At 42.1% G+C, this 144,179-nt stretch overlaps 1 protein-coding gene across 1 annotated transcript; it reads left to right on the forward strand.

Annotated features, from left to right (window-relative positions):
• The first annotated feature begins 1,192 nt into the window (after window positions 1-1,192).
• On the forward strand, window positions 1,193-100,717 carry LOC138670423 (zona pellucida-like domain-containing protein 1). The gene is made up of 11 exons (XM_069757749.1): window positions 1,193-1,280; window positions 18,916-19,033; window positions 36,667-36,896; window positions 61,152-61,336; window positions 71,153-71,225; window positions 72,230-72,327; window positions 81,357-81,437; window positions 82,727-82,898; window positions 86,198-86,306; window positions 95,081-95,104; window positions 100,372-100,717. Exons 1-11 carry the CDS (start codon window positions 1,278-1,280, stop codon window positions 100,533-100,535), a joined length of 1,257 nt encoding a protein of 418 aa, XP_069613850.1. The 5' UTR covers window positions 1,193-1,277; the 3' UTR covers window positions 100,536-100,717.
• The last annotated feature ends 43,462 nt before the right edge of the window (window positions 100,718-144,179 follow it).

A 144,179-nucleotide genomic window follows, 5' to 3' on the forward strand; every position in this document is an offset into this window, starting at 1 on the left:
CACGTTTGGTGTCTATGAGCTCATAATGACCTGGAGAATCATAATGGTAGGTCAGTTTCAGCATTTAGTGAACATGGTAAAATAACAGCACTTGGAATTTTTTTTGCCATTTTCCAGAACACAGTATGTTAAAACCAATGGTGTCATTCAAAAGTACAACTTGTCCAGCAAAAAGACAAGCCCTTACATGGCCAAATTGACCGAAAAATAAAAAATGTTATGGCTCTGGGAAGAAGCGGAGAAAAAACAAAAATACCTCCGATCATGAAGGGGTTATAGAGTAAATGTAGTTTTAAGATTTATTTTATAAATCAATACCACACATGAAAATAAGCAACTTTGTAATATATCTTATCAGATAAACCTTATTGTTTCTCCACCTGGACTGATCATTCCTTTTCAAAATTCTCAATTTATGGGTTAAATCTGCATTCAGTGAATGCAGAAATTTGCATTACTGGGAAAGGAGATATCATTTTCTATGGAGGAGATTCTATGTAGAGAGGAGCAGGGGAGGAGGGGTGTAGCGCTGCCTCTAGCTCCTCCTTTTGACATAGACTCTCATCAGCTGCAACAGTCAAATCCTATCTCAGGAAGGGGAAAATCTGTCTTCACTGAAGACAGATTTTACACAGTAATTGAGAAGTTTGAAAATAAATGATCATTCAGGCGTAGTGGAGAAAGAAGCTACTCTATAACTATTTTACACATTAATAGCATACGTATTCGAAAAGAAACTAATCAACGTTAATAAAAAAGAATACCTTTAAAAACAAATGCATATCTGGCAATGTCATCTCTAAGTACACTGGAAAGGAAATGATTCATAATATTCAGTAAAATATAAACATTTAATGAAACATAATCTGCTGAGGAAATAAGGAGTTTACATAGTTTTTCTTTTCATGTGATTCTTTTCTTAAATGCCTATGAGTTATGACATGGATATCTTTTGCATCCTGTCTGTTGTACGCAATAATACAGTGAATATCTTTATTTGAACCTGATATCAGGTTACTGGGTCAGGAAGCAAATATACACTTTGCACTTAATCAATTCAGAAGGGTGGACATTTTGTGACAATTATTGTTAGATTTATACAATTGCTTTTTTCTCATCTTTCCTTTCCTTCAACCGAGTAACTCCAAAAACAATATGCTTTATTAGTGTACTACATATTGGTTGTCAAGTATGATGCAGTCATTTCCCCAATGTATGTGTATATAAAGTCTGCACTGTAGAACACACAGCGCATACAGGAGCACTCTTCAATAGATATGGTAAGTTGTCTCTAACTTCACATTTCTTTAAATAAACATAAAATCATAAAATGGTAATTTATGTGTCTTCTGTGATAGTTCTGTCACGTAGAAATTATTCATTTTCTGCATTTAAAAAAAGTATTTGGAAGTAGTAAATAGATCGGATCAATCTTTTCAAGTCTTATTGGTATTGAATAAACCTTTTTTTTTCAATTACTTGTTTACAAAAACAGAAACAAGTACATAATCCAGACAAGGAGACATTAAAAAATATATTTAAATCCATTTAAATTAAGTTATTTTCTATAAAATATTTTTTAATTATTATTTTTGATGATCCAGAATTGGCGATTAGAACACATAACCTTAACTTTTGTGACAACTGGTGGAAATGTTTATATTCTGGACAAACAATAAGAGATAAAGACCTAAGCTACATAATCAAGTTCTGAAAGAAAAAGGGAGAGGAAACAACCATAAAGTCCAGAATGCATACTAATAATATAAAGTATATGCTTTATTTAACAAATCAGGCAAGTAACAAAAAGTGTACAACAATGCAGGGGGGCACACAAAGTATATAAAAGGATAAAATTACTTACCGCATTGATACAGGAGGTCGGGTGTCATGCCAACCTAATGTTCAGTCATATGTACAATACAGTATATACATGCTTTTTGTTTATGGTTACAGCATACAGTATAACACATTAAAATTGTAGACATATTCTGTGTACAGTGATATTATAAAAAGGTATGATGTATTAAAAACAATAATGAAAGCTGTACTAACTGCAATGGAAGAATCAAAAGACCCCAGGCTGAGTGGCATCCACACTGACTCATGTTTTGACAAAGTTAAACTTTGAAATGTGCGTCGGGGTGGGCACCACACAGCTGGATCCCTTATTTTGCAAAGTTAGCAATGAGCAGGTTACATATGAAATGAACAAATCAAAGTGAGAGGGATTCCAATATCTTGATACGCTTAATTTGTAGTCTCTAGCCTTGGAGATACAGGACAATGTATGTTTCTGAGCTGTGGGCACAGACTGGTGCAAGATTTATAATTCAAGACTAAATGCAAAGTAATTTCATTTTTGATTTGGGTGAAGCTACGCAAGTGCTTGTGAAGGTGAACATACTGCTTATTAATATTCAATGCATAATTTTAAAAAATTGTTCAAAAGGACAAATCTTTGTACAATTTTTTTGCATGCATTCTACAAAATATAGCTCACAATGATTCACTGTCAGTCTAAAAACATGACAAATCAAATCAACCAAATGTGAAGTAGATACATACTTTGGTTCATATAATATAGTAATTCTCGAGTCTCTAGCAGACATTATAGAGTGACTTTATCAAGTGAATTCATGCTGTATAGAATTAAAATATTGCAATAATAAAGATTATCTACTGTAAGAAGGAAATGAGGAAAACTGGCATCAAACATTATAGCGACCTATTTAGGATTCATTTCTTTAAATTTCTTTATTTCCAGATGTCTATTCAAAGCAATGATCAATCCTCTACTAACATTAATTGTAACAGAATATTAACCTAGATTGTGATACCGAGAGTCATATTACAAAATCTGTCATTTTCAAGACAAAATATCCTGTTTTCCAGATGTTGTAGTTAAAATCTACTTATACTCCTAATAGTTAATTGTAGTTGTGTTAGGTATGATGATTAGCTAGATCACATATTGTCCCAAGAGTGTCACATCTTCCTGGATGATCTGGAGTTAGACAGTCACGTTGGTAATGAATCAAAGGTATTTTTTAGAGATAGTGTGATTTGTGTCCCATATTAAATGGAATTAATTTCTTCTGGTGCGGAAGAAGTTAAGGACCTATTGTATGCTCATCAGAAACATGCAGTTCTGTTTCAGCTGCATCTGATCTGGTCATTGCCTCTTCCCATACAAATTGGTCATACCCACTTCTCCATGCCGATGAAAGAGTTGTCTTCCTGTGTGCTGTGCTAAAGTTTAGTGTTTGGAGTAGAATTATTGTAGAAGTGTTCTGTGGTTTGCTGTAGTACGTGTGTGTTTATCTCCAGGTCCCTGTTCCGATTTAGTTTTTTCCTCCCTGTCCATATTCTCCTCCCTATTGTTGGTCGGTTCTTTTGTATGGTAGAGGTTTTCTGTTATCCCTGTTTTGTATTTGTGTCCTGTTTACATTACATTTTTGTCGCATGCCTCATGGTGTGGGAGAGGGGACAGACCAAGGTGTAACAGGAGCATAATAATGTCAGAGACCCGGGACAGTGATAATTAGAGCCCCAGTTACAGGGACAAATTGAGACCCCCCTACCTTACTGAATTGTGACACATATTCAGAAATGGTTGCATTCATAACAAGAACCTAGCAATTTTTTCCCTGCCTTTTGGAATTTTATTTAATATCTAAAGATAAAAGTTAGTTTAGTTGTGGAAAGTGAATAACAGAAACATATAAGTGTTTTAGAAGAAATTTGACTCATAACAGTGGACACACGAAGAAACCATTATATTTAATAGTTTGTGCTTTTGAAGGCACCTGGCTGGATACATTTCCATTATGCTCATGTCTCTCGGAAGTATAATGGGACGATATTACATACTTTAAGATCATTGCAATTTGTCTTTCTCTAAAAATGATTGCAGTTTCTCCAAATGTGAGCGTTTGTATAAATATTATTACACCCTGTTTGGTATTAAATATTCAAGAACTGTACAGGTAAATATCAACCCCCAAAAATATCAAACTATCTTGTGCTATCAAAATGTCTACCGTTTTCTAATAAACTTTCAGCCCGATTCATTATTGCTCATGCGCCTTTTTATTATCTAGTTTTTGTTGTATTGAATCAAATTTGTGCCAAATTCTTCCTTTTAGTTATACCTTTTTTGAAAGTTTTTTTATTCTTGTTAATTTTTGCTTATTTTTCTGTTTGCAATTGTGGTTTTTATTTTTCTGATCTTTGCCACCAATATGCGACTTTTGAAAAAAATGCAGCATTTTTGAGCAAATACATTTCCGATCCCTGCAATTTTTGTATGCCAGAAATGTTTTCATAGATGTGAGGGTATGTGCACACGTCATGATTTATTCCTGACAAAATCCTGAGAATTCTGCCAGAAATCCGCGTTTTTTTTTCGCGCGGATTACTCGCGGAATTTGCGCGTTTTTTTGCGCGGATTTTGCGTGGATTTTTTGCAGATTTTTTGCATTTTTTTTTTCCGGAATGTCCTTTTTGCTACGAAATCCGCAAAAAATCCGCAAAAATAATGAGCATGTCAGTTTTTTTTGCGGAAAAAAACGCTAACATATGCACAAAAAATGCGGAATGCATTCTAAAAGATGGGATGCATAATGTTAGCGTTTTTTTTACCGGATTTATAGCGTTTTTATAGCGAAATTCCGCAAAAAAAACGCTAAAAATCCTGACGTGTGCACATACCCTTAGAGTTGTGTGCAACATTCTCATGGCTTATGCAATTTTTGGCTCTAAAAGGGCACAAAAAAGTGAAAAAACAAAGATTTTAAACTGACCAAAATTATTCAACCAACAAGAGTAATTTTGAAGAATTTAGTACAAAATAAAACAGTGAATACCACAAGACAAAAAAGAAGTGACTTCTGCACTTCTATTCAATTATCACAATATTTGTTTGCTGCCAAAAAATGATTGAGCACTATTGTCTATACCAAGATGCAGCAAACTCACAATTCATACCTAGTCTTGATTTAAACTGAGAATAAGATACAATTATATTCTATTTTATACATCGACAACAGCTTTGCCTATCTGCATAGTCGTGTAGTTTGCTACTGTGTGGAATCCATCTGCACCACTGTATAAATATTTTCATGAGGTCAAGGTTACCTTCCAGTGTGGTCAATGGTGCTGTCAGAAGTTTAGTAGCCCAATCTCTTTGTTCTTTATGTATTTTAAACATATATTTTTTTCACATGTTTAATAATCAGCAATTTATTTTGTGATATTTGTCCATTTGTTAGCATGATAAATATGATAATCTCTGTTTTGACCCACGATCAGAAACTGAATTTCCAATTATTTTCTTGGGATATTAAATTTGCTTCTAAATAGTAGCTTACTATGATCAGTAACTTTAGTAGCCAGAGTAATAAATCTCTTTTTTTTTTTTACTCTCTGATAAATCTACTTCTTGGCAGTGAATCGGATATTATATTATACAGGGGTATATATGTACAATTTCTGATGTAACAGTTGTAACTACTTCACTGTCCATGAGGGGCACAAGGTGTTCTCTGCTACATATATAGACACTAGCATTCTGAATTACATTTCTAATAACATTTTGTTCACCAAATTAATGATGCATTAAGAAGTATTGATTTTAGCCTATGAATGCTCCAACCAACTAAATAATAAGTTTTAGATGTTCATTTATCATTCTCTCAACACAGGCTGAGGAGCAATAATGAGGATAGAACTATCAGTAGTATGATATTTTGGTTCCCATACAGTATCATGTTATCAGCAACATACTGTATGTCCTACTTACATACTTACATGATGCAGATAACATTGACTTATGTTTTGCTGGCATAAATGATCCGATCAACCAACGGAAGTGCATTTTGTCCATTCCATAAGTGATTGATGTCATGTTCATGCAGCTATTCTGAAATGATGTTCTTGCAAGCATTAATTTGTCAACTATCTATTCGCGAGAGTATAGGGCAGGCCAAACTTATTGTTGCAAGTAGGGTTGAGCGAAACGGGTCGTTCATTTTCAAAAGTCGCCGACTTTTGGCAAAGTCGGGTTTCATGAAACCCGATCCGACCCCTGTGCTGGGTCGGCCATGCGGTACGCGACTTTCGCGCCAAAGTCGCATTTCAATGATGCGAAAAATGCCATTTCTCAGCCAATGAAGGTAAACGCAGAGTGTGGGCAGCGTGATGACATAGGTCCTGGTCCCCACCATCTTAGAGAAGGGCATTGCAGTGATTGGCTTGCTGTCCGTGGCGTCACAGGGGCTATAAAGGGGCGTTCCCGCCGACCGCCATGTTACTGCTGCTGATCTGAGCTTAGGGAGAGGTTGCTGCCGCTTCGTCAGAAGCAGGGATAGCGTTAGGCAGGGTCCATTAAAAAACCGAACCGCTTGTGCTGTAGCGATTTCCACTGCCCAACACCACCTTCGGTGTGCAGGGATAGTGGAAGCTACATTTTTTTTTTTTTCCTCAGCGCTGTAGCTCATTGGGCTGCCCTAGAAGGCTCCCTGATAGCTGCATTGCTGTGTGTACGCCGCTGTGCAAACCAACTGCTGTTTTCAAAGCACAAATCCTCTTGTTCCTTCCTTTCTGCACAGCTATCTTGTTTGTTTGTCCACACTTTTTATTTAATTTGTGCATCAGTCCACTCCTTATTGCTGCCTGCCATACCTGGCTGAGATTACTGCAGGGAGATAGTAATTGAAGGACAGTTCCTTTTTTTTTTTTTTTTTTTGTGGGAGATTAAGATTGGCATTTCTGCTAGAGTGCCATCCCTGTCTGTGTCATCTCTCACTCAGTGGGCCATAGAAAGCCTATTTATTTTTTTGCTTGATTTGGGTTCTAAAATCTACCTGAAAAAATCACTACATCAATCAGTGGGAGAAAAATATTGGCCTCAGGGCTTGTGTGCCACTCCTTACTCCTGTGTGTGCCATCTCTCACTCACTGGGCCATAGAAAGCCTATTTATTTTTTTGCTTGATTTGGGTTCCAAAATGTACCTGAAAAAATCACAACATCAATCAGTGGGAGAAAAATATTGGCCTCAGGGCTTGTGTGCCACTCCTGTGTGTGCCATCTCTCACTCAGTGGGCCATAGAAAGCCTATTAATTTTTTTGCTTGATTTGGGTTCTAAATTCTACCTGAAAAAATCAATAAATCAATCAGTGGGAGATTAATATTGGCCTTTGGGCTTGTGTGCCAGTCCTAAGCGTGCCATCTCTCTCTCTCAGATAGTGGGCCATAGAAAGCCTATTTATTATTTTTTTTATTGGGTTTATAAATTTTCCCTGGAAAAAAAAAAAGTGGGAGATTAATATTGGCCTCTGGGCTTGTGTGCCAGTCCTGAGCGTGCCATCTCTCTCACAAATAGTGGGCCATAGAAAGCCTATATATTTTTTGGGTTGATTTGGGTTCTAAATTCTACCTGAAAAAATCAATAAATCAATCAGTGGGAGATTAATATTGGCCTTTGGGCTTGTGTGCCAGTCCTAAGCGTGCCATCTCTCTCTCTCAGATAGTGGGCCATAGAAAGCCTATTTATTATTTTTTTTATTGGGTTTATAAATTTTCCTGAAAAAAATCATTTTTTTTGTATTTTTTTTTTCTCTCAAGTCTCCCTGAAAAAAAAAAAAAAATCTGTGGGAGATTCATATTGCCCCTTTTGCTTGTGTGCCAGTCTTGACTCCTGGGTGTGCCATCTCTCTCTCTCTCCCCAATTGTGGGCCATAGAAAGCCTATTAATTTTTTTGCTTGATTTGGGTTCCAAAATCTACCAAAAAAAATCACTAAATCAATCAGTGGGAGATTAATATTGGCCTCTGGGCTTGTGTGCCACTCCTGACTCCTGTGTGCGTCATCTGTCACTCAGTGGGCCCTAGAAAGCCTATTTTTTGTTTTATTTGTTTTCTAAATTCTCCCTGAAACAATCATTTTATTTTCTTTGGTTTCTAAATTATTCCTGAAAAAAATCATTTTTTTTGTATTTTTTTTTCTCTCAAGTCTCCCTGAAAAAAAAAAAAAAAAAAAATCTGTGGGAGATTCATATTGCCCCTTCTGCTTGTGTGCCAGTCTTGACTCCTGGGTGTGCCATCTCTCTCTCTCTCCCCAATTGTGGGCCATAGAAAGCCTATTAATTTTTTTGCTTGATTTGGGTTCCAAAATCTACCAAAAAAAATCACTAAATCAATCAGTGGGAGATTAATATTGGCCTCTGGGCTTGTGTGCCAGTCCTGAGCGTGCCATCTCTCTCAAAATAGTGGGCCATAGAAAGCCTATTTATTTTTTGGGTTGATTTGGGTTCTAAATTCTACCTGAAAAAATCAATAAATCAATCAGTGGGAGATAAATATTGGCCTCTGGGCTTGTGTGCCACTCCTGACTCCTGTGTGCGTCATCTGTCACTCAGTGGGCCCTAGAAAGCCTATTTTTTGTTTTATTTGTTTTCTAAATTCTCCCTGAAAAAATCATTTTATTTTATTTGGTTTCTAAATTATTCCTGAAAAAAATCATTTTTTTTGTATTTTTTTTTTCTAAAGTCTCCCTGAAAAAAAAAAAAAAAATCAAATCAGTGGGAGATTAATATTGCCCTTTCTGCTTGTGTGCCAGTCTTGACTCCTGGGTGTGCCATCTCTCTCTCCAATTGTGGGCCATAGAAAGCCTATTAATTTTTTTGCTTGATTTGGGTTCCAAAATCTACCTGAAAAAATCACTAAATCAATCAGTGGGAGATAAATATTGGCCTCTGGGCTTGTGTGCCACTCCTGACTCCTGTGTGCGTCCTCTCTCACTCAGTGGGCCCTACAAAGCCTATTTTTTTTTTATTTGTTTTCTAAATTCTCCCTGAAACAATCATTTTATTTTATTTTGTTTCTAAATTCTTCCTGAAAAATTCATTTTTTTGTATTTTTTTTTTCTAAAGTCTCCCTGAAAAAAAAAAAAATCAAATCAGTGGGAGATTAATATTGCCCTTTCTGCTTGTGTGCAAGTCTTGACTCCTGGGTGTGCCATCTCTCTCTCTCTCTCCAATTGTGGGCCATAGAAAGCCAATTTATTTTTTTGCTTGATTTGGGTCCCAAAATCTACCTGAAAAAATCACTAAATCAATCAGTGGGAGATAAACATTGGCCTCTGGGCTTGTGTGCCACTCCTGACTCCTGTGTGCGTCCTCTCTCACTCAGTGGGCCATAGAAAGCCTATTTTTTTTTAATTTGTTTTCTAAATTCTCCCTGAAACAATCATTTCATTTTATTTGGTTTATAAATTCTTCCTTAAAAAATCATTTTTTTTTATTATTATTTTTTTTCTAAAGTCTCCCTGTTAAAAAAAAACAAACAAATCAGTGGGAGATTAATATTTACATTTGCGCTTCAGTGACAGTCCTGCGTGTGTGGCATCTCTCTCATTTGTTGCCACCAACAACAGAGTGTGTAACATTGTGCCTGATTTTCGTTGTGGTCTCACCCACCTGTAAAGGGGTAGCTAAATCATACTGAAGTTATAGCTCACCGTGTAAGTTGTGTGACAGCAACAAATACCGTTAGTTTGGTAACGTTTTTAAAACAATGAGGAAGTCTGGTGGAAGAGGTCGTGGCCGGGGGCGTTCATTGTCAGCTGGTAATGAGGGTAGTGGTAGTGGTGGAGCATCAGGTGGTCGTGGGAAAAAAAATATTGCACCTAAGTCTGGAGCTGTGGAGCCAGGTTCGTCGTCTGGCTACACAAGGCCTCGAACGCTCCCTTTTCTGGGAGTAGGAAAACCGCTTTTAAAGCCGGAGCAGCAAGAGCAAGTTTTGGCTTATCTTGCTGACTCAGCCTCTAGCTCTTTTGCCTCCTCTCGTGAAACTGGTAAAAGTAAAAGCAGCGCGTCGTTAGTGGATGTTCACGGTCAGGGACAAGTCGCTTCCTTGTCCTCTTCAGCAAAAACAACAACAGAGAAGAATGCAGCAGGCGACACAACGGGTTACTCCATGGAGCTCTTTACACATACCGTCCCTGGCTTAGAAAGTGAAGCAGTTAACAGTCCATGCCCATTACAAGTTGAATCTGACATGGAGTGCACTGATGCACAGCCACAGCCAGACTACTATGCTGGTCCTTTGACTCAGACCACAACATTGCCCTCGCAGGGTGCTGATCAAGAATCAGACCCTGATGAGACTATGTTGCCCCATCACGAACGCTATACCACCGACCGACACGGTGACACAGACGAAGTTGCACACGAGCTACAAGAAGAGGTAATAGATGACCCAGTTCTTGCCCCCGATTGGCAGCCATTGGGGGAACAGGGTGCAGGCGGCAGCAGTTCTGAAGCGGAGGAGGAGGGGCCGCAGCAGGCATCAACATCGCAACAGGTTCCATCTGCCGGGCCCGTATCTTGCCCAAAACGCGTGGCAAAGTCAAAACCTGTTGGAGGACAGCGTGGCCATCCGGTTAAAGCTCAGTCTGCAATGCCTGAAAAGGTATCCGATGCTAGAAAGAGTGCAGTCTGGCATTTTTTTAAACAACATCCAATTGATCAGCGCAAAGTCATCTGTCAAAAATGTTCAACTACCTTAAGCAGAGGGCAGAATCTGAAAAGTCTCAATACAAGTTGCATGCATAGACATTTAACCACCATGCATTTGCAAGCTTGGACTAACTACCAAACGTCCCTTAAGGTTGTAGCACCCTCGGCCAATGAAGCTAGTCATCAACGCAACATCCCTTCCGGCAGTGTAGGGCCACCATTTTCTGCACCACCTGCAGTATCTGTGCAGGTTTCTTTGCCAGGCCAAAGCAGTCAGGGTCAGGGAATCACCAGTTTTGTAGTAGGAAACACTGCATCTAGGGCACCGGCGGCAACAATACCATCTCCCACCATCTCTCAGTCTGCCATGTCCACCGGCACCCCCGCTAGTTCCACGATCTCCAGCTCTCCAGTCCAGCTCACCCTACATGAGACTATGGTTAGAAAAAGGAAGTACTTAGCCTCGCATCCGCGTACACAGGGTTTGAACGCCCACATAGCTAGACTAATCTCATTAGAGATGATGCCCTACCGGTTAGTTGAAAGCGAAGCTTTCAAAGCCCTGATGGACTACGCTGTACCACGCTACGAGCTACCCAGTCGACACTTTTTTTCCAGAAAAGCCATCCCAGCCCTCCACCAGCATGTTAAAGAGCGCATCGTCCATGCACTCAGGCAATCTGTGAGCACAAAGGTGCACCTGACAACAGATGCATGGACCAGTAGGCATGGCCAGGGACGTTACGTGTCCATCACGGCACACTGGGTAAATGTGGTGGATGCAGGGTCCACAGGGGACAGCAAGTTTGGGACAGTTCTGCCTAACCCACGGTCTAGGAAACAGTTGGCTGTAGCCGTTCGCACCCCCTCCTCCTCCTCCTCGTCCTCCTGCAGAAGCGAGACCTCGTCCACAGACCGCAGTCACACAACCACTCCATCCGCAGCTGCCACTGTTGCACACCAGGTCTCCCATTATGGGGCAGCTACTGGCAAACGTCAGCAGGCTCTATTGGCTATGAAGTGTTTGGGCGACAACAGACACACTGCTGAAGTTCTGTCCGAGTTCTTGCAGAAAGAAACGCAGTCGTGGCTGGGAACTGTAGATCTTGAGGCAGGCAAGGTAGTGAGTGATAACGGAAGGAATTTCATGGCTGCCATCTCCCTTTCCCAACTGAAACACATTCCTTGCCTGGCTTACACCTTAAACCTGGTGGTGCAGTGCTTCCTGAAAAGTTATCTGGGGTTATCCGACCTGCTCCTCAAAGTGCGTGGACTTTGCTCACATATCCGCCGTTCGCCCGTACACTCCAGCCGTATGCAGACCTATCAGCGTTCTTTGAACCTTCCCCAGCATCGCCTAATCATAGACGTTGCAACAAGGTGGAACTCAACACTGCACATGCTTCGGAGACTGTGTGAACAGAGGCGGGCTGTTATGTTTTTGTGGGAGGATACACATACACGGGCAGGCAGTAGGATGGCAGACATGGAGTTGTCAGGTGTGCAGTGGTCGAAGATTCAAGACATGTGTCAAGTCCTTCAGTGTTTTGAGGAATGCACACGGCTGGTTAGTGCAGACAACGCCATAATAAGCATGAGCATCCCCCTAATGCGTCTGCTGATGCAAAGTTTGACGCACATAAAGGATCAGGCGTCTGCAGCTGAGGAAGAGGAAAGCCTTGATGACAGTCAGCCATTGTCTGGCCAGGGCAGTGTACAGGACGAGGTAGCGGGCGAACAGGAGGAGGAGAACGAGAAGGATGATGGGGATGATTATATTTTTAATGAGGAAGCTTTTCCGGGGCCAGTGGAAATTGTTGGCGCGGCAAGGCCGGGTTCTGGTTTTTGGAAGGACACAAGTGACGTGGATTTGCCTGAAACTGCCCCTCAACCAAGCACAACCACAGATTTGAGAACTGGAACTTTGGGCCACATGGCGGATTATGCCTTACGTATCCTCAAAAGGGACACACGCATTACTAAAATGATGAACGATGACGATTACTGGTTGGCCTGCCTCCTTGATCCTCGCTATAAAGGCAAATTGCAAAATATAATGCCACATGAGAACTTGGAACTAATATTAGCAACCAAACAATCAACTCTTATTGACCGTTTGCTTCTGGCATTCCCTGCACACAGCGCCCGTGATCGTTCTAACATGAGCTGCAGGGGCCAGCAGACCAGAGGTGTTAGAGGGGCAGAAATCAGAAGTGGCGTTGGCCAGAGGGGTTTTCTGACCAGGTTGTGGAGTGATTTTGCTATGACCGCAGACAGGACAGGTACTGCAGCATCAATTCAAAGTGACAGGAGACAACATTTGTCCAGTATGGTTACTAACTATTTTTCATCCCTTATCGACGTTCTCCCTCAACCGTCATTCCCATTTGATTACTGGGCATCAAAATTAGACACCTGGCCAGAATTGGCAGAATATGCATTGCAGGAGCTTGCTTGCCCGGCAGCTAGTGTCCTATCAGAAAGAGTATTCAGTGCTGCAGGTTCAATACTAACAGAAAAAAGGACTCGTCTGGCTACCCAAAATGTAGATGATGTAACCTTCATTAAAATGAACCACAACTGGATTTCGAAATCTTTTGCCCCACCTTGTCCGGCTGACACCTAGCTTTCCTATGTAAAGGTCTTGCCTGTGGACTATTCTGAATGACTTTTCCAATCTCGTAATTTGCAGCACCTGATTGTCCAGCATCCGACATGTTAACACCTCCCTAAATGGCCAAAGTCCCCACACGGGGCCGTGGTATCGCCACTTGGCGCCAGCACCCGTGAGAGTACTGTTTGTCTGAAGAGGTGGGTGTGCCCGCTTTTGGTCGACGGCACTGCCACTAGGTCCCTCATAGTACAATAAAGTGTCTGGCGGTGGTGGTGCGCACCCAACGTCAGACACACCGTTGTAATATGAGGGGCCCTGGGCCTGTACCGCCGGCCACAAGACAGTCCCCCCCCCCAGGTCAAACAGTGCTCTACCACTTGCAAAATTTTCTCTCACAGCTCCACCAATGTTTAGTCTATGCGCTGACATCCTTCAATGCCTGGCACTGTCAATACCATTGTATTGACATTTTTCTTATGTTAGGCCTTCGAAGCCTGTCTGCGGTCACTCCTTCCACTAGGCCTCCACTGACCTGTCTACTGCTGCCCGTGTTCCCCTGGAACCAATTTTAAATTGCCTACAGCCAGCCCAATTTATTATGTTAGGGCTTCGAAGCCTGTCTGCGGTCCCTCCTTCCACTAGGCCTCCACTGACCTGTCTACTGCCGCCCGTGTTCCCCTGGAACCAATTTTAAATTGCCTACAGCCCAATTTTTGTTATGTTAGGCCTTCGAAGCCTGTCTGCGGCCCGTTCTTTCCACTACTACTACACTGACCTGGCTACTGCCGCCCGTGTTCCCCTGGAACCAATTTTAAATTGCCTACAGCCAGCCCAATTTATTATGTTAGGGCTTCGAAGCCTGTCTGCGGTCCCTCCTTCCACTAGGCCTCCACTGACCTGTCTACTGCCGCCCGTGTTCCCCTGGAACCAATTTTAAATTGCCTACAGCCCAATTTTTGTTATGTTAGGCCTTCGAAGCCTGTCTGCGGCCCGTTCTTTCCACTACTACTACACTGACCTGGCTACTGCCGCCCGTGTTCCCCTGGAACCAATTTTAAATTGCCTACAGCCAGCCCAATTTATTATGTTAGGGCTTCGAAGCCTGTCTGCGGTCCCTCCTTCCACTAGGCCTCCACTGACCTGTCTACTGCCGCCCGTGTTCCCCTGGAACCAATTTTAAATTGCCTACAGCCCAATTTTTGTTATGTTAGGCCTTCGAAGCCTGTCTGTGGCCCGTTCTTTCCACTACTACTACACTGACCTGGCTACTGCCGCCCGTGTTCTCCTGGAACCAATTTTAAATTGCCTACAGCCAGCCCAATTTATTATGTTAGGGCTTCGAAGCCTGTCTGCGGTCCCTCCTTCCACTAGGCCTCCACTGACCTGTCTACTGCTGCCCGGGTTCCCCTGGAACAAATTTTAAATTGCCTACAGCCAGCCCAATTTATTATGTTAGGGCTTCGAAGCCTGTCTGCGGTCCCTCCTTCCACTAGGCCTCCACTGACCTGTCTACTGCTGTCCGCGTTCCCCTGGAACCAATTGTAAATTGCCTACATCCCAATTTTTGTTATGTTAGGCCTTCGAAGCCTGTCTGCGGCCCATTCTTTCCACTACTACTACACTGACCAGGCCACTGCTGCCCGTGTTCCCCTGGAACCAATTTTAAATTGCCTACAGCCAGCCCAATTTATTATGTTAGGCCTTCAAAGCCTGTCTGCGGTCCCTCCTTCCACTAGGCCTCCACTGACCTGTCTACTGCTGCCCGTGTACCCCTTGAACCAACATCAGAAAATATAAAAATAAGTATTTTGCTTATAAAAAAGAAAATACTGGAGAGATATCAAATGCAGACATTTTAACATTAAAAACAAACACATACAACAAAAATCTGGTACAGTACTAAAAATGGCCACCAGCTACAATAACTTTCTCCTGCAAGTAGTTAACTGAAAGTTTTTTTCAATTTAAAACACAGATATGGCATCCACCGAGTGTTGTCCTGTCGCGTCTTCTTTATATTATTGCCAAGAAGATGCAAAACAATGAAAATAATAAAATCATTATTTACCAAAAAAATAGAGTAAGTCAAAACCACATTGCAAATAAACATTCATTACAAATAAAGAAGCAGGGCGCGTCCGAGGGTGAGTATATACCTAATAAGAATATAATCACCCTCGGACGCGCCCTGCTTCTTTCCGACAGCCTTCCTTCCTAAGAATCAGCCCTTCCGTGGTGTAGAGAGAGGGTGTGTTACACTCCAAGGTGTTCCCCAGGTTGCCTTTCCTGAGCTTCGATCTTCATGCTCTCGTTTAGTAGTTGTCGGAAAGTAGGCTGCATTAGGCCTACAAATTGGGTATGAGGTGGAGAGAGATGGTGTGTTACACTCCAAGGTGTTCCCCAGGTTTCCTTGCCATTGCTTCGGTCTTCCGACTCTCGTTTAGTAGTTGTAGAAAACTACACTGCATTAGGCCTACAAAATGGGTATCGGGTGGAGAGAGATGGTGTGTTACACTCCAAGGTGTTCCCCAGGTTTCCTTGCCATTGCTTTGGTCTTCCGACTCTCGTTTAGTTGTTGTAGAAAACTACACTGCGTTAGGCCTACACAATGGGTATCGGGTGGAGAGAGATGGTGTGTTACACTCCAAGGTGTTCCCCAGGTTTCCTTGCCATTGCTTCGGTCTTCCGACTCTCATTTAGTAGTTGTAGAAAACTACACTGCATTAGGCCTACAAATTGGGTATCGGGTAGAGAGAGATGGTGTGTTACACTCCAAGGTGTTCCCCAGGTTTCCTTGCCATTGCTTCGGTCTTCCGACTCTCGTTTAGTAGTTGTAGAAAACTACACTGCATTAGGCCTACAAAATGGGTATCGGGTGGAGAGAGATGGTGTGTTACACTCCAAGGTGTTCCCCAGGTTTCCTTGCCATTGCTTCGGTCTTCCGACTCTCGTTTAGTAGTTGTAGAAAACTACACTGCATTAGGCCTACAAATTGGGTATCGGGTGGAGAGAGATGGTGTGTTACACTCCAAGGTGTTCCCCAGGTTTCCTTGCCATTGCTTCGGTCTTCCGACTCTCGTTTAGTAGTTGTAGAAAACTACACTGCATTAGGCCTACAAAATGGGTATCGGGTGGAGAGAGATGGTGTGTTACACTCCAAGGTGTTCCCCAGGTTTCCTTGCCATTGCTTCGGTCTTCCGACTCTCGTTTAGTAGTTGTAGAAAACTACACTGCATTAGGCCTACAAATTGGGTATCGGGTGGAGAGAGATGGTGTGTTACACTCCAAGGTGTTCCCCAGCTTTCCTTGCCATTGCTTCGGTCTTCCGACTCTCGTTTAGTAGTTGTAGAAAACTACACTGCATTAGGCCTACAAAATGGGTATCGGGTGGAGAGAGATGGTGTGTTACACTCCAAGGTGTTCCCCAGGTTTCCTTGCCATTGCTTCGGTCTTCCGACTCTCGTTTAGTAGTTGTAGAAAACTACACTGTATCAGGCCTACAAATTGGGTATCGGGTGGAGAGAGATGGTGTGTTACACTCCAAGGTGTTCCCCAGGTTTCCTTGCCATTGCTTCGGTCTTCCAACTCTCGTTCAGTAGTTGTAGAAAACTACACTGCATTAGGCCTACAAAATGGGTATCGGGTGGAGAGAGATGGTGTGTTACACTCCAAGGTGTTCTCCAGGTTGCCTTTCCAGAGCTTCGATCTTAATGCTCTCGTTTAGTAGTTGTTGGAAACTACGCTGCATTAGGCCTCCAAATTGGCTATGGGGTGGAGAGAGATGGTGTGTTACACTCCAAGGTGTTCTCCAGGTTTCCTCGCCATTGCTTCGATCTTCCGACTCTCGTTTAGTAGTTGTAGAAAACTACACTGCATTAGGCCTACAAAATGGGTATCGGGTGGAGAGAGATGGTGTGTTACACTCCAAGGTGTTCCCCAGGTTTCCTTGCCATTGCTTCGGTCTTCCGACTCTCGTTTAGTAGTTGTAGAAAACTACACTGCATTAGGCCTACAAAATGGGTATGGGGTGGAGAGAGATGGTGTGTTCCACTCCAAGGTGTTCTCCAGGTTGCCTTTCCTGAGCTTCTATCTTCAGGCTCTCGTTAAATTGTGGTTAAATGGAACAACTGCATTTGGCGTACTAGTTGGTTTGGGGCCTACTAACAGTGTCTGCCGCTCCTTGCTGTTCTCCTGGTTTCCTGTCCTGAAATTCCGTTTTCAGGCGCTCGTTAAGTAGTTGTTAATGTTAGACTGCATGTGGCCTACTAGTTGGGTTGGGGCCTACTATCGGTGTCTGCCACTCCTTGCTGTTCTCCTCCACTGAACAAAGCTGTGCCGCCTGTTTACTACGGTTGCCAATTTTGAACTGCATTTCGACTACTTACTGATTTGGGCCTACTCTCTATGTCAGCCTCTCATTCCAGTTGTCCTCCACTGCAATGCCCCCTGGTTATTCCTGTGTTACCAATTTTGAACTGCATTTAGCCAACTTTATTCTTTGGGCCTATATCTGTGTTTCCTCCTCATCCTGCCCATTGCCCAGCCAGTGATAGATGAGTCTGCTGGTACATTGACCCATAACGCAACATTCCCCGTGCACGCTACACAACAACATTGTGACCCTGCTGAAAGTCAGGTTGCTCTTCCCGCATACCATACCACCTTACACGGGGACAAAGAGGAAGGTGCAGATGAAAGTGCAGGTTCCTTCATCAGGTGGGGGGAGGAATACTAGTTGGCGACGTCACTGGCACAGGGCCTCTCATAGTACGCAAAAGTGTTGCTGCCGGTGGGAGGCGCCCCCGACGTGCAAACACACCGCTGTACTTTGAGGGGCCCTGTGCCAGTGCCAATGCCAACGAGTGGGCCCCACCTGCTTGCTCAGGTTCACAGCACTTGCAAAGTTGAAATACTTACCTCTCCCTGCTCCACTGTCGTGACGTGGTCCAGATTTCCTGGGCCCACTAATTACTTGAACCAGCCCTACCCACCACAACTTTAGCCAAATGACCCCCAATTTCAAATGCCTTCCAATTATTATAAGGTAAATTACGCTTGACAAGCTTCATTAAGAAGAATGGATGGTTTTGACATTAAAATGGGCACTCTAGGTGTTTTCCTGGCCCCCACTCACTGCCGACTATGCTGCCCCATTGACTTGCATTGGGTTTCGTGTTTCGGTCGATCCCGACTTTACGTCATAATCGGCCGATTTCACTCGACCCGACTTTTGAGATAGTCGGGTTTCGTGAAACCCGGCTCGACTCTAAAAAAGTCATGGTCGCTCAACTCTAGTTGCAAGTAAAAGAAATGAATCGACACATCTAAGTGAAGCCAAGTTAGATTGTATAGGAGTTACATACACGTATACCTTCAGCTGTTTAAGTTCTGAGTCAGCTCTATCATGGCCACACTTGGTGCTCAAAAAGTCCAAGGAAATTTCAAATAGCGAAAAATGGAGAAAAAAATGGCACTTACCCCATGGCTAAAACAGTGCTTTATTGCTTACATTAATTGGACAGATGATACAGAAGGAAATGGCTATATTGATAAAAATAATAGAAAGGGGTTTAGCTAATTCCAGTTGATTAACCTCAGCAGCCCTAAGGCCATCACTCTAAAGCTCAAACATATTATCCTTTTTATCAGGAATACATTTGGCTGTTAAAACTTCAGTAATCTATTTTTTTTACCTGAGCAGGAAATACTAAACCGGCATTTAACTACATTTTGTGTAGATAATGTTACAGTAAAATGGTTGTTTATTATCTCATTTAAGGACTTCTCATCGGCAAATGGATCAAAGCAGAACTTTGTTTATATTGTGCTGTTTTTTCTAATTCATGGATATCAGTGCATTACCATCAATGACTGTGGGAACACTCTCAGAACACCAGGTAATCTAATATAAATTAAAGTTTCATTCATGTAAATACATAAAATGATAGATATTCAACTAAAAGTCAGTATCTAAATGAGCTGTCTGAAAGAAATCCTCTTATGCTTAGGTACTTACAGACTATTTAATGGTCTTTGAACCAGATAAAGAGATGAACCTCCAAAAAATCATCATAATAGGCTGTTAGCTGTGAATGTAATAACTTTTGCAGATTATAAGGTATTGAAGGCAATTAAAAATCTGATTTTTTTATCTAGAGGTTTATTGACTTGGATTAATTGTTTATTAGCTAAGTGGTACAAAGGAATGGAAATAAGGGAGCGTGTTGTGCATTATTAGAAAGCATATTTATTTCTCCAGGAAATTTGTAACTAATTTGTATTTTAATAATGATGACTGCAGCACACAATTCTTTAAAGAAGCCCTCCCATGAATAGTTTTTCATTATTTCTGCTTATATGTGCAAGTGCAGCGCCCCAGGCTTCTGGTCGTTGCAGTAATATCATTCTCCTCTAGGGGGGGGGTGATGTTATGTTTGGAGGCAATAAAGGAGATCTCTTTACCAGGTACCACAAGCATGCAACACATTTCACACTCCAGTCCACCAGGGGGAGCTATGCTCCTATTTATTAGGGAACTCTTCACATTTAGGTAAAACTTGTGGCTTGGGTAGGAAGTTAGGCAGATGCTAGCTGAGCTTTGCTCAGGCAGTTGCTGGCTAAGCTTCGGCTCAGGTAGTTGGTCCCTGACAGGGGTGGGAGCCTGTCAGAGGCCCAGACAGAAGGTCATGGAGCTGCGCCTGCCCCACGTGCGGCAGTTCCTAAGAAAGGAAATGAACAGAGAACTGTATTGTAGAGAGTGAGAAAGAAGTCATAGCAAAAGGAGTGGAAACCAGAAGGAGTTCTGCCCTGCACAGGCTGCCTCCTTCTGAGGCATGGGATCCTGGTAGCCGCAACACCGAGGGAGCAACAGTCATTTATGCCTTGCTCCAGAGACCGGTAGGATTGCAAGTTACTGATCCGCCCCATACCCATGAGGCAAGGTGGCACCCACAAGAGGCTGGGGCATGTTAGAGTCCCTGTAAAAAGCCTCAGGCTACTGGTCATACGGGTTGTCCTATCCATCTGGGGGACAGAGAGAGACATAACATCTAGAACATCTACAACAGTTGTGAGGACCTTATGAGAGGCTCAGGAATAAGGTTCTACAAACCCAGGTGCTAGAGGAAGGCTACTGATCTCCACCTGGATAAGGGGACTCTGGATTTGCCTCCAAACTGGCCGGACTCTGCCTGCCCTGTGATCTGTGCTCTGGACTGTGGATGCTGAACCTTCAGTAAAAGGGTAAAGAGACTGCAACCTTGTGTCCTTGTTATTCACTGCATCTCACACCATCCACCATCTACACACTGGGAAGCCCTGGGGACACACTTCACCTGTGGGAAGGTATACCATCTAGCTGCCATAACATCACCCCAGCGGACCCCTAAGTAGCGTTGGTCACCCTGACCGAATACCACAGGAGGCGTCACGAACATATCCCTTTAAAGACCTTTCCATTTTTCAACGGACGTTCCACAGGCCACGGACCGGGTCAGCCAACGTGACATCCCCCTTGAGAACCGAAGGACCCGGTACCGAGTACCCCTTGCCTACGAGGGCGCTCCACATGTAGTGTAATCTGAGTGTATTATTATATTATTATGCTCAACTACCACCATTTTCTTTGTGATCCAGTATGATTCTTCTCTGCTTATTAGTGACGTCTCCACACTTTATATTAGCTCACTATAAACTCAATGTGTGAGCCACAAGTATTTTTTAGGCTCACACACAGGGTGAGTCCAGGGCTGGCTAGTTCAAAAGGCTAGCTGTGGATTGCCCTTGTAAGGGGCGGGAGTCTTGGGGTGCCAGGGTCAGCATAACAACAGGAACTGACAGGGATAATACCGAGACCCTCTCTGTAGGTCGCAGAGGAAAGAGGAAGGAAAAACCTGAGAAAACGCAACATCCCTGTGAGATTTTCCTATTTTTCCTGCAAACCTGGCTTTTAGCAAATTCTTGTATTTGCATGCTATTTTTAAGCAAATTGATAGTTTAGCCCTTTTGTGTGACTAATGTCATAAAAATGTTCTCCCAAAAAAGGGATTTGGGCTTTCTGCTTATTTATATTATCTTTCATATTGTGTGACTATTGCCATGAATACTTCATCCCAAACAGAGAGTTGAACTATCTGCTAATTGTATTTGTTGGTATCACTGTTTGCACATAATTTCATAGAGGTAATTAACCTCTTTTAAGGAACTTACTAGTAAAAGTACATTTTATTGCCGCACTTTTTGCTATTTGCTCTCATATCTACTTACCATCTATCCACATTTGCCACTTGTCAAACAAGACCCTTGTAATATGCTCATTTCTAGATTTCTTAGTGGTCTCAGCAATTGAACCTCTAAGAAATGTACATTTTTCACCTATCTTGTTGATAGTTTATAAATAAATTAAATGGGAAACACCTTTAAGTAATAAAGTAATTAATTAGTGCTATGATAATAACAATCTTAATGGCCAATTCCATTTTTTGCCATTTTCCCGTTTCCATTTGGTGTCTACAATGTTGTTTGCGCTATTTCACTTATGGGTTAATTAATAGAATACAATTATTTAAAATGATGTGAGGGATCTGCTCTATGCAGTAGCGTAGCTACTCTGGTGTGGCAGAGGGGGCTGTCACCCCGTGCCCAGTCACATGAAAGGGCCCACCAGGAGCCACAGCTTCTTCTGTCATGAGGCAGAAAGCTGACACCCAGGGAGAAAGCAAAATGCCTGCTCCTCTATCTTCTTGAGACTCTGCACACTGTCTAGCAAAGTGGCAGAGTCTCGGTCCAGTGTAATATGTGGCTGGAGCTGACCTAATAAGTTTCAGACATGCTCGGCAGTCAGCTCCACTCCATGCGTGCTCTGGGTCCTAGTGCCCACACTACATTTACCTCAGACACTGTCTGGCCCTGTCTGCCATCATCTTATTCCCTTTGCTCGCCAGCAGCGCTTGGATTAGAAATCACCAGTGCCATCTATAAACTACTTGCCTGCAAACTTCTTCTGACGGTGGCCAAAATTTATTAGGTTTCCTAAATTCAGGTAAGTTATGGTCACTGTGGGGTGAATTTGAGAGGATGCAGGTAGGGTGGGAGCTGAAGGGGTAGGGGTGGGAGGACAGAGCATGGGCTTTATTATTATAGTGTTTAGTGTTCTGCACTACATAGCATATAATAGGTGCTGTTTGGGGAGGTTGGAGATGGGTATGTAGGGGGCTTACTATTATAATTATACTTATTATTAGGGTGTCTTTATTTAGAACATACAGTAAAAAAATACAAACAAGCAATCGAACAATGATGAGACAAAAATGGACATATGGTGTGAAACCCCACACCAAGCTGTCACCATGCAAAAAAACATGCAGACTGCGTGACCCAGGTCCCCATGTAAACGACGTATGTATAGGGGGATAAAGCAACCGGATGAGAGTACTATTAAGGCAGTTGGGCAAAATATAGCTAGTGTCCAGGGTACCTCACAGGACCAATAAGGTGTCCATACTACTATATATATATATACCCCACTGGGTTACAACTGAAAGGCCCCTGCCTATACATCAGTACAACCACCAGCAAGCCGCACATAGTCAGCCAAAATATAAGTGCACTGGTGTAAAGTGCACCATGCTCACACTGCCGCCATAAGGGGCAAAGGATCCCACACGGCCAATCCAAACCAAAATCACTAGCAGTATATATTGCACAGAAGTAAATTACCTCTTATGGATTACCCACGGTGCAACCCGGTCACAGTCGGCACGTCACCCGACGCGCGTTTCAGAGAAACAACTCCTTCGTCAGGGGGGCGTGTCAGAATGCACAGGAAGATGGGTTTAAATAGCCGGCCAATGATAGCAGCCGCGGCGCCGACCGGAAGTGACGCAGGCGTCGCTACGGCAACCGCGACTCTCAGGCGGCGGTGACGTCATGCAGGAGCGCCGCCAGAGTCATGGCAACCATTCCAGCATAGAGACGCCCCGGAATGGCGGGGCCGAGTGCGCCTGCGTGCAGGCAGCGCCGAGGATGACATCAACTGGTCCGCACTAAATACATACAAATTTACTAAGCATACCTCGAGGTGGAAAGATGGAAGAAAAGTAAAAAGCAAGAATAGAGACTATACCTATCTCGGAAGAACTCGCCCACAGACAGTGAGTAACATGCCATATCAGTAGCTTGCCTATGGGCAGGACCTAACAAGCTCAATACGGAAGACATATATAATAACAATATAAACGCCATATCCGTGTATCAATACATAATACACATACATAAAACAAAAAACAAAAAACTCCCCCACCAAGATACAAAAAACCCTAAAAAGCCTTAAAAAGACCCATAACACAGGAAATATACAAATCCTACTCATGCCGGTGCGTATGTACCACGAAGCATACCCACCCGTAAATAGATACAGCGGCAAGACCACATATAGACAATAGCAAGTACACAAAAATATATATATATAGCAAAAAAATAAATCAATAATAATATAACAGTATAATAAGTAGTACGCCGCTGTTGTAATATGCTCTTGATGGAACTCTTCCAGAAGACGTAACACGTGGTCCTAATACCAGAAGCACCAGAGAGAACATGGATCCCATGCATAGGTCAGCCGACACCACACAATACTAAATCTAAAAAGATAAAACAAGTAGTTAAAAACAAGCACAGTGGCACCTCAATGCAGACGACCACACCATACGTGCCTCCCACCAGCATCACAGAAACGACGCATAACTGATAGTTTCGTTGAGTCCATTGGGGTGGACCGTATTTAACGTCCACATCCACTGAGTCTCAAGCTGTGCCACCCGTTGAGAAACTCTACCTCCTCTAATGTCTAATTCCAACATGTCAATACCTTTGACTCTTAAGGCCCTGCTGTCACAGTTGTGATGTAATCTAAAATGCCTTGGTATCGTTTTTAACGTTTGTATGTCTGATACTTGTGCCGCCGCCTCAATCCCAAGGACATGCTCTCTCACTCTTATTTTCAACTGCCGCGTTGTTAGGCCTACGTAGATCAATGGGCAGGGGCAGGACGCATAGTATATTACATTTTTTGATGTGCATGTAATACACTTCGTTATTTTAAAGGTTCTCTGCCCAGCGGAGTCCACAAACGTGTCCTCCCTCACGATGTTGCTACACGCCACGCAGTGACCACAGGCCCGGCAGCCACCCCTTGGTTTAATATTAGGGTAATTGAGAAACGTCCTTGATGGATTACCGATGTAGTGACTACGCACCAAGTGATCGCGCATGTTCCTAGCCCTGCGGTAGGTGATCAATGGTCGATTGGGTAGCAGTTTAGCCAGCGTCGGGTCAGTCCTTAAAATCGGCCATGCATTCTCTAATACGTTGCGTATGGACCCTGCCCGAGAGTTGAAATTCGTCACAAATCTGATGACCTCAGAGCCATCACTCCTTGCTCTGTTCCCATATAGTAAGGCATTCCTGTCGCTATATTTCGCACGTGTGTATGCCCGTTTGATAGCCCGATTGCTATACCCCCGTTCTTTAAAGCGTGATTTCAAATCCCTGGCTTGGGTCTCAAATTCTTCATTAGTGGAGCATATGTGGCGTATGCGCAGAAATTGCCCTATGGGAACAGCATGTACCATGTGCCTCGGGTGAGAGGAGGATGCATGGAGTAGGCTATTCGTGGCCGTTGGTTTTCTGTAGATTGTGGTTTGAATAGTATCACCACTATCCCTCGTCAATTTTACATCCAAGAATTCAATATTAGAGGTGTCAAATGTAGCAGTCAGTCTGATTTTCCTCTCATTATCATTAAGACTTGTCACAAACCCAATGAAGGCCTCGCTACTCCCCTGCCAGATAACAAGAACGTCATCTATTTAGCACGCCCAAAGAAGGACGCGCTCCATAGATAACAGACTATCTGACTGTAGGAGGTCCCTCTCCCACAGCCCCAGGAACAGGTTGGCGTAGGCAGGCGCAAAGGTCGCCCCCATAGCTGTTCCCTGGAGCTGCAGGAAGAAGGACCACCTAAACGTAAAAAAATTATGGGTAATCGTAAATTTGAGAACCTCCAAAACAAATGATGCAAAATCATGGGAACAGTTGGACATGGATAAAAGGAATTGTGTGGCCGCCAGACCATCACTATGGCGGATGCTGGTATACAATGACTCCACGTCCATTGCCCCCATGATCGTATCCTCCCCCAGCTTTAAATCATCCACCCTCCGTAGGAGTTGATTCGTATCTTTCAAGAACGAAGGAAGTTCTTCCACAAGCGGTTGCAAGATTGAATCGATCCATTTATTCACCGCCTCTAAATAATTCCCCCTCCCCGAGACGATCGGGCGTCCAGGTGGTATTGACACGTTTTTATGCGTCTTGGGAAGGAGGTAGAAGGTTGCTATTGACGGCTCCGTGACAATGAGTGCAGTACATAGTTCCTTGGTGATAGTACCCCTAACCGTGGCCCTATCGAGTATCTCCCTGAGTTGTGTGCAGTAGGCGGACAAGGGGTTGTAGGTTAGTTTTTTATAACATGTAGAGTTGGACAGCTGCCGCATGGCCTCCTTCTCATACATTACCAATGGCCATATAACTATATTCCCCCCCTTGTCCGCCGGCTTGATCACAACATCAGGGAGTTCCCTTAGCTGTTTCAGCCGCACTCTCTCGCTTCTCGTTAGATTATCATTTCGTATAGACTGGGGGATGTGTGCCACCCCCTCACTGGCCACTTTAACAAACATATCAATAGCACCACAACTTGATAGTGGGGTGACGTGCCGACTGTGACCGGGTTGCACCGTGGGTGATCCATAAGAGGTAATTTACTTCTGTGCAATATATACTGCTAGTGATTTTGGTTTGGATTGGCCGTGTGGGATCCTTTGCCCCTTATGGCGGCAGTGTGAGCATGGTGCACTTTACACCAGTGCACTTATATTTTGGCTGACTATGTGCGGCTTGCTGGTGGTTGTACTGATGTATAGGCAGGGGCCTTTCAGTTGTAACCCAGTGGGGTATATATATATATAGTAGTATGGACACCTTGTTGGTCCTGTGAGGTACCCTGGACACTAGCTATATTTTGCCCACCTGCCTTAATAGTACTCTCATCCGGTTGCTTTATCCCCCTATACATACATCGTTTACATGGGGACCTGGGTCACGCAGTCTGCATGTTTTTTTGCATGGTGACAGCTTGGTGTGGGGTTTCACACCATATGTCCATTTTTGTCTCATCATTGTTCGATTGCTTGTTTGTATTTTTTTACTGTATGTTCTAAATAAAGAGTATTTTTATAGTTATTAACCAGGTTTGGTCGTTCTTTGTGATTCTCACATCCCCAGTTTGTTGCTCTTTTACGACTTGGTGTATTATGAATCCAACATAGGTGCAACATTTGGATATTATATTGCGTGATGTTGCTGTATAATACCTATTTTTCTGTATTATTAGGGTAACATAGTAACATAGTAACATAGTTAGTAAAGCCGAAAAAAGACATTTGTCCATCCAGTTCAGCCTATATTCCATCATAATAAATCCCCAGATCTACGTCCTTCTACAGAACCTAATAATTGTATGATACAATATTCTTCTGCTCCAGGAAGACATCCAGGCCTCTCTTGAACCCCTCGACTGAGTTCGCCATCACCACCTCCTCAGGCAAGCAATTCCAGATTCTCACTGCCCTAACAGTAAAGAATCCTCTTCTATGTTGGTGGAAAAACCTTCTCTCCTCCAGACGCAAAGAATGCCCCCTTGTGCCCATCACCTTCCTTGGTATAAACAGATCCTCAGCGAGATATTTGTATTGTCCCCTTATATACTTATACATGGTTATTAGATCGCCCCTAAGTCGTCTTTTTTCTAGACTAAATAATCCTAATTTCGCTAATCTATCTGGGTATTGTAGTTCTCCCATCCCCTTTATTAATTTTGTTGCCCTCCTTTGTACTCTCTCTAGTTCCATTATATCCTTCCTAAGCACCGGTGCCCAAAACTGGACACAGTACTCCATGTGCGGTCTAACTAGGGATTTGTACAGAGGCAGTATAATGCTCTCATCATGTGTATCCAGACCTCTTTTAATGCACCCCATGATCCTGTTTGCCTTGGCAGCAGCTGCCTGGCACTGGCTGCTCCAGGTAAGTTTATCATTAACTAGGATCCCCAAGTCCTTCTCCCTGTCAGATTTACCCAGTGGTTTCCCATTCAGTGTGTAATGGTGATATTGATTCCTTCTTCCCATGTGTATAACCTTACATTTATCATTGTTAAACCTCATCTGCCACCTTTCAGCCCAAGTTTCCAACTTATCCAGATCCATCTGTAGCAGAATACTATCTTCTCTTGTATTAACTGCTTTACATAGTTTTGTATCATCTGCAAATATCGATATTTTACTGTGTAAACCTTCTACCAGATCATTAATGAATATGTTGAAGAGAACAGGTCCCAATACTGACCCCTGCGGTACCCCACTGGTCACAGCGACCCAGTTAGAGACTATACCATTTATAACTACCCTCTGCTTTCTATCACTAAGCCAGTTACTAACCCATTTACACACATTTTCCCCCAGACCAAGCATTCTCATTTTGTGTACCAACCTCTTGTGCGGCACGGTATCAAACGCTTTGGAAAAATCGAGATATACCACGTCCAATGACTCACCGTGGTCTAGCCTATAGCTTACCTCTTCATAAAAACTGATTAGATTGGTTTGACTGGAGTGATTTCTCATAAACCCATGCTGATATGGAGTTAAACAGTTATTCTCATTGAGATAATCCAGAATAACATCCCTCAGAAACCCTTCAAATATTTTACCAACAATAGAGGTTAGACTTACTGGCCTATAATTTCCAGGTTCACTTTTAGAGCCCTTTTTGAATATTGGCACCACATTTGCTATGCGCCAGTCCTGCGGAACAGACCCTGTCGCTATAGAGTCCCTAAAAATAAGAAATAATGGTTTATCTATTACATTACTTAGTTCTCTTAGTACTCGTGGGTGTATGCCATCCGGACCCGGAGATTTATCTATTTTAATCTTATTTAGCCGGTTTCGCACCTCTTCTTGGGTTAGATTGGTGACCCTTAATATAGGGTTTTTCATTGTTTCTTGGGATTTCACCTAGCATTTCATTTTCCACCGTGAATACCGTGGAGAAGAAGGTGTTTAATATGTTAGCTTTTTCCTCGTCATCTACAACCATTCTTTCCTCACTATTTTTTAAGGGGCCTACATTTTCAGTTTTTATTCTTTTACTATTGATATAGTTGAAGAACAGTTTGGGATTAGTTTTACTCTCCTTAGCAATGTGCTTCTCTGTTTCCTTTTTGGCAGCTTTAATTAGTTTTTTAGATAAAGTATTTTTCTCCCTATAGTTTTTTAGAGCTTCAATGGTGCCATCCTGCTTTAGTAGTGCAAATGCTTTCTTTTTACTGTTAATTGCCTGTCTTACTTCTTTGTTTAGCCACATTGGGTTTTTCCTATTTCTAGTCCTTTTATTCCCACAAGGTATAAACCGCTTACACTGCCTATTTAGGATGTTCTTAAACATTTCCCATTTATTATCTGTATTATTAGTTCTGAGGATATTGTCCCAGTCTACCAGATTAAGGGCATCTCTAAGCTGGTCAAACTTTGCCTTCCTAAAGTTCAGTGTTTTTGTGACTCCCTGACAAGTCCCCCTAGTGAAAGACAGGTGAAACTGTACAATATTGTGGTCGCTATTTCCTAGATGCCCGACCACCTGCAGATTTGTTATTCTGTCAGGTCTATTAGATAGTATTAGGTCTAAAAGTGCTGCTCTTCTGGTTGGATTCTGCACCAATTGTGAAAGATAATTTTTCTTGGTTATTAGCAGAAATCTGTTGCCTTTATGGGTTTCACAGGTTTCTGTTTCCCAGTTAATATCCGGGTAGTTAAAGTCCCCCATAACCAGGACCTCATTATGGGTTGCAGCTTCATCTATCTGCTTTAAAAGTAGACTTTCCATGGTTTCTGTTATATTTGGGGGTTTGTAACAGACCCCAATGTGTGCACTCGCTCCGGAGTTGCTGCAGGTTTGACGCTGCATAGAACCCGCAGCTGCCAGATGTTACAACATAGTGGTTGGGATTCAAAGAAATCCCATGTCCACTGTGCGCCCACAGATGCCTGCGGATCAATAGAATTAATAGAATTTCAAAGGGAAATTTCACCCATGCAATGTATTGGACACGGTGAATCCGCAGGGTTCAGTGAATACGGATTAACCTGCATTCGATAGGTGGCAGTTCTTTGGACGCAGCGAACATGCGCTGCCTCCAAACGCTGCTACATCTGGATTTTTGTGCACCCCGCCTGACAGTGTTTAGTGTTCTGCACTACATTGCATGTGATTGGTGCTATTTGTGGAGGCAAGAGATGGGGAGGTAGGGGGCTTATTATTCTTACTATTTGGGTCTTATTATGGGCCTGGCCTGTTAGTATAACAATCTCTCATACAGACCATGGCATGAGTTGCATTGTATATAATAATTTCATACTAAGAAACCAGCTTATTATTGTTATAAAGTTATTAAAGATAACCTGACAGGTGATACATGCTGCCCAAACCATATGCAGCCTGGATAAGGCCCGGCTGTATGACCTCAGGTATTATTATATGTTTTTCTCTGGAAGACTGTGGCATTTCAGAGAAAACCATACTTTTAATAGCTACCGGGGACAGAATTGCGCTGTGCACTAGTAATACAGGTGGTCCCTGTTGGCTTCTCGTCGGCTGCTGGCAATGACTGATAAGTCTTTGCTTACGCACATATGTAGGAAGATGCTTGTCAGTCACAGTTACTTAAGAAGCATTATTGTTTATGGAAGCACCAGTAACGCAGCTACCAGGTGGCAGAGGGTACGGTCACCCCAGGGCCCCTTGATCGGAAGTGGCCACCCAGAGTTACCGAGTTACCACCACCCTTAAGTGTATTGGCATAAGCAGCACCCTGATATATTTAAGACTTGCGGTAATGAAGGGAGACAAGGTCTCTCTGCATCACTGCTCTCAATTTGGTAGAACGCATATCACATTAAGCCTGCAGTTTACAGAACGGCAGGGTGATACACTCAGGACTTTATAGTCCAGGTGCATTGACATCATTGCGCGGTGCCAAGACTCTAAAGTCCTGTGCGCATGCCAGCACAATGATATCGCATTGGTCTATCCACGCTTTGCTGGTTTACTCATCAGTAGCCTGGATATTTGGTGGAGTATTTGATGTTTTTTATTTTAATTAAACATTTGTTGTGACTGTGGGGACATCATAAATTATGGGTGAGATCCTCATACAGTACATTGTAGGGGGCCTCATATAGTGTGGGGTCTTCATAAAGTGTGGGGGCCATTATACAGCTTGGAGTACATTATATGGTGTGGGGAGTACTGTGAGGGACAAATATAAAGTGTGGGGACTACTGTGGGGCCATAATATAGTGGGAGAGCTAATGTGAGGGCCATTACACAGTTTAGGGGCCATCATGTGTGAAGACTAATATAAAGTGTAGGGGCCATTATATAGTGTTGGTGTTACTGTGGGGTCCATTATATTGTGTGAGGACTACTGTGGGAGTCATTATATTGTGTTTTGGGAAGCAGTGGGCCCATCGTACTGTGCATAGGAAAACTGTGGGTCCATCATATTGTACATATGGAAGCTGTGGGCCCCTCATACTGTGTATAGGGGAGCTGTGGGAGCAAGATACTGTGTATAGTTTAGCTGTGGGTCCCTCATACTATGCATAGAGGGGCTGTACATGAAAGGACTCACCGGACATTATTAAATGTTCAGTAGGCATTTAAGAAGCGTTATTGTTATAGGTTGCACTCAGAGTATTGTGATTGTCAAAGATGCACATGAAACATTATCACTTTCTAGGGGCAAAATGTGAAAACTATTTTCTAGGGCACCTGCACAGGGCATTAATATTTTTTACGCCTAGTTACGCCTTTAGCAAAATAAAAAAGACTCTTCGTAGTACAAAAAGGTATAACAGAACAAAAATGGAAATAACTAGTCCATATAAAGCATCGGCTAACTGGTTTAAATGTTAAACCTTCACTCTCAGACTCCAGCAGGGTCCGAACAGCACATGCAAGGCTTCCTCACCTTGCAAAACACACAGAGGAAGTGAGTCAGCCCCAGCTGCCTTAAATAGGACATTCCGATACTTTTACTGGAGGTAAGTGTGGAGCTCATCCCACTTTCAGCTGCTTGCAAAACCCGGACCCATAATCCGGGCCCATTAAAACACTTCTCAGCATTACGTGTGCTGCAGCCTGCTTCTCCTGGCACTACATCACTGAGGCTTGGCACCTCAGGGACACATATCTCCCATGACCTGTCCAGCTGCAACCCGACAATGATCATGGATTGTTCAAAGCAAAATATTTTGAAAAATCTTGAGTATCTGCATTGCCTTAGTTTTTTTTTCCCTTTTAATATGTTACATTTTTTTCTCATTTACAAAATGTATACCTAGAGCTATTTGTAGCAGCTTATAAATGATGATATGTTCTGCTAATTGATTTTAGCATTCACTATCAATGACCTTATTATAACTAATGAGCTAATTAGTGGTGACATCAATTGCTGAGGTATACAGTACATTATAGTGTCAAGCACCTGACACTTAGGGTACCGTCACACTATACCATTTCGATCGCTACGACGGTACGATTCGTGACATTCCAGCGATATCGTTACGATATCGCTGTGTCTGACACGCAGCAGCGATCAGGGATCCTGCTGAGAATCGTACGTCGTAGCAGATCGTATGGAACTTTCTTTCATCGCTGGATCTCCCGCTGTCATCGCTAGATCGGTGTGTGTGACACCGATCTAGCGATCTAGCGATGCGATCCAGCGATGCGTTCGCTTGTAACCAGGGTAAACATCGGGTAACTAAGCGCAGGGCCGCGCTTAGTAACCCGATGTTTACCCTGGTTACAAGCGTAAAACTAAAAAAAAACAAACAGCACATACTTACATTCTGGTGTCCGTCAGGTCCCTTGCCGTCTGCTTCCTGCACTGTGACTGCCGGCCGTAAAGTGAAAGCAGAGCACAGCGGTGACGTGCTTTCACTTTCACTTTACGGCCGGCAGTCACAGTGCGGGAAGCAGACGGCAAGGGACGTGACGGACACCAGATGTAAGTATGTGCTGTTTTTTTTTTTTTAGTTTTACGCTTGTAACCAGGGTAAACATCGGGTTACTAAGCGCGGTCCTGCGCTTCGTTACCCGATGTTTACCCTGGTTACCCAGGGACCTCGGCATCGTTGGTCGCTGGAGAGCTGTCTGTGTGACAGCTCCCCAGCGACCACACTACGATTTACCTATGATCACGGCCAGGTCATATCGCTGGTCGTGATCGTAGGTAAATCGTATAGTGTGACGGTACCCTAAGGCTGGAGAAGCACAGAATTAGCGACATTTTTATTTTTCACTTAATCTGTGCACAACATTACAATATTAAGTAAAAAGTAAGACAAATTAAGAGAAAACATTGAAAATTAATATATAAGTATTTTTTAAGTTTCTGTAAAAATTCACCAGTGTATTATTATTATTATTATTATTATTATTCATTATTATAGCACCATTTATTCCATGGCGCTTTACATGTGAGGAGGGGTATACCTAATAAAAACAGGTACAATAATCTTAAACAATACAAGTCACGACAAGTACAGAAGGAGAGTGGACCCTGCCCACAAGGGCCCACAATCTCCAAGGGATGGGTGAGGATAGAGCTGGTCGTGCAGTGGCTTGGTCAAGCGGTGGTTACTGCAGGTTGTAGCCTTGTAGGAAGAGGTGGGTTTTCAGGTTGTTTTTGAAGGTTTCGATGGTAGGTGAGAATCTGATATGTTGTGGTATAGAGTTCCAGAGTAGGGGTGATGCGCGATTATGAGAAGGGGAGTAAAGAAGGAGATCTTGTGAGGATCGGAGGTTACGTGCAGGAAAGTACCGGGAGACGAGGTCACAGATGTATGGAGGAGACAGGTTGTGGATGGCTTTACAAAGGTTTTCCTTGTTCTGGCAAATGAATGACATAGAGGGTCGGTGGCAAGTAGCTATTCTAACTTTGGAAAAACAGAGAACCATTATAAGAACTGGTCAAATACTTCCACTGACAAAAAAAGCCGATTGTCAGGCATTAGAGAAACCATGAACTGGCTGAGGTTTGCAAAACAACTTTTCTAACATGGTGAAATGATTTGATATGCAGGCATCATCAAGCCACCAACAATATGTTCAAAATTAAATCAACTGAACCGGTAAATTTAGTGTTCTAGTTTAAGAAAAGACCATATATTAAAAGTGATTCTATCAGCAGGTTTTTGCTATGTAATCTGACAAAAATATGATGTACGTTCAGAGACCTTGATTCAATGATGTATCTAATGCCTGCCAATCAGCTTTTTTTTGTCAGTGGAAATATTTGACCAGTTCTTATAATGGTTCTCTGTTTTTCCAAAGTTAGAATAGCTACTTGCCAACGACCCTCTACGTCATTCATTTAGTTCATTGGGTGCAGCAATTAAAATACAATCACACTTTTCCCTGTTGCAGCTTTAGCAGAGCAGATATCTTGAGCTGTATATAACACTTCACTGATTGGCAGCTTTACGTGTACAAAGTATTGTGAGAGGAAACTGCTAATCAGTGTTGGGAGTGTGGTTGGACTAGGAGGCACAAGGCAGATTGTCCTGTAATTTCCTTCTTATCAAAAAAACTTATTGTATTGGAACAGAAAAACATATCCCAGCAAGTGACATATTACAGTAATCAGGCTTTTTTCCACTACATCATAGTGCTCTCAGATGACATAACATCTGGTGATATGTTCCCTTTAAGTTTAAAGAACCTTCAGAAAGATGGTGCCTTGTGGAAAATGCAAAATCTGCTGCCATATTTCTTGGTAAGACTTTGTAGCATATTTTTTTAAAAGAATTTTTTTTATGTTTAGCAGGCTAATGACTTTAACCCCTTCATGACCAGGGGATTTTTCGTTTTTCCGTGTTCGTTTTTCGCTCCCCTCCTTCCCAGAGCCATAACTTTTTTATTTTTCCGTCAATTTGGCCATGTGAGGGCTTATTTTTTGCGGGACGAGTTGTACTTTTGAACGACATCATTGGTTTTAGCATGTCGTGTACTAGAAAACGGGAAAAAAATTCCAAGTGCGGTGAAATTGCAAAAAAAGTGCAATCCCACATTGGTTTTTTGTTTGGCTTTTTTGCTAGGTTCACTAAATGCTAAAAATGACCTGCCATTATGATTCTCCAGGTCATTTCGAGTTCATAGACACCAAACATGACTAGGTTATTTTTTATCTAAGTGGTGAAAAAAAATTCCAAACTTTGCTAAAAAAAAAAAAAAAAAAATTGCGCCATTTTCCGATACTCGTAGCGTCTCCATTTTTCGTGATCTGGGGTCGGTTGAGGGCTTATTTTTTGCGTGCCGAGATGACGTTTTTAATGATAGCATTTCGGTGCAGATACGTTCTTTTGATCGCCCGTTATTGCATTTTAATGCAATGTCGCGGCGACCAAAAAAACGTAATTCTGGCGTTTCGAGTTTTTTTCCCGCTACGCTGTTTAGCGATCAGGTTAATACTTTTTTTTATTTGATAGATCGGGCAATTCTGAGCGCGGCGATACCAAATATGCGTAGATTTGATTTTTTTTTATTGATTTATTTTGATTGGGGCGAAAGGGGGGTGATTTAAACTTTTATGTTTTTTTTATTTTTTTCACATTTTTTTAAACTTTTTTTTTTAACTTTTGCCATGCTTCAATAGCCTCCATGGGAGGCTAGAAGCAGGGACAGCACGATCGGCTCTGCTACATAGCAGCGATCTGCTGATTGCTGCTATGTAGCAGAATTGCACGTGTGCTGTGAGCGCCGACCACAGGGTGGCGCTCACAGCGACGGGCAATCAGTAACCATAGAGGTCTCAAGGACCTCTATGGCTACAATGGAGACGCATCGCCGACCCCCGGACATGTGACGGGGGTCGGCGATGACGTCATTTCCGGCCGCCCGGCCGGAAGCGGTAGTTAAATGCCGCTGTCTGCGTTTGACAGCGGCATTTAACTAGTTAATAGGTGCGGGCAGATCGCGATTCTGCCCGCGCCTATTACGGGCACATGTCAGCTGTTCAAAACAGCTGACATGTCCCGGCTTTGGTGCGGGCTCACCGCGGAGCCCTGCATCAAAGCAGGGGAGCCGGCATCGGACGGTATAGTACGTCCGATGCCGGTAAGGGGTTAAGGGTATGTTCACACGTTCCTGATTTCCATCCTTTTTTTTTCAGGACTGTTTTTTAAAAAACTGCAGCTCTTGGCAGAAAACGCAGGTCCTTTTTTTGGTCCTTTTTTGGTCCTTTTTTGATGCGTTTTTTTATGCGTTTTTTGATCCTTTTTTTGATCCTTTTTTTATGCAGTTTTCTATGCAGAGTCTGTGTGTTTTCTAGGAAGTTTTTTAGGGTTAAAATGGCTGAAAATACCCTAACCCTACCCCTAACCCTAACCCTACCCCTAACCCTAACCCTACCCCTACCCCTAACCCTACCCCTAACCCTAACCCTAACCCTACCCCTAACCCTAACCCTACCCCTAACCCTACCCCTAACCCTACCCCTAACCCTATTCTAACCTTAGTGGAAAAAAAAAATTCTTAATTTTTTTTTATTGTCCCTACCTATGGGGGTGACAAAGGGGTGGGGGGTGTCATTTACTATTTTTTTTTATTTTGATCACTGAGATAGATTATATCTCAGTGATCAAAATGCACTTTGGAACGAATCTGCCGGCCGGCAGATTCGGCAGGCGCACTGCGCATGCGCCCGCCATTTTGCAAGATGGCGGCGCCCAGGGAGAAGACGGCCGGACGGACACCGGGACACCGGGTAAGTATAAGGGGGGGAGATTAGGGCACGGGGGGGGCATCGGAGCACTGGTGGGGGCATCGGAGCATGGGCCGGTGGGATTGGAGCACGGGGGGCGGGATCGGAGCACGGGGGGGGGCAGCCACACTCCGCCCACGCACTTCCGCCCGCTTCCCCGCACTTCCTGCTGCAGCGGTTCTGCACCACAAACCGCAGTAAAACCCGCAGATATTTTTTTCATCTGCGGGTTTTACTGCGGGTTTGACCTCACAATGGAGGTCAATGGGTGCAGAACCGCTGCGGCTCCGAAAAAAGAAGTGACATGGTACTTCTTTTTTCGCGCAGCTATTCAGCGCTGCTTTTTTTTTTATTTTCCGCATTGTGGGCACAGCAGTTCCTGTTTTCCATAGGGTACAATGTAATGTACCCTGCATGGAAAACAGCTGCGGACCCGCAGCGGGAAAATCGCGGCAATTCCGCATGAAAAAAAGGATCGTGTGAACATGGCCTTAGATTATAAAATATTTGTCCATAAATTTATTTGCCAAAACAATGGTAGAATTTTATTTTCAGTATATACATTTTTCATTTTTCTTGCAGACTATAATGACATCTTGGTGACGTGTGGTCCACAGGAAATTGAACTCTACATTTACTTGTGCCCCGTTTACTTTGCTGGGTATAATGAAAGCCAACTTTATATGAATGATGTTTTTTCTAACCCAAGTTGTCAGGGTACAATTGATTTATCTGGTACAATGGATTCAGTACCGTTCTTGAAGTTTGTTTTTTCAATCAATGACAGTTCAACTTGTAGAAGTTCATTCCAGGTAAGGTCTCATTTTTTTCATAAGGTGTATGATACATGATAAAACAATTTGCTTGAATATTCTGTTTATCATGTTCTATTTTAAAGTAATTTTTCAGTCTCTCAAATATGTAACATGTAAACATGTTGAAAGATGTTTTAGTGGTAAAAGAAATCCTAATTTTATATGTCTAATAAAAATGCATAGCAGTAATGTAATTGCATCACTCAAGATTCATGGCAGATATATAAAGTATATATATATTAATGTATATACAGTGGGGAATGTAAGTATTTGATCCACTGCCCATTTTGCTAGTTTTCCCAGCTACAAAGGATGGAAAGGTCTGTAATTTTTATGTATGGTGCACGTCAACTGTGTGAGATAGAATCTAAAATTAAAAAATAGAAAATCACATTGTATGATTTTTAAATAATTAAATTGTATTTTATTGCATGCAATATGTATTTGATCAGCTTCTAAACTGCAAGAATTCTGGCTCTCACACACCTGTTAGTTTTTCTTTAAATAGCCCTCCTCTGCACTCATTACCTTCATTAATTGCACCTTTTTGAATTCATTACCTGTATAAAAAATACCTGTCCACACACTCAAACAATCACACTTCAACCTCCCACTCTTCAATGGCCAAGACCAAATACTGTTTAAGGACACCAGGGACAAAATTGTAGACCTGCAAAAGGCTGAGCTGGGCTATATGATAACAGGAAAGTAAATCTTACTCGGTTTGGGGCTCAATGGAAGATCTTGCCTTGTGGGGTAAGGATGATTCTTAGAAAGGTCATGAATTATCCCCAATCTATGCGGAGGGCCTGGTCAATGACATGAAGAAAGCTGGGACCACAGACACAAACATTACCATTAGTAGCAAACTATGCTGTCATGAATTAAAATCATGCAGGGCATGGAAGATCATCCTTCTCAAGTCAGCACATATGCTGGCCCATTTGAAGTTTATCAATGAGCATCTGGATGATCCACAGGAGGCATGGGAGAAGATCATGTGGTGAGATAAGACCAAAAAAGAACTTTATGGTACCAACTCCACTCTTGTTTGGAGGAAGAAGTACAACCCCAAGAACATTGTCCCAACCGCGATGTATGGTGGGGGAAATATCATACTTGGTGCTGCTTTTATGCAAAAGGGACAGGACGATTGCACCGTTTTGAAGGGAGGATGTATGGCGTCACATATTGTGAAATTTTGGCCAACAACCTCCTTCCCTCAGTAAGAACATTGAAGATGGGTCATTATTAGGTCTTTCAGCATGACAGTGACCCGAAACACACAGCCAGGGCAACTAAGGAGTGACTGTAAGCAGCATTTGAAGAAAATTGGCAGCATATTAAAGGGAACCTGTCACCTGAATTTGGCGGTACTGGTTTGGGGTCATATGGGCGGAGTTTTTGGGAGTTTGATTCACCCTTTCCTTACCCGCTGGCTGCATGCTGGCTGAAATATTAGATTGAAGTTCATTCTCTGTCCTCCGTAGTACACGCCTGCGCAAGGCAATCTTACCTCGTGCAGGCGTGTACTATGGAGGACAGAGAATGAACTTCAATCCAATATTGCAGCCAGCATGCAGCCAGCGGGTAAGAAAAGGGTGAATCAAACACCCAAAAACTCCGCCCATATGACCCAAAACCAGTCCCGCCAAATTCAGGTGACAGGTTCCCTTTAAATAATTTTTGCAAGAGCTGTATATTTACAGTGGGAAAAGTAATTAAGAGACCACTGCAAAATGTTCAGTTTGTCTGATTTTTCTCTTTATAGGTATATTTTTGAGTAAAATGTAAATTGTTCATTTATTCTATAAACTTTTGACAACATGTCTCTGAATTTCCAAGCAATACTTTTTTTAATTTTTTTTCTGAAAAGGAGAAATGGTCAATATGAAAAAAAGTGCTTTTAGACCTCAAATAATGCAAAGAAAAAATGTTCAAAAACATTTAGAAACAACAATACTAATGTTTTAACTCAGGAAGAGTTCAGAAATTAATATTTTGTGGAATAGCCATGATTTATAATCACAGCTTTCGCGCGTCTTGGCATGCTTTCCATCAGTCTTTCACACTGCTTCTGGTGCAAAAATTTAAGCAGTTCTTCTTTGTTTGATGGATTGTGACTATCCATCATCCTCTTGAATACATTCCGGAGGTTTTCAATGGGGTTCTGGTCTGGAGATTGGGCTGCCAATGACAGGGTTTTGATGTCGTAGTATCTTAATTTTTGCCAGAGCTGTTTATTTACAGGCAGTTATTGACATATGTACATTTGACTTATGTAAAACCCCTAGATACAATCATCACATGTTAAAAAAACAAATGTTAACCTCACTGCTCCCCTCTGTGGCTGCCTGCTGTCCGGTCCTCTTTTTTCCAACTTTACATGCTGCATCCCTGTCTAATTCTTTATAGACTAGCATTTCTGGCCACATCCAGATGCCAGAGGTCATTGTGTGACATAAGGTCCCAGTATTGACATTGTGAACTTATGATGCTCAGTAGCATTTGAGGCTTGGATGTGGCCAGATGTCCAGAATGTAAGTGAGGAGGCTGAACATTCTTGATGCTATGGCAGGAAAAAGAGGACCAGATAGGGCAGTCTATGAATAGCGGGGTGGCTAGAGAGGTCAGCGATGAGATGAGCAATAGTTTTTTTTCAGGTCCTATTTCAGTAAAAAATAATAAATGTATAGACATATTAAATTTACAAACAAACCTACAGAACTTAGTTTATAGCCAAGAACAATCTGTGTATATTTTTATTTTTTCTATAAAGTGGATATATCAACTCTACGTTCCACTGTAAAAAGGTCAAGTTTTTGTCTTCTAAAAAAATCACACCAAGAAGAATCATTTCAGAACTTTCATCACCTTTAAAGAGGTCCTATAACTAAATTTCTCATTTTAAATTAGACAAAAGATGCAATAGTGGCAGGAGAGTAGTTTAAAACATTTATTTTTGTTTAATTTCACCTCTCTGTTGTGGAAACATTTGCTTTCAAAGTATTTGGCACATAACAAATTCATATTTTTTATGTCCAAATCTGCATTAAATTTCCAAAGCATTATATATATTATGAATCATTATGAATGTGGTAATCAAAATGTGGTTTATGTTTGCCACAAAAGTGATATTACCTAGAACTGAACTTTCCTTCAAATTTAAAATGAAAAGGCAAGAAAAAAATTGGTCCAGGAGGCTGCCAAGAGGCGTACAGCAACACTGAATGAGGCTCACAAATTTCTAGCAAGTGCTGGTTATGTACTGCATGTGACAACAATGTCCCATAATCTTCGTAATCTTCTGCAGCCAGCAAAGTACAGTGTAACATAAAGGTTATAAGGAACACCATACCCACAGTAAAGCATGGTTAAGGCAGCATTATTCTTTGTGCTGCATTTCTGCAGCTTGAACTGGTGCTTTAGGCAAGGTAGAGGGCATTATTAGCAGTCTCAAATATCAGCCAATTTTGCATCAAAACCTTCAGGCCTGTGTTAAGAAGTTGAACATGAAGAGAAATTTCACCTTACAGCAAAAGCCCTAAGCTTGCTTCCAAATCAATAAAAACAATGGATTTGCCAAAAGAAGATCTGATTTTTGGAATGGCCCAGCCAGAGTGCAGACTTGAATCCAATTGTCCAAGATATATACACTTTATGCACAATTATTAGGCAGTTTATATTATTGATGATTAATTTTATTATTGAACTACAATTCTGTTGGACAATCATAATAATAAACCTGAATATTTAAGTAAAAGTGAAGTTTTGTCTTTCTTAGGAGAAAATCTATGTGTGCAAAATTATTTAGCAACTATTAGTGTGCAGAATTATCATGCGACTAAATGAAAAACTAGAATTATCCCATCTCAAATGTTTATTTTTATTTGTTAAATTGAGAATAATAACCAAACAAATTAAACTCTGCAAACGTAAACCAATATAGCCAATCATCTGTTCAATAACAGTCATAGGCCTTCCATTCATGCAGTCTGCAAGTTTAGTAATCTGTTAATGAACTTTTTGGGCAGCACCAACCAGAGCCACTGTTCAGATAGGTGTATTGTTTCCTTTACTGTAAATCTCCCAGATAAGGAGGGCCCACAAGTTCTCAATAGGGTTTAACCCCTTCCCGACCTGTGACGCCACGTAGGCATCATGAAAGTCGGTGCCAATTCGACCTGTGACGCCTATGTGGCGTCATGAAGGGATCGCGTCCCTGCAGATCGGGTGAAAGGGTTAACTCCAATTTCACCTGATCTGCGGGAACAGGGGGAGTGCTACTTAATCCCAGGGGGGGTGGCTTCATCCCCCCTTGGCTACGATCACTCTGATTGGCTGTTGAAAGTGAAACAGCCAATCAGAGCGACTTGTAATATTTCACCTATGAAAACTGGTGAAATATTACAATCCAGCCATGGCCGATGCTGCAATATCATCGGCCATGGCTGGAAACCCTGATCTGCCTCCCCCCACCGCCACCGATCTCCTCCCCAGTCCTCCATCTTGTGCTCCACTCCCCTCCATCATCCTGTCTGCTTCCCCATCCTCCTGTCGGCTCCCCCCATGCTCCGATCCCCCCGTGCTCTGATCTCCCCCCTCATACTTACCGAGCCTCTCGGTGTCCATCCATCTCCTCCATGGGTGCCGCCATCTTCCAAAATGGTGGGCGCATGTGCAGTACGCCCGCCGAATCTGCCGGTTGGCAGATTCGTTCCAGGTACATTTTGATCACTGTGATAAAACCTATCACAATGATCAAAATAAAAAAAATAGTAAATGAACCCCCCTTTTATCACCCCCATAGGTAGAGACAATAATAAAATAAAGAAAAAAAACATTTTTTTTCCACTAGGGTTAGGGTTAGAACTAGGGTTAGGGTTAGAACTAGGGTTAGGGTTAGGGCTAGGGTTATGGTTAGAACTAGGGTTAGGGTTAGAATTAGGCTATGTGCACACGGTGCGGATTTGGCTGCGGATCCGCAGCAAATTGGGCGCAGATACGCAGCGGATTGGCCGCTGCGGATTCGTAGCAGTTTTCCATCAGGTTTACATTACCATGTAAACCTATGGAAAACCAAATCTGCTGTGCCCATGGTGCAGAAAATACAGCGCGGAAACGCTGCATTGTATTTTCCGCAGCATGTCAATTCATTGTGCGGATTCCGCAGCGTTTTACACCTGTTCCTCAATAGGAATCTGCAGGTGAAATCCGCACAAAAAACACTGGAAATCCACGGCACTGTGTTTTACCTGCGGATTTTTCAAAAATGGTGCAGAAAAATCTCACACAAATCCGCAACGTGGGCACATAGCCTTAGGGTTAGGGTTGAAATTAGAGTTAGGGATGGAATTAGGGCTAGGGTTGGAAATAGGGTTAAGATTAGGATTGTGGTTAGGGTTATGGTTAGGGGTGTGTTGGGTTTAAAGCTGTGGTTAGGGTTGGGATTAGGGTTAGGGTTGGGATTAGGGTTAGGATTAGGGTTAGGGTTGGGATTAGGGTTACGGGTATGTTGGGGTTAGGGTTGTGGTTAGGGGTGTGTTGGGGTTAGGGTTGTGATTAGGGTTATGGCTGCAGTTGGGATTAGGGTTAGGGGTGTGTAGGGGTTAGTGTTGGAGTTAGAATTGAGGGGTTTCCACTGTTTAGGCACATCAGGGGTCTACAAACGCAACATGGCGCCACCATTGATTCCAGCCAAAGTCAATTGGTGCTCCCTCCCTTCCGAGCCCTGATGTGCACCTAAACAGTAATTTACCCCCACATTTGGGGTACCAGCATACTCAGGACAAACTGGGAAACAACTCTTGTGGTCCAATTTCTCCTGTTACCCTTGCAAAAATAAAAAATTGCTTGCAAAAACATAATTTTTGAGGAAAGAAAAATGATTTTTTATTTTCACGACTCTGCGTTATAAACTTCTGTGAAGCACTTGGGGGTTCAAAGTGCTCAGCACACATCTAGGTAAGTTACTTGTGGGGTCTAGTTTCCAAAATGGGGTCACTTGTGGGAGGTTTCTACTGTTTAGGCACATCAGGGGATCTGCAAATGCAACGTGACGCCGGCAGACCATTCCATCACAGTCTGCATTCCAAAACGTCACTACTTCCCTTCCAAGCCCCGACGTGTACCCAAACAGTGGTTCATCCTCACATATGGGGTATCAGCGTACTCAGGAGAAACTGGACAACAAATTTTGGGGTCCAATTTCTCCTGTTACTCTTCTGAAAATAAAAAATTGCTGGCTAAAATATAATTTTTGAGGAAAGAAAAATGATTTTTTATTTCCCCGGCTCTGCGTTATAAACTTCTGTGAAGCACTTGGGGGTTTAAAGTGGTCACCGCAAATCTAGATAAGTTCCATGGGAGGTCTAGTTTCCAAAATGGGGTCACATGTGGGGGAGCTTCAATGTTTAGGCCCACAGGGGCTCTCCAAATGCGACATGGTGTCCGCTAACGATTGGAGCCAATTTTTCATTCAAAAAGTCAAATGGTGCTCCTTCTCTTCCGAGCCCTGCCGTGTGCCCAAACAGTGGTTTACCCCCACATGTGAGGTATCAGTGTACTCAGGAACAATTGCCCAATAAATTTTAGGATCCATTTTATCCCAGTGCCCATGTGGAAATGAACAAAATGTGGCTAAATAAATTTTTTGTGTTCTTGTGAAAAAAAGTACTTTTTCATTTTTACGGATCAATTTGGGCAGCACCTGGGGGTTCAAAGTGCTCACTATGCATCTAGATAAGTTCCTTGGGGGGTCTAGTTTCTAAAATGGGGTCACTTGTGGGGGAGCTCCAATCTTTAGGTACACAGGGGCTCTCCAAACATGACATGGTGTCTGCTAACGATTTGAGCTAATTTTTCATTCAAAAGTCAAATGGTGCTCCATCCCTTCTGAGCCTTGCTGTGTGCACAAACAGTGGTGTGTGACCACATATGAGGTATCGGTGTACTCAAGAGAAATTGCCCAACACATTTTAAGATCTATTTATCCTGTTGCCAATGTGAAAATGAAAAAATTGAGGCTAAAATAATTATTTTGTGAAAAAAGTACTTTTTCATTATTACAGAAGCACCTGGGGGTTCAAAGTGCTCACTATGCATCTAGATAAGCTCCTTGGGTGGTGTAGTTTCCAAAATGGGGTCACTTTTGGGGGAAGCTCCAATGTTTAGGCACACAGAAGCTCTCCAAACGCGACATGGTGTCTGCTAAAGATTGGAGCCAATTTTTCATTGAAAAAGTCAAATAGCGCTCCTTCCCTTCTGAGCCCTGTCGTGCACCCAAACAGTGGTTCCCCCCACATATGGGGTAGTGGTGTGGGTTAATGTACCAGCAGACTCATGTAGCAGTGTCTGGCCAATGGGCAGGATGAGGAGGAAACACAGATATAGTCCAAAGAATAAAGTAGGCCAAATGCAGTTCAAAATTGGTAACAGGACTAAACAGGCGGCATAGCTTTGTTCAGTGGAGGAAAACTGTAATGAGTGGCAGACACAGTTAGTAGGCCCAAGTAATAAAGTGGGCCAAATGAAGTTCAAAATTGGTAACAGGAGTAAACAGGCGGCACTGCTTTGTTCAGTGGAGGAGAACACCAAGCAGCGGCAGACACCGTTAGTAGGCCCAACCAAACAAGTTGCCCAAATGCAGTTTAATATCTGATATAGGCCGAAAACCTGAAGATTGAAGCTCAGCTTTGTTCAGTTGAGAAAAGCAAGCAGCCGAAGACACCGTTAGTTGGCCCAACCAAACAAGTAGCCCAAATGCAGTGTAATATCTGATATAGGCCGAAAGCCTGAAGATTGAACCACAGATTTGTAAAGTGGAGAAAAGCAAGCAGCCGCAGACACCGTTAGTACGCCCAATCAAACCAGTAGGCCAAATGCAGTTTAATATCTGATATAGGCCAAAAGCCTGAAGATTGAAGCTCAGATTTGTTCTGTGGAGGAGAATACCAAGCAGCGGCAGACACCGTTATTACACCCAACCAAACCAGTAGCCCAAATGCAGTTTTATATCTGATATAGGCCGAAAGCCTGAAGATTGAAGCTCAGATTTGTTCTGTGGAGGAGAACACCAAGCAGCGCCAGACACCGTTAGTATGCCCAACCAAACCAGTAGGCCAAATGCAGTTTAATCAATGATATAGGCCGAAAACCTGAAGATTGAAGCTCAGCTTTGTTCAGTTGAGAAAAGCAAGCAGCCGAAGACATCGTTAGTAGGCCCAACCAAACCGCATATTTTTAAATAACATTTTACAAATGGTGCTGATGTAAAGCAGACATGTGGGAAATATTATTTATTAATGGTTTGCTGTGGTATGACCATCTGGATTAAAGGGATAATCGTTCAAATGTAGAAAATTGCTAACTTTTTAACATTTGTCTCAAATTTTTGATATTTTTTATAAATAAACACAAAACATATTGACCTAAATTTACCATTATCATAAAGTATAATGTGTCACGAAAAAACAATCTCAAAATCACTGGGATTTGTTGAAGCATTGCAGAGTTATTACCACATAAAGTGATACTGGTCAGATTTCAAAAATTTGGCTCTGTCACTAAGGGGTTAATATCTGATATAGGCCGAAAGCCTGAAGATTGAAGCTCAGATTTGTAAAGTGGAGGAGAACACCAAGCAGCGGTAGACACCGTTAGTAGGCCCAACCAAACCAGTAGGCCAAATGCAGTTTAATATCTGATATAGGCCGAAAGCCTGAAGATTGAAGCTCAGCATTGTTCTGTGGAGGAGAACACCAAGCAGCGGCAGACACCGTTAGTACGCCTAACCAAACCAGTAGGCCAAATGCTGTTTAATCTCTGATATAGGCCGAAAGCCTAAAGATTGAAGCTCAGCTTTGTTCAGTTGAGAAAAGCAAGCAGCCAAAGAACCCCACTCCCAACGTTTAAGAAGATGGTCGAATATGCCCTTTCTCCAAAGACTCCTTAATATAGCTCCGCGTGGCGGTATGTTCAGGCACAGACAGGTTGAAAATTCGACCCTTAGGAAACTTACAGCCTGGAATTAAGTCAATAGCACAATCGCAGTCCCTGTGCGGTGGAAGGAAACTGGACTTGAGCTCATCGAATACATCCTGAAAATCAGACAAAAACTCTGGAATTTCAGAAGAGGAAGAAGAGGAGATTGACATCAAAGGAACATCATTATGAACCCCCTGACAACCCCAACTAGTCACAGACATGGACTTCCAATCCAACACAGGATTATGTACCTACAACCACAGAAAACCCAGCACGATAGCATCATGCAAAATATGCAACACCAGAAATCGACAATCTTCCTGATGGGCTGGCGCCATGCGCATGGTCACCTGTGTCCAAAACTTGGGCTTATTTTTAGCCAAGGGTGTAGCATCAACGCCCCTTAAAGGAATAGGGTTCTGCAAAAGCTGCAAGGGAAAACCACAACGCTTGGCAAACTCAAAGTCCATTAAGTTCAAGGCGGCGCCTGAATCCACAAACGCCATGACAGAAAATAGTGACAATGAGCAGATCAGGGACACAGATAACAAAAATTTAGGTTGTACAGTACTGATGGTAATTGAACTGGCGATCTTCTTTGTCCACTTAGGGCAGACAGAAATGACATGAGAAGCGTCGCCGCAATAATAACACAACCTATTCTGACGTCTGAAACCTTGTCGTTCCGTTCTAGACAGAATCCTATCACACTGCATTGGCTCAGGAATTTGCTCTGAGGATAACGCCACGGCGCGCACAGTTCTGCGCTCCCGCAAGCGCCGGTCAATCTAAATGGCCAGAGACATAGAATCACTCAGAACAGAAGGCGTGGGAAACCCCACGATAACATCTTTAACGGATTCAGAAAGACCCTTTCTGAAAATTGCCGCCAAAGCATCATTATTCCATTTAGTCAACACCAACCATTTTCTGAATTTCTGACAATACAATTCTGCAGCCTCTTGACCCTGAGACAGGGCCAACAAGGTCTTCTCAGCTTGATCCACAGAATTAGGTTCATCATATAACCATCCCAAAGCCTGAAAAAAGGAGTCTGCATCAAGCAAAGCCGGATTCCCAGATTCCAGGGAAAATGCCCAATCCTGCGGGTCGCCACGCAGCAGGGAGTTGACGATTTTAACCTGCTGAATGGAATCACCGGAGGATCAAGGTCTAAAAGCAAAAAACAGTTTACAGTTGTTTTTAAAACTCAAAAATTTGGACCTGTCACCAAAAAACAAATCAGGAGTAGGAATCTTCGGTTCTAAAACAGGAGTTTGAACAATATAATCAGAAATACCATGTACCCTAGCAGCAAGCTGGTCTACACGAGAAGCTAATTCCTGAACATTCATGCTAGCAGAAGGCTCTTCAGCCACCCAGGGATAAAGAGGGAGGAGAAGACAAAGTAGACTGAAGAAAAAAAAATGGCTCAAGACCTTTCTTCCCTTCTTCTGAGATGCATTTAACTCATTTTTGGCCAGTTGCACTGTTATGATCAGGTGACCTTGGAGCAGAATGAAAACTTTCCCTGGAGTAGGTGGTAACTATACAGACCGCAAACCCTGATCTTAACACCACAACTAGAAGTAGCCTTGGGGTGTGCCTAACAAAACCTAGACACCTCGACACAGCCGGAGGACTAAATACCCATATAGATGGAAATAGGAATACTATCTTGCCTCAGAGCAGAACCCCAAAGAATAGACAACCGCCCACAAATAAAGACTGTGAGTAGTAGAGGAAAAGACACACGCAGGCAGGAAACATGATTTAGCAAATGAGGCCACACTAGCTAAATAGGAAAGAATAGGACAGGATACTAAGCGGTCAGTATTAAAAATCCTTCCAAAAAATCCACAGGAGAAAATACAAAACTCCACCATCTAACTAAAGATGTGGAGTGCATATCTGCAACTCCAGAGAATCCAACAAGACTGAGAAAACACTGACACAGTCTAAGCTGGACAAGAGAAAAACAAATGAATAGCACAGAATACTAGCACACCGCATGTGTGCCACGGAAAAAGAAACAGACACTTATCTTTTGCTGAATTGGCAGCTAAGCAGGAGAGCCAGAAAGTGATCCAACACTTCACAAGAAACATTGACAACTGGCAAGGACTAATGAGTCCTGCAAACCTAAATACCCCAGTCAGATTTGCAATCAGCAGATACACCTGTCCAGAACTGCAGGCCAGGGACAACTGCATTACCACCTGCAGCCACCGGAGGGAGCCCAAAAGCAGAGTTCACAACACTAGGCCTAAAATGAAAAAGTAGGCTAGATGCAGGTTTAAATAGGTTACAGGGGTACACAGGCAGCATTGGTGTGGTCAGCGGAGGACGATTGCAAGGAGGGACCGCAGACAGACTTACCAGGCCTAAAATAAAAAAGTAGGCTCTATGCAGGTTTAAATAGGTTACAGGGGTACACAGGCAGCATTGGTGTGGTCAGCGGAGGACGATTGCAAGGACGACTGCAGACAGACTTACTAGGCCTAAAATAAAAAAGTACATTTCAAAAACCTGACCTGCACATCCAAACATAGACTGAGTGTGAACAGGTGCTGAACCCAGAGTCGTCAACTCGTATATAGTTAAATAAACAGGGCAGCACACTGCAGCGCCAAAACATGTAAACTTGAAAAAACGAAATTTGAACTGCATTACTGCACTAGAAATATGAAAAATGAGAGCTTTTAGCGCACAAAAATGGCCAATTTTATGTGTACCTCGTAGCCACGTTAAGGCATCTCTCTTATACGAGGTCCTAAGTTTGACCTACCTCACTGAGAATAAACGTCTCCATCTGAATGGGTACATGCAAAAACCTCTTCTTGGACTCAAATTCTCTCTCTATGTGGAGGGGTATTGGACCTACTATAATTAAAACACCTGAAGCTAGGAGGCGGGGAGTGCACGATCAGAAGGCTAGAGAATACATTTCAAAAACCTGACCTGCACATCCAAACATAGACTGAGTGTGAACAGGTGCTGAACCCAGAGTCGCCAACTCGTATATAGTTAAATAAACAGGGCAGCACACTGCAGCGCCAAAACATGTAAACTTGAAAAAACGAAATTTGAACTGCATTACTGCACTAGAAATATGAAAAATGAGAGCTTTTAGCGCACAAAAATGGCCAATTTTATGTGTACCTCGTAGCCACGTTAAGGCATCTCTCTTATACGAGGTCCTAAGTTTGACCTACCTCACTGAGAATAAACGTCTCCATCTGAATGGGTACATGCAAAAACCTCTTCTTGGACTCAAATTCTCTCTCTATGTGGAGGGGTATTGGACCTACTATAATTAAAACACCTGAAGCTAGGAGGCGGGGAGTGCACGATCAGAAGGCTAGAGAATACATTTCAAAAACCTGACCTGCACATCCAAACATAGACTGAGTGTGAACAGGTGCTGAACCCAGAGTCGCCAACTCGTATATAGTTAAATAAACAGGGCAGCACACTGCAGCGCCAAAACATGTAAACTTGAAAAAATGAAATTTGAACTGCATTACTGCACTAGAAATATGAAAAATGAGAGCTTTTAGCGCACAAAAATGGCCAATTTTATGTGTACCTCGTAGCCACGTTAAGGCATCTCTCTTATACGAGGTCCTAAGTTTGACCTACCTCACTGAGAATAAACGTCTCCATCTGAATGGGTACATGCAAAAACCTCTTCTTGGACTCAAATTCTCTCTCTATGTGGAGGGGTATTGGACCTACTATAATTAAAACACCTGAAGCTAGGAGGCGGGGAGTGCACGATCAGAAGGCTAGAGAATACATTTCAAAAACCTGACCTGCACATCCAAACATAGACTGAGTGTGAACAGGTGCTGAACCCAGAGTCGCCAACTCGTATATAGTTAAATAAACAGGGCAGCACACTGCAGCGCCAAAACATGTAAACTTGAAAAAACGAAAATTGAACTGCATTACTGCACTAGAAATATGAAAAATGAGAGCTTTTAGCGCACAAAAATGGCCAATTTTATGTGTACCTCGTAGCCACGTTAAGGCATCTCTCTTATACGAGGTCCTAAGTTTGACCTACCTCACTGAGAATAAACGTCTCCATCTGAATGGGTACATGCAAAAACCTCTTCTTGGACTCAAATTCTCTCTCTATGTGGAGGGGTATTGGACCTACTATAATTAAAACACCTGAAGCTAGGAGGCGGGGAGTGCACGATCAGAAGGCTAGAGAATACATTTCAAAAACCTGACCTGCACATCCAAACATAGACTGAGTGTGAACAGGTGCTGAACCCAGAGTCGCCAACTCGTATATAGTTAAATAAACAGGGCAGCACACTGCTCGGCACACTGCTCTCATTTTTCATATTTCTAGTGCAGTAATGCAGTTCAAATTTCATTTTTTCAAGTTTACATGTTTTGGCGCTGCAGTGTGCTGCCCTGTTTATTTAACTATATACGAGTTGGCGACTCTGGGTTCAGCACCTGTTCACACTCAGTCTATGTTTGGATGTGCAGGTCAGGTTTTTGAAATGTATTCTCTAGCCTTCTGATCGTGCACTCCCCGCCTCCTAGCTTCAGGTGTTTTAATTATAGTAGGTCCAATACCCCTCCACATAGAGAGAGAATTTGAGTCCAAGAAGAGGTTTTTGCATGTACCCATTCAGATGGAGACGTTTATTCTCAGTGAGGTAGGTCAAACTTAGGACCTCGTATAAGAGAGATGCCTTAACGTGGCTACGAGGTACACATAAAATTGGCCATTTTTGTGCGCTAAAAGCTCTCATTTTTCATATTTCTAGTGCAGTAATGCAGTTCAAATTTCGTTTTTTCAAGTTTACATGTTTTGGCGCTGCAGTGTGCTGCCCTGTTTATTTAACTATATACGAGTTGGCGACTCTGGGTTCAGCACCTGTTCACACTCAGTCTATGTTTGGATGTGCAGGTCAGGTTTTTGAAATGTATTCTCTAGCCTTCTGATCGTGCACTCCCCGCCTCCTAGCTTCAGGTGTTTTAATTATAGTAGGTCCAATACCCCTCCACATAGAGAGAGAATTTGAGTCCAAGAAGAGGTTTTTGCATGTACCCATTCAGATGGAGACGTTTATTCTCAGTGAGGTAGGTCAAACTTAGGACCTCGTATAAGAGAGATGCCTTAACGTGGCTACGAGGTACACATAAAATTGGCCATTTTTGTGCGCTAAAAGCTCTCATTTTTCATATTTCTAGTGCAGTAATGCAGTTCAAATTTCGTTTTTTCAAGTTTACATGTTTTGGCGCTGCAGTGTGCTGCCCTGTTTATTTAAAATAAAAAAGTAGGCTCTATGCAGGTTTAAATAGGTTACATGGATACACAGGCAGCATTGGTGTGGTCAGCGGAGGATGATTGCAAGGAGGACCGCAGACAAACTTACTAGGCCCAAAATAAAAAAGTAGGCTCGGTGCAGGTTTAAATAGGTTACAGGGGTACACATGCAGCATCGGTGTGGTCAGCGGAGGACGATTGCAAGGAGGGACCGCTGACAGACTTACTAGGCCTAAAATAAAAAAGTTGGCTCAATGCAGGTTTAAATAGGTTACAGGGGTACACAGGCAGCATTGTTGTGGTCAGCGGAGGACAATTGGAAGGAGGGACCGCAGACAGACTTACTAAGCCTAAAATAAAAAAGTAGGCTCTATGCAGGTTTAAATAGGTTACAGGGGTACACAGGTAGCATTGGTGTGGTCAGCGGAGGATGATTGCAAGGAGGGACCGCAGACAGACTTACTAGGCCTAAAATAAAAAAGGCTCGATGCCGGTTTACATAGGTTACAGGGGTACAAAGGCAGCATTGGTGTGGTCAGCGGAGGACAATTGCAAGGATGGACGGCAGACAGACTTACTAGGCCTAAAATAAATAAGTAGGCTCGATGCAGGTTTAAATAGGTTACAGGGGTACACAGGCAGCATTGGTGTGGTCAGCGGAGGACGATTGCAAGGAGGGATCGCAGACAGACTTACTAGGCCTAAAATAAAAAGTAGGCTAGATGCAGGTTTAAATAAGTTACAGGGGAGTACGATTGGAAGGAGGGACCGCAGAGACTTACAAGGCCTAAAATAAAAAAGTAGGCTCTATGCAGGTTTAAATAGGTTACAGGGGTACACAGGCAGCATTGGTGTGGTCAGCGGAGGACGATTGCAAGGAGAGACGCAGACAGACTTACTAGGCCTAAAATAAAAAAGTAGGCTCGATGCAGGTTTAAATAGGTGTGGTCAGCAGAGGACAATTGGAAGGCGTGTCTGACACAGTTAGTAGGCCAAAATAATAAAGTGTGGTTAATGTCTGGCAAAATTTTTTTTCCACAAATAAACTGGTAGCATACCTAGGTACAGGGGTGGGCTCCTCTGCTGACTTGCAGACAGTGGTATTTGGCGCAAAGTATTAACAGGTGTAAATGTAGGACAGGGCCCCTGAATATTTTTACTAGCATCCATCATGTCAACAAATTGGTATTGGCAGTGCCATTGAAGGATTTAACAGCACAGACTAAACAGTGGTGAAGCAGTGAGAGATAATTTTGCAGTGGTAGAGCACTGTTTGAGCTGGGGGGACACTCTCTCATGGGCGGCGGTACTGGCCCAGGGCCCCTCATGTTACGATGGTGTGTCTCACGTTGGGTGTGCACCACCACCGCCAGAGACACTTCATTGTACTATGAGGGACCCTGTGCCAGTGCCGTCACCCAAAAGTGGGCACACCCACCTCTTCACCCAAATGGCACTCGCACAGGTGCTTGCACCAAGTGGTGACCACAGCCCCGTGAGGGAAGTCAGCCCATTTAGGGAGATATAAAAATGGTGTATGCTGGACATACAGCAGCTGCAAATGGAGAAATTGGAGCAGTCAGTAAGACCAGTCCAAATGCAAGACCTTTTTACAGGAAAGCTAGGTGTCAGCAGGGAAAGGTGGGGCAAAATAATTAGAAATCCATGATTGGTTCATTTTAATGAAGGTTAGATCATCAACATTTTGGGTAGCTAGACAATTCCTTTTTTCGGTCAATATTGAACCAGCAGCACTGAATACTCTTTCTGATAGCACACTAGCTGCTGGGCAAGCAAGCTCCTGTAATGCATATTCTGCCAATTCTGGCCAGGTGTCTATTTTGGATGCCCAGTAATCAAATGGGAATGACGTATGAGGGAGAACATCGATAAGGGAGGAAAAATAGTTAGTAACAATACTGGACAAATGTTGTCTCCTGTCACTTTGAATTGATGCTGCAGTACCTGTCATGTCTGCGGTCATTGCGAAATCACTCCACAACCTGGTCATAAAACCCCTCTGTCCAACGCCACTTCTGATTTGTGCACCTCTAACACCTCTGCCATGTTGCCCCCTGCAGCTCGTGTGAGAACCATCACCGCCACTGTGTGCTGGGAATGCCTGAACCAAACGGTCTACAAGAGTTGCTTGTTTGGTAGCCAATATTTGCTCAAGGTTCTCATGTGGCATGATATTTTGTAATTTTCCTTTGTATCGTGGATCCAGGAGGCAGGCTAACCAGTAATCGTCATCGGTCATCATTTTGATAATGCGGGGGTCCCTTTTTAGGATACGCAAGGCATAATCCGCAATGTGGGCCAATGTTCCAGGTGTCAATTCACTGCTTGTGCTGGGTTGAGGAGCACTTTCTGGCAAATCAACATCACTTGTCTCCCTCAAAAACCCTGTACCTGACCTTGCAACGCCACCAGTTTCTATTGCCCCCTGAGAAGCTTCCTCCTCCCATAAATATTCATCCCCATCATCCTCCTCGTCCTCCTCCTCTTTGTCTGCCACCTCGTCCAGGAGACTTCTCTGAGCAGACAATGGCTGACTGTCATCAAGGCTTCCCTCGTCCTCGGCTGCAGACGCCTGCTCCTTTATGTGCGTCAAACTTTGCATCAGCAGACGCATTAAGGGGATGCTCATGCTTATGATGGCGTTGTCTGCACTAACCAGGCGTGTGCATTCCTCAAAACACTGAAGGACTTGACACAGGTCTTGTAGCTTCGACCACTGCACACCTGACAACTCCATGCCTGCCATCCAACTGCCTGCCCGTGTATGTGTATCCTCCCACAAATACATAACAGCACGCCTCTGTTCGCACAGTCCCTGAAGCATGTGCAGTGTGGAGTTCCACCTTGTTGCAACATCGATTATTAGGCGGTGCCGGGAAAGCTTCAAAGATCACTTTTATCCCTTTATAGGTTTGGGAGACTGCTGGGAAAATCAGGCCCACTGTATTACACTACAAAGTTTCTGTGTCAGAAAGTGGCTGACAGATATGCTACAAACAGGACTCACGCAGATGCACTTAGTGGCAATAGAAATTTCCCTTTATAGGTGTGGGAGGCTGCTGGGGAAAACAGGCCCACTGTATTACACTACACAGTTTCAGTGTCAGAAAGTGGCTGACAGATGCCACAAACAGGACTGATGCAGATGCACTTAGTGTCAATAGAAATTTCCCTTTATAGGTGTGAAAGACTGCCGGGAAAATCAGGCCTAGTGTATTACACTGCACAGTTTCTGTGTCAGAAACTGGCTGACAGCTATGCCACAAACAGGACTGACGCAGATGCACTTAGTGGCAATAGAAATTTCCCTTTATAGGTGTGGGAGACTGCTGGGAAAATCAGGCCCACTGTATTACACTACACAGTTTCAGTGTCAGAAAGTGGCTGACAGCTATGCCACAAACATGACTGACGCAGATGCACTTAGTGGCAATAGAAATTTCCCTTAATAGGTGTGGGAGACTTCTGGGAAAATAAGGCCCACTGTATTACACTACACAGCTTCAGTGGCAGACAGTGGCTAGCAGGTATATACTAAATATATATATATATATATATATATATATATAGGGACTGTGCTACAATAACAATCTCCCTACAATGATCTCAGGACAAGTATGGCAGCCAGCAGTAAAAAGGACTGCTGCATACAAAACTGTGGACAAACAAAGAAACAAGAGAACTGTGCAGAAAGAAGCAACAGGATTTTTGCTTTGAAAAAAGCAGTTGGTTTGCACAGCGGCGTACAAACAGCAATGCAGCTATCAGGGAGCCTTATAAGCTACAGAGCTGATGCACAGAAATCTAGCCTCCACTGTCCCTGCAAAGAAAAGGTGGTGTTGGACAGTGGAAATCGCTACAGCACAAGCGGTTTGGGGGTTAATCTCCACTCCATAACAATATCCCTGCTTCTGACGAAGCTGCAGCAACTTCTCCCTATGCTCAGATCGGCAGAATTAAGATGGTGGTCGGCGTACACGCCCCTTTATAGCCCCTGTGACGCCGCTGAAAGCAAGCCAATCTCTGTAATTCCCTTCTCTAAGATGGTGGGGACTGAGACCAATGTCATCACACTGCACACACTCTGCATCCACCTTCATTGGCTGAGAAATGGCGCTGAACGCGTCATAGAAAACGCGACTTTGGCGCGAAGATCGCCGAGCGCATGGCCGATCCCACACTGGGATCGGTTCGGGTTTCATGAAACCCGACTTTGCCGAAAGTCGGCGACTTATGAAATTTACCGATCCGTTTCGCTCAAGCCTAATTATAGCGTTTCCCTTCCTTTGGGTCTTGGGGGACACTCGCTTTGCACGGGAATAACGTGTACAGGCATGATTTTTTCCACAAAAACAGTCTATTCCGGTTTATTAAACATCATAAACCATAACACAAACAGTTCATCATTTACATCAACAGAACACATTAACCAACGATAGTCTGTTCCAATGGCAGATCCATGTCTGCCCGTAACATCTTGTTACCTGGAGTTACCTTACAGGAGCTGCGGCTCCACACACTGACTCCTTCCAGTGCTGGTTTACAGGGAAACTGCCTCACTGGGATCACCGTCCTTGTGCCCAGGGCCCTCGGATAGTCCAGACCCACAGTAGGAACTGTAGCTTCCGCAAAACAGAAACCGTCTCAGGCTCTGTAGATGCAGCCTTACCATAAGCTTCCAGGAAGTCCAATCACAGGCACTTCCAACACACAGGCCGTCAGTCCATGATCTAACCAGGTGCTTACAGGACTCCAGTCCATCCGCGGACAATCCAACACTCTGTCTATTCCAGGACTCACACTCTTACCAGGTGCTTACAGGACTCCAGCCCGTCCCAGGACAATCAAACACCCTCGAGCATTCAGTCCATAGCCTCAGCAGTGCTTCCAGGACTCCAGCCCACTTCAGGACAATCCAACACCCAGGCTATTGCAGGACTCACAGATCTCAGTACTTCCAGGACTCCAGCCCATACCAGGACAATCCAACACTGACCGTTCATTAGGTCCATGGTCTCAGGTGCCGGCAGGACTTCTCCAATACCAGGAGACTACAACACCGACCCTCCAGGACCTTGCACATGGACCAAATGGATCCATACACAGGAACCACACAGGAACATGTGATCCACACCCTGGTCACATTACCTACCCCTGACCACTCCCTTGAGTGGGAGTGTGGGTGTGTGTGGCTAGTTTGTCCCGCCCATCTCACATAACTAGCCCTGCCAATCTCCCATTAGCATTACACAACTACTTGTGGTACTACAGGTCCCAGCACACCAACCAAATTTCAGACTGACAGCACAGAGTGTCTTCCTCTGCAACACACACCAGCCTTTTACACTCCTGACGGACTTTGTCTCATCACATTTATTACACACACAGCGCCCCCTGGCTGTAACGTGGGTCACTGCACCACAGTATATAGACAAATACAATAAACATGAGCAAAAAACAAGGCACTTACAGATACAGAAGGAGGGAGGACATTGCTTGTGAGGGCTCACATTCTGCAGGGCATGGGAGAAGATACACTAGGAGAGGGTAGATCTGGTTGTGCAGCGGTTCAGTAGGTTGAGGATCTCTGCAGGCTGTAGGCTTGTTGGAAGAGGTGAGTCTTCAGGTTCTTTTTGAAGGTTTCTATGGTAGGCAAGAGTCTGAGTATGGGGGAAGCACAGGAGAAGTCTTGGATGTAGTTGTGGGAAGAAGAGATAAGAGGGGAGTAGAGAAGGATATCTTGTGTGGATCGAAGGTTGCGTGTAGGTAAGTACCTGGAGACCATATCACAGATGTATGGAGGAGACAGCATGTGGATGTCATAGTAAGGGTTTTGAACTGGAGTCTCTGGAAGATAGGAAACCAGTAAAGGGCTTGGCATAGGGGAGAGGCTGGGGAATAGCGGGGAGATAGGTAGATTAGTCGGGCAGCAGAGAATAGGATGCATTGGAGTGGTGCCAGAGGGGAGGCCAGAAAGTAGGAGGTTGCAGTAGTCAAGGTGGGATATGATAAGGGCGTGCAGTAGTGTTTTTGTGGTTTAGTAGTCAAGGAATGTGCGAAGCCGGGAAATAATTTTGAGTTTGAGATGGCAGGAGGAGGTAAGGGCTTACATACAGGGCAGAGTCGAGGATCACCCTGAGGCACCGAGCATGTGGGACTAGTGAAAGTGAGCAGCCATTCCCATTGATGCATAGGTCTAGTGGAGGGGTAGAGTGAGATGGGGAAAGATGATGAATTCTGTTGTGTCTATGTTCAGTTTTAGAAAGCGAGCAGAAAAGAAGGCCAAGATAGCAGACAGACAGTGTGGAATTTTGGTGAGTAAGGAGGTGAGGTCAGGTCCCAATAGGTAGATCTGTGTCTCATCAGTGTAGAGATAACACTGCAAACCGTGGGATTCTATGAGCTATCCCTGGCCGAAGGTGTACATGGAGAAAAGTAGGGGTCCTAGAACTGAGTCTTGACGAACACCGATAGACAAGGGGCGAGGTGAGGAGGTGTTGTGGGAGAGGGAGGCACTGAATGTTCGGTCTGTCACATATGACGAGATCCAGGATAGCGCGAAGTCTGTAATGCCAAGAGATGAGAGAATTTGTAGCAGGAGGGAGTGGTCCAAAGTGTCAAAGGCAGAAGACAGGTCCAGGAGAAGGAGGACAGAGCAGTGTCGCTTGCTCTAGGCAGTTAGTAGGTCATTGGTGACTTTAGTTAGGGCAGTTTCAGTTGAGTGGTGGGGTCGGAAGCCAGGTTGTAACCGGTCAAAGAGGGAGCAGGAGGAGAGGTGGGAGGACAGTTCAAGATGGACATGCTGTTCCAGTAGTTTTGAGGCATAAGGGAGAAGAGATATCAGGCGATAGCTAGACATACAGGATGGGTCGAGGGCTTTTAGAGGATGGGTGTGATCTTGGCATGTTTGAAAGATAAGGTAAGACACCAGTTGTAAGTGAGAGGTTGAAGAGGTGTGTTAGGGTTGGGATGAAAACTGTGGCGAGGTTAGGAATGAGGTGGTACGGGAGAGCGTCAAGGGTGCAAGTCTTAAGGTGTGATTTTGACAGGAGGGTGGAGAGCTGATCTTCTGTCATGGTGGAGAAGCTGATTTTGGAGGAACAGGGTTGAGCAGCTAAGAGGGGCATTGGGCGCTGTGGGCCAAAGCTTTATCTGATCTTATCAACCTTCTGTTTAAAGAAAGAGGCAAAGTCTTCAGCAGAAATGAGAGGGGAGGGAGGAGGTGCTGGAAGATGGAGTAGCAAATTGAAAGTGTTGAAAAGCTGTTTAGGGTTGTGAGACAGGGAGGATATGAGAGATGAGAAGTAAGTTTGTTTTGCGGCAGTGAGCATGGACTTGAAGCTGACGAGGGACTGCTTGTATGCAATGAAGTGGTCAACAGAGCAGGATCGCTTCTATCTCTGCTCAGCGATCCTGGAATCCCATTTCAGTTCTTTGCATGAGAGGCGGCCGAATTGAGTGTTGCTGTAATTGTGGTGTTATAAAAAGAGGCAGCAACATCTGTGTCATGAAAAGAAGCTATGTCTGTAAGAGGGCGAAGGAACTAAGATATTGTAAATTGAATAGCTTGAAATTCCCACAAGGGTGAGTGAGTTTGTGGAGTGGGGGTTGCGCACTAGGAGAGGAGAGGGAAGAGAATGTCAGTAGTTTGTGGTCAGACAGGAGGAGGGGTGAGTTAGTGAGATTAGTAAGGGAAGAGAAGTGGGTAAAGATAAGGTCTAGTATGTGACCATCTTTGTGAGTGGCCGCAGAGGACCATTGAGTGAGGCCGAAGGAGGCAGTGAGCGATAAAAGTTTAGAGTCAGCTGAGGTGGAAGTATCAATGGGGATATTGAAGTCACCCATAATGATAGTGGGAATGTCAGTAGAGAGGAAATGAAGTAGACAGGTGGAGAAGTGGTCAAGAAAGGTGGAGATGGCTAGTTCTGAGGGTGGTAGATGACAGCTAGCTGGAGGTTGGAGGGGGAATAGATGCGGAAGAAGTGCACCTCAAACGAGGGAAGAGTAGCGTAGGGTGGTAGCGGCATTGGAGTAAAGGAGCATGTGTCGGACAGGAGCAAGCCAACTCCTCCACCACATTTGGAGCTGGTGTGAGGGATATGAGAGAGGTGGAATCCGCCATAGGTAAGTGCAGCCGGAGAGGTTAAGTCAGAGGGGGTGAGCCAGGTTTTAGTGATGCCAAGGAAGGAGAGTTTGTTGGTGATGAAGAGGTCATGGACAAATGGCAGTTTGTTGCAGACGGAGTTTGCTGCTCCAGGTAGGATGAGGTTATCATGGTTGGGAAAACATATAGAGGATCGTGGCAGAAGGTTAGAAATGAATGTGGGGATGTGTTGAGGAGGGCCAGGATTTGGGGATACGTCACCAGCAATGAGGAGTAGCAGAGAGAGCATTAGAAGGTGGGAGCGGGATAGGACATGATGCGGCCGTGTGCATCTGGAGAAAAAGGATTGTATGTGGAGGAACAGCTGTGAGGAGGAGGTGAGATGGCTTGGGAGGATGGAGGGTGAATTACTAGTCCCTTACTAGGTGGGGGGATTACAGGAGGTAGGGAAAAATAGTAGTAGCATAGGTGTGAAAGAGAAAAGAAACCAAAACATTATAATGGCTTGATATTCCGTTACTTTACAGTCAAATTCTAGTCCAAGTCTAGTCTAATTCAGAGTACTGTAATTAGAAATCTGTAATTTGAAAAATGGAATTTGATGGATGCCTGAATCAGACTAATATTTAGAATTGAGAGTCCTCAGTGGTTGATACCTTTTAATGGCTAACTGAAAAGATGGTAACAAATTGCAAGCTTTCGAGACTACACAAGTCTCTTCATCAGGCAAAGACTAAAACAAATTCTGAAGAATCACATATTTATGCACAACATAGTATAGGAAAAAAAAAAAAAAAGAGGATAACAAAACCATGGATAAGCCAGGTGACATGAAGCAGAATTACCATGGGTGATAAACAGTTACGTCCATAAATATTGGGCCAATTCTTAGATAAGGATTGTTTTATTGTCCTGTGATTAGGGTCCTGTCCTGTGTAATTGGCCCAATATTTATGGACGTAACTGTTTATCACCCATGGTAATTCTGCTTCATGTCACCTGGCTTATCCATGGTTTTTTTCCCCTCTTTTTTTTTTTTTTTCCCTATACTATGTTGTGCATAAATATGTGATTCTTCAGAATTTGTTTTAGTCTTTGCCTGATGAAGAGACCTGTGTAGTCTCGAAAGCTTGCAATTTGTTACCATCTTTTCAGTTAGCCATTAAAAGGTATCAACCACTGAGGACTCTCAATTCTAAATATTTTTCTATCCACTGGCTAACACGGTACCAAGATATATTTCTTTCCTGTATCAAAATGAATCAGACTAAAGTCTGGATCAGACCAATGGCTTCAAATATATCTAGGATTAACACTGCTCAGCTGTGAGAGAATGTGAGTGAGTGGGGCCAGAACACATGTTCACAGTTAAGCAAAGGTCATAAAAGTGGGTGGAGGGGTTACAAGGACTACTCAGATATGCCTGCAAACACGAGCAGTGAAATATATTGTGGACACAGAGTGATGGGGTAAGCACAGCATACCATAGAAAATCAATGCAATTTAATTTACAGAGACATTTAGGAACCAGGGAGAGCTAGGGACAGACAGTCAGGTAATGCGTTGTTAAGGAGCGTCTAACTGGTCTGTAGGAGCAAGAACTCTTAATGGTTGGTAGGGGATGAAATACTTATTTTTCACTGCAAAATGCAAATAAATTTATATAATTTATATAATGTGATGTTCTGGATTTTATTTTTGATATTCTATCTCTCAATGTTAAGATTAGCCTACTCTTAAAATATATATATAGTGTTTTAGAAATTAATTGGCTCATTATCCAGTAGAATATGTGAAATTATTCATTAGCTATGCATAAGTAATTACATTTTTTTCATTGTCCTAGATAACTGATGCAAATGGTGAAGGCATTTTCAGTACCTTTTCTAACATCCAAACGGTTAATATTAGTGGAATAATAAAGTCAAAAGATCCAACTGTGGGAGTCATCACCCGGAGCCCAGAACTGAAGTATTTATATTCCTGCAGTTATCCACTGGAATACATTATGAACAACACACGGCTGGATGTGTAAGTTGAAAAGGAGAGCAGCAACAAGAATTGTTAAACTTCATTTACACCACTAATTATAAATAATTGAGTTTAATATATTTAGTTTATACAACATCAATAGAGATTTTTTTGAAACATTACAATACATTGCAAGTCTGCCTAGGTATTCTTTCTCCTTTGCACAAATGGACACAACTGTACTTTGTTTTTCAAAGTTATGTATATTTTTTATTAGCAAGTAATATGATAAAGAAACCATACAAGTTTGGTATTGTAATATTTATGCTGACCTAAGGAATCATATTGCCAGGTCATTTTTACCATATAATGAATGAGTAAAAACAAAGTCCAAAAAACATTCCTTTCTATGGCTATATTGATGGGGAAAATATAAAAGTTATAGCTCTTGGAAGAAGGAGAGTAAAACACACACATACACAAAAAGAACAAACTGACATCCCCCCATTTGAAAACAATGAACATCCAGTTGCACCTATAGAGTGTTGGACTTGATGCCACAGGCCCAACAGTGATATTGAACTTGGGGGCCCACTGTTGATCTGCATGCAATTACTATACTACCCTCATTCACAAACGTATCTGTGCTTCTTTGTAATAGAAAACTGGGTAGTTTGTTAAATGATTGCTGTGATTCTGCCTTTGTCTGTACACAGTGAATCAAGCGTATTGTGCTAACTACTTCTCAAATGAGAGAATGGTGGCCCACTCCTGCACAGGGGACCACTAGGCATTCCACTGTTCTTCATTGGGCCAGTCTGAGCTTGCATGATAGAATCACATTTTTTTTTTACATTTTTTGATTGTGTGGTTGTCAATAAACACAAAGTTAATAATGATGATCAAATAATTAAATATTCGGATTTGAGAGAATCGGTACGAATAATTTCTAATATTCGTGTATTCGTACCGAATAACGAATCCAATGCAAGTCAATGAGAAAGCCAAATATTTTTTTGCTGGACCCAAGAAACATTCCTGGGGGCAAGAGAAAAAAAAGCATATGTTCACAAGTAGTGTTTTGGCTTTAGTTTTTCCTTTTACATTTGTGAGGGCTCTCACTCCTACATTTGGGAGGTCCCTTCCTCATTCCAAATTGTTAGCTAGATAGTGGAATATATATTCCCCAGCACTTTACAGTGCCAGCTAAAATGTGTCCATTTGAATGTTAGGCTTCACTGGCCACGACCACCACGTCCGCCGCCGTGTCATTATGCAGCCATTGCTTCACATTTTCAGAGGGTCAGCAGGTGCCGTGAAACCACAGCTTGGGAAGGGTCCTCAGCTGGTCCTGTATCATAAATTTGAGGGAACCTTACTCCTACATTTTAGAGGTCCCTTCCTCATTCCATATTGATAGCTAGATAGTGGAATACGTATTCCCCAGCACTTTACAATGCCAGCTAAAACATGCCAATTTGAATTTTGGGCTTCGTCCACCACCATGTCCACCTCCATGTCATTATGCGTCCCTTGCTTCAGATTTTCAGAGGGCCAGCAGGTGCCGCAAAAATGCAATTTGGGAAGGGCCCTCAGGTGGCCCTGTATCATACAGCTGGGAGGGCTCCAACTCCTACATTTGGGAGGTCTCTCCCTCATTCAAAATTGTTAGCTAGATGGTGGAATACATATTCCCCAGAACTTTCCAACACCAGTTAAAACATGCCAATTTGAATTTTTTCTGATTCTCCCACCACCACCACCACCATGTCCACCGCCATGTCATTATGCAGTCCTTGCTTCACATTTTCAGAGGGTCATCAGGTGCTGTGAAACTTGAGTTTTGTAAGCTCCACAGTTAATTTTCGACAACGGATCCCAATCGAGCCACTGTCGTAACTGGTGAAGCCGCTGTAAGGTGAATATAATACAGGAGTTGGGAAAGCTGTATGATCAGTATATTGAATTTTACCAGACACCAAAACCATTTGACTTAAATTCTGAATACAATGTATGCAAGTGAGGGCCTGAGTTGTGGTCAGTCTGTTAGGCTTGAAACCCAGGATAGGAACATGTACAAGCCTCATGTTACTTGGAAGCAGCCTCCTCAAGGGAAAGAGACAGGAGTGCCCTTAACCAATCTACAAGCCTGCACGCTTCTTCTGGAAACTACCCAACTAGGCAGAGTGTATCTGTTGCATGGTTTTAACCCACAATGAAGTAATTACAGGATATGTTCCTACACCCAGAGAGTGACGAGGTCTGTGGAGTGTATTACTCAGGTGATGGGCAGTGCTACAGAGCTCAGGCAAAGGCCTTAGCGTGGAAATTACCATGTTCCAAAATGTGTAAGGCTACGGCCTGAATAGGTCTGTGGAGTCTATTAACCCAGTCTTCTAGACCTGCTTAAAATGTACAGAAACTGGCCAATACACCACTACCATTTTCTTTTCACAAAACTAAGAAAATCAAGGGGAAGCAACAGTTTAGTAAAGAGACACATGTCTCATTTAGGAGCCTGGAAAAGCCAGGAATGGTCATTGTCCAGCACCGGACAATTTTAAGTGCTAATGAATATATATGCTTAGGGTTGAGCGACTTTTCTTTTTTGGGGGTCGAGTCGGGTTTTGCGAAACCCGACTATCTCAAAAGTCGAGTGAAATCGTCCGATTTTCTCGAAAAGTCGGGGATCGACCGAAACCCAATGCAAGTTAATGGAGAAGCATAGTCGGCAGTGAGTGGGGGCCAGGAAAACACCTACAGTGCTCATTTTAATGGCAAAAACATCCATTCTTGTTACTGAAGCTTGCCAATCTTAATTTACCTTATAATAGTAGTTAGGCATTGGAAATTGGGGGTCATTTGGCTAAAGTTGTGGGGGGGTAGGGCTGGTTCAAGTATTTAGTGGGCCCAGGAAATGTGGACCACGTCACGGCAGTGGAGCAGGGAGAGGTAGGTATTTCAACTTTGCAAGTGCTGTGATCCTGAGCAAGCAGGGGGGCCCACTCGTTGGCATTGACACTGACACAGGGCCCCTCAAAGTACGGCGGTGTGTTTGCACGGCGGGGGCGCCTCCCACCGGCAGCGACACTTTTGCATACTTTGAGGGGCCCTGTGCCAGTGACATCGCCAACGAGTATTCCCCCCCACCTGATGAAGGAACCTGCACTTTCATCTGCACCTTCCTCTTTGTCCCCGTGTAAGGTGGTATGGTATGCGGGAAGGGGAACCTGACTTTCAGCAGGGTCAGATTCTGGCTGTGTAGCGTGCACGGGGAATGTAGCGTTCTGGGTCAATGTACCAGCAGACTCATCTATCACTGGCTGGGCAATGGGCAGGATGAGGAGGAAACACAGATATAGGCCCAAATAATAAAGTGGGCTAAATGCAGTTCAAAATTGGTAACAGGACTAACCAGGGGGCATTGCTTTGTTCAGTGGAGTACAACTGTAATGAGAGGCTGACACAGTGAGTAGGCCCAAATCAGTAAGTAGGCTAAATGCAGTTTAAAATTGGTAACAGAAGTAAACAGGCGGCACTGGTTTGTTCAGTGGAGGAGAACATCAAGGAGCGGCTGACACCGTTAGTAGGGCCAACAAAACAAGTAGGCCAAATGCAGTGTTACATTAAAAACAATTTAACAAGAGCCTGAAGATAGAAGCTAGGGAAAGGCAACCTGGAGAACACCTTGGAGCGGAAGACACCGTTTGTAGAACTCAGACCCAACTTGTAGGCCTAATGCAGTGGTGTTTCAACAACTACTTAACGAGAGCTTGAAGATAGAAGCTAGGGAGAGGCAATCTGGAGAACACCTTGGAGTGGCAGACACCGTCTCTAGAACCCAGAACCAACTTGTAGGCCTAATGCAGTGTTGTTTCAACAATTACTTAACAAGAGCTTCAAGATAGAAGCTAGGGAGAGGCAACCTGGAGAACACTTTGGAGCGGAAGACACCGTTTGTAGAACCCAGACCCAACTTGTAGGCCTAATGCAGTGGTGTTTCAACAACTACTTAACGAGAGCTTGAAGATAGAAGCTAGGGATAGGCAACCTGGAGAACACCTTGGAGCGGCAGACACCGTCTCTACAACCCAGACCCAACTTGTAGGCCTAATGCAGTGTTGTTTCAACAACTACTTAACGAGAGCTTGAAGATAGAAGCTAGGGATAGGCAACATGGAAAACACCTTGGAGCGGAAGACTCAGTTTGTAGACCCCAACGAAACTTGTGGCCCCAATGCAGTTTTAAAATTACGACAAGCTGAAAACCAGACAATTGCATTTTTTTTTTTAGAGGAGGACAGCTGCATTGAGTGGCACAGACAGACACTGCTAGTAGGCCTTACACCACAAAGTTGGCTGGCTGCAGGTTTAAAAAAGGTTACATGGGTACACGGGCAGTATTGGTGTGGTCAGCGGAGGACAATTGGAAGGAGGGACCACAGACAGACTTAGTAGGCCTAAAATTAAAAAATTAGGCTCAATGCAGTTAGAATTATGTGGTAGGTAGAGTTGAGCGACCTTGACGTTTTTAGAGTCGAGCCGGGTTTCGCGAAACCCGACTATCTCAAAAGTCGGGTCGAGTGAAATCGGCCGATTATGACGTAAAGTCGGGATCGACCGAAACACGAAACCCAATGCAAGTCAATGGGGCAGCATAGTCGGCAGTGAGTGGGGGCCAGGAAAACACCTAGAGTGCCCATTTTAATGTCAAAACCATCCATTCTTCTTAATGAAGCTTGTCAAGCGTAATTTACCTTATAATAATTGGAAGGCATTTGAAATTGGGGGTCATTTGGCTAAAGTTGTGGTGGGTAGAGCTGGTTCAAGTAATTAGTGGGCCCAGGAAATCTGGACCACGTCACGGCAGTGGAGCAGGGAGAGGTAAGTATTTCAACTTTGCAAGTGCTGTGAACCTGAGCAAGCAGGGGGGGCCCACTCGTTGGCATTTGCACTGGCACAGGGCCCCTCAAAGTACAGCGGTGTGTTTGCACGGCGGGGGCGCCTCCCACCGGCAGCAACACTTTTGCGTACTATGAGAGGCCCTGTGCCAGTGACGTCGCCAACGAGTATTCCCCCCCACCTGATGAAGGAACCTGCACTTTCATCTGCACCTTCCTCTTTGTCCCCGTGTAAGGTGGTATGGTATGCGGGAAGAGCAACCTGACTTTCAGCAGGGTCACAATGTTGTTGTGTAGCGTGCACGGGGAATGTTGCGTTATGGGTCAATGTACCAGCAGACTCATCTATCACTGGCTGGGCAATGGGCAGGATGAGGAGGAAACACAGATATAGGCCCAAAGAATAAAGTTGGCTAAATGCAGTTCAAAATTGGTAACACAGGAATAACCAGGGGGCATTGCAGTGGAGGACAACTGGAATGAGAGGCTGACACAGAGAGTAGGCCCAAATCAGTAAGTAGTCGAAATGCAGTTCAAAATTGGCAACCGTAGTAAACAGGGGGCACAGCTTTGTTCAGGTTCAGTGGAGGAGAACAGCAAGGAGTGGCAGACACCGATAGTAGGCCCCAACCCAACTAGTAGGCCAAATGCAGTCTAACATTAACAACTACTTAACGAGCGCCTGAAAACGGAATTTCAGGACAGGAAACCAGGAGAACAGCAAGGAGCGGAAGACACTGTTCGTAGGCCCCAAACCAACTAGTACGCCAAATGCAGTTGTTCCATTTAACCACAATTTAACGAGAGCCTGAAGATAGAAGCTCAGGAAAGGCAACCTGGAGAACACCTTGGAGTGGAACACACCATCTCTCTCCACCCCATACCCATTTTGTAGGCCTAATGCAGTGTAGTTTTCTACAACTACTAAACGAGAGTCGGAAGACCGAAGCAATGGCAAGGAAACCTGGGGAACACCTTGGAGTGTAACACACCATCTTTCTCCACCCGATACCCATTTTGTAGGCCTAATGCAGTGTAGTTTTCTACAACTACTAAACGAGAGTCGGAAGATCGAAGCAATGGCGAGGAAACCTGGAGAACACCTTGGAGTGTAACACACCATCTCTCTCCACCCCATAGCCAATTTGGAGGCCTAATGCAGTGTAGTTTCCAACAACTACTAAACGAGAGCATTAAGATCGAAGCTCTGGAAAGGCAACCTGGGGAACACCTTGGAGTGTAACACACCATCTCTCTCCACCCGATACCCATTTTGCAGGCCTAATGCAGTGTAGTTTTCTACAACTACTAAACGAGAGTCGGAAGACCGAAGCAATGGCAAGGAAACCTGGGGAACACCTTGGAGTGTAACACACCATCTCTCTCCACCCGATACCCATTTTGTAGGCCTAATGCAGTGTAGTTTTCTACAACTACTAAACGAGAGTCTGAAGACCGAAGCAATGGCAAGGAAACCTGGGGAACACCTTGGAGTGTAACACACCATCTCTCTCCACCCGATACCCATTTTGTAGGCCTAATGCAGTGTAGTTCAATTTTTTTTTTGCCTTTTTGTCACATGCCAACATCAGACTCAGGAAAATTACTGGTAAATAGTGACGTTTGCGTATCTCAGCAGGCATTAGGCCAGACGCACAACTGCTAGATAAATATACGCTATTTATTTAACTAATGGCTGAGTAATTTTTTTATATCGCCTTTATGACACTCCCCAACAGCGGACTCAGGAAAATTACTGGTAAATATTGATGTTTGCATATCTCAGCAGACTTTGCACCAATCGCACAACTGCTCGAAAAATATACACTATTTATGTAACCAATAGCAGCATAATTGTTTTTTATGTCGCCTTTATGACACATGCCAACAGTAGACTCAGGAAAATTACTAGTAAATATGGAAGTTTGCGTATCTCAGCAGGCTTTGTGCCAGTCGCATAATTGCTTAATAAATGTGCTCTATTTATTTAACCAATAGCAGAGTAAACATATTTTTTATTTTGCCTTTATGACTCATGCCAACAGCAGACTTACTGGTAAATAGTCACATTTGCATATCTAAGCAGTATTTGCACCAGTTACACAACTGCTGGATAAATATATGCTATTTAGCTAACCAATGGCAGAGTAATTGTTTTTATATCACCTTTCTGACATATGCCAACAGCAGACTCAGGAAAATTCCTTTTAAATAGTGACATTTGCATATCTCAGCAGGCTTTGCGCCAGTCACACAACTGTTAAATAAATATATGCTATTTATTTAAGCAATAGCAGAGTAATTTTTTTATATCATCTTTATGACACACGTCAACAGCAGACTCAGGAAAATTTGTGGCAAATAGTCATGTTTGCAAATCTTAGCAGGCTTTGAGCCAGTAGCACAACTGTTAGATAAGTATATGCTATGTATTTAAACAATAGTAGAGTAATTTTTTATATCACCTTTATGACACACGCCAACAGCAAACTCTGGAAAATTGCTGTTAAATTGTCATGTTTGCGTATGTGAGCAGGTGCTTGGTGTCAACTTCCTGCCGCTGCACAGGGAGAATTTTGAACCATGTCATCTGCGGTCTCCTATTCCTCTCCGGCCGCAGTGGAGTCTGCTCAACAGAGACGTTGGTCCCAGTGTCTGGCTCAAGCTGATGCTTTGCATCTGGTTACAGCTGCCATCCCATATTCAGCCTTTGTAACCAGCATTGATCAGCAGCGAGCAGACATTCCAGGGACTAAGTCCTGCTTTTCGTCTACGGAGCATGCCCATGGGACGACCTCTCATTGGAGGTCAGAGGTCACATGCTCAGGTCCTGTAGCAGCTCTAATTGGACCACCAGGAAGGTCTCGGAAGGCTACAGCTTTAAAAGCGGCCATGCGCTAGTATAAACCTGACTAGGTGTGTGAGTGCTGTGTGTTTGAGACTGGTGCAAGCTCCTTAATGATCTCCATCCCGCTGGTTGTTGTTTGGGTATTAGGCTGAGTGGAGCAAACAGTCAGCGCAATTCTGCTAGTAGGGCCAGCCAATCACAGTAATGCCACAACAAAAATGTTAATGGCATTATTATAATTGGCAAGCAAGCACAGCATGTTCTTTGGCTACAAATAAAGCACCAAACATGCTGGGCAGGTCACTTGAATATACCGAGGTAAATAGTTAATTACTCACCGAGCAATGAATAGCATACTATTCGCGTGAGTAATGAATAGTGCAGAATGCATTTGCTCATCACTGAAAATAAATATATTTTCCTTCAAATTTTAACAAAGATTTAAACCCCTAAGAATAAGACAAGCTGCATGTCACAAAGTTAAATTTATTAACTTTACCCTTTTACTGCTGGAAAATTTAGCTACTGTATTTTATGGTTAGTTATGATTTTTTTACCTTTACACATTCTTTTTCATTTTTAATTTTTACTCCTTATATTGTGCTGTCATTTAGAGAAATATTGATATTTATAATCACATGGCAATTGTGAAGAATACTTAGGCAGAGAAAAAAAAAACACTCAAAGGCCTGTAGCCTGCCGCTCAGTGTTCTGCTTCTCATAGTTATCATCCTGAATTTGGGACATGGCAGAGCCAAGGTACAAGTAAAGTTTGAATAAGAGTTAAATATCTAAGGGCACCTCATGAGCCTTCTCACAATGCTGGAGTGTCCACTTTCTTTTTCTTCCAGCAAACCCTGGCATTTCCATCTTCTTGCTGGATGCTGATGTTAAGACCGGCACTGATGTTAGCAATTCAAATTCATGCCAAAGGGGTTGGATGATGTTAGGGCTCTGTGCTAAGCACTTAAAGTTCTGCACAGTAGATTTATTAATTCATCTATAAACCTTACTTTCTTGACAGTACATCAGTTATGCTGGAACTAGAAACTGTCATCTCGAAGTTATTGTCAAACTGTAGACATCTGTATGCTTCTTGGTTGGAACCATGTGACTATCTAATTGTCTTTACATGTTGTAACATTAACATTACCCATTGCTAGAAATAAAGAACTTTTTCCCTGAAGAAAGTAACACAAACTATTATCCGTCCATAACCATACTTTAAAATAAGCAATATGTATTCTGGTAGGTTAGATTCTATAGGCTTCTGCTTAATCTAGGTTTGCAGGTTGTTGAAGAGTCCAGTGGATTTGTGGTCTATTTCTTATATTACTTCCTTTGTTGAACTTTGTAATAAGTGATGCAATAGAAAATAGGTGATTTTTTTTCTCTACAAGTTTTAGTAATTGGTGAGTTTACATGTTTTACTGTTTCTTGGCTGAACTGTTGTCACTGCTGGACATTTCCACTTTATTATATTAGTGCATACCTGTAGAATGTAAGCCCGCAAGGGCAGGGTCCTCGCCCCTCTGTATCAGTCCGTCATTGTTAGTTTGTTTACTGTATGTGATATTTGTAACTTGTATGTAACCCCTTCTCATGTACAGCACCATGGAATCAATGGTGCTATATAAATAATAATAATAATAATACAATTACCGAAGGCAGATCTAGCAGATCAGAAATAATACCAGCTGACAAGAAGAAAAAGTGGCACCCTATGACAGTGCCATGTTTAAAGTTGCTCAGTTCCTCAGCTCAATCCACATTTTTTGCTGCCAATGTTTGTGTATGGAAACTGTAGCTCTGCACTTAATTTTATGCACCCAACTGTGATTAGTAATGCAGTAAATTCAGTAAGCAGAGAGTGTACATTTAATATTGCATGCCGACCATTTCACTATAGATGGAACATTACAGTTCACAGCCAATCCATATCAATCAGCTGTAATTGGCTCCGATTAGGTCATCAAGAGGAGGGGACACATCTCGGTGATGTCCATGAGATCTGTTAAAAGACATGAAAAGGGATTGTCTTATTGTACAATTTATCTCAGCTAAAATGCTCTTTATATAATATTTAATAGTTTTCTAAGTAGCAATGAGATATGTTTCTCTTTATAGGGCTGGGAATAATATAGCTGTCATTACCAATAATGGAAGCTTCATTAGCACACTCTCTATGCAACTATATGTAGTAAGTATCTCTCACCTAAAGCTGGTGTATTATTTTCTGTAGTAGAATTCACTTAATTTATATGTTCAGCATTACGGGGAATCTGTCAGTTGGATCAATTCTCATAAGCCGTCTATATGTGCATCTATGCCTTAGAAAGATGAATAAAATGTTACCTTGACCTACAGTTCAATTTCTTATTTCTGAGACATCCACGCTTTTCTTAATATGTAATTGAGTTGATAAGATCTTTTGGCGGACACAGATTTCCCTGATGAGTCTTCCTCCAAATTTTATTTTTTAAAAACGGGAGGCATTTCCAGAGTGAGACCGGTAGACCAGAAGGGGAGACTCTCAGTCGTTACATATCACATTGGTAATGTCCCTTTCATTTAAAAGAAGGGAGATACGTTTCCAGTCCATAGATCTTAACAGCTCATTGACATTTTTTTTTTTAAAAAAAGGCTTTCTGTGGAATAAGACATTGGATCGCAGGTATCAAGGTGGCATTTTATTCAACTTTCTATGACCTGCATACTCATGTAGACGGATTAGGGTTGATTCTGCTGACAGATTCCCTTTACTATATTATTATAATTTTATTTCAGTTCATTCAATTATTAACGCGAATAACGAACATATGTTTGATAGTATGCTCATAGGCTTACATGTTTTGCCATTTTTCACCATTTTATTAATTTATATATTAAGCATTATTATACCCAGCTGAAGATAAATCATGTTGACATTTTTATTTTATCATTGTGATTCTTGCTTTTTTTTTTCTTGCTTGTACAGAATAAGAATGTTTAAACATTTTTTTTTAATTACACGTCCTGGTAAATAAAAAATTCTGGTTACCAATGAGTCAGTTGACATGTTGCTACTTATAAGCTATATTATCAACTGAAAGCCATTGGAAAGAAATGAAGCGAAACACTTTGACACTTTAATGCATCAACACTGGACTTAAACGTATATTGTCGTAGAATAGATTTCATTTTCATTCATGTATGTATTTTCAGGATGAATCGTATAGTAGACCTCTTGTTATTCCTTCGACTGGAATCAAAATAAACACTACGGTCTATGTAGCAGTAAAGGCAACCAACTTAACAGAAAAGTAAGGAAAACACTTTGCATAAAATTGTGAATCCTGTTATGTTATTATTGATGAACACGTATTACTATAAGTTGGTTCAAAAGAATATATTTTATTAAATTATTTTTCACTGTCAATAAAAAAAACAAAACGAAAGTGCAAATGATTAAAAAGAAGTGTTTTCATCATATTTGTCATATTTGTCATACTTATATACTGTATATACATATACTGTATGTACTGTATATACTATACTGTATATACATATAATTAATATGATATTGATATTATATTGATTGATATATTAATGATATGCTATCATTTGGTTAAGTGGAGACACAGTAACAAGCACACAAATAAAATTCTGTCCACAATGGCAGCTTTCATTTATGTTGGCCTCAGACAACTTTATTCTCTTTCCAGGGAACATGTCAGCTGATTCAAGCTGCCCAAACCTCAGACTCTTCTTGCATGATTGCAGCCAGATATATTTCTCTGATGCACTCCGACATTTTTGAGAAAATATAGTTGGAAGATCTAGCTGATGATCATAGCTGTAGACAAGAATAGTCCAGCCTGACCATGGCTGGTTCTTCTCAGCATTGTTGTTGGTGATTGACAGGTCTGTCACTCTGGGAAAAACCTGTCAATCAACTCTACCAACCTGTAAGGCTGCCGTCACACCAGCAGTATTTGGTCAGTATTTTACATCAGTATTTGTAAGCCAAAACCAGGAGTGGAACAAATAAAGTAAAAGTATAATAGAAACATATGCACCACTTCTGTATTTATCACCCACTCCTGGTTTTGGCTTACAAAAACTGATGGAAAATACTGACCAAATACTGCTAGTGTGACGGCAGCCTAATAGTTATATATTAGTGACATTGTGTTCCAACACCTTTGTACCAAAACCATCACTGATCTAAAAATGTCTAAAAAAATAAAACAGTTTGAATGTAGACTATTTCATCTTTCATTATAGACTTTAATTCACAATGCAGTATTGTAGTTGGTCTGCATTTTACATCAGTATTTGTGAGCCAAAATATAAGTGAACCCCTCAAAGCGAAAACTATTATAGAGAGATCTGCATTGAGCAAAAAGATTCACAGAGCCCTGGTCAGGTAGTTAAAATATGGCAGAGTAAATCTGCTTGGCCATCACTTACAAGATTGCATCTTTGGCTCATTTTTGTGATTATGAAGCCATTTTAACATCGTGATGTCACAAAAGCCCTAGTCATTAGACTCCATGTGGTGCCAGGACACACATTGAGCTCCAATGTCTTTAATAACTGGGGATTTGTAATCACAAAAGGCACCCTGTTGGCTGTTGAATAAGGGTTGAGGAACTTCACATTGCCATCGGTCAGGTTACCAAAAGTGTACTGAATATCAAGGTCCTGTAAATCCTCTGTCTCAGCTATAAATTGCATCTTTTCTGTAATTTAAGCACAGTTTTGGTCTCGACTTACAGATACTGATACAAAATACTGACCAGAATACTACTGCATGAATGAGTCTAAAACTGCAGCACAATCTTAACATCGCTAAGATCAATCTAAAAGGTCAATACACATGAAATCTGAATATTTAAGAAAGTAAAAAGTATATTTTGTCTTTTATAGGAGATTATCTATCTGTACATTTTGTTTGAGAAATATTAGTGTGCGGACTTATGCAACTAAAAACTGTACATTTTCCAACCTCAATTACTTATTTTCATCTCTAAAAATGAGAATAGTGACCAAACAATTCTAAATGTGCAAACATACATTTTAAAAAATATCAGTGACCAACACAGCCACCCTTCTTTTCAATAACAGTCATAAGCCTTTCCTCCCTGAAGTTAATCAGTTTCTTAAGGGTATGTGCAAACGTTGCGGATTCTCTGCGGATCCGCAGCGTTTTTTGAGGTGCAGAAACGCTGCAGATCCGCAACTGATTTACAATGTAAATCAATGAGAAAAAAAAAATGCTGTGCACACTTTGCGGAAAATCCACTGCGGAAACGCTGCGGTTTAAAAGAAGTTGCATGTCACTTCTTTTTTGTGAATCTGCAGCGTTTTTGTACCCATTCCATCATAGAAAACCGCAGGGGTAAAAAACGCAGCAAATCCGCAAGAAAACCGCAGCAAAAACGCACAAAAATGCTGCACAACCGCACAAAAAACGCGACAAATCCGCCAGTGCGTTTTATGCCAGGTGAGGCAGAATCCGCACCAGAATTTCCTAAGCCTAATCCGCAACGTGTGCACATAGCCTAATCTGTAGACGCTCAACTTTTTGGGCGGCACCAACTATAGCCTCCTAGGCAGTGTTCAGAGAGGTGCACTGTCTTTCTTCATCTTAAATCTCCCATTTAGGAAGGGCTCACAAGTTCTCACTAGGGCTTAGATCATGTGAGTAAGAGGGTCATGTCATTATTCTTTCATCTTTAAAGAGAAACTGCATATTAAACTGCATATATGGGGTTAATCTGCAGATTAATAACGTTCTGAATTTTCCCACAAACCGCACTTAGAGCCCCGCTGCCGGGAAAAAATACATTTTATTCATCCTGACCGCATTCAGGTTTCAGCCATGGGAGTGGCACCGGGGCAGGTTCACATAGCCTGTGCTTATGTTTAACCCCTTTACCCCCAAGGGTGGTTTGCACGTCAATGACCAGGCCAATTTTTACAATTCTGACCACTGTCCCTTTATGAGGTTATAACTCCGAAACGCTTCAACAGATCTTAGTGATTCTGAGATTGTTCTCTTGTAACATATTGTACTTCATGATAGTGCTAAAATTTCTTCGCTATAACTTGCGTTTATTTGTGAAAAAAACGGAAATTTGGCGAAAATTTTGAAAATTTCACAATTTTCCAACTTTGAATTTTTATTCTGTTAAACCAGAGAGTTATGTGACACAATATAGTTAATAAATAACATTTCCCACATGTCTACTTTACATCAGCACAATTTTTGAAACAAACTTTTTTTTTTCAAGGAAGTTATAAGGGTTAAAATTTGACCAGCAATTTCTCATTTTTACAACCAAATTTACAAAACCATTTTTTTTAGGGACCACCTCACATTTGAAGTCATTTTAAGAGGTCTATATGGCAGAAAATACCCAAAAGCGACACCATTCTAAAAACTGCACCCCTCAAGGTGCTCAAAACCACATTCAAGAACTTTATTAACCCTTCAGGTGATTCACAGCAGCAGAAGCAACATGGAAGGAAAAAATTAACATTTTACTTTTTAGTCACAAAAATGATCTTTCAGCAATAATCTTTTTAATTTCCCAAGGGTAAAAAGAGAAAATGGATCTCAAAAGTTGTTGTCCAATTTATCCTGAGTACGCTGATACCCCACATGTGAGGGGGAACCACTTTTTGGGCGCATGGCAGGGCTCAGAAGGAAAGGAGCGCCGTTTGACTTTTTCAAGCTAAATTTGGCTGGAATTGAGATCGGACGCCATGTCGCGTTTGGCGACCCCCTGATGTGCCTAAACAGTGTAAACCCCCCACAAGTGACCCCATTTTGGAAACTAGACCCCCTAAGGAACTTATCTAGATGTGTCATGAGCACTTTTATCCCCCAAGTGCTTCACGAAAGTTTATAACGCCCCGGCGTGAAAAAAAAAATTCCTATTTTTTCCACAAACATGATCGTTTAGTCCCCAATTTTTTATTTTCTCAAGGGTAAAAGGAGAAATTGGACCCCAAAAGTTGTTGTCCAATTTGTCCTGAGTACGCTGATACCCCATATGTGGGGGGGGACCACTGTTTGGGCGCATGCCAGGGCTCAGAAGGAAAGGAGCGCCGTTTGACTTTTTCAAGCTAAATTTGGCTGGAATTGAGATCGGACGCCATGTCGCGTTTGGCGACCCCCTGATGTGCCTAAACAGTGGAAACCCCCCACAAGTGACCCCATTTTGGAAACTAGACCCCCTAAGGAACTTATCTAGATGTGTCATGAGCACTTTTATCCCCCAAGTGCTTCACGAAAGTTTATAACGCCCGGGCGTGAAAAAAAAATTCCTATTTTTTCCACAAACATGATCATTTAGTCCCCAATTTTTTATTTTCTCAAGGGTAAAAGGAGAAATTGGACCCCAAAAGTTGTTGTCCGATTTGTCCTGAGTACGCTGATACCCCATATGTGGGGGGGACCACTGTTTGGGCGCATGGCAGGGCTCAGAAGGAAAGGAGTGCCGTTTGACTTTTTCAAGCTATATTTGGCTGGAATTGAGATCGGACGCCATGTCACGTTTGGCGAGCCCCTGATGTGCCTAAACAGTGGAAACCCCCCACAAGTGACCCCATTTTGGAAACTAGACCCCCTAAGGAACTTATCTAGATGTGTCATGAGCACTTTTATCCCCCAAGTGCTTCACGAAAGTTTATAACGCCCGGGCGTGAAAAAAAAATTCCTATTTTTTCCACAAACATGATCGTTTAGTCCCCAATTTTTTATTTTCTCAAGGGTAAAAGGAGAAATTGGACCCCAAAAGTTGTTGTCCAATTTGTCCTGAGTACGCTGATACCCCATATGTGGGGAGGAACTACTGTTTGGGCACACGTTGGGGCTTGAAAGGGAAGTAGTGACGTTTTGGAATGCAGACTTTGATGGAATGTTCTGCTGGCATCATGTTCCATTTGCAGAGCCCCTGATGTGACTAAACAGTAGAAACCCCCCACAAGTGACCCCATTTTGGAAACTGTACCCCCTAAGGAACTTATCTAGGTGTTTGGTGAGAATTTTGAACCCCCACGTGCTTCACTAAAGTTTATAATGCCCAGGCGTGAAAATAAAAAATCCTATTTTTTCCCACAAAAATGATATTTTAGTCCCCAATTTTTAATTTTCCCAAAGGTAACAGGAGAAATTGGACATCAAAAGTTGTTGTCCAAATTGTCCTAATTACGCTGGTACGCCATATGTGGGAAAAAACTGTTTAGGCACACGTTGGGGCTCGAAAGGGAAGTTGTGACGTTTTGGAATGCAGAAATGGTCTGCGGTCGTCATGTTCCGTTTGCAGAACCCCTGATGTGCCTAAACAGTAAAAAAACGCACAAGTGACATCATTTTGGAACCTAGACCCCCCCCAAGGAACTTATCTAGATGTGCCCCCTTTTTGGAACTAATGTACGCTTTCTTGTAAAGTAATTTAGTAGTGCATGGAGGTGTGGTACAATCTGAAGCAATCCTTCATACACAGGCCAGGTTTTTCGGGGCAGGTGTCGCATTGATAAATGGTGTCCTTGCGTATTCCCCTTTTGTAACACACTCGGCACCTTTTTTGCGGCTTACCTTTTCTGCCGGTTGGCGGGACCACCCCCGGAAAATGCTGGCCTGGTACGATACGAGCACCCTCAGTTCCGGAAGTACTGGGGCCCTCTCCTTCCGGAGTACCAAATATCAGGGCCTTAACCACTACCTCCTGGAACTGAAGGTACGACGTATCGGTGTGGCGTGCACATCGTAACAGCAGGAAAGTGTTGAGCATTGCCATTTGTACGATGTGGATGGCCAACTTTTTGTACCACACCTTGGCCTTTCTCAAAGCACTGTATGGTTGGAGGAGTTGATCAGAGAGATCAACCCCCCCATGCTTTTGTTGTAGCCCAGTACACAGTCCGGTTTGCAGACCTGTGTAGAGGTACCCCGTACAGTGCTGAGGGCTCTGCCATCACCATGTATGGTGGTCAAGAGAAGGACATCCCTCTTGTCCTTGTACTTGACCACCAGCACACCACCACCACATTGGGCCTTGCTCTCACCTTTTCTGAGCATCTGCCGAAGTAGCGTCTTTGGGAGACCTCTCTGATTTTTGCGCACAGTACCGCAGGCTGCGGTACCTCGCGCAGAGAGGGATTTGTAGAGTGGGATGCTGGTATAAAAGTTATCAGTATAGAGGTGATAACCTTTATCCAGCAGTGGGTGCACCAAATCCCACACGATCATCACACTCACTCCCAGGACAGGAGGACACTCAGGGGGTTCAATCTTGCTGTCCTTCCCTTCATACACTCTAAACCTGTGGATGTACCCTGAGGCACTCTCACACAGCTTGTAGAGTTTGATTCCGTACCTGGCCTTTTTGTTGGGCAGGTATTGACGGAATCCGAGCCGCCCCTTAAAATGGACCAAGGACTCATCCACGCAGATGTCCCTTTTGGGCACGTACACTTCAGAAAACTTTTTGTTGAAGTGTTCGATGACCGGCCGAACTTTGAACAGACGGTCAAAGTTGGGGTCATCTCGTGCGGGACCATGTGCATTATCAGAATAATGCAGGAATTTATGGATGGCCTCAAAACGTCTCCGAACCATGGCCATTCGGAATACTGGAGTGTTATATAAAACATCTACACTCCAATATTGCCACATTTCTGGCTTCTTTACGATCCCCATGTGGAGGACCAGGCCCCAAAACTGCATCATTTCAACTGCGTCTACAGGAGACCAGTTGGAAAATGATGTACCGGGGTTTTGCTCCAAAAATTGACGAGCATACAAATTAGTTTGCTCCACCATGAGGTTAATAAAATCCTCAGAGAAAAAGACTTTGAAAAAGTCTGTTTCTGTGAGGCCCGTGGTGTCAAACTTGATTCCTGATTCTGCCACAAAATCAGGAATCAGTGGCTCGTAATTTTCGGGGGGCGAGGTCCATGTGGGTTCCGCAGTGGGGAGCGCTGGTTCAGGAGTGGTGGGGGCTGCCTCATCTTCTGTCCTGGGGCGTCTGCGTGGTGGTTCCGCAGGACCCGAGGAGGAAGATGAGGAGGAAGAGGAGGAGGAGGAGGAGGAAGAGGATGAAGAATCAGAAAAGTAAAGAAAAGTGGGATCCTCTCCCTCGCTATCAGTGTCGGAGGCAAGGAAAGCATATGCCTCCTCCAATCCTCCAATGAATAGCGCTGTTGGGACGAACGGGATGAGCGGGACATTTTTGTGTAAATATGGTGATTGGGTGCACTTTATTGATAACTGTATGCGTATGTGTGGGGGGATAGTGATTTGTGCAAACTTATCTGAAAAGAAAATGCTAAAAGGAGAAGAAAAACCTGTAAAAAAAAAAAAAAGGCAGGCACAAACTCTGATTAAAGTTTGGCGGCTGCGGGATGTGTGTACGGAGGTTGCGCAAAAAGGCTGAGGGGAAAAAAGCGAGCGCGAGAGTTGATCGGTGAACTGCGTCACCAATGAACGCTCGGCGGCTGTTAAATGGGCGCACGGAAGGAGGTGCAAAGGGGGGTAAAAAGAGGGGGAAGGGAGATGGGGGTGGAAGTGGGGATTGGGCAGGGATCAGTGATCAAAACGTACGGTTGTAGTCAGGTGGCGCAAAAGGGGGGTGAAAAAAAAAAAAGGAAAACGGCAGGCACAAACTCTGATAAGTGAACTGCGTCACTTATCAAACTTTGGCGGCTGCGGGATGTGTGTACGGAGTTGGCGCAATGGGGTGAGGGAAAAAAAGCGAGCGCGAGCGTTGATCGGTGAACTGCGTCACCAATCAACGTTCGGCGGCTGTTAAATGGGCGCACGGAAGGAGGTGCAAAGGGGGGTAAAAAGAGGGGGAAGGGAGATGGGCGTGGAAGTGGGGATTGGGCAGGGATCAGTGATCAAAACGTATGGTTGTAGTCAGGTGGCGCAAAAGGGGGGTAAAAAATAAAAGGAAAACGGCAGGCACAAACTCTGATAAGTGAACTGCGTCACTTATCAAACTTTGGCGGCTGCGGAATGTGTGTACGGAGTTGGCGCAACGGGGGCGAGGGAAAAAAAGCGAGTGCGAGCGTTGATCGGTGAACTGCGTCACCAATCAACGCTCGGCGGCTACTAAATGTGCGCACGGAGGCGGCACAAATGGGGGTGGAGGGGGTAAAAAGCGGGGGAAGGGGGGATTGGGGTGGATGAACGGGGATTGGGGTGGATGAACGGGGATTGGGGTGGATGAACGGGGATTGGGCACGGATGAACGGGGATTGGGCAGGGATCAGGGATAAAACTTACGTTTAGTTGTCTTCTTTCTTTAGCAGGGATTGTGGTGCTACAGGCTGCTGTGGCACCACAATACCCAGCACAGAAGGTAGATCCAGCAGAGAGATCAAGCCAGGAGATCCAGCAGTATGACCGCTCTGTAGGAATCCTCAGCTAGAATGAGTACCCTGCAGAGCGGTCATACACAGGTCAGGCAGGTGACACAGACAGGTCACAGAGCGGTCATGCTGCTGTTGTGACCTGTCATTGGTGGGATCGACCATAACATCGATCCCACCAATCAGAGCTTTCCTGGTGACCTGGCTGTGACCTGCCTAGGATCGGATCTGTTCGCGCCATCCTAGGCAGGTCACAGCCAGGTCACCTGCAGGGCACAGAGCGGTCACAGCGTGATCGCCGCTGCGCCCTGTGATTGGCGCGATCGACGATGACATCGATCGCGCCAATCGGCTCCTGCAGGCCCTGCTGGGCCTGCACTGTGTCCTATCCTATCCTATTAGAGCACCGATCCACGCAGGTTCCGGCAGGGCACAGCGCGGTAATACCGTGCGGTGCCCTGCGAATGGCGCGATCGATGCGATCGGGCCAATCCGGGGTGTTCTTGCCGGTGCCTGGCGTTGCCAGGCACCGGACCTAGGATCGAGTACATCGGTACTCGATCCTAGCCTGTGACCTCATTGTTTCAGCCGCTCCGATTGGCTGAAACAATGAGAATGGCTGTGATTGGCTGTTCAGAATTGAACAGCCAATCACAGCGATCGAGAGGGCGGGTGGGCGGCGACAATGCCCTGGATGCCGAGGCCATCTCCCCCCAGGTAAGATGGCGTCAGAATTTTAATGCGATCACCGCGTCTTAAGTCGCGGTATCACATTAAAGGGCATGACGTACTATCCCGTCAAGGGTCAGATAGGCCCAGTGCACCTCGATGGGATAGTACGTCCAAGGTCACAGAGGGGTTAATATAGTTCATTTTATATGAGAAGAAAATACAATTAGATGAAAAACTAATATTACACAAATTGCAGAAAGCATTTACATACCGTATATTCTCTTTTTAACAGGTTCAATGTTCTGCTGGACCAATGTTATGCATCTGTTTCACCCTATCCAACTAATTCAACGAAATATGACCTGTTTGTTGGGTAAGAACATTTAGTATTTTCCTTCTTTTTTAACAATTTCCCAATGTTGTAGAGGTTACTTAAGGTCAAAATCCATATAAAGAGTTTCTCCAACTGTCCAATGAACATTTCCATATGTTCCCCGCTATATAAACAAGTCTTCTTATGCTGTCCGGAATGTTTTATCCTTCCACACGGAATTCTTATTGTCAGGACAATTGATATCACTTTTAATGCTTAATGCACAAATTTAAAAATATGTAACTTTTGCCCCCTCTAAACCTTTACAACCTCAGTCACCATTTTTTAATTTTTTAATTATAGTAGCGTAGTTCCTGTTAGCTCCAAGCATACAGTAGGTTCACATTTTCATTACCAGAAGAATAGTGCATGCATAAACCCATCTTCTTGTCTTTTGCCAGTGTAATATTTTAAAATATAATATTGGAATAATATCCAAAAAATAGTTTGAACCCAAAATACCCAATGCTCTGCTGTAGTTTCTGGAACTACAGAACTGACACTGCCCTGAATATACTTTTTCTATGAATTAAAGGGAATCTGTCAGCAGGTTTTTGCTTTTTAATATGAGAGCAGCAAGAAGTAAGAGCAAAGACCCTGATTCTAGATAATGTGTCACTAATTAGGCTATGTGCTGTAGTTTCATTGCAATCAGTGTTTACATACAATTTATACACAGCTCAAATGTGAATTATTTTATTTGCACCCTATTAACTTCATATATTTTAACAATTAACGAAGGTTAAGCTTTATGGCATGCTAGTGAGGGGCCATACCTATAGGGGCTATGCCTTTCTAGGCAAGAGAATATAATATGATAACCCTCTCAGGTCAGTCAATCTCCTTAGGTGATTCATAGCCTGATTGTAGCGATTGAGCACTATCTGCACCTACATCATGCTGCTCTCGGATTACATAGCAACAAACTAATGCTCCAATAGGTTACTTAACACAGATTTTCAGAACTAAAAAATGATATAGTTTCCTGTACCATGCAGACTTTGCTAGCCAGAGGAGAAAATGTAGGTTTGTAGTTGTGAGTGTAGCAAATTTGAATTGTTAAATTGTTGAAGAGAAAACCTTGCAAAAATGTACAGACATCTGATAGTTTAAATATAACTAGAGACTGTAAATACTGTAAGTAAGCCCAACTTTTTGCTAATGTTTTCTTCTTTCATCTATCTTCGTAGAACCTATTTTGGTATTAGTTATTTCATTTTAAATTTTATTGCGTTTTTGTTTTTAACTTGCTTGTAAAAGTAACACTACTTGTTTGTTTGTTTTTTTAGATGCAACAAGGACCAATTTACTTTTATAAAAGTTAATGGAGATAGTCAAGTTGCACAATTTTATTTCACCGCTTTCCGTTTTCTAGAACAATATGGGCAGCCGGTGTCCACATTCTACTTGCACTGTATAACACGTCTCTGTGAAACATCTGCTTGTAGTACATTTAAAACAGTGAGTATGACATTGTTTAACTTTTTATTATTGTGTTCATTTAAAATGTATAAAACCACCAAAAATGATTAAATCTTAGAGCATAGTTGATCTATTATTTGTAATAATACATTGTGCCTCCAAACTGCAAACTATACATTTCTAATCAACCACACTCAACTCTTGATAGCCTCCTTCTTAGTGGGGCTCAGTTTTTGACCCGTTTATGACCTATGACATATAAGTACGTTATATGTCACCTCCCGCTCTTTTCAGGCACATGACAGCTGATTTGATGAGCTATCATGTGCCCCTAACTGCCGTGGGTGGAATCGTGATCCACCCGCAGCTGTTAACATGTTAAATGCCACTGTCAATCCCTGATAGTGTTATTTAACATGAGTGCACTGGAAGTGCATCACAAACCATGCCTCTCGGCACCCATGTAGCATGATCACAGTGTATCGATCGGTGTTACATGAAAACTGGGGGTCTCCAGGAGAACATGGCCGGCGTTCATAGCAGAAGATCATTTCTGCCACGGATAGCAGGGCTCATGACCTGTATGTGTAACACGAGCGATCAGAAGATCACAGCGTCAAGTCTCCTAAGGAGCCTATTGAAGAAAGCAAAGAGTGTATAAAAAATTGTGTTTAAAAAATAAAAAAAAAATACAAATTTAAAAGTCCAAAAATCATCCCCCTTTTACCCCATTAAAAATAAAACAATCAAATAAACAAAATTACACATTTGGTATAGATGTGTTCAGAAGCACCTGATCTATCAAAATATAAAAATAATTAATGTGATTGGTAAATGGGAAATAAATCAAAACCCCAAAAATAACTTTTTTTGGAAGCCGGAACATTGCAATACAATGCAATAACAGGAGATCAAAACATCGTATCTACTCCAAAATGGTATAAATGAAAACATCAGCTCGTCACACAAAAAATAAGCCCTCACCGAACCCCCGATCCCAAAAAATGGAGAAGCTCCGGGTCTCGGAAAATGGCGCCATTTTTTTTACAAACGTTTCCATTTTTTTACTACTTAAATAAAAATGAACCTATACATGTTTGGCATCTGCAAACTTGTAATGACCTGGAAAACCATATTGGCAGGTCAGTATTAGAATTTAGTGAACAGGGTAAAAACAGAACCAGAAAATAAATTGTGAAACTGCACTTTTTTTGCAATTACACCATCCTTAGATTCTTTTTCCCATTTTCCAGTACAGTACATAGTAAAAACAAGGGTGTCCTTCAAAAGTCCAACGTGTCTCGCAATAAACAAGCCCTCATAAGATTATATTGATTGAAAAGTAAAAAGTTATTGCTCTAGGAAGAAGGGGAGAAAAAGAACGAAAATGCAAAAACGGAAAATTCCAAGGTGGTGAAGGGGTTCGCTTCTTTCTCGGACTGGCTTATAGACAAAACAGTAATTGCACCTGAGGCTGTTAATATTCTTTCAGCATATACACCATGTTCCAAATTATTATGCAAATGATATTTTTCTCAGATTTTCCTAAATGGTCGATGCAAATGACATTCAGTCTAATAAAAGTCATCACCTATTAGAGTATACATCGAATTTTAATGAAAAAACCTCCCAATGATAACAGTATAATCTCCAAAATGAATAAAACCTAAAAATGCACTGTTCCAAATTATTAGGCACAGTAGAATTTCTAAACATTTGATATGTTTTAAAGAACTGAAAATGCTCATTTGCAGCATTAGGAGGTCAGATTTACTGAACAAAAAAGCTATTTGACTCAAAAACATCCTAACAGGCCAAAATACATGTTAAAATAGGAACCCTTCTTTGATATCACCTTCACAATTCTTGCATCCATTGAACTTGTGAGTTTTTGGAGAGTTTCTGCTTGTATTTCTTTGCATGAAGTCAGAATAGCCTCCCAGAGCCACTGTTTTGATGTGAACTGCCTCCCACCCTCATAGATCTTTTGCTTGATGATGCTCCAAAAGTTCTCTATAGGGTTAAGGTCAGGGGAAGATGGTGGCCACACCATGAGTTTATCTCCTTTTATGCCCAGAGCAGCCAATGACTCAGAGGTATTCTTTGCAGCATGAGATGCTGGATTGTCATGCATGAAGATGATTTTGCTCCTGAAGGCACATTTCTGCTTTTTAGATCATGGAAGAAAGTTGTCAGTCAGAAACTCTATATACTTTGCAGAGGTCATTTTCACACCTTAAAGGGCCCTACCGGCTGTTTCCCCATGATTCCGGACAAAAACATGACTCCTCCACCTCTTTGCTGACGTTGCAGCCTTGTTGGGACATGGTGGCCATCCACCAACCATCCACTATTCCATCCATCTGGACCATCCAGGGTTGCTCGACACGCATCAGTAAACAAGATTGTTTGAAAATTAGTCTTCATGTATGTCTGGGCCCACTGCAACCGTTTCTGCTTGTGAACACTCTTTAGGGGTGGCCGAATAGTAGGTTTATGAACCAAAGCAAGCCTTTGAAGGATCCTACACCTTGAGTTTCGAGGGACTCCAGAGGCACCAGCAGCTTCAAATATCTGTTTGCTGGTTTGTAATGGCTTTTTAGCAGCTGCTCTCTTAATCCGATTAACTTGCCTGGCAGAAACCTTCCTCATTATGCCTTTATCAGCACAAACACATCTGTGCTCAGATTCAGCCACAAATCTCTTAACAGTATGATGATCACGCTTAAATTTTCTGGAAATATCTAATGTTTTCATCCCTTGACCAAGGCATTGCACTATTTGATACTTTTTGGCAGCAGAGAGAACCTTTTTCTTTCCCATGTTACTTGAAAACTGTGGCCTGCTTAATAATTTGGAACATCATTTTAAGTAGTTTTCCTTTAATTAGAATCACCTGGAAAACTAATTATCACATGTGTTTAAGATTGATTTCAGTGATCCATTGAGCCCTGAGATACAATACCATCCATGAGTTTATTTGAGGAACAAAACAATAAAATTTTTATGACACTTAAATCCAATTTGCATAATAATTTGGAACACGGTGTAGGTGGCAGCTGTTTTACGTGGAGGATGTACATTAAGTCACAATGAGAATATACAAATTTCATTTACATATTGCACCCCTCCCAAAGTCATGTCTTCCTCAGATTTGTGCTCCGAAGGTTTCTGGAGCATCCTATCTTCGCATTTCATTGTGGTGCTGATCATGCATGAATGTTACCACTTCATTGCTTATGCAACTGATGGAAATAGCTGAATATTTAGCTCAGCAACAAATATAACAGAATTTATTACACATTTTCTTCTTTTATATAATACCTTATACCTTATAGCCATGCTTAAGAAGGAAAAGGAATGTTAGAGCTGTGTCTAGCAATTCAGGAACTGTTTCTGATCCAGCAACCATTACTTCTCCAGGAATTATCACCACTACTGAAAATGGTAAGTAACTAAAATAATAATTAAGTCCTTCTATAGCAATACCAAAAAGGCATATTATATAATGATTAAAGCTATGGCAGTGAGAACAACAATTTCTGACAGGGAATCTGTCAGTAGGATGAACTCTCTTATGCTGATTATATGGGCACGCAGTTCATAACAAGCTAAATAAAATGATACTTTGATATCTGCGATCTGATGTCTTATTCCACATAAATCACTGTTTTTCTTATATGTAAATAAACAGAAAATCCTTACAGCATGAAATGCGTTTGCTATAAGGACTCAAAGGTCTGCAGTCACATGGAGTGACTGCTAACTTTTATCATAAACTTGGACAATCGATGTTGTCCTCCTAACATAGGCTCTTAACATTAATAAAAATGTAGTAACCCTTAACTTGTCAGACAGCAAAATTTTTTATTAATATAGCCATGTATCACGTAACCTTAAAAGTTATGAATTGCTACATGTGCAGAGGATCAGAAACAATAACTGCAGAAGAATCCATCCACAAAGCCTCCATCAGTACAGAAACACATTACCAGAACCATCGGTCGTGAATATATCACCAGAACCACCATCAGTACACGAATACATCACCAAGCATAGTCCAGCAATCAATTGTAATATCAGGTCAGCCCATATACAATTGTATCACATGAACCTACAACTTCCCATATGTCCTTAATAATGGTAAGGTGGCACAGGTTGTTATTGTTACCAGTAGTGTTGAGCGATACCGTCCGATACTTGAAAGTATCGGTATCGGATAGTATCGGCCGATACCCGAAAAATATCGGATATCGCCGATACCGATATCCGATACCAATACAAGTCAATGGGACATCAAGTATCGGAATGTATCCTGATGGTTCCCAGGGTCTGAAGGAGAGGAAACTCTCCTTCAGGCCCTGGGATCCATAGTGAGGTGTAAAATAAAGAATTAAAATAAAAAATATTGATATGCTCACCTCTCCGGCGGCCCCTGGACATCACGCTGGTAACCGGCCGGCTTCTTTGTTTAAAATGAGCGCGTTTAGGACCTGCGAATGACGTCGCGGCTTCTGATTGGTCGCGTGCCGCTCATGTGACCGCCACGCGACCAATCAGAAGCCGCGACGTCATTCGCAGGTCCTAAACGCGCTCATTTTAAACAAAGAAGCCGGCCGGTTTCCAGCGTGATGTCCAGGGGCCGCCGGAGAGGAGAGCATATCAATATTTTTTATTTTAATTCTTTATTTTACACATCCCTATGGCTCCGATACCGATACCCGATACCACAAAAGTATCGGATCTCGGTATCGGAATTCCGATACCGCAAGTATCGGCCGATACCCGATACTTGCGGTATCGGAATGCTCAACACTAGTTACCAGCCACCAGACTGCGAAATATGCAGGAACCACATAGGAATCTCTATATTGCCCCCACATTACCCATCTTATATTCCGTGCCTCCTCCCACTTGCCCTCCCATAATGTACATTCACACTATTCCCATTAAAACTCTCTTTGCATATTTCCCCATTCCCGCTTCATATTGTCTCCTCACACATTTCCCCCTCACTATCCATACTGTCTCCACATATATTCCCACATATATACCCAATCCCACCCTGCTCCTCATACTGATTCCTCACATATTCTACATTTCCCATACTGTCTCCTCACAGATCTCCTTTGCTCCACATACTGATGTTTCCTCACATGCCCCCCTTGCTCTTCATACTGACATACTGCCCCCTCACAAGTCCCCCTTGCTCCCCATACTGGCATTCTGTCTTCTCACAGGTCCCCTTCGCTCCCAACAATGTGTCCCTCACCAATTCGCACTGCAAACCAATCTCCCCACTTCTCATACTGTGTTCACACCACTTCCACCTCATATTGCACGCAACCTCTGATCCTCACAAGATCACCTTCTCTACTCATCTTTTATCTACTCTTCCCACAATCACATGCAAGATTTTTCCTGTGCATCCACCATATTCTGGAACTCTCTACCACAACATATCAGAATCTCACCTACCTTGGAAACCTCCAAAAGGAACCCGAAGACCTACTTCTTTTGACAATCCTACAACCTACAGCAACCCTACAAATCCACTATACCACTGCACGACCACCTCTACCTTCCCCTACTGTATCCTCACACATCCATTGTAGACTGTGAGCTCACACGGGCAGGGTCATCTATCCTTCTGTATCAGTCAGTGACTTGTATTGTTCAAGATTATTGTGCTTGTTTTTTTATTATGTTTACCATATTCACATGTTAGGTGCCATGGAATAAACGGCGCTAAAATGGTAGATGATAATATTGTGTATGCAACAATATCCCCATTCACACCTCTTACTATGTTCACACCACTTCCCCCTCCCTCATTATACTATGTCCACACAAACCCTTCCACTCCTCATACTGTGTTCACACTAATCCCTCCCACTCCTCATACTGTGTTCACACTAATCTCCCTACTCCTCAGACTGAGTCTACACTAATCCACCACTCCTCATAGTATGTTTGTACCAATTCCCCACTCCTCTTACTGTGTCTACACTAATGACCACCACACCTGATACTGTGTCTACACCAAATCCCCCACATCACCCTTCTCTGTGCGTCTGCACCAATCCACATCCTGCTCCTCTTACTATGTCAGAACAAATCTCCACTTACACCTCATACTGTTTATGCATCGATCCCACTCCTCAAACTGTATTGGGACTAATCCCTTGCACCATCTCTTCAGTGTCTCTGCACCAATCCACCCTCCTATCTTTATAGTGTGTCCTAACAAATCCCACTTAACTACTCATACTGTGTCGACACCAATGCCACACTTCCAGTACTTACAGTGTGTCAATCCACCACCCTTCACTACTTCATTTACAGTGTCTACAGCAATCCTCACACTCCCATTCCATATACTGTGTTCTTACCAATACGGTGTACGCCTTGCTACTCATGGCTCCTTAAATTTCCACCCCCCTATTAAAATAAATCTACAGTCTCTTCAGCTCCAATGGAGAGAGGCATTAGCAGAGTCATCAGATGCTGCAGATGTCACCGTGATGCAGAAGTGCTGATATTCAGGACTTCAAGTGTACTGGCTTCTCTGAGCCAGCTGTCAGCTTGACAGACAGCACAGAGCTGAAGACCCCCACTCTTGGGGCCGGAATAATGCAGCTGCCAGGGAGACATGTTAGGTCGCTGTATCAGGTGACCACAACAGTGCCCCAATGAGGGCTTCAGGAAAGGCAAATGCCCTATCTGCCCCCCTAGATATGCCCCTGACACATCTGCAGGTATCCTCACAGTTCTGCAGCTTTCATCTCCCAGACAGACATGGTTGCAATAATATTGCAATACAGCAGAGTTGTCAGAGCAAAGTTCTGTCTACACACAAAAAAGTACACACAATATACTGTAAAACAATTTTTTTAAGCAATTTTTGTGCAAAACATAAAAATAAACTTCATAAAGTAGATAACAACATTTTGATCCACATAATAAGGTTAACATGTCAACTATACCTAATGGGGAAAAGTGTTTAATCCCCATTCTTCAAGGTGTGTGGAGAGGGCTCAGGAGCTGAATTTGCTCCACAAAGGGCAGATGCTGACTGTGCTACATAACCACCGTATTTCTTTAATAGAGAGATTAAACCAGCTCACCTGAACAGCCCGTGGAGTTCTGAAGCAAATGGAAAAAGTTTCAACACACATGAAAATATCCCCAAAAAAAAGGAACCCAGCTTTATAAAATTCGAAAATTGTATTGAGTAAAATTTAAATGCTGTATTACATATTCATGTTGTAATTTAAGAGCATCGCTTTTCAAACACTCTCCGGCACTCTTTCCCAAAGCTAATAACAATGATTCACAGCAGAATTCTAAACAGTGATACAGCCAATGAGAATTCTTTACAAAAATCACATGATCAAGGATGAATAATGAATCCAAAATTAAAACCAAAGCCAAGACAAATAAACAAATATCACGATAGAACATGTAAACAAACATGTGCTTAACCAAAGATTACAAATTTCTGTGGGAGCATTTAAGCCTGCAGGGAATAAGGTGGACAAGATTGTATAGCCAAAATGTTTCTCTTATCAGGAGGCATGTTTCCTTTATTTTTTTGAGCAGTGTACATCTTTCCTGTGATAGAATTGAAGAAACTATGGGATAAAATGTTACCAAGGTTAAATGCTTTTTTGACAACAACCAGATTCTAATATATTTTGAAAAGACAGCATCCTCATAAAGGATAGGAATAAGTTTAAGAAAATAAAATGTTGAAATTTTATGAAGCTGGATGTATCTAGCCAATCACTACTGTTAGCCCTTTAAATGCCACTGTTAATCATGGACATCATAATTTAAGTGCCATCATTCTGCCTGATGGCTTAATTGGATGCCAATGAACTGCCATTGTAACCAGGAGCCTGATGAAGACTATTGTCACTGCCATGTAGGATTATCCTTTGATGTCCAGTCAAGGCCGGACCTCATAAGAGACAGTGATTATTGCTATAATTGCAGTAGAGCAAGCAATAAAACGATTGCAAGTTCAAGTCCATATTGATACTTAAAAATAAAGTGAAAAGCAAAAAAAAAAATTACAAATATTAAATGTAATGGAGCATTAACATGTTTTTATAATTTCACCTTAAATGTTTTTTTTCTCCATACACTGGTAAAATGAATAGTGTTTTTTAAAACTGCAACTTGTCACCCAAAAATCAAGCCCTGTCTGTGGAAAAATACAAAGTGAATACTCTTTGAAAAAAGGTGATAAAAAATGAAAACTTAAAAAGAAAAAATGGCTACATAGTTAACGATGTTGTCCAATAAAAAAGTTACCACATACTGCAAGATACATGATATTTTATCAATCCTGGGGGTCCGACTGATCAAACTTTCACCAATCTACAGAATAGGGAATATTTACCACTATTAGAATGGGACAGCAGCACGCATGCTCATCCGATGCACCATTCATTTCCAATTGGGCTGCTGAGCACTGCCCTCAGCTTTTTCTGGCAGCCCCATTATGGATAAAAAATCTCTGTTCTGCCAATCGATATGGTTCTCAATGATGGAACGCCCACCAATCTCCAGGTTAGCACCTATATCTTGGATAAGTGATAATCTGTTTTAACTGGACAACCCCATTAAAGTGCTAAAAAATAAATGAATAGTTGTTTTTTGCTAGTTAAATCTCCCAAAGAATGTAATATAATGTTATCTAAAATCTGTAGTTCATCATGCAAAATATAAGCCTAATACAGCCTCATTAACAGAATTTTAAAACTTATGGCTCACAAAAAATAGCACCAAAAATATATTTTTCAAGATATTATTTTGGCAAAAATAGTAATAAATCATAAATAATGGCATATAATAATAATTTATATAATCACAATCATGCTGACCCACAGAGTAAAACCTCTCTATGGCTAAGTTCACACTACCATACAAAAAATCTGATCTTCATCAAGGAAAACCAGACAATATTTAATCTGCAATGTCATGTGAATGGCATCCAGCTTTAAAAATTAGCAGTTGTTAAAAAATACCAAATACAGTTTTTTATTCTAAAGAATTGTAATGAAGCCATTAAAATCAGATGTTATCTGGTTGATCATTATGAGATCCAATTTTTTACCGCACTCATAGACTTGAATGGATTAGTCATTTTCTTGTTCAATTGAATGTTATTAAACATTTTGAAATCTTTTGAAGTTTAACCTTGAGCCAAACTTGAGCAAAGGCAAGATTATACATATATCATAGTAAATTTAACAGCTTGTTGAAATTTTAACATATAACTTTGAGTTAATCTTGAGTAAAAGCAAGATTGTTTATATAACATATAACATAACAAGTCTAAACATTGCATACCAATGTCACTTTCTACAGTTGATCAAAAAGTTTTTTTCAACAACATGAATACAATATAGTACGTCATCTAGAATAGTAAATTGTATCAAAATTTTTTTGGGGAGGGTGGGGAGGGAAAGGAGGGAGGGAGGGGGAGGGGGAGATGACTATGGGCAGATGTTATCCCAGTGAGACCATTTCTTTGAAAATTTGGTGAGTTGATTATTTAACAATGCAAATTTAATTTCATAAGACCTATGTAGGGAGATTTTCTCCATTGTGTCTGAGAAAGAGGGAGGAAGCTTGATTTTCAACACTGTGGCTATAGCATTCTTAATTTTGAGTAAAGGTACGTTCACACATAATGATATCGTTAAGGATATCGTTGCAACGTCACGCTTATTGTGACGTAGCAACGATCCCGCTAACGATATATTTATGTGTGACAGCGACCAACGATCAGGCCTCTGCTGGGAGATCGTTGGTCATAGGGAATGATCAGGACCTTTTTTTGGTCGCTGATCACCCCGCTGCCATCGCTAGATTGGCGTGTGTGACGCCGATCTAGCGATGTGTTCACCTGTAACCAGGGTAAACATCTGGTTACTAAGTGCAGGGCCGCGCTTAGTAACCCGATATTTACCCTGGTTACCATTGTAAAAGTTAAAAAAAAAACAGTATATACTCACATTCCGGTGTCTGTCACGTCCCCCGGCGTCAGCTTCCCTGCACTGTGTCAGCACCGGCCGTAAAGCAGAGCACAGCGGTGACGTCATCGCTCTGCTTTACGGCCGGCGCTGACACAGTGCAGGGAAGCTGACGCCGGGGGACGTGACAGACACCGGAATGTGAGTATATACTGTTTTTTTTTTTAACTTTTACAATGGTAACCAGGGTAAATATCGGGTTACTAAGCGCGGCCCTGCACTTAGTAACCCGATGTTTACCCTGGTTACCCGGGGACTTCAGCATCGTTGAAGACAGTTTCAACGATGCTGAAGTTGTTCCCCTGATCGTTGGTCACTGGAGAGAGCTGTCTGTGTGACAGCTCCCCAGCGACCACACAACGACTTACCAACGATCATGGCCAGGTCGTATCGCTGGTCGTGATCGTTGGTAAATCGTTTAGTGTAACGGTACCTTAAGATTTGGAGTATTATGTGTCTCTTGTCTGGACTAAAGTCTGTGAGTTCTAATGATAACAGTGCTGTTTGTGGGCTTAAGCATTCTGTTTTCCCTGATTAGTCATTTTCTTTTCAAAGATATACCGATAAGGAATCTAGATTGTGAGTCCCAATGGGGAAAGTAATGATGATATCTGTAAAGCTCTGTGGAATTATTGGCGCTATATAAGTGAATAAAATAAATAATTTAGAGATATGAAACAGTCTAGTTCATGCTGAAATTTTTTTTTCATATGATCATTTAGTCAGTGGAAAGAAATGGTCAACTGATCAGTACTGTTGATTAACTTTGGCCTGTGTGCATTCAGTTTTTTTCATGGATAGCACTCATAACAAAATGATGCCTTGTGAACATAGCCAGTGCGTAATAAAAAGTGATCAAAGAGTCGTATGACACCAATAAAAACTACAGCTGCAAAAAAATAAACATTGATTGTGAACCAAATAAAGTTAACAGCTTATATCTACAGCACGGTTCATTGCTTAAAGTCTAAACCTCCCCTCTGCACTCCACCCTCCAAAAAAAAACAATGGCAGAATTCCTGTTTTGTTTATATTTTTCCCTATAAAGATTTAAGAAAGGTTTGTTAATAAGTTATATGTACCTTAAACAATGCAATTTTCACATCCACCTTATCTGGAAGAAAGAAGCCTTCATATGGTTACATTGACTTAAAAATTTAACATTCATGGTGTCTGAAATGCAACAAAAAAAATTTAAAAACAAACAAACAATGGATTGTCTTTCGGGCCAAAACAAGCTTAGATGGTTAAAGATTAATTTATCAAATTTGTGGCCTTTCTTTAACTCTGCACTTGCAGTGGAGTCCTCCTAGAAAATTCAGTGACAGTTGAGACATGATGAGCATAGCAAAGTGTTCATGCCTATTTGGAAAACTGGCTTCTGTCCCTGGATTTAATGGTCATAACTAGAGATGTGGGAACATCGTAGGCTCCCTCCTTATTTCGGCAAGCTATAGCACTTCCTGAAGAAGCAGCAGCGGGAACCAAGATACCTGGATCGCTCCCAATAATCAGGTGTCCGGCACCTCAGCTGCCTGTGTCGCGGCTGTGTGACAGTCACAACACACAAGCTCTACATGCATGTATTGTGACTGTCACACAGCCGCGACACAGGCAGCTGCTGAGCCGAACGGCTCATTATCAGAATTCCGATGCAGCGTCTTCAGTAAGCACTATAAATTGCCAAATAAGGAGGGAGCCAAGGATCTTCACTCATGTCTCGTCATATTATCTACATGACGTCAAAAGTCTATTTAATAGGTACATGTAAAAATGTAGATATCCTCATCAACCTAAAATGTTCTCATTTCTTTAAAGGAAATTGATGTATCAGTCAGCCAATAGAATTGCTGATTAATATAATGTCCAAGGAAAGTTCATCCATACAATTAGCCTTTTAGCTTTGTCACATATGATTTACTATCTTGTGCATCAACATTATTGATTGAATAAAAATATTCTGATAGAATCTGTCTTAAAGTCCTGTGCTTTTACATCTTTTTACTATCATATTATTCTACTAATGTTTGGTAAATTCCTAGAATAGCTGTAATATGTCTCTTTAGATCACAAAGAAAGTTATATTCCAGGAATTTTTAGGCAGTTCTTGTAAGATTAAAGAATTGCATATTAAAATCACATAATCAATAATTTTTAATATTTTTTTCCTTGCAGAAGAATTATCACATTCAGTCTCCAGTAAGTATTTAGCAGTTTCTCTCTCAAGTAAAATGTACAATTGCAAAGAAAATAAAATTTTGCATGTTTAAAACTTTTTTAGTTACAGTAAATAATTGTTCAATTAAAATTAAAGAAAAGAAGAATTAATTTTTAGTATTAGGGAAGGCTCATCACATTTGTGACACAATCACACGTTCGGTATTTGGTCAATATTTTACATGAATGTTTGTAAGCCAAAATCAGGAGTGGAAGAATCAGATGTTAAATGAAATAGAAACACGTCACCACTTTGGGGTTTTTTGCACATATTCCTGATTTGGGCTGATACAAATCCTAATGTACAATCCTAATCAAATACTGAACATGTGAATGTGGACTTAACCCCTTCCCTTCATTTAACCCCTCTGATGCTGCTGTCAGTAGTGACAGTGTCATAGAGGGGCATCGCGGAGGGACGGGGGCTCCCTGCGCTCTCCCACCGGAACAACGTGATGCAATCGCGTTGTTCTGGTGTTCTAGAAAGGGTCCCTAGATCCAAAACGGCCGTGGGGCTCCTTCCGGGTCCTTAACTGAGGTGGCTTGCTGGCGCCTGCTCAGAGCAGGCGCCTGAAAGCCTCCTGCACTGCCTGTCAGATTGCTGATCTGACACAGTGCTATGCAAAGTGTAAGATCAGGGATCTGATGAAAAATAGTGATGTCCCACCCTGGAACAATGCTATAAAGTGTAAAAAAAATAGAATGTATTAAAAAACAAAAACAAACCCATAAATCCATTTATTTACGTAAATAAAAAGAAACAATAAAAGTATACATATTTGGTATCACCGCATCTGTAATGACCCGCTCTATAAAACTATCCCACTAGTTAACCCCTTCAGTGAACACCTCAAAAAAATAAATAAAAAACGAGGCAAAAAACAATGCTTTATCATCATACTGCCGAACAAAATGTACAATAAAATGTGATCAAAAAGACGTATATAAATAACCATGGTACCGCTGAAAACATCATCTTGTCCTGCAAAAAAGAAGCTACCATACAGCATCATCAGCAGAAAAATGAAAAAGTTATAGCTTTCAGAATAAAGCGATGCAAAAACAATTATTTTTTATATAAAATAGTTTTTATTGTGTAAAAGCGCCAAAACATAAAAATTATATAAATGAGTTTTTTTCACGGCTCTGTGTTATAAACTGTAGTGAAACACTTGGACGTTCAAAGTTCTCACAACACATCTAGATAAGTTCCTTTTGCGGTCTAGTTTCCAATATTGGGTCACTTGTGGGAGTTTCTACTGTTTAGGTACATCAGGGGCTCTGCAAACACAACGTGACGCCCTCAGACCATTCCATCAAAGTCTGCATTTCAACACAGGGCTGCTTCCCTTCCGAGCTCTGCTATGCGCCCAAACGGTGGTTCCCCCCACTTATGGGGTATCAGTGTACTCATGACAAATCGGACAACAACTTTTGGGGTCCAGTTTCTCCTGTTACCCTTGGCAAAAAAAAAAATTGTTCATTTTGTGGAAAAAAAATGATTTTTTAATTTTCACAGCTCTACATTCTAAACTTTAGTGAAACAATTGGGGGTTCACACATCTAGATAAGTTCCTTAGGGGGTCTTCTTTCTAAAATGGGGTCACTTGTGGGGGTTTCCACTGTTTAGGCACATCAGGGGCTCTTCAAACGCGACATGGGTTCCGATCTTAATTCCAGCCAGTTTTGCATTGAAAAGTCAAATGGTGCTTCTTCCTTTCCGAGCTCTGCCATGTGCCCAAACAGTGGTTTACCCTCACATATGGGGTATCGGCGTACTCAGGACAAATTGTACAATGACTTTTGTGCCCAATTTCTCCTGTTACCCTTGGTAAATTAATACAAATTGGATCTGAACTAAAAAATTTGTGAAAAAAAGTTAAATGTTCATTTTTTTTTAAACATTCCAAAAATTCCTGTGAAGCACCTGAAGGGTTAATAAACTTTTTGAATGTAGTTTTGAGAACCTTGAGGGGTGCAGGTTTTAGAATGGTGTCACTTTTGGGCATTTTCTGTCATATAGGCCACTCAAACAGACTTCAAGTGTGAGGTGGTCCCTAAAAAAATGGTTTTGCAAATTTTGTTGTAAAAATGAGAAATCGCTGGTCAATTTTTAACAATTATAACTTCCTAACAAAAAAATTATGTTTCCAAAATTGTGCTAATGTAAAGCAGACATGTGGGTAATGTTATTTATTAACTATTTTGTATGATGTGACTCTCTAATTTAAGGGCATAAAAACTAAAAGTTTAAAAATTGCTAAATTTTCAAAATTTTCACCAAATTTCTGTTTTCTTCACAAATAAACGCATGTCAAATCAAAGAAATTTTACCACTATCATAAAGTACAATATGTCACGAGAAAACAATCTCAGAATCATTGAAGCGTTTCAGAGTAATGTCCTCATAAAGTGACAGTTGTCAGAATTGAAAAAATGGCCTGGTCAGGAAGTTGAAAACAGGCTTTGGGGTGAAGGGGATAAACATTGTCAATGACTTAGCATGCTTTGAAAACGGTGTTATACAGCATTTTTTTATTTTTAACACTTTACTAAAATTTGTCAGAAAACTGTAATGCTAAGTAACTGTCTAATTTGAAAGATAATTAAAATGTAAAAAAAAAAATCCCACAATTAGACAGTTGGGGATAGTTTTACCCACTGATAGCGGTATGTAGAATGGTGGATTAGGATGCTTAACTGGGTCTTCTATGTAGAGGAAGAAGCAAGCACAAATGTTCTACATACGGTATGTAGTATATTTGATAGTGAACAGACACAGAGAATTGCAAATAGTCAGATCACATAAAAAAATAATGAGGCAGTAGTAATTACTTTCTCCATCAAAAAAAGATGTTCAAAGTTGATGTCAAGAGCTGAAGTTTTATCTTGGCGCCTGCTTATGATCCAGGGTAAGCAACCTTCAGCACTCCAGCTGTTGGAAAATAACAGCAAAATCATATGTTTTTATCCAGAAAAAAAGGCATTTCTTCATCCATATTTTCATGTACAATATATGTCCATTTTTTACATCCATATAGCATTAGAAATTAAACAATAATACTAGGCAAATATAGATTTAATAATTGCAATAAAGCTACACAAAATGTTTTAAATATGTATGGTGTTAGCATGTCACCCAATTTTTTATTTCATCCATTGAGTTTAACAGGCAAGTCGAATGTGACAAATGGATCAGAGAACTGTATGTTACGATTTTTCACATGCAGATTTTTAACATCAGTCGATATTTAACCCCTTTCCAACCTTAGATGTATAGATACATCTAAGGTTGGCCCCCAACTGTTTTCTGCGGGCACCGGTGATGAGCTTGCAACTTTTTCTGGCACAGATCCACCCACGGCAGTTAACATGTTAAATGTTGCTGTCAATCTTTGCTAGCAGCATTTAACAGGTGCATGCTGGAAGCGCATCACTAATCCCGCCCATTTGTTCCCATTTCACAAGACCGCGGGTCGCTAATAGGTTGGCATGACAACCCGGAGTCTGCAGGAGACCCCTGTGCTTGTCATTGCAAGATAGCTATGAGCGCTGCCCTTCTATGTGTAGCACAAGCAATTGGATGATCACAGCTTCTAGTCTTCCATGGAGACTATTGAAGAAATGAAAAGTAAAAAAAAAGTTTTTAAAAATCTAAAAGTTAAAATCACCCCTCATTCAAAAAAAATAAAAATATGTAAGAAATACACCTATTTGGTATCACCATGTTCAGAATTGCCTGATCTATAAATATGTCAAAAGAATGAATCCGATCAGTAAACGGCATTAAAATCCAATAACGGGCAATTAAAAGATCGTCTCTATACCAAAATAATATGAATAAAAATTTCAGCTCGTCATGCAAAATATAAGCCCTCACTCAACCCCCGATCATGAAAAATGGAGACGCTGCGGGTCTCTGAAAATGGCAACTTTTTGTTAATTATTTTTTGAGAAACTTTGGATTTTTTTCACCACTAAAATAAAAAAGAACCTGTACGTGTTTGGTATCTACAAACTCATTATGACCTGAAGAATCATTAAAAGCAGGTCAGTTTAGCATTTAGTGAACATGATAAAAAACAAAACAATAAAACAATTGCTGAATTGCACTTTCTTTGCAATTTCACTGCACTTTAATTTTTTCCCATTTCCCAGTACACTATATGGCAAAACTAATGGTGTAGTTCAAAAGTACAACTTGTCCAGCAATAATACAAGCCCTCACATAGAAATATTGAAAGAAAAAAATTAAAAATTATGGCTCTCGGAAGGGAAGCAAATAAAAAGAAACTCAGAAACGGAAAATCCCAAGGTGGTGAAGTTGTTAAACACACTCATTTCCCCTACCCCATTGACTTTCATTGGTCTGTCTGCTGTCCATATACTATCTGTTTTACATACTGACATAATTTACTCTCATCTGAACAAATCATTGATCCAGCGAGTGATTTAGTTTTCATGTGCGAGAGTCAAATATTAAAACCCCTAAACTTTGTATTTATTTTTCCCCATTCCATGCGAGGCACATGTAAACAGGCTTGGACTGGCCCACAGGAGATCAGGAGAATCACTTGAATCACTATGTACAGAGAAAGGCAGCATCTTATTCATTTAACAATCTACCCAGTTCATTATTATATAAATTTGTGATTGAGGATAATGTCACATTTTCATGAAGCTGAAAAATAGAGCCCTGGAGTTGGTTACTGGTGGGCCCATGGCATCCCAGTCCGACGCTGCATTTCAATGGTTTTTTAAATGTAAATTTGAACTTTTCTGTGACTTCTTGAGCCTATATGCAAAAATTATCAGTAGAATTTTGTTTGGTCATATGCAACATCATAGCAGTTCCACACTTCTAACGACTAAAATATTCAGATTATATTTATCTTTTGTGATTAGTTTTGGGATTTTTATTGTTTATGCTGAGAGACATTTAATTTTAGAAACGGGATTATTAAAACAGCACAAACTAGTTAGAACAGAACTGGAAATTTTGAACAAATTAGTCTCAGTCAGCGTGACTCTGAATCCTTATACATCTTTCTAATGCATGTACTTAATAATATGGTCCACCGGAAAACTATTATGAATACATTGGTGAATCTACCCATATATGTCCTTTTTATAGTTGGAACTGTAGCTTTCCTGTATAAAAAAAAACATATTTTAAAATAAAACTATTATTTGGCAAGATTTTTCTGTGATCTATAATTCTTTAACATATATTGTTTTGAACCTTCTAGGCGATTCTAATAAGGATTCTCTTGAAATCGTGAGCACTGCTGTTGGCTTGGGAATAACTGTTGGATTCCTAGCTTTGCTGTGTACACTCATGGGAGGCATTGCATTTCTTATGCACAGGAGACTGCAGAAAACAAGATATCCGGAAAAGAATAATTTTCATTAAATTAAGATTCTCCGACAGTATGTTTTTAGACATAGCAAATGCATCACTAATAAGCTATGAAGCGATGTAGATGAGTCCATAGATGTACTAATTATTGTTGAAATATTTAAATGGAATTACAATGTATTATTTTGATTCTCAATGTGCTAGAAAATAAAGACTTAGTAACTTGGCATTTGAAATGTGCATCTAATTATTTAGCTTGGGAGTTGGGCCTTATGTACAGTATAATGAGTTGCTATATCACCACATAGAACCAATGCTATGCAAATGGACTATATTTTGCAAACCTATATCTGTAATTGTTGAGTCTCTGCATCCAAGACATTTTTCACATGGCAGCATATTCTTATTTTTTTTTTACAAACTATTAGCCAAATACCTTTGTTGAGACGTTGAATGTATTAGAACTAGCGCTTGTGTTTACACCTATTAACTTTTTTATATGGTTGTGCTTTGACTGATCAATGCAAAAGCAAAGGTATGTAAGAAAATAAATTTAAATATACCGCACAAATATGATTTCGACTAAATTATAACCATTAACGCCTTAACTACCGTCGATGCGCATTAAAACGGCGGCAACTAAGGGGCCTTATTCCCTCATAAGCATTGTAAAATGGCAATCAGGAATAAGTGAACAGCGCCCCCTGTGGCCAAAATTGTCACTGGTGACAGCTGTACGTTACAGCAGCCACTCTGCGACAAGCTTGACAAAGGAATCTAAGGGGTTTAAAAGACATCCTTTAACAATATTGTTGCTATGGTACCCCAGGATCACTTATAGGTCTCATGCACTGCAGTACATGAGTACTGCAATTCATGAGACCAGTGATCAAAGAAAAAATGATTCATCTTATACCGTGGGACTAAGTGAAAAAAGTAAAAAATGTAAATAAAATATGTAAAAAAAATTTAAAAAAAAGCGCACAAAGATCATAAAAAGTCCATTTGTCACAAAAAATGCAGCCTTTGTGATAAAACAAATATAAACCAGAAAAAGTACACATTCATATCATTGCATTTGGAACAACCCAATCTATAAAATGGTCATGTTATTTATTACGTACAGTGAACATATAAAAAAGTAAAATAAAAAAAACACACCAATAATGTCATTTTTTCATCACAATTCAACATTAAACTACACTGTCTGGATTCAGAATAGGGTAACACACAATTTTCCATAGGAAAATAAAGATCCTTATGAAAGATCCTAAAGTAAAACGTAACTTTTATTAACTTCAAAGGGACACACTTTAAAAAAAAACAAGACTTTAGTGTGAACATTAATTATGCCACTCAAGGAAACCTCTTAGTGACAAAAGTGCTAGTGCATATCAAAGCCTATTAATTATTGCCCTGCCCTTACGTTCATTGGCTTTGATAAGCAGAAAGGATATATTAACACTTGTTGACTAGTGTCACAGGCCTGCCCGCCTTAGTTGTCTATCATTGTCAGCTTGAACTCGTCCTTTCAGATTATTTGCTTAACCAATGCTATAGGGATCATACAGTTAGATTCACTTAGAGAGCTCTTTAAATACCAAAGGGTAATAGTGCTTAGTAAGATCTATTGTTACCAATAGCTCTAGCTGTATGTTACTGGTAATAGGTTTCCAATCGGTAGGGGTAATATATAAGCACCTAAATTAATCACATTCTGTAGGTATATCACCCGATTGCTTATAGTAACAGGTTCTTATATTTTTGACTCCCTAAATCTATGAGGATCATCCATTTGGAGTTGTTCATAAAGGATTCCACCATATTCCTTATCTATATAGAGCATTGGAACTATCGGTTATATCTTACTATAGTCATCACTCATCACACTGTATCATGCTGGTTAATATTAAGCAGCCATTAGCCTCCCCAACATGTTTAACCTTGCAATGTCATCAGGGGTTTGAGACCCAAGGAACGTAAGGGCAGTGCAATAATCAATGGGCTTTGATATACACTAGCAGTTTTTGTCACTAAGAGGTTCTCTTGAGTGGAATAATTACTACTCACACCACAGTCTTCTTTTTTTAAAGTGTGTCCCCTTTGAAGTTAATAAAAGTTACTTTTTACTTTAGGATCTTTAATATGGATCTTTATTTGCCTCTGGCAATTTGTGTGTTTTTCATCACAATGACACATAAAAAATGTAAGGAAAAATGATCAAAAAGTCATATGTGGTATAAAATATGGTATAAATGAAACATATTTAGAATTGAGAGTCCTCAGTGGTTGATACCTTTTAATGGCTAACTGAAAAGATGGTAACAAATTGCAAGCTTTCGAGACTACTCAGGCCTCTTCATCAGGCTAGACTAAAAGAATTTCTGGAGAATCACATATTTATGCACAAAACATCACAGAAAAAAAAACATGGATAAGACAGGTGACATGAAGCAGAATTACAATGGGTGATAAACAGTTATGTCCATAAATATTGGACCAATTCTTAGATAGGGAATGTTTTATTGTCCTCTGATTGGGGTCTGGTTCTGTTGTGATGACCCCACATGGTCTCAAGGGCAAATTCATTAATTCCTTAGTTGATGTAAAAAGACATACATCCGTGCGACACATTCATTCCTGCACTAAGACTGTCAAAGGTCATCATCAGTTTATACTCCCATATTCTTATGTCTCTTTGAGATTTGAAGTTACCTTTTAAAACAAGTAATTTCATGTCCATAATGTTATGATTGGGGAGACAAAAATGTATTGCCACAGGTAGATCCATTCTTTTTTCTCTTATTTCTCACCATCAACTTGACACTCAACTACTCTTGTACTTTTTGGACTATCTTTTCTGGTATAAATTAAAACACCAAATTGTTCTTCAAAAAATTAGCCTTAGCCCTTTAACGACCAGAGTTATTTTTGTTGTTTGCATTTTCATTTTTTGCTCCCCTTCTTTCCAGAGCCATAACTTTTTTATTTTTGGGTAAAAATGGCCATATGAGGGCTTGTGTTTTGCGGAACGAGTTGTACTATTGAACAGCACAAATGGTTTTAACATATCGTATAATGGAAAACATGAAAAAAATTCCAAGTGTGGTGAAATTGCAAAAAAAGTGCAATTCCACAGTTGTTTTTTCAGTTTTTTTTACCATGTTAACTAAATGCTAAAAATGAACTGCCATTATGATTCTCCAGGTCATGCAATGCAACTTTCAAAGTGCATAAAGCAAAAATGCGGCACTCAACTTAGCATAAGACAAGTGATTTAATAGTGGACACCATTAAATCACCTGTTTTACGTTAAGTTGAGTGCTGAGATTTTTCTATATACTATGGTGTGGGAATCTACTCTGGCACCTCTTTACAGCTGTGCACACGTCTACTTTTTCATATTGCAAGTTCATAGACACCAAACATGTACAGGTTCTTTTTTATTTAAGTGGTAAAAAAAAAATTCAAACTTTGGTAAAAAAAAGAAATGGTGCCATTTTCCGAGATCTTTAGCATCTCCAATTTTTGTGATCTTAGCCTGGATGATGGATTATTTTTTGTACACTGAGCAGATATTTTTATTGATACCATTTTGGTGTTGATACAACCTTTTGATTGCCTGTTATTGCATTTTATTGTAGCCGCAACCAAAAAAGTAATTCTGATGTTTTGAATTTTTTTCTTGTTATGCCATTTAGTGATCAGGTTAATATTTTTTTTATATTGATAGATCAGACGATTCTGAATGCTGCGGTATCAAATATGTGTATATATGATTTTTTTATTGTTTTACTTTGAATGGGTAAATAGGTGTGAGTTGAATTTTTATTTTATTTTTTATTATTTTTAAAAACTTTATTTTTACTTTTTGCAAGCTCCAATAGTCTCCATTAGAGACCAGAAACTGTACTACTTTAATCGGCTCTGCTACATACAGTTGATGATCAGATCACCTGTATGTAACATTAATGCTCACTTACTATGAGCGCCAACTACCGGGCAGTCGCCGATCATTACCGTGCAGTCACTGGACACGTCAAAACGCCGCATACGGATGCATCCGCATACAACACATGTCCCTGCTTACCCAATGTTAAAGATAAGTATGCAGGATGCATGCGGAGTAGGCAGAGCATAGGCGGAGCTTAAGGGAGGAAGAAGGGAGGAAGTATGCAGTCATCCGAAGCCTGGCGCCATCCCTCATGAGAAGTGACTTACAGTGGCCTATGAGTGCAATACTAGTTAGGCGCCGAATCACACTGCCCTCTGCGATTCTGATGAGCAGTGTAGTTACTAATGTCAACACTGTCCAGTGACGCTGGGTTACCGAGTTACTGATGTCATTGCTCATGAAACATATCCAAGAGTGATCTATAATCCATTGTTCTCAGAAGGTGGTGTATGAGTGGGAGACACTGAATGTCTGGTCTGTTAGGTATGATGCTATCCAAGATGCCACTGCATCAGGGCAATCAGGAAGACTTGTTACAAGAGCCAGAATAACTTGGAACCTTCCCAGTCTGATAATATAAGCCCGCAGCTGTCTGCCTTACCTTGGCTGATTATCAAAAATATGGGGTACCCCACATCGCTTTTTTAAATTATTTAATAGGTTTAATAAGGCAATACACACTTGAATGCCACATGAAAGGCACTAAAGGCTCTATCTATGTATCTATCTATCTACCTATCTATCCTATTTATATATTAAATATCTAATATCGTCCTATCATCTACCTATAGCTGTCCATAAGATTGATTTATTAGTTTGAAAACTAGCTTTAAATTACATAGAGAATTACAGTACGCAAAAAATAATGTTAAAAATGCATTGCATATGGATTGTATATGCATGTCATACAGATGTCATGTGTATGTTAGGTGTGGAAAAAAACTGCATTCTCGCATAGCACTTGCGTGACATAAGTTGAACCCTACAGATTACACTTGTCTAACTTTTCAAGACCAACATTGGAGCTATTTTTATACACTAATGTGATCAAGCCCTCAAAAAACATTATGTGCTCCAAAATGCTATAAAAAAAATCTCCAACTCGTCTGGAAAAAATAAGTCTTCATAAAACTATGTTCAGCAAAAATTTTAAAAGTTACAGCTCTCAGAATATGCCGATTCAATAAATATTTTTAATAAAACATATAAATCTGGTATCTCTGTAATCACACCGACCTGAAGAGTAAGGGCTCCTTTTCACTTGCGAGAAATATGCCCATGTCTCGCAGGTTAAAACTTTGCTCTGGTGCCGGCACTCCAGAGCGGAGCATGCTGCCGCATAGGAATACATGGAGCTACACGCTCCGCTCCGGAGTGCCGGCGCCAGAGCAGGGTTTTAACCTGCGAGACACGGACGTATTTCTTGCAAGTGAAAAGGAGCCCTAAGGCTGTTTTATCACTAACAATACATGGTGAACCATACAAAAATAAAAATAAGAACTGTTGTTATTTATCCTGCGCACTCTGTTGAGCTTTTTCATTGTGGCTTCCGCTTAAATCCCAAAAACTATGATTTAGGCAAAAACCTCTACAGAATTACTCAGTATTCACTTCTAAATCAAATAGAGTCACTTTGAGCTCTGTCTGGTCTCTCTTCTGGTGGTGTTACATTATTTTAGGTGTCTTTTTAGTGCACAATGTTTTAACATTAGACCACAGTTCTGTACACACCTAAAAAGATGGATACCACCAAAAGAGATGCCAAACGAATTCCAAAGTGTCTCCATCTGCCTCATTATAGCGAATGGTTCGAAGTGGGGTTTCGTCTGATTTGCATTTTTATGACATTTACACAGAAACATAAAGTAAGTGCTCAGCCTTGAACTAAATAATGTGATAAAAGCCTTATGCTGAAAGTAATCAAAAAATGTTAGGTACCCAATAATGTTACCAATAAAAAACCTACCTTATGCCACACAACCAGCATCCACACAGGTTGATCATGTGTTACTGGAAATATAGGGACTTTCACTTTACTGGTAGAACAAATACTATGGAAAAGCCACGTGCTTCCACGCTCTCAAATAAAATCCAGTGAAATGTACTCTCTCAAATCCAAATGCCCCCCCCTCCTTCTCAGCCTCACTGTGCCTAAACTGCATTAAGTGGCCACATGTTTGATATTATTTTAGTGTGAATATGGTAGGCCACTGGGGAGCTGCCAAATGTTGCAGAAGGGCCAGCTGGGGCATATAGTGCCACTGGCAACAGATAATAATGTCACGGTAGCTGAGTGGGTTGCTGGACCCCTCAACAGTTCCCTTGTGCCCACAACAATTGTCATTAGTGGGAAGTGGCACTTGTTCATGGTATAGGACCTCATGGGGGCATTCCTGTAGAGGTGATGTCTGGGTGCAAGTTTTGGAGAGCGCGTAGTATGCAATCTCAAGCAGCCAGACATGCAGGTGAACTTCTAGACATAAAAATTTTGCTGAATGAGGTCATGGGGTACAGTCTCCCTCTTAAAGGCAAAGTTCACAGTATATTGTGCATATGAAAGTAATGATTGTCTCCTCATGAGACAAGTGAGGTTATGGCCTCTCAGGGCGGCTGGAGTAGAGTTCTCTTCACTTGCTAATAGAGAAAGTGCCTATGCAGTCCAATAAATATAAGGCTATGTGCACACGTATTCTGGTCCACTGCGGATTTTTCCGCAGCGGATTTGATTAATCCACAGTGCAAAACCGCTGCAGATTTATCGCAGATTTAATGCGGTTTTTCTGCGGATTTCACAGCAGCTTTACAACTGCGGTTTTCTATTGGAGCAGCTGTAAAACTGCTGCGGAATCCGCAGAAAGAATTGACATGCTGCGGAATGTATACCGCTGCGTTTCTGCGTGTTTTTTCTGCAGCATGTGTACAGCGTTTTTTGTTTCCCATAGGTTTATATTGAACTGTAAACTCATGGGAAACTGCTGCGGACCCGCTTCTGCGAAAACGCTGCGGATCCGCAGCATTTTCCGCAGCGTGTGCACATACCATAACACTGATGGAGGGATTTTCACAGATTGAATCTCACAGTTCACACTTTTAAGTCTATCGCTCCACGTTGATCTTGTCCTGGCTAAAAGGAAACAGGATAACCAGGATGCAGGAGAACACATGCGCAGCCTTATCACTCCTGATTGGAGGAGGCTTCACTCCATTGTGGAGGAGATTATGAGGAGAAAAAGGTCCCCCACAGTGTGGACTGGCATGGAAACTATGCTGGGAGCAGTAATGTTTGCTCCCTCAGGCAGCTTGAGCCACCCACCACTGGAAATTACCACAACTAGTGTGTGAGCCCTGAGCTGGGAGGCTCCACCGAGCCATTTATATGGCAGTTTGTTGTGAGGAGAATAATCACTTAACTTTCATATACACACATTGGCCAGTAGATGGCAGCAAAGCACATATATGAGTCATTGGTATACAATGCAATGTATTGCGTTTCCTAACTCACAGTGCCCAAGCTAATTATGACACACTGGAACAAATCTACTGCCAATGACAACTGTCTCATTCAGCAGCAGTAAAATGAGTACCGGGATACCACAAAAAGAGCCAGATTGGCACAATGTATGTTGGTGCTACAATATATGGGGCGCTACACTGTAATGGTAGCACAATGAAGGAACGAATGAGCACTAAACTGGCATATTTGCAATTCTCTAGAATAAAACATGGTGTAGATTTTAAAAAATAGTCACTTCAGCCATAAATGAATTCATTGAGAGGTGCCATTTCTACAAAGGGTTCACTTTTGGGGTTTTCTGCTGTTCTGGCACCTCAGGGGCTCAGCAAAAGTCACCCGCAAACTATTCCAGCAAAATCTGTGCTCCAAAAGCGAAACAGCGCTCCTGCCTTCTCAGCCCTGATGTGTGGCCTAACAGTAGTTTCTGATGACATATGGGGCATCACAGTGTTCAGGAGACATTGTGCGATAAATTGTGGGGGTCTGTTCCATTATTAACCCTTGAACCCATGTGCAACTGACAAATTTGTAGTAAACGGAAAAAAATAATTTATACCACTAAAATATTATATTTTCATGTCCCAATGTTATTATTTTCTGTGAGTGTTCAAAACACTTTCTACATCCCTAGATGAAATCCTTAGGAAATAAAGTTTGCAATATCGGGTCCCTTATGGGGTTTCTGCTGATGTGGCACCTCAGGGGCTCTGCTAATGGCACCCACAATCTATACTAATGAGATCTGTGTTCTAAAATCCAAGGAGCTCTCCTTCCTATATGATCCCTGCCATGTGCCCAAATAGTAGGGTACAACCACATTTGGGATATTGCCATGTTTGGGAAAAATGTCATAACAAATTATTGGGTCCATTTTCTCCTATTACTCCAAAATACAAATGTTGTTATTTCCCTTATGAGCTCTGTCGTTTATCCAAATAAACGTTTCTGGCTACATGAGGAATATCAGTTCACTCAGAAGAATCTGGATAACAAATTTCAGGGTCCATTTTTCGTGCTATTCCTTGTAAAAGCAAAATAGTTAGGGCTGAATCCACATTTTAGAGGTAAAATTTCAAATTTTGGGGCGTGGCCTAGCGGCATGTGAGGAGGACGCGTGCCTGCAGAGCTCCCGCATGTCCTAGTTGATTACCGCTGCTAAATCCCCACAGCACAGCCAGTAATTATCTGTGGAGAGGCCCTGGGGACTGGTGGAGGTCGTCGGGCCGTCGTGAGAGCATTCCAGGCGTGCAAAATGCTAAAAAAAAGGTCAAAAGAGGATTACAGGAGAAATGGCCTCTGGTTCCCAAGATGGCGCTGCCGCTTCAGCACGTGATCTGGCAGATGCAGAGACTGATAGTGCAGCCAGAAACAGAGAAGTAGCGGCTCGTCTGCAGCTATGTGCCTGAGTGGAGGAATTGGAGAAGGAATCTCCCCAAGCAGCTGGAAAAGATCCTGACACAGGAGGAAAAGGTACAGAGCAGGGGATGAGTGAAGAGGGTGAGGAGGAGACTGAAAGTGCTGGAGGGCAGAGGAACCAGGAGGCCCTGGCTAGCTGGGGAGAGCTGGTGGAACAAAATAAGAAGCAGCTCACAGCGCTAAGCTGCAGATTCCTGCTGAGCCCACTATAAAGGACATGCTGGTGGCTGTTATGCAGTGTGGATCAGCCATTACTAATGTGCTCACTCAGTTGGGCTTTCTACTGGAATCAATGCAAAATGTAAAACATGATCTCCACACAGTTAATGATAGAACTGGGCAATTGGAAAAAAGAGTTGGTGTAGTTGAAAATACAGTTTCTGCGTCTGCGCAGCACAATAAAGAGATCACGAAAGATATTGCTGTGACTTGGAACAAAACGGATGATTTGGAGAAGAGGTCCAGGTGCAATAATGTCCGCATTGTCGGTGTGCCAGAACGATGTGAGGGCAAAAATCCTACTACTTTTATTATTGAGGACTGGATAAAGGAGAAAGTTGTACCATACATTTTGACCCCCTTATACGCGGTGGAGCGCGCTCATAGGATCCCGGCCCGTCCCCCTTCCCCCGGCCATCCACCAAGGCCTATTTTGGCCAAAATACTTCACTACAGAGACAGAGACAACATTCTTCGGTTCTCAAGAGATCACCCTGAACTAACTATTGATGGTTCTAGAGTTTCATTTTATCCAGATTTCTCACCCACCGTGCAGAAAATGAGAGCAAAATATGTTGATATCAAAAAATGGCTGAGGGCTCTTGGCCTGAAATACTCAATGATTTTCCCGGCTAAATTTCGGGTCGAGGCTGGGAATACATCTCATTTTTTTCTGGACGCTATGGAGGCAGCTGATTGGTTAGATCTAAATAAACAGCATTTAAGAAGATAGATGGAGGACTGCAGTGGGGAAAAGTGAACTTTTAGACACTTTAAGTTGTCTCTGTGCTCAGATGGTCGCCTTGTGCTGTGGGGTGTTATCCTGTAAAATGTTGGGGGGCGAGATGGGAATTAAAACACCCGGTGTTGGGGTTTTATTTATTCCAGAGGGGAGAATACGCTTCTTCTGTGTGATGAATCCAACACAATTTAAAGTTATGTTGGGATGGGTTGTTAGGAGGGTGGGAGGGAATGGGGAGTGTTAGGTCCTTTGATATGTGCACATAGGTCAAAATAGATTTGGCTAGGATTAACTGGATATTGTTGTGTATGACTAAAACTACTAGTTATGGGGGAGGTTAGGATTCTTAGTTGGAATGTTAGAGAGATGAAGTCCCCAGTAAAAAGACAGGCGATTTTTTCTTTCATTGCGGATCGTAAACCAACAGTAATCTGTCTGCAGGAGATGCATCTTACCCAAGAGACACTCAATATTCTAGATAAGAGATGGATATTGGCGGGATATCACTCCACTTATTCCCAGTATTCCAGAGGTGTTATTATACTAATTGGACAGGGTGCTCAGTTTTCATGTAATCAGGTGGTGACGAGAAGGGGCGGTTTTTTATTTTATGTTGTACCTTGTCTGCAGTTACAATGGTACTCAAATCTTTATATAGAATCTCAAATCTTTATATATTCAATGCCCACTGCTTGTAATGTAAATGGAAACCCTGTGACCTCCCCCAAAGTGACAATTTAATGCATAGCGAACCATTTTAATGCAGTGTCATCCTAATGTTTATTTCCCATATAGTAGTAGGATCATATATCAAATCCTTACTATTTTGAGAGGTTTTCCAGGGGTCCCATATTTAGTGGTGGGCAGGGCCGCCATCAGGGCATTACAGCCGCGACTGGCGTATGGGGCCTGGTGAGCAGAGGGGGCCCGCATAGGGCCCCGTCTCATCTGCTCACCGGGCCCCCCCTGCAGGCGCTGCAGCACGCTATTGACATGTGGGCCCTCGCCCGCACGTCAATATTTAACAGCCGCCAGCCAGTCTAAGGCTGGCAGGTGAATAGGGCCGCAGTGCGCACTCGTCGGTGTCTGACGTCATTCTCAGCCGCCAGGCCCGGTGAGTGCATCTGCGTGGGGCCTGGAGGGAGCTTCGTCCGGCGCAGGAGCATGGCCAGGTAAGAACTCGTGTTTTTTTTTCTTTCTTTGAGAGCGGCCTGGGGGGGAGGGGGGGGGCAGAATGCTGAAAACACAGGGGCAGAATGCTGGACACACTGGGGGCAGAAATGCTGCAGGCACTGGGACAGAATGCTGGAGACACTGGGGGCAGAATGCTGGAGACACTGGGGGCAGAATGCTGGAGACACTGGGGGCAGAATGCTGGAGACACTGGGGGCAGAATGCTGGAGACACTGGGGGCAGAATGCTGGAGACACTGGGGCAGAATGCTGGAGACACTGGGGCAGAATGCTGGAGACACTGGGGCAGAATGCTGGACACACTGGGGCAGAATGCTGGACACAGTGACAGGGGCAGAATGCTGGACACAGTGACAGGGGCAGTATGCTGGACACAGGGGCAGACTGTGAGACCCATGGGCAAAATGCTGGACATTGGGGCAGAATGCTGGTCATTGGGGCAGAATGCGAGACATGGGGCAGAATGGAGATACGGGGCATGATTGGAGACACGGGGCAGGATAAAAGACATGGGGGCATGACTGGAGACAGATGGGGAGGATTGGAGACAGATGGGGCAGAATGGAGACACAGGGGGCATGATTGGAGACAAGTGGCAGGATTGCAGACATGGGGGCATGGTTGGAGACATGGGCAGAATGGAGGCATGGGGCATGATTGGAGACACTGGGGGCAGAGTTGGAGACAGATCATGAAGGATCATGGGGCAGGATGGATATGATGGAGACAGATGGGGCAGGATGGGGAGATCATATGGGGCAGAATGGATACTCATGAGGGCAGGATGGGAGAACATATGGCTGACGCCAGGAATGAGACACACGGTGGCCTGGATGGGGAATATTATTACCATAGGGGCTAATTTAGGGATATTATTACTGCAGTGATGTATTTATTTTATTTTTTGAGGACACGGTTTTAAATGAGGGGGTGGTCCTGTTACTGTGTAGAGTGACACTATGTCGCCTCTTTTTCTTCATGTAAAGTAATGTAGAAGTTGGGAAAAATTAAGTAATGTATTCTACAAGCGGAGCTCGAGATAACTGTTTTATTTCCTGCAGAGAGAAGTCCTGGCTGGATGAAATGATGGTGGTCTGTGCTTGATGAAAGATGAAGGACTTCACCTAGAGACGTCACTGGTGAGTCAGTGTGTTACCTATACACTGACACTATACACTGTATACTGTATACAGAGCTCATGTGTATAATTTCACTAGTGATCACTGTATTATCTGTACACAGACACTGCATACTAAGTACAGATCTCCTTTGTATAATGGCACTTATGGTGATAGTATGGTGCTTTTTTTTAATCACTGATCAGAATTGTAGTATTCAGTCACTATGCGGTGGTAATATGTGGTCTGGTCATGGTGTAGCGGTATTTGTTCTTTGTATGTGATATTATTCGATCACTGTGGTGGTAATATGTCATCTGGTCATGGTGTAGCGGTATTTGTCCTTTGTATGTGATATTATTGGTCATTTTAAAAATTGAAAAATAAATAAAAATAAATAAAAACATACCTAAATTGTATTGCATATTTTAACAAATATTTAATAGGTTACAGTAGAGTAGGGCCCGGCCAAAAGTGTCTACCATGTAATGGTGGCGGCTTAAAAAATCTTTTGGCCAAAACAAAAGCTGCTGGCTATGTATGTGATCTGGTGATGGGAACTGTTAATGTGTGATAGGTGAGAAGTGGAGTTTTTCCAAGAGAGAGCGGTGGGACTGTGGACAGTTCGAGGGGTGGAGCGTGGATGCGGGGCTGGGGTGGAGCGTGGAGGTGGGGCTGTGGTGGAGCCTGGGCAGAGTCTCAAGGGGGCCCCGAAAATTTTGCCAGTATGGGGCACCAAAATTTCTAGTGGCAGCCCTGGTGGTGGGTGATTGCAACTATATTTTAGATGCCCATTGGGATAGAGGTAATCATGCACCTATAAAACCGGAAGGTAATTGCACACCATTTGGGGCACTCCTGCATGGACTAGCTTTAACTGACCTGTGGAGATGCAGGAATCCCGAGGTGTATCAGTATTCATGTTTTTCCCCTTATTTTACTTCCTTATCTCGTATCGATCTGGCCTTGGGGGATGGTCTCATGCTGGGGAAAATTAAAAATGTTGAATATTGGCTGAGAACAGTGTCGGACCATTCACCCCTGTCCATTGTGATGAAGGGGGATGATGTGGGGTCACGGGGTAGGCCTCTGTGGCACTTAAATCCGTTTTGGTTGCAGCTAGTGGATAAGACTGATATGTTCACCTCTGAATTACAGGAATTCCTTCGGTTTAATGAGAACTCAGCCTCTAGTCTGGTGGTGTGGGAGACTCTGAAGGCATACTTGCGTGATATGTTTATTCGTGAGATTTCAAAGATTAAGTCTAGTTCAAGACAAAAATCTAAACTTGTACTTCAGGAGATGGAGGCTGCAGAGGGGGCTTTCTCAATGCAGGTCACCCCTAACACACAGAGGAGACTTAAGACCAAAATGACTCTAGAGGTGGCCATGCAGAAATGTATGTTCCAATCGACCCTATTCTTTGAAAGTGCAGAGTGTGTGGAGCACCTACTATCGGTTAGCATCAGCACAAAAAGGGTCCTCGTTCATACCTGGGCTCAATGGTGGGGATGGGACACTTATCACGGATTCACTGGGAGTTCTAACGATTTTGAGGGCCTTTTACACTAACTTGTATTCCTCTCATTTTGGGGCTTCCACGGAAGAGCTTGCTGACTTTTTAGAAGCCGCCAGGCTCCCGCGACTTTTTGCTGCGGATAGAGCTTTGTTAGATGAACCTTTGGGTTTAGATGAGCTGGAAGAGGCTCTGAACACTATATCTAATAACAAATCACCGGGGGTGGATGGCATACCAGTGGAGGTCTATAAAATATTATTGACTACAATTAACAATAGCCTCGGGCTTGGGGTCCTTCCGCCTTCTATGTGGGAAGCTAGTATTACTGTCATACCAAAAAAAGATAAGGATCCTACCCTCCCGGCCTTGTATAGACCAATCTCCCTTCTGACAGTAGATGTTAAGCTATTAGCAAAGGTGTTGGCCATCCGTCTTTCAAAAGTTGTGGAATCTCTAATACACTCGGATCAGATGGGATTCATGCCTTGTAAGTCAATGGCCCTAAATGTTAGAAGACTATATCTCAATATGCAAGTGGGGCGGACAATGTGGGGAGGAGGGCAGTTCTGTCCTTTGATGCCGCTAAGGCATTTGATGGCGTGGAATGAAAATACCTGTGCATGGGTTTTGGTCCAGGCTTTATTGGTTGGATTAAGCTTTTGTACTTAGAACCGTTAGCAAGAATACAAGCAAATGGACTGTTATCTGAGCCTTTCAATCGGTATAGGGGTACGAGACAGGGTTGCCCTCTGTCTCTGCTGCTTTTCGCCCTGGCGGTGGAGCCTTTGGCTTCGAGGATAAGACTTAGCCCAGAAATTGAGGGGTTTAGGTACGGGATATTAGAGGAGAAAGTGGCTCTCTACGCCAATGACATTCTCCTGTTTTTGGCTGACTCTGACGGATCGCTCAATGGAGTAATGTCACTTTTTGCTGTGTTTGGGGTTATATCAGGTTTGGCCATAAACTGGGAAAAGTCGGCTATTTTACCATTAGACCAAACTGTGGTTAGAGATCCACAGGTGCAAGTAGTGTCATGTTTTAAATACCTGGGTATCAATGTATCAAACAACATATTAGATTATGAAAGCTTAAATCTATCCCCACTTGTGGCTAGGATTAAGCAGAAGATTAAGGCCTGAACTAAGTTACATTTGTCAATAGTTGGGAGAGTGAAGCTGTTGAAAATGGTGATTATGCCTCAGCTTTTATATGTTCTTCATAACTCCCCAATTTGGCTTCCCCAAAATAGGTTCTTTAAAATTAATTCACTGTTTTGGGAACTTATATGGTTGAAAAAGGGTGCGAGAATTAGGTTAGAGCACTTACAAAGGAGTAAGGAGGAGGGAGGGTTGGCATTGCCTAACCCTTGGGTATATTTTTTATCTTCCCAGTGTCAACATCTGGCAAGTAGAATGGAGGACACATCTGTTAAAAAAATGGGGGGAGGTCGAGGGATTCTTCAGTTTCTGGGGGGTCGGGGTCCCCTATTGTCTAAGTTAGAGGCGAATAAATTTAAACCCTGGGTGTCTAAATTTCCGACGGTAATGTTTATGGTCAAAGTATGGGGTAAAATTAAAAGTTTAAGAGGAATTACTATATGGGATAATCCATACCTGCTGCAATTGAGGACATTGAAGGGGTTTGCGCAATGGCGACGAGTGGGTATCTGGTGGCTCTCGAAGCTGATAGATGGGGGTGTCTTTAAATCATTTGAGGACTTACGAAAGGAGTTCTCACTTCAGCATTCTGTATTTTATCAGTATTTACAAGTAAGACACGCTTATATAATGCAAACTCATATACACCCTATTTTTATACATGATGATACTGTTATTAATAGGCTCGGTTTACAGGCATCTACAAGGGGACTAATTTCATTCGTGTACGGGGAGCTCCTCTCGAGGATGCTATTGTGTCACCCGATGACGGCATTAATGAAATGTGAACAACAAGTGGGGGGGATTTCGGTAGATCAATGGGAGTCAATAGTGCAAATGATCCCTAAGTTGTCCCTCAGTGAGCCTAACCATCTGTCTCAACTATATATCCTTTATAGGGTTTATAGGACTCCTAAGTGGCTGTTTGATTTGGGTCTAAGGCCAGATTCAAAATGTCCCAAGTGTACGCTCGATAATGCAGATATCCTACATATGTTCTGGACGTGTCCCTGTATACAAATATTCTGGATCATGGTTCTCAACTTAATATATATGGCCACAGAGCAGGATATTCCCAGAGACCCTATTGTCAGTGTGCTTTGATATATTGAGGAGGCGGGAGGAGATGATTATTCCCAAATAACTGTTGCCAGAATGCTTTTTACTGCTACAAAATTAATAGCACATCACTGGATCTCAGATAAAGTTCCCACGAGGAAAGAATATGTAAATAAGCTAAACCTCATACTATGCAGAGAGAAGGCCATTAATCTTAAACGGGGTAGACCGCCAGTGTTTGAGAAAATTTGGGCAGGATGGTTGAATGTTCCAGGCTTACCGTCTGTAAGTTTATTCTCGTGATACCAAGTTTATATCACCCTGAAAGTGATTTAGTTGTACTCCATGACTGGTGCTTTGGGATATGTGCCTTATCTATGTCTGTATTTTTCTTGTGATATATTTTATCATTGGACCAGGGTTGGGTGGGGGGTAGTGGTTGGGAATGGGGGAAAGATTGTGGGGTAGTTTGGTGAAAATTCTGTTATGTTCTGAAAACTTTAATAAAAAATATCTGATTAAAAAAAATCCAATTTTTTTTTCATTTCACCTTGCATTAATTCCTGTGTAGCACCTGAAAGGTTGAAAAAAATCCTGAAAATAATTTTGAAATATTTGTGGGTGCAATTTTTAAGATTGCATAAATTTTGGGGGATTTCCAATATATAGGCCCTTAAATGTCTATTTAAATCTAAATAGGTCCCTAAATAAACGGGTACTGTAAATGCATTGAAAAAAAAATTGAAGGGGGCGTGGCCTGAGCTCTGGCGATGTAGGAGGTAAGAGCTCTGAGCTCCCACTAAAGAACCCAAAAAGCGACGAAAAAAATCCACAAGAGGCATTTATTTATAATTTTTATTGAGTTATTATTATTATTTTCATAATTTCATTCTTTCATTAGACCTCTAACTCTGAGGTGTCTTTGTGGGCCTCAGCCACAAGTCTTGTATACCCCACACTTAGGTGAGACTCAATAAATTTGGAGTCCTCCAGGAGAACCCCTAAGTTAGTTCTTGTGTATTTTGGCTAGTTTTAGATAGGCCAACCACCAGTTTTGTTGTATTTATCTTTATCGCTCAGTTTTGTTTCATTCATAATTAATAATGAAAATCCTTTCTTATAATGTTAGAGGCATCAACAGCCCTAATAAAAGATTTACCATTTGGAAAGAGATTATTCGTTCTCGTGCCAATATTGTATGTCTGCAGGAGGTGAAATTAGCAAAAGACAATCATCCAACTTTTCAGCACAAAAAATTTCCACATATCTTTAAATCGCTACACTCGTCTAAAAAAAGGGGTGTCGTCACTTTAATAAGTAGCGATGTTCCATTCCAACTTGTTGATGAAGCAACAGACCATTTGGGCAGGTTCCCTATCCTTACTTGTTATTTAAACAACAAACCTTGTACAGTGGTGAATGTATATGCTCCAAACACAAATCACATTTCGTTTTTAAATAATCTACATAAAAAAGTGAATAAAATTAAATTAGGAGATATCATATGGATAGGAGACTTTAACATTGTGCCTGATAGCATTATGGATTCATCCTCTCTAGTCCGTTACAAGGCGCCAGTTTTAAAAAAGTGGTTGATCCAAAATGAACTCTACGACATATTCAGATGTCTTAATACTTCTTCCCGTGAGTATTCTCACTATTCTGATGTGCATAAAACATCTTCCCGTATAGATTTAATTTTGACAAATGTTTTTACCCTCTCCAAATTTAAGAGTTTTCAAATTTAAAAAAAAACTATTTCAGATCATGCCCCAGTGTTAGCAGATTTTCTTCTAGGACCCCCACTCGGAAATAACTACCAATGGAAATGTAATCCTACATTGTTTAAAATCCCAGATTATAAGCAGGAAATAGAGACAATACTAAATAATTACTTCAAAGAGAATGTGTCTGAAGATATAAATGCATTTACACTGTGGAACGCCCACAATGCAGTCCTCAGGGGAAGTCTCATACAATTAGCTGCAAGATATAAAAAGAAAAACAGGGAAAAAATTGCTAATCTACAGATCCAAATCAATACAAAAGAATTACAGCAAAACAATCTGCAAATACCATCTTCAAATATACAGGCGGAAATCTTGGAGTTGAGGCGAAAATTGAAATCAGAGATTTTCCAAGAATATGACTATGTTATAAAGGCCTCAAAATTCAAAGGGTATACATCATTAAACAAGCCTACCAAATATATGATGGTAAAGATTAAAAAAGAACGTATCAACAGAAGAATTAACAAAATTATTTCCTCATCAGGTGAAGTTATGATTCATCCCAAAGACATTGCTAGCTCTTTCGCAGACTTTTTTCGTCAATTATACAATTTGAAAGATGACCCATGCACACCCAGTATCGACCCAGACTCCATTAATGCATTCCTATCTAGTATTAACCTCCCCAAAATAACTCCATCTGACTTAATATCTATTAATAGTCCCTTCACAGAAAAAGAAATAATCGATACTATTAATAAATCAAAAAGTCAAAAAACACCGGGCCCAGATGGATTTTCCAATGAATATTTTAAATCTTTTTCAAAAATTCTAGCCCCGCACATGGCTTTTATTTTTGCTCTTGCCTCCTCTCAGGGCTCCTTTCCTAAAGAGATGCAAGAAGCAGTTATCGTTATGATTCCCAAAACTGGGGGGGATCCTGAGAGGATGCGAGACTACCGTCCAATCTCACTAATAAATAGTGATACAAAAATTTATTCCAAGATTTTGGCGGATCGATTAAAAAATATTCTCCCACGTTTGCTGGTAGATGACCAGATGGGATTCATTGATGGACGCCAAGCATCAGATGGGACCAGGAGGGTGATCAATTTAATGAACATTATCCAAAATTCAAATTCAAAAGCAGCCTTTCTAACCTTAGATGCTGAAAAGGCTTTTGACAGGATAAACTGGTCTTATTTGAGAGCGACTCTTGAAAAGTTTGGGTTTGATTCGGGATTTATGTCCACTATCTTTGCTCTGTATTCGGGACCTAGTGCCAGGATCTACTCCAATAATTTCATGTCAGATCCGTTCATCATTTCCAATGGCACACGTCAGGGGTGTCCTTTGTCACCCCTGCTGTTTGTCCTTGCAATGGAACCTTTGGCGGAGAGAATCAGATCCAATATAGATATTCTTGGAATTGATATCCAATCCCGTCAATTTAAAATTAGCATGTATGCAGATGATATTTTTCTTACACTACTTAATCCAGCAGCCTCGATTGAAGCTCTCTCTTCAGAGTTAGACACATTCTCCAAGATATCATATTTTAAGATAAATCCACATAAATCTAAATATTTAACTTTTAATATGAATGAATCACATGTTGCAGAATTGAGGGATCAGATAAATCTTGCTGGGGAGGGCGACAAAGTAGTGTATTTAGGAATAATCTTAACAAACAGACTACAAAATGTAATAAAAACTAACGCTGATAAGATTTTTAAAACAATTTCTCTTGACATCTCTCAATTTGCTCAATTGGAACTTTCTTTATTCGGGAGAACAATGACTATCAAAACAATCATTCTACCCAAGATACTTTATCTTTTTAGAACTCTCCCAGTGACCTTCCCCTACCAATTTATTCATAAACTTCAAACTATGATAAACTCATTCATATGGGGTGGTAAGCGGGCCAGGTTGTCTTCAGATTTATTGTGCAAACACAAACGTAATGGCGGGGCTGGCCTCCCAAATGTCCATGCTTATTATCTGGCTTCCCTGGTAAAACAAAGCCATCAGTGGTTTGATAAAAAACTATACCCAGCATGGTTCCAAATCGAAAGTGACATTAATAATCTTAATTTAGCACAGGATACTTTTTTCAGTTTCTTATTTCACAAACCAAAAAAGGAATCATCTCATCCCATTTTCAAGGCTATAATACAGGCCTGGAAAACTCTTCTTAAACCTCCAAGAAAAAATTTTGACAAATCAGAGCAAATTATGAAATTTCCTCTTCATCTATTGGCATTGATATATGATCTTCCACTTTCAGAAATTTGGGCCAAATCAGGCATTAAAAAAGTTGGACATATCTATAACGGGAGGAATTTTCTCACCTTTAGCGAAATTAAGACTACATTTAACTTACCCTCATCTGAATTAATATTCTTTTTAACCCTAAAAGAGCATATACAGAAATTACTGACTAGCCAACCATTAAATTTAGAAATTGTTTCTTCATTACTGTGTAGTGTAAAGAACAAACATATATGGAGTCTAAATAACCTCTACAGTCACTTCAATAGAGATACCTCTTGTTTTAAAAATATATACATGAAAAAATGGGAATCGGACCTCAACATTTCTTTACAAGTTGAGCAATGGGACAAGGCCATTAGAGATACATACATGTCTACCATTTCAATGGCTCTACAGGAGTCCTACTTCAAGGTGATCACACGTTGGTACTACACACCAATTAGACTTGCGCATATATATCAGGATCACTCTCCTTTGTGCTGGAGGAAGTGCGGATATCAAGGAAATCTTTTTCATCTTTTTTGGGGCTGCCCGAAAATAAAACCTCTATGGTCAAAAGTTTCATTTCATATTAATTTATTTGTTAAAAATTTTGTGATTACTCCCCAGAGGGCTCTCCTTTCTTTGGACATGGAAGGAATTGATCCTCAGGTCAAATACATACTAATACATATATTTCTAGTAGTCAAAAGTACAATAGCACTCTGGTGGAAAAAATCAGATTCACCCAGCTTTACAGATATTCTGGATAAAATCTATCAGCATAGTGCATTAGAATGGAGATTTGCTGCCAACACCAATGGTATTAGAAAATATCTGAAAAAATGGAAGATTTGGAATGACAAGTTTTGTAAAGAGTAAATCTCTTGTAGTCATGCAAAGTGGATACAGATTGTTACTTTATATCTCTTTCCAATGCATTGCATAAGAAAAATTGTAGTATATTATATTCAAAAGATCATATTTAATGTCTTTTTTTTTCTTGTCTATTCGAGATTGATATTTGGTTCTCTAATTATATTGATTCCTTTTTCCCTCACCCTTTTTTTTTTTTTTTTCCTCTCCAATGTTAACCCCTTCCCCATCTTCCCTTCCCTTTATCCCCTACCATTTCTTATGCAAAATTTCAATAAAAATATTTAAAAAGAAAAAAAATTGAAATTGCTTCTCAATTTCTAACATTCCAACAAAATAAAATGACTTTTGAAAAAAAAATCCAGATGTAAAGTAGTCAAATCAGAAATTGTATTTATGATTTAGTTTGTTCAGGATTGCTAACTGCTTTAAGGATATAAAAGTTGTAAGTTTTAAGATGACAATTTTTTCTAAATTTTTTTGAGAAATTCGGATAGTTTCACAAATATATTCAAAACATATAGACCTAAATTTGCCACTAACACAAAGTATAATGTTTCAGGAATAAAGCAATCTCAGATTCACTGGGATAAGATGAAGCATTCCAGAGTTATTACCACATGAAATGACAGATTTCAAAAATTTTGTCTGGTCATTGAGGTCAAAATTAGCTCAGTCACTAAGAGGTTAAGATAATGGAGGAATAGACAAAATACCTGATGCAAGTAATGCATTATTATTCTCTTTTGTACCATCCAGTCCCATTAAATGCAAAAAGTTTTCAGTTTCTTTCATGCTAAAGGACTATCTTTAAGATAGGCCATCAATATTTGATTTGTAGCGATCTTACAACTGCAAGACCTGTTAATTCACTGTCTGAAAGGACCTTGACATTTTTGTACTTGTCATGTATTTTTTCTAGCGACTGTGCCTGTTATTACAGTTTCATACCATTGGGGTTGGTGGGAGAGAAGAGAAATATGAAGCACAGACACTAGTAAACCAATGTTATTGTGCTGTACTAAGCAAGGTTAGCAATGAAATGGATGCAGTATTCACTGGAGCACCAATATAATATTGATGCCTATGATAAGTAAAGGCCCTAGTAATATCAAATAACTGTCCTTGTAAGTGGGCAGTGGGTAGGATTGCCCTTTACTTTCTCTCATGTCTAAAAATTATTTTCAACATATGCACAAGTAGCAGCAACATGACTAACATTATACGGCAGAGTAATGAATAAAATACCAGAGTGAGCAGAAAACTCAAAAGAAGAAGCGGCAGCATTAGAGAGCCTGTCATTCTGAGTCTGTTTCTCTGCAGCTGCTTCCTGTTAGTCCCATTCTTTCACCTCCCCTTTCCCTAGACTTCTATGGGCAGCAGCTGTAACCTGACGCAACAGTGATCTGATAGCCCATCTTCAACTTTGCCTAATTGTAGACAAATTGTGCCAGTAAATTGACAGTGAGTGTGTCACAACTGTGACAGGAAGCAGGTCATGAAGAGAAGTCCGATATGTAGAGAATAAGGTTAATAATGCATTCTGTAATAACTTAGAAAAAGAGGAATTCAGGACAATACATTTCACAGTAAATGAAGAAGACTCAACATTGTAGATATCCTATCAAAGACTGAGAAAGAGTCACTGTACCTTCAACCAATTGATAAAATAAAGTAGAATTTTATTAGCTTAACATATACAAAACACTAAAAAAGCCATGCCCAATAGCACTGCCATATCAGGAATATTTTCCATACAATTTCAACAGTTGAGGTTAACAGGATGAGCTCAAAGCAGAAAAGGGGGACAGAGGTTAGGTAGTTGGACATAAAGAAAAGTAGCAAACAAGTACTGTCATAGCACCAAAATAATATATCTTTATATATCAAAGGAGTGATAGGTTGTCACTTTTAATAGTGATTTAATGTGCAGCCAACACCTCTCAAAGTAAAAAATGAAATTGGTAGTAGTGTAGGTGTGACTGTTGGCACAAAGCAAAATACACACTTAGATCAAACTATGCTGGATATTTTAATTGTGTTATACTAAGCATATCCATATGCGATCATATGAAATTCACAAATAGTGGTGAAATGTCTGGTAACCACAGACAGAATATAAAGTAAATACTAGAGTACCTTAACAATGCCCCACAAAGTCCACCCTGATGCCCCAACAAATGTTTTGGAATAGGCTTTGGGGAGTGAAGATATATTGACTCTTTCTCAGTGTTTGATAGGATATCTGTAATAATTTAGATTGCAAAGTTTCTTTTTGTAAATCAGTGATTATTCTCATAAATGACAGTGAGGCCGGCGTCACATTTGCGAGTTTTACGGATGTAAGAGCGCAGAATCTACGTCCGTAAAACTCGCAAAAAATACGGCACAATTATTCTCTATGCCCCTGCTCCTATTTGCCGTATTTTACTGATCAGTATTATACGGCTTTCTACGGCCGTACAAAATCGCAGCATGCTGCGTTTGTCACCGTACTGCGCAAGAAATACGCCAATGAAAGTCTATGGAAGCGTGAAAAATACGGATTACACACGGACAAGCAGTGTGACTTGCGAGAAATACGCAGCGCTGTTAGAGAGAAAAGCCGGCAATTCAGTGCGGTGTACAGTAAAATCACACTGACAGCTTACAGTCCAATAGGTAGAATAAATGTGTACACATAGAATAGGTATAAATATATATATATATGTCAGTGAGACACATATATGTATATATATTAATATTTATTCCAGCGCTATACAGCTTGAAAGCCGGTAATTCAATTACCGGCTTTTTCTTTCTCCTTCCTAAAACCCGACATGATTTGAGACATGGTTTACATACAGTAAACCATGTCTTCTCTCCATTTTTTTTGCAGATTCCACACTACTAATGTCAGTAGTGTGTATCTGCAAAATTTGGCCGTTCTAGCTCTTAAAATAAAGGGTTAAATGGCGGAAAAAATTGGCGTGGGCTCCCGCGCAATTTTCTCCGCCAGAGTAGTAAAGCCAGTGACTGAGGGCAGATATTAATAGCCTGGAGAGGGTCCACGGTTATTGGCCCCCCCCTGGCTAAAAATATCTGCCCCCAGCCACCCCAGAAAAGGCACATCTGGAAGATGCGCCTATTCTGGCACTTGGCCACTCTCTTCCCATTCCCGTGTAGCGGTGGGATATGGGGTAATGAAGGGTTAATGCCACCTTGCTATTGTAAGGTGACATTAAGCCTAATTAATAATGGAGAGGCGTCAATTATGACACCTATCCATTATTAATCCAATTGTAGTGAAGGGTTAAATAAAACACAAACACATTATTTAAAATTATTTTAATGAAATAAAAACAATGGTTGTTGCAGTATTTTATTCAACGCCCAATCCAGTCACTGAAGACCCTCGTTCTGTGAGTAAAAAAACATAATAAACCAACAATATACTTACCCTCCGCAGATCTGTAACGTCCAACGATGTAAATCCTTCTGAAGGGGTTAAAACATTTTGCAGCAAGGAGCTGTGCTAATGCAGGCTGCTCCTCGCTGCAAAACCCCAGGGAATGAGGCTAAAAATAGATCAATGATCTATATTTAGCTTCATTTGCGGTGAGGCGCCCTCTGCTGGCTGTTCATAGATCGTGGGAAATTACCTAGAAAGCTCCCTGGCTTTCTAGATAATTTCCCACGATCTATAAACAGCCAGCAGAGGGCGCCTCACCGCAAATGAAGCTAAATATAGATCATTGATCTATTTTTAGCCTCATTCCCTGGGGTTTTGCAGCGAGGAGCAGCCTGCATTAGCACAGCTCCTTGCTGCAAAATGTTTTAACCCCTTCAGAAGGATTTACATCGTTGGACGTTACAGATCTGCGGAGGGTAAGTATATTGTTGGTTTATTATGTTTTTTTACTCACAGAACGAGGGTCTTCAGTGACTGGATTGGGCGTTGAATAAAATACTGCAACAACCATTGTTTTTATTTCATTAAAATAATTTTAAATAATGTGTTTGTGTTTTATTTAACCCTTCACTACAATTGGATTAATAATGGATAGGTGTCATAATTGACGCCTCTCCATTATTAATTAGGCTTAATGTCACCTTACAATAGCAAGGTGGCATTAACCCTTCATTACCCCATATCCCACCGCTACACGGGAATGGGAAGAGAGTGGCCAAGTGCCAGAATAGGCGCATCTTCCAGATGTGCCTTTTCTGGGGTGGCTGGGGGCAGATATTTTTAGCCAGGGGGGGGCCAATAACCGTGGACCCTCTCCAGGCTATTAATATCTGCCCTCAGTCACTGGCTTTACTACTCTGGCGGAGAAAATTGCGCGGGAGCCCACGCCAATTTTTTCCGCCATTTAACCCTTTATTTTAAGAGCTAGAACGGCCAAATTTTGCAGATACACACTACTGACATTAGTAGTGTGGAATCTGCAAAAAAAATGGAGAGAAGACATGGTTTACTGTATGTAAACCATGTCTCAAATCATGTCGGGTTTTAGGAAGGAGAAAGAAAAAGCCGGTAATTGAATTACCGGCTTTCAAGCTGTATAGCGCTGGAATAAATATTAATATATATACATATATGTGTCTCACTGACATATATATATATATATATACCTATTCTGTGTGTACACATTTATTCTACCTATTCTACTGTAAGCTGTCAGTGTGATTTTACTGTACACCGCACTGAATTACCGGCTTTTCTCTCTAATATATGTGTCTACTGACATATATATATATATATATATATATATATATATATATATATAAATAGACAGTATATATATATTTTCTTTTCTTTTTGGGACACATGGATCACTTCTATAGCGGTATGTTGGTTTTGCTAGCCTGCGAGAAAACCACGCAGTACGGATGCCATACGGATTACATACAGAGGATGCCATGCGCAAAAAACGCTGACACACCCTGCCTACGGAGGAGCTACGGACCACTTTTTTCGGGACTTTTCAGCGTATTACGGCCGTAATATACGGACCGTATTGTTTTACGCTGTGTGTGACGCCGGCCTTATACTTCAAGAAATATTTCTATCCAATGATTTGTTCTCACCTTTCAATAAGTTGGTAAAAACTTTCATTGGCTAAAGTAACAATTGATCATTATTTTCTGAGATGCCAATTTAAAAATGACTGGAACCTCCATTAAAATGTGTAAAACTTACTAACACAAGATAACGTTTTAGCTACATAAAAGCATGATTTATGGAAAAAAATGACTTATGGTAGTAGGGATCCTTTTCAACAAGGTCAAGCAGTCAATGTACCTGGGAATTTAAAAGTGCACTAACATTTACAACTTCTTGAGATTATCATATACAGTTGAAAACAGAAGTTTGCATACACTATATAAAAATACACATATGCATGTTTTTCTCAATATCTGACATGAAATCAGAACAAGGCTGCGGTCTCCATTTCTCCTCCAGCCGCAGTGGAGCCTTCTCATTGGAGATGTCGGTCCAAGCATCTGGCTCAAGCTGATACTGTGCGCTTGGTTACTGCTGCCTTTCAAGGCTCTGCCTTTGTAGCCAGTACTGATCAGCAGCGAGCAGGCGTTTCAGGGACAAAGTCATGCTTTTCCCATACTGAGCATGCCCACAAGACGACCTCCCATTGGAGGTCGGGGGTCACATGCTCAGGTCCTGTAGCAGCTCCTATTGGACCACTAGGAAGGTCCTTAAGTGCTACAGCTATAAAAGGTTCGCATGGCCGCACGGCCATGCGCTAGTATAAACCTATTATCATGTGTGCGTGTGGATGTGTGCTTGTTCTGGTGATTGCTCCTTAATCATTCCCATTCCTTGTGTTGTTGAATGTTTGTGAATGTTGGAGCTACCTAGCACCTGACAGTGCTATCCTACACCAGAGCACGATCTGTACTTCGTCAAAACAGCAGTGGCCACCTGCACGGCACTGCACGCACTCTGTGCTGTAATCTTAACTTATCCTTACAACTTTTCAGTGTAGAGTGGGAATTCCCGCTTGATCTCTGCATCTGACTCGGGGCGTCCTCAGGCGCGGGCTCAAAAGCCACCGAGGGTCAGAGCAGGACACAATCAACAGCTTAGTGGGGGTGAGTCTCAGGGATCCGACTAGCGTTCATCTGCTGCATCCAGTGTGTGCTTACAGGGCTCAGCATTTCATTTGCTTCACTGTGACTTTGTGAAGCAACAGAGTTCGCTTTAGTTCTTACCGGATGTCTGAACCCAAGTTTACTCTGGCATAGTACCGCCATATAGTGCTGCCATTACTTAGCAGCAGGTTCCATCTCTGCATGGTGGACCCCAGGCTGCGAACACACCTTTACCATCTTTAATCTATTTGGTGTGTTCTGTCAGCCGTAACATTTTTCTAGTGCCAGGGTTTGGTTAGTAATGGTGGACGAACATTGACTGCAGCAGTATATTAAGCAGCTGGAGGGCAGGTTGGCGGCTCTTAAGCGTACAACTTCAGCTGTGGATGTTACCACAGTAGCTGTTCAGGCTGCTAGCATTACTGCAGCAAGTTTGTTCACTGCCACCCCTGTTCCGACCTTATCCTGCCTCCCGCTGTCACATACTCTGGTGCTAGCAAGTCATGTAGGGGATTTGTGAGCCAGTGCGCTATACACCTCGAGCTCCTGGCTGCACATTTTCCAACAGAGCGGGCAAAGGTGGGATTCATTATATCCCTCCTGTCGGACAGGGCATTGGAATGAGCTACGCCGCTGTGGGAGCACGATGATCATGTGGTGAAGAGTGCTCTGCTGTTTCTGAGCACTTTGAAACAGGTCTTTATCGGACCGCCAGTCATCCATGATACGGCGCTCCAACTCCTGGCATTGACCCAGGGCTCGTCCATGGTCAGCCATTTTGCCGTCCACTTCTGGACTTTAGCATCTTAGTTTGAGTGGTTGGATAAAGCCCTCATCCCTGTATCTTGGAGGAGGCTGGCTGACCATGTGAAGGAAGCTTTGTCCACCAAGGAGATTCCCACCACACTGGAGGAGATAATAGCTGTATCAACTCGCATCGACCTTCGTTTTAACGAGCGAAGTTTGGAGCGAGCCCAGTGAGGGCAGAGGTTTCGGCTGGCTCCCACCTTCGCCAAACCTCTGGAATCTCCGGTCCAGGTGTCCGAGTCACATGAGCCTATGGAGGTGTCACGAGCGGGATCTAAGCCATGGACCGATTGTGCACTCAAGGTCTGTCATGTTTGCCGGCAGTCAGGACATCTTGCCTCCAGATGCTCCCAGTGGTCGGAAAAATGTCAGCGTATAGTGGTTGTAGGAGGAGGTACACTAGACACACCGACATTTTCCTCTAAACTGTCCTTCAAGGGAACAATTACCATAGGCCCATCCACTCTTACGGTACAGCTTTGCGTGGATTCCGGGGCGAAGGGCAATTTTATATCATCTGCCTTCGCCCAGCGACATCCAATACCTCAGGTGATGCTCGCCAAACCTGTGACCGTACGAGTGGTAAATTGGTCGAAACTGCCCTCGCAGATATCACACCAAACCATCCCATTTACTTTATCCATGCCTCCATCTCATCAGGAGATTATCTCCCTGCTAGTCATTCCCGAGGGAATTGATGAAGTTTAGTTGGGGATACCATGGCTACGCTACCACTCTCCTCATATAGAGTGGTCCTCAGGGAGAATTCTGGGATGGAGTGAATCTTATGAGGGTTGATGTCAGAGGGAGTGCGTTCAGGTTGCTACAACTGAAGTACCCACAGATCTTTCCTGTCTCCCCAAGCCCCATTGGCCATATGCGGACATGTTCTCCAAGAGGGCTGCTGAGACCCTTTCACCTCACCGCTCCTATGACTGTCCTATTGACCTCTTACCTGGTGCTGAGCCTCCCCAGGGTCGAGTCTACTCGTTTTCTCTCCCGGAGATGGAGGCAATGTCTTAGGACATTCAGAAGAATCTGGCAAGAGGATTCATTAGGAAGTCAGTGTAACCTGCAGGGCCGGGGTTCTTTGTGCAGAAGAAAAACGGAGAACTTCGTCCATGCATAGATTAAAGGGGTCTTAACGCCATCATCATTAAGAATAAAAACCTTCTGCCCCTGATATCTGAGCTCTTTGATAGGTTGCAGGGAGCAAGGGTATTTACTAAGCTTGATCTGCGGGTTGCTTACAACCTGAATCGCATCCGTGAGGGATACAAATGGAAGATGGCTTTCAACACCAGGGATGGGCACTATGAATACCTGGTGATGCCCTTTGGGCTTTGCAATGCCCCAGCCATTTTCCAAGACTTTGTGAATGATATCTTCCAGGATATGCTCTCGAACTCGGTTGTAGTCTATCTGGATGATATTCTCATCTACTCTCCAGATATGGACTCCCACAGGAGAGATGCTTGCAAAGTCTTCGGTCTCCTACGGTCAAACTTCCTCTATACCAAGTTGGAGAAGTGTGTGTTTGAGCAGGAGTCTTTGCCTTTCCTGGGCTATATCATCTCTGCCCAAGGATTGGCTATGGATCTTGCCAAACTACAGGCTGTGATGGACTGGCAGGAACCCCATTCTCTCAAAGCGGTGTAGGACTTTATGGGGTTCATCAACTATTATTGCCAGTTAATTGCCCACTTCTCAACTTTGGTAGCTCCCCTACTTGCCCTCACCAAGAAGGGAGCTAATCCCAAATTGTGGTCGGAGGAGGTCTCCAAGGCCTTCCTCTCTATCATGTCACACTTCGCTAGCGCTCCCATTTTACATCACCCCGATGTTGATAAACCATTTATCATGGAGGTGGATGCCTCTTCCGTTGGTGCTGGAGCAGTCCTCTTCCAGAATGATGCTCAAGGTCGGAAGCATCCTTGCGTCTTCTTCTCCAAGACCTTCACACCGGTGGAGAGGAATTATTCCATCGGCGACAGGGAGCTGCTAGCCATGAACTTGGCCTTTTCAGAGTGGAGACATCTTCTGGAGGGGGCTTGCTACCCCTTCCAAGTATTCACCGACCACAAAAATTTGGTGTACACAGTAGAGACCAAAAGTTTGGACACACCTTCTCATTTAACCCCTTCATGACCCAGCCTATTTTGACCTTAAAGACCTTGCCGTTTTTTGCAATTCTGACCAGTGTCCCTTTATGAGGTAATAACTCAGGAACGCTTCAACGGATCCTAGAGGTTCTGAGATTGATTTTTCGTGACATATTGGGCTTCATGTTAGTGGTAAATTTAGGTCAATAAATTCTGTGTTTATTTGTGATAAAAACGGAAATTTGGCGAAAATTTTGAAAATTTCGCAATTTTCACATTTTGATTTTTTATTCTGTTAAACCAGAGAGATATGTGACACAAAATAGTTAATAAATAACATTTCCCACATGTTTACTTTACATCAGCACAATTTTGGAAACAAAATTTTTTTTTGTTAGGAAGTTATAAGGGTTAAAATTTGACCAGCGATTTGTCATTTTTACAACGAAATTTACAAAACCATTTTTTTTAGGGACCACCTCACATTTGAAGTCAGTTTGAGGGGTCTATATGGCTGAAAATACCCAAAAGTGACACCATTCTAAAAACTGCACCCCTCAAGGTACTCAAAACCACATTCAAGAAGTTTATTAACCCTTCAGGTGCTTCACAGCAGCAGAAGCAACAAGGAAGGAAAAAATGAACATTTAACTTTTTAGTCACAAAAATTATCTTTTAGCAACAATTTTTTTATTTTCCCAATGGTAAAAGGAGAAACTGAACCACGAAAGTTGTTGTCCAATTTGTCCTGAGTACGCTGATACCTCATATGTGGGGGTAAACCACTGTTTGGGCGCACGGCAGGGCTTGGAAGGGAAGGAGCGCCATTTGACTTTTTGAATCAAAAATTGGCTCCACTCTTTAGCGGACACCATGTCACGTTTGGAGAGCACCCGTGTGCCTAAAAATTGGCACTCCCCCACAAGTGACCCCATTTTGGAAACTAGACCCCCCAAGGAACTTATTTAGATGCCTAGTGAGCACTTTAAACCCTCAGATGCTTCACAAATTGATCTGTAAAAATGAAAAAGTACTTTTTTTTCACAAAAAAATTCTTTTCGCCTCAATTTTTTCATTTTCACATGGGCAGTAGGATAAAATGGATCATAAAATTTGTTGGGCAATTTCTCCCGAGTACGCCGATACCTCATATGTGGGGGTAAACCACTGTTTGGGCACTCGGCAGGGCTCGGAAGGGAAGGCGCGCCATTTGACTTTTTGAATGGAAAATTAGCTCCAATTGTTAGCGGACACCATGTCGCGTTTGGAGAGCCCCTGTGTGCCTAAACATTGGAGCTCCCCCACAAGTGACCCCATTTTGGAAACTAGACCCCCCAAGGAACTTATCTAGATGCACATTGAGCACTTTAAACCCCCAGGTGCTTCACAGAAGTTTATAACGCAGAGCCATGAAAATAAAAAATAATTTTTCTTTCCTCAAAAATGATTTTTTAGCCTGGAATTTCCTATTTTGCCAAGGATAATAGGAGAAATTGGACCCCAAATATTGTTGTCCAGTTTGTCCTGAGTACGCTGATACCCCATATGTAGAGGTAAACCACTGTTTGGGCGCACGGCAGGGCTCGGAAGGGATGGCATGCCATTTGGCTTTTTAAATGGAAAATTAGCTCCAATCATTAGCGGACACCATGTCACGTTTGGAGAGCCCCTGTGTGCCTAAACATTGGAGATCCCCCAGAAATGACCCAATTTTGGAAACTAGACCCCAAAGGAACTAATCTAGATGTGTGGTGAGGACTTTGAACCCCCAAGTGCTTCACAGAAGTTTATAACGCAGAGCCATGAAAATAAAAAAAAAAAATTATTTTCTCAAAAATGATCTTTTAGCCTGCAATTTTTTATTTTCCCAAGGGTAACAGGAGAAATTTGACCCCAAAAGTTGTTGTACAGTTTCTCCTGAGTACGCTGATACCCCATATGTGGGGGTAAATCACTGTTTGGGCACATGCCGGGGCTCGGAAGTGAAGTAGTGACGTTTTGAAATGCAGACTTTGATGGAATGCTCTGTGGGCGTCACGTTGTGTTTGCAGAGCCCCTGATGTGGCTTAACAGTAGAAACCCCCCACAAATGACCCCATTTTGGAAACTAGACCCCCAAAGGAACTTATCTAGATGTGTGGTGAGCACTTTGAACCCCCAAGTGCTTCATAGAAGTTTATAATGCAGAGCCGTGAAAATAATAAATACGTTTTCTTTCCTCAAAAATAATTATTTAGCCCAGAATTTTTTATTTTCCCAAGGGTAACAGGAGAAATTGGACCCCAATAGTTGTTGTCCAGTTTCTCCTGAGTACGCTGATACCCCATGTGTGGGGGTAAACCACTGTTTGGGCACACGTTGGGGCTCGGAAGTGAAGTAGTGACTTTTGAAATGCAGACTTTGATGGAATGGTCTGCGGGCGTCACATTGCGTTTGCAGAGCCCCTGGTGTGCCTAAACAGTAGAAACCCCCCACAAGTGACCCCATTTTAGAGACCCCCCAAGGAACTTATCTAGATATGTGGTGAGCACTTTGAACCCCCAAGTGCTTCACAGACGTTTACAACGCAGAGCCGTGAAAATAAAAAATCATTTTTCTTTCCTCAAAAATGATGTTTTAGCAAGCATTTTTTTAGATTCACAAGGGTAACAGGAGAAATTGGACCCCAGTAATTGTTGCGCAGTTTATCCTGAGTATGCTGGTACCCCATATGTGGGGGTAAACCACTGTTTGGGCACACTTCAGGGCTCGGAAGTGAGGGAGCACCATTTGACTTTTTGAATACGAGATTGGCTGGAATCAATGGTGGCGCCATGTTGCGTTTGGAGACCCCTGATGTGCCTAAACAGTGGTAACCCCTCAATTCTACCTCCAACACTAACCCCCCCACACCCCTAACCCTAATCCCAACTGTAGCCATAACCCTAATCACAACCCTAACCACAACCCTAATTCCAACCCTAACCCTAAGGCTATGTGCCCACGTTGCGGATTCGTGTGAGATATTTCCGCACCATTTTTGAAAAATCCGCGGGTAAAAGGCACTGCGTTTTACCTGCGGATTTTCCGCGGATTTCCAGTGTTTTTTGTGCGGATTTCACCTGCGGATTCCTATTGAGGAACAGGTGTAAAAAGCCGCGAAATCCGCACAAAGAATTGACATGCTGCGGAAAATACAACGCAGCGTTTCCGCGCGGTATTTTCTGCACCATGGGCACAGCGGATTTGGTTTTTCATATGTTTACATGGTACTGTAAACCTGATGGAATACTGCTGCGAATCCGCAGCGGCCAATCCGCAGCCAAATCCGCACAGTGTGAACATAGCCTAATTCTAAAGGTATGTGCACACGCTGCGGAAAACGCTGCAGATCCGCAGCAGTTTCCCATGAGTTTACAGTTCAATGTAAACCTACGGGAAACAAAAATCGCTGTACACATGCTGCGGAAAAACTGCACGGAAACGCAGCGGATTACATTCCGCAGCATGTCACTTCTTTGTGCGGATTCCGCAGCGGTTTTACAACTGCTCAAATAGAAAATCGCAATTGTAAAACCGCAGTGAAATGCGCAGAAAAAAACGCGGTAAATCCGCCATAAATCCGCAGCGGTTTAGCACTGCGGATTTATCAAATCCGCAGCGGAAAAATCCACAGAGTACCAGAATACGTGTGCACATACCGAAACCCTAACCCTAGCCCTAACCCTACCCCTAACCCTAGCCCTACCCCTAACCCTAGCCCTAACCCTAGCCCTAACCCTAACCCTAGCCCTAACCCTAGCCCTACCCCTAACCCTAGCCCTAACCCTACCCCTAGCACTAACCCTAACCCTAGCCCTAACCCTAACCCTAACCATAACCCTAGCCCTAACCCTAACCCTAGCCCTAACCCTAGTCCTACCCCTAACCCTAGCCCTAACCCTAGCCCTAACCCTAGCCCTAACCCTACCCCTACCCCTACCCCTACCCCTAACCCTACCCCTAACCCTAACCCTATTCTAACATTAGTGGGAAAAAAAATTTTCTTTATTTTTTTATTGTCCCTACCTATGGGGGTGACAAAGGGGGGGGGGTCATGTATTATTTTTTTTATTTTGATCACTGAGATATAATCTATCTCAGTGATCAAAATGCACTTTGGAACGAATCTGCCGGCCGGCAGATTCGGCGGGCGCACTGCGCATGCGCCCGCCATTTTGGAAGATGGCGGCGCCCAGGGAGAAGACGGACGGGACCCCGGCTGGATCGGTAAGTATGATGGGGTGGGGGGGGACCACGGGGGGGGGATCGGAGCACGGGGGGGGATCGGAGCACGGGGGGGGAATCGGAGCGCGGCAGGCGTGGAACGGAGCACGGGGGGCGTGGAACGGAGCATGGGGGGGCTGGAACGGAGCATGGGGGGTGGAACGGAGCACGGGGGGGTGGATCTGAATGCAGGGGGGGTGATTGGAGCACGGGGGGGTGATTGGAGCACGGGGGGAGCGGACAAGAGCATGGGGGGAGCGGAGCACTGGATGGAGGGGAGCCGGAGCAGTGTACCGGCCAGATCGGGGGGCTGGGGGGGCGATCGGTGGGGTGGGGTGGGGGCACACTAGTATTTCCAGCCATGGCCGATGATATTGCAGCATCGGCCATGGCTGGATTGTAATATTTCACCCGTTATAATGGGTGAAATATTACAAATCGCTCTGATTGGCAGTTTCACTTTCAACAGCCAATCAGAGCGATCGTAGCCACGAGGGGGTGAAGCCACCCCCCCTGGGCTAAACTACCACTCCCCCTGTCCCTGCAGATCGGGTGAAATGGGAGTTAACCCTTTCACCCGATCTGCAGGGACGCGATCTTTCTGTGACACAGCATATGCGTCACAGGTCGGATTGGCACCAACTTTCATGACGCATACGCTGTGTCACAGGTCGGGAAGGGGTTAAAGATTTTTCTGTATTTCCATGACTATAAAAATTGTACATTCACACTGAAGGCATCAAAACTATGAATTAACACATGTGGAATTATATACTTAAAGGGCCACTGTCACCCCCCTGTAGCCGTTATAAACTAAAAGAGCCACTTTGTGCAGCAGTAATGCTGCATTCTAACAAGGTGGCTCTTTTAGTTTTGTGTTCAGATATTACTAAAATAAATCAGTTTGAAACTTTGCAAAAATACCTGTCTTTGTCCACGGAGGCGGGTCTGAAGCCTCCTCTGTGAAGCGCCCAACTGCCGTCACTCATCTCTTCTGGGGCGATGGTCGCCGCCCCCTCCGCGCTGTTTTCTTTTCAAATCCGGCGCCGGCGCTGTGTAAATATTTGTGGGGCAGGCGCAGTAAGCTCTGGCGGTCTGACGTCCCAGCCAGGCTTGCAGACTGCGCCTGTGCTGGCAGTGCAGCCACCCACCTCGGTAATCCCTGCCCCGCACTGTGTTATGCATTATGCACAGTGCGGGGCTGGGATTCCTGGGCATGCGCACTGCATGTGTCAGCCACTCACTCAGGTCCCCCCGCTGACACACGCAGTGCGCATGCCCAGGAATCCCAGCCCTGCACTGTGCATAATGCATAACACAGTGCGGGGCAGGGATTACCGAGGTGGGTGGCCGCACTGCCAGCACAGGCGCAGTCTGCAAGCCTGGCTGGGATGTCAGACCACCAGAGCTTACTGCGCCTGCCCCACAAATATTTACACAGCGCCGGATTTGAAAAAAAAACAGCGCGGAGGGGGCGGCGACCATCGCCCCAGAAGAGATGAGTGACGGCAATTGGGTGCTTCACAGAGGAGGCTTCAGACCCGCCTCCATGGACAAAGACAGGTATTTTTGCAAAGTTTCAAACTGCTTTATTTTAGTAATACCTGAACACAAAACTAAAAGAGCCACCTTGTTAGAATGCGGCATTACTGCTGCACAAGGTAGCTCTTTTAGTTTATAACGGCTGGAGGGGGGTGACAGTGGCCCTTCAACAAAAAAGTGTGAAACAACTGAAATATGTCTTATATTCTAGGTTCGTCAAAGTAGCCACCTTTTGCTGTGATGACTACTTTGCACACTCTTGGCATTCTCCTGATGAGCTTCAAGAGGTAGTCACCGGGAATGGTCTTCCAACAATCTTGAACGAGTTCCCAGAGATGCATAGCACTTATTGGCCCTTTTGCCTTCACTCTGCGGTCCAGCTCACCCCAAAACATTTCGATTGGGTTCAGGTCTGGTGACTGTGGAGGCCAGGTCATCAGGCGTAGCACCCCACCACTCTCCTTCTTGGTCAAATAGCCCTTACACAGCCTGGAGGTGTGTTTGGGGTCATTGTCCTGTTGTAAAATAGATGATGGTCCAACTAAACGCAAACCAGATGGAATAGCATGCCGCTGCAAGATGCTGTGGTAGCCATGCTGGTTCAGTATGCCTTCAATTTTGAATAAATCACCAACAGTGTCACCAGCAAAGCACTCCCACACCATCACACCTCCTCCATGCTTCATCATGGGAACCAGGCATATAGAGTCCATCCGTTCACCTTTTCTGCATCACACAAAGAAACGGTGGTTGGAACTAAAGATCACAAATTTGGACTCATCAGACCAAAGCACACTGGGCTAATGTCCATTCCTTGTGTTCTTTAGCCCAAACAAGTCTCTTCTGCTTGTTGCTTGTCCTTACCAGTGGTTTCCTAGCAGCTATTTTACCATGAAGGCATGCTGCACAAAGTCTCCTCTTAACAGTTGTTGTAGAGATGTGTCTGCTGCTAGAACTCTCTGTGGCATTGACATGGTCCCTAATCTGTGCTGCTGTTAACCTGCGATTTCTGAGGCTGGTGACTCGGGTAAACCTATCCTCAGAAGCAGAGGTAACCCTTGGTCTTCCTTTCCTGGGGTGGTCCTCATGTGAGCCAGTTTTTTTGTAGCGCTTGATGGTTTTTGCCACTGCACTTGGGGACACTTTCAAAGTTTTCCCAATTTTTCAGACTGACTGACCTTCATTTCTTAAAGTAAAAATGGCCACTCATTTTTCTTTACTTAGCTGCTTTTTTCTTGCCATAATACAAATTCTAACAGTCTACTCAGTAGGACTATCAGCTGTGTATCCACCAGACTTCTGCACAACACAACTGATAGTCCCAACCCCATTTATAAGGCAAGAAATCCCACTTACTAAGCCTGACAGGTCACACCTATGAAGTGAAAACCATTCCTGGTGACTACCTCTTGAAGCTAATGAAGAGAATGCCAAGAGTGTGCAAAGCAGTCGTCAAAGCAAAAGGTGGCTACTTTGAAGAACCTAGAATATGAGCCGTATTTTCAGTTGTTTCACACTTTTTTGTTAAGGATATAATTCCACATGTGTTAGTTCATAGTTTTGATGCCTTCAGTGTGAATGTACAATTTTTATAGTCATGAAAATACAGAAAAATCTTTTAATGAGAAGGTGTGTCCAAACTTTTGATATGTACTGTATACAAACCGCCCCGCGGCTAAATTCTCGCCAGGCCAGATGGTCCCTGTCCTTCTCCCGGTTCCACTACAGCCTCCATTTTCTCTCCGGGGAGAAGAACACCCGGGCTGACACACTCTCCGGCACCTTTGTGTCATCGTCATCATCATCAGAGGAGCCTCGGCTTATTGTCCTTTCTGAGAGCCTGAGAACTGTGGCTCCGGTTTCACTAGAGTTTGTGCCCCCAGGCAAGACTTTCCTACCATCTAATTTGTGACCGGGGGTTCTCTCTTGTGCTCACTCACTTAGGGTGGGTGGACATTTTAGGACCAAGAGGACTTTAGAGTTTTTGGCGAGGACGTACTGGTGGCTGCATATGGCCCGTGATGTCAGGGACTATATTCGGGCATGTGTCTCCTGCGTCAAGAATCGGTCTCCTCGGCAATGGCCTGCTGGGCCACTATACCCCCTGCCGGTGGAAAACAGGCCCTGGGAGATGGTCAGGATGGACTTTGTGGTGGGCTTACCCAAGTCTCATAGCTGCACCATTATCTGGGTAGTCACCGACCATTTTTCTAAAATGGTGCACTTGGTGCCACCTCCATGGCTGCCTTCTGCATGGGATTTGGCGGCGTTGTTCATTAACCCTTGTCAGGCTGCATAATTTTACAACCTTAACAGGCTGCATAGGTACAATTGTACCTTCACATATACCTCCACTGTGGGAAGACTTTACTTGGTTTCAGAAACTAAAGTTCATTCAGCTACAAATGTTATGCTGATATCTATTGTTCAGTGTTGTTACTGGTCACTTATGTTGCTGTCAATTAAGTTAATTCAAACTGGGAGTGGCTTCTACTTGTCTTCCTGCCTCCCTCCTCTCATTAGCCATTTTGCTGTTCATCTCATTGCTGTGAGCACACATTTCTAGGCTTGTGAAGTCTTCAATTTCTTGGAAACGAAGGTAGGAAAGTCTCACAGCATCTAACAGCCAGTTATACCTTTATTCTCATTATGTGGGGACAGAACAGTCAAATTGTCTTTCAGCCTGGACTTGGCTTACATATATTTTGTATGAAACTTATCACTATAGGTATAATTTTTATACGAAAAATGGATAATAATTAGTATCTACATATTGTTTTACGATGTTTTATTTATATTCAGCACAAAATACGAAGCCAAAATTCATCTAGCAAGTCATCATGAGTGATAGTAATGCTGGATCTAGTTTCCGCCATAATCCAAGAAAACGTGTTTGCAGGTTAGTATAATTTTGTGAAAAGCCAATAATGTAGTATTTCGGAAAATTATTTATTTTACATTTTTTCATATTTACAGATTTACGTCTGACGAAATAATGCGAATGCTAGAAGAATCTGATTCTGAGCATGAGGATGAACCATATGTTCCATCTGATGATGAAAACTATGTACCACAAGTGGATGTTACTGAAGAAGATTCAGACATTGAACAAGAAATGGTCATAGAGCATGAAAATGAATACGAATCAGACGAAAGTGTTGAGGATGATTCTGTGCCTCAAAGTGCAGGCGACATTTGGACTGCTAAGGATGAAACTCAATGGTGCAGTAATCCACTGCCAAATGCACAAACAAAATCTCGTAATGTCCTACGACAAAGAGGTGGCCCTGCAGCAATCAGCAACCTATATACAGCAAAAGAGCTAATCAAGTCCATCATGACTCCCGAGATGTGTGACATCATATTACGGGAAACGAATCGAAAGGCCAAGAGAGTTTGTGATGCTTACAACAACGAACTGGTACAACGTTTTCCTGATTCTTCCAAACGGCCACCACAAAAAACATTCAAGCAATTTACTGAAACTGAACTTCATGAATTTTTGGGCATACTGATTGCTGCTGGTGTGCACAGAGCCAACAAAGAGAATCTGGAGGAAATGTGGAATGTTGCTGCTCTGCCTCTTATACGTGCAGCCATGTCTCGTGACCGCCTCAAGATGATACTCAGATTTATCAGGTTTGACAACGAAAATACACGTGCAGAACGTGTGCAAACAGATAAAGCTGCACCAATACGGGACATCTGGACAATGCTGAACAGTAATCTGGAGAGAGCCTACAAGCCATATCATTGTATCACCGTCGACGAGCAATTATTTCCATTTAGAGGTCATACTAAATTTACCCAGTATATACCTTCAAAACCAGCTAAATATGGCATAAAGATTTTCTGGGCTTGTGACTCATCAAATGCCTACCATTTACAAGGTCAGCTCTACACTGGGAAACCAACTGATGGTCCTCGACAAGTAAACATTGGAGAACGAACAGTATTGGACCTAGTGAGCTCGTATAAAGGCTCTGGAAGAAATGTCACCACCGATAACTTCTTTACAACCATGGAACTAGCTAAGGTATTGAACTCCTGGAACATGACACTAGTTGGTACAGTGAGAAAAAACAAAAGGTTCCTACCTAACAACATGCAGCCTGCCAAAGAAAGGCCTGTATACTCGACAAATTTTGCCTACAATCATGATGCAACAGTCTGTTCATATGTACCAAAGAAGAACAAATCAGTCGTGCTTCTATCATCTATGCACATGACGGGAGAAGTTGAAGAGACACTAGCAGCCAAGCCAGAGATAATAAAATACTACAACATAACAAAAGGTGGCGTTGATGTTATGGATAAAATGTTGGGAGAGTACACTGTGAAACGACGAACATCACGTTGGACTTTGGCATTTTTCTACAATATGATTGATGTCAGTGGGTTAGCATCCTACATCATCTACAGAGAACACAATGCAAGCTTCAGGGCAAAGGATCAACGAAGAAAGTTCCTGAAAGATCTCGCAAATCAGCTGTGTATGATTGCAATTGAAGATCGTAGTACAAACAAAATGATAATGAGAAACCATTTTCTTCGAGGTGCAGTAGAAATGGTGCTTGGACGATGCATTGTGGTAGCATCGCAGCCAGCAGCTGGCCCCAAAATACCTCATGGTAGTCGTGGACCCTCCCCTGTTGTTGGTAGTTGCTATGTCTGCAGAGACCTGAGGCGAAAACAACGCAAGACTAGAAAGTCTTGTGTGGTTTGTGTGAAACCCATTTGCGATGAACACTCTGTAGCAAAGCCAACATGCATTACTTGCAAAGAAAATCAATAAAAAAAAGTTTCTTACATTTTCTTTTATAATGTAAATGAACAGTTTTTTACTTGTTTATAATAGTTAAATAGCATTATCATTAAAAAAAAATTTATGCTTTTTCCCTTGCATTATCTTCATTCAAAATATATGAGGTACATTTGTACCTATGCAGCTTGTTATGGATGCAAAAAGATCTCGACCCCTTATCTCGGAAGCGGGTGGAGATATTTTATTGAAATTTGGCCAATATATTCTGGACCAAAAATGTAGAGATGTCACGAAATTTCAGCCCTCTACGTCTTTTCAAAAAAAAGTTATTGCAATTTTAAAACGGAATAGTTACAATTGTACCTATTCAGCCGGATAAGGGTTAAACATGTTTTCCACCTACATGGCATGCCAGACAAAATTGTCAGTGACCGGTGTCCCCAGTTTGCGTCTCGGTTCTGGAGAGAGCTCTGTCGTTTACTCAGCATTTAGCTGAATTTCTCTTCTGCCTACAACCCCGAGACGAATGGGTTGGTAGAAAGTGCCAAACAGACCCTGGTCACATACCTACGACTAGGGTTGAGCGAAACGGATCGTTCATTTTCAAAAGTCGCCAACTTTTGGCAAAGTCGGGTTTCATGAAACCCGACCCGATCCCTGTGTGGGGTCGGCCATGCGGTATGCGACCTTCGCGCCAAAGTCGCGTTTCAATGACGCAAAAAGCGCCATTTCTCAGCCAATGAAGGTGGACACAGAGTGTGGGCAGCGTGATGACATAGGTCCTGGTCCCCACCATCTTAGAGAAGGGCATTGCAGTGATTGGCTTGCTGTCTGCGGCATCACAGGTGCTATAAAGGGGCGTTCCCGCCGACCACCATCTTACTGCTGCTGATCTGAGCCTAGGGAGAGGTTGCTGCCGCTTCGTCAGAAGCAGGGATAGCGTTAGGCAGGGTCCATTAACCACCAAACCGCTTGTGCTGTAGCGATTTCCACTGTCCAACACCACCTTTTGTTTGCAGGGACAGTGGAAGCTACATTTTTTTTTCCTCAGCGCTGTAGCTCATTGGGCTGCCCTAGAAGGCTCCCTGATAGCTGCATTGCTGTGTGCACGCCGCTGTGCAAACCAACTGCTTTTTTCAAAGCACAAATCCTGTTGTTCTTTCCTTTCTGCACAGCTATCTTGTTTGTTTGTCCACACTTTTTATTTAATTTGTGCATCAGTCCACTCCTTATTGCTGCCTGCCATACCTGGCTGAGATTACTGCAGGGAGATAGTAATTGTAGGACTGTCCCTGTTTTTTTTTTTTTTTTTTTTAATTCTCCCTAAAAAAATAAGTTGTGGGAGATTAAGATTGGCATTTCTGCTAGAGTGCCATCCCTGTGTGTGCCATCTCTCTCACATAGTGGGCCATAGAAAGCCTTTTTATTTTTCTGTTTTTTTTTTGTGGGGTTTATAAATTCTCCCTGATAAAAAAAAACAGTGGGAGATTAATATTGGCCTTTGGGCTTGTGTGCCAGTCCTGAGTGTGCCATCTCTCTCTCAAATAGTGGGCCATAGAAAGCCTATTTTTTTTAATTTGGTTTCTAAATTCTCCCTGAAAAAATAAAAAAAAATCAGTGGGAGATTAATATTGGCCTTTCTGCTTGTGTGCCACTCCTGACTCCTGGGTGTGCCATCTCTCTCTCTCAAATAGTGGGCCATAGAAAGCCAATTTTTTTTTATTTGGTTTCTAAATTCTCCCTGAAAAAAATAAAAAAAATCAGTGGGAGATTAATATTGGCCTTTCTGCTTGTTTGCCATTCCTGACTCCTGGGTGTGCCATCTCTGTCTCTCAAATAGTGGGCCATAGAAAGCCTATATTTTTTTTTTTTGGTTTCTAAATTCTCCCTGAAAAAATAAAAAAAAAATCAGTAGGAGATTAATATTGGCCTTTCTGCTTGTGTGCCAGTCTTGACTCCTGGGTGTGCCATCTCTCTCTCTCTCAAATAGTGGGCCATAGAAAGCTTATTTTTTTTTAATTTGGTTTCTAAATTCTCCCTGAAAAAAACATTTTTTTTATTTGGTTTCTAAATTCTCCCAGAAAAAATCATTTTTTTATTTGGTTTCTAAAGTCTCCCTGTGAAAATAAAAAAAAAATCAGTGGGAGATTAATATTGGCCTTTCTGCTTGTGTGCCATTCTTGACTCCTGGGTGTGCCATCTCTCTCTCAAATAGTGGGCCATAGAAAGCCTATTTTAATTTTTTTATTTGGTTTCTAAATTCTCCCTGAAAAAATCATTTTTTTTATTTGGTTTCTAAATTCTCCCTGAAAAAATCATTTTTTTAATTTGGTTTCTAAAGTCTCCCTGTAAAAATAAAAAAAAAAATCAGTGGGAGATTAATATTGGCCTTTCTACTTGTGTGCTATTCCTGACTCTTGGGTGTGCCATCTCTGTCTCTCAAATAGTGGGCCATAGAAAGCCAATTTTTTTCTTTATTTGGTTTCTAAATTCTCCCTGAAAAAAATAAAAAAAATCAGTGGGAGATTAATATTGGCCTTTCTGCTTGTTTGCCATTCCTGACTCCTGGGTGTGCCATCTCTGTCTCTCAAATAGTGGGCGATAGAAAGCCTATTTTAATTTTATTTGGCTTCTTAATTCTCCCTGAAAAAATAAAAAAAAATCAGTGGGAGATTAATATTGGCCTTTCTGCTTGTGTGCCAGTCTTGACTCCTGGGTGTGCCATCTCTCTCTCTCAAATAGTGGGCCATAGAAAGCCAATTTTTTTTTATTTGGTTTCTAAATTCTCCCTGAAAAAAATAAAAAAAATCAGTGGGAGATTAATATTGGCCTTTCTGCTTGTTTGCCATTCCTGACTCCTGGGTGTGCCATCTCTGTCTCTCAAATAGTGGGCCATAGAAAGCCTATATTTTTTTTTTTTGGTTTCTAAATTCTCCCTGAAAAAATAAAAAAAAAATCAGTAGGAGATTAATATTGGCCTTTCTGCTTGTGTGCCAGTCTTGACTCCTGGGTGTGCCATCTCTCTCTCTCAAATAGTGGGCCATAGAAAGCTTATTTTTTTTTAATTTGGTTTCTAAATTCTCCCTGAAAAAAACATTTTTTTTATTTGGTTTCTAAATTCTCCCAGAAAAAATCATTTTTTTATTTGGTTTCTAAAGTCTCCCTGTGAAAATAAAAAAAAAATCAGTGGGAGATTAATATTGGCCTTTCTGCTTGTGTGCCATTCTTGACTCCTGGGTGTGCCATCTCTCTCTCAAATAGTGGGCCATAGAAAGCCTATTTTAATTTTTTTATTTGGTTTCTAAATTCTCCCTGAAAAAATCATTTTTTTTATTTGGTTTCTAAATTCTCCCTGAAAAAATCATTTTTTTAATTTGGTTTCTAAAG

The sequence above is a fragment of the Ranitomeya imitator genome, chromosome 3 (genome assembly GCF_032444005.1).
Source record: "Ranitomeya imitator isolate aRanImi1 chromosome 3, aRanImi1.pri, whole genome shotgun sequence".
NCBI lineage: Eukaryota > Metazoa > Chordata > Amphibia > Anura > Dendrobatidae > Ranitomeya > Ranitomeya imitator.

What these genes read in the sequence shown, in the direction of transcription:
- LOC138670423 (XM_069757749.1), top strand. An exon ending in AAATATGACCTGTTTGTTGG is followed by an intron (nt 81,438 to 82,726) that starts GTAAGAACATTT and finishes TTGTTTTTTTAG; the next exon opens with ATGCAACAAGGACCAATTTA. An exon ending in CTTGTAGTACATTTAAAACA is followed by an intron (nt 82,899 to 86,197) that starts GTGAGTATGACA and finishes TATACCTTATAG; the next exon opens with CCATGCTTAAGAAGGAAAAG.